We start from the raw sequence: 142539 nt of genomic DNA, 5'->3' as shown, positions 1-142539 counted from the left end.
AGGCTCAGTTGGGGGGCCAGTTCTCCTGACCTGACGAAACCAGCAGTTCAATTCCAAAGTCAGATTTATGCAGAAGAATCCTCCGATTCCTGTGGTCATCTGAGATGAGGTCTTTACAGGGATTTGTATCTGGGGCTCTAGTTGTCCTGGTCTTCACTGTCTTTCAGTGCAGTAGAGGTCTTTTCTAGGTCTGGATACATACTGGATCCGGCTGACTGCAGTGACCCTCTGATCTGGAAACGGACTGGATCTGGTGGTTATGGTGACTTAGAAATAAGAGAGAAACAGACTAATATTAGCGTGGATCCCATTCTTCTAATGATGTAGCAAGTACATTGGGTGTTATGGGAAGTTTTTCCGGTTTACCTAATTAATGCAGCCTATTACAGGATATTAGAAACCTATTAGTGTGTGATGTGTAAGCCATAGGGCTGTAGTACTCGAGTCCGGTCTTGGACTCGAGTCCGGACTCGAGACATTTTTCTGTCGTCTCGGACTTGTCTCGGACTCGTTGCATTTGCACTCGGACTTGTCTCGGACTTGGCCATTGGACTCGCCAAGTCTTCTAGTTGGTCTCGACCGAGTCCAGCAAAAAAAAAAAAATTCTCCTTCAAAACAAAAACACATTTGCATGATTTCGTGACTGAAAACGTGTGGAAAACGCTAGGCGCGCTGCTCTCCTTATTTCCAAAGCACTCTGTAATCTGCGCTCACGCTCCAGTGGCGTCTGCTGTTGCTGGGCAACCATGACCCGCTCTTCATGATGACGCAGAAGTTTCAGCAAAGAATAAATGGATTTCCAGCACTAAACATCCCTTGTAGTAGCTTTGCTAATAGATTCATTTACAAAATGGCTATCCTTGTACAACTATGATCGTCTGTTTCTCCATCTTGGCTTAGCTTTCAGTATTGTTCCGGGAAAAGATGTTCATGAGCAGCGGTGCACTTGCTGCGACCTGAAAAGTTTAGATGTTTCTAATTGAATTTTATACCTGTTAGATTGTGTTTTATTTACGTCTACACCCAGATAATATGGAGTGAGTTTTGGTTCTTTATTACATGCGAGAAAATAAAAGATCTGAGAGAGAAAAAAAAGTTTGAGAGAAAAAGTTATCACACTGATAGCAAAAAAACATTTCATGAGAGAAAAAAGAATATTTAAGAGAAAAAGTTTTCATGCCAATAGCAAAAAATAATTATATTTGAGACTAAAAAAAGTTTTGAGAGAAAGTATTTTCTCATAGAACATAAAAAAATATACATTTGAAATTTTTTTAATTATTTCTGAGAAAAAAAATCTCTCTCAAAATACTTTGAAAAAAACTCTCAAATATATATATTTTTGCTATCAGTGTGAAAATATTTTCTCTAAAAAAAAAGTGTTTCTCTCGAAACGCTTTTCTTTGCTCTTGATGCAATTTCTTGCTCTCGTGTCAGGATTTTGCTTTCACTGTGAGAATTGTGTCATGGGCGGGGCCACGTTCCTATTGGCCAGTCGGGTGAGCATCGTCTTGTCTTGGGAGTCGAACTGAATCATTACACCATTGTTCGGTTCACCTGCATAGATGCCGCCTCTGCCTTATGACTAGTTAAGTAAGTTGAACAGTGAGCACGGACACTCCAATGTTTGGGTAAGATGATGACACACAGCTGGCTGAGCAAGTTCAGTATCACTGAAGATTAAACATTAAAAAATAGCACTCATATTCGTGAATGAATGTGTATTATATTATTTGCTTGCTAATCGCTAGTAAAGCTAACCAGCCATCATGCTAGGTAAACTTGCAAACTCACCTGGTTTATACTATGTTTAAATCAAATGCCAAATTAATGTTTTGATTTAGATAGTTTCACGCCTTATTTAGTGAGTAGTGAGCAGTGATTGATATACCGTTTGAAAGTGTCCCACCTAGTTTTGTTTAAAATAGTCTTTGTATGGTTGTTGCACTACATGTTTAGCTACACTGCATGTATAGCTCACAAACTCAGCTACACAGGGCTTATTCTAAATATTTTTTACCATCTAGCCGAGGTCTAGAGCTGACAAGGTAAATTGCAGGTCTAGGACTAACTCTTACATTAGCAACCCACAAATATGTTTGTGCCTGTACTGTCATGGTAATTATTTTTTCTTTTAAATCTTTCAAACGGTATATCAATCATTGTCTAACGTTAGCTAGTTGTAGGGTTGCCACCTTCCATGCATACTAACGTTAGTTGAAAGTTGTACGGGAGGTTGTATGAACAAGCAGTTACTCTTCAGGTGCTTTGAGGCTAGCAAGTGCAAAGGTAGAAACTAGCTCACTACTCACTAAATAAGGCGTGAAACTATCTAAATCAAAACATTAATTTGGCATTTGATTTAAACATAGTATAAACCAGGTGAGTTTGCAAGTTTACCTAGCATGATGGCTGGTTAGCTTTACTAGCGATTAGCAAGCAAATAATATAATGCACATTCATTCATGAATATGAGTGCTATTTTTTAATGTTTAATCTTCAGTGATACTGAACTTGCTCAGCCAGCTGTGTGTCATCATCTTGCCCAAACATTGGAGTGTCCGTGCTCACTGCTCAACTTAACTAGTCATAAGGCAGAGGCGGAATCTATGCAGGTGAACCGAACAATGGTGTAATGATTCAGTTCGACTCCCAAGACAAGACGATGCTCACCCGACTGGCCAATAGGAACGTGGCCCCGCCCATGACACAATTCTCACAGTGAAAGCAAAATCCTGACACGAGAGCAAGAAATTGCATCAAGAGCAAAGAAAAGCGTTTCGAGAGAAACACTTTTTTTTTAGAGAAAATATTTTCACACTGATAGCAAAAAATATATATATTTGAGAGTTTTTTTCAAAGTATTTTGAGAGAGATTTTTTTTCTCAGAAATAATTAAAAAATTTCAAATGTATATTTTTTTATGTTCTATGAGAAAATACTTTCTCTCAAAACTTTTTTTAGTCTCAAATATTATTATTTTTTGCTATTGGCATGAAAACTTTTTCTCTCAAATATTCTTTTTTCTCTCATGAAATGTTTTTTTGCTATCAGTGTGATAACTTTTTCTCTCAAACTTTTTTTTTCTCTCAGATCTTTTATTTTCTCGCATGTAATAAAGAACCAAAACTCACTCCATACAGATAGCCTTAAACGTACCCTTTACAATAATTAAATACAAATTATTGTTGTACAGTATATGGGGTTGCAAGACTACTGATTTCTGCTAGTAGATATTTTTAAGAAAAAAATGCTTGAGTAACTCGACTACTCGTGGTTCATGCTATTGTAAATGAAAACACATTAAATAGTTTTTTTTTTTTATCAATCAACACATATTTATGTATAGTCTTATGCAACAATTACATATGTACATTTTAAAAACTTTATAATTATGAAATTACATATTTAAATTTTCATGTAACAGCCAGTATTTGTATCTGTTACAATCACAACACTTTTCGTATCTGCATTCGGATACAACATCATACAGTTACTTGATAAGACCCTTATGACTTTTTATATAGATTTTTTTCGTAGTTATCACTGAACAAGTATATCGTGTTAAACTAAAATAATTATTAATTTTTAAAATAATATTTATCATGCAAGCAGAGAGATGTAATTACAAACGTTAAGTGATTATTTGAACACGACTGGATCCATTCAATGCGCACATTTTCATTACGCAGAACACTTTAAGCGAGTCTTAATGTTAATGAACTTCACTCAACAGATGTGTGTGTTCCGCGCAAACCAGCAAAAGGTAAAGATGCAAACATGTAGGACAAGTATCCGTGTCTAAGCTGATTATTAGCCTACTCTTGAACTTATTTGGTTTTTGAGAGACTGAGATGCGCAATGCTGCTGTTTGATTGGTGAGCGCGCTGTGCTTATTCATTCGTTTCACATCGTAGCCTAAGTTTTAATTCATTGCCCTTTAAATATATACAAATACTATAACGTGTATGATGTATTATTATAGGTAAAATTACTCTTGCAACGCTCTGATTTCTGAGAGATCTGTGTTTGATTTGCGCTCTTTTCACTCATAAAGTTTACATTCATTCACTTCTGGCGCTGATGCCCTGGCTCACCTGTTATCTAGCAAACACCAGACTGTGGTAGCTTCAGTCGAGTATTCAGGCAGAATTATTCCTTGTCCGTTTTTCGTTTTTTAAGCCATTAACCTTGCCATTCCGAATAAGGTATTCGGCTTCAGGCACAACCCTAATTATTACATTACATATTTTATTTTTACATGTAACATAGGTCATATAGTAACAGCTCCACGCAATATTGTAATTCTAAAATTCACATCGTACTTGCCAACACTTTGTATGCATTATGGTTAATACATGCGGGAGTAGTCGATTGTTTCCGACAGTGCTCGACTAGTCTATGCAAGCACTAGCACAGTATGACAAAAATATCGCTGTATTTATGTGCGCATGCCCAGTAGAGCCAAACCTACTGTATGCCTTCTAGCTTTGCTGCGCGCATTTGTCACATCCCGAGCTTTGCTTGTGTCTGTGCACTGTGCCAAGGCATCAGTCATATACATTTTTGACCACAGACATGTCAGCAAAAGCAGCATTATAAAGTAAATAAAATGAAAATAAAGTACATACAAATAATTTGACCTTACAGCTCCAAACTCTGTTCTAGAGGGCCAGTGTCCTTTATAGTTTAGCTCCCAGGGTCGGACTGGGGGTAAAACCAGTTTGATTACCAGGCCCCAAAGGAAGAGAGGGCCCTTGAAAAGTATGAATCTGAAATATATTTTATTTTACCTGGATATTTTCATGAGTGGGGGGCATGGGGGCCAATCAGGACTGCCTAAGCATAGGGCCCGGGATCTTGTGAAACGCCCCTGTTAGCTTTAACTCTAATTATACACACTTGAACCAGCTAATCAAGCTCTTACTAGACACACTAATCTTCCAGGTGTGTTAAGGCCAGTTGGAGCTAAACTTTTCAGGACATTGGCCCTCCAGGATGTAGTTTGGAGACCCCTGTCCTACAGAGTTTTTACTTTGCACATGCTTTTGATCATTATAAATAATAAAGTCAAATTATTTTCTTAGAATAAGAGATATGCTGTCTCTCGCATCACATACATTATCAGTAGTTAGGTGTTAATGTGTGGTTTTGAAGAAGACCCTTTTTTCTCTCATTTGGACTCGGTCTTGACTTGGACTCGAAAATTTTGGACTTGGACTTGACTTGGACTCGAACCTCTTTGGACTCGGTCTTGACTCGGTCTCGACTAGTCCTGGACTTGGACTTGACTTGGACTCGACAAAGCTGGACTTGACTACAGCTCTAGTAAGCCAGGTTAAAGAGATGGGTCCAGGTGGATGCTGCACACTGGTGGTGGATGAGGAGATACCCCCTGTCTATGTAAAGCGCTTTGAGTGCCTAGAAAAGCGCTATATAAATGTAAGGAATTATTATTATTAAACTGCAAGAGTGTGTCTGCCTCCCGAACAATGTTAGGTAGGTTATTCCAGAGTTTAGGTGCCAAATAGGAAAAAGATCTACCGCCCGCAGTTGATTTTGATATTCTAGGTATTCTCAAATTGTCTGAGTTTTGAGAACACAGGAGACGTGGAGGATTATAATGTAACAAGAGCTCATTCAAAACTGAGGTGCTAAACCATTCAGGGCTTTATAAGTAATAAGCAATATTTTAAAATCTATACGATGTTTGATAGGGAGCCAGTGCAGTGTTGACAGGACCGGGCTAATATGGTCATACTTCCTGGTTCTAGTAAGAACTCTTGCTGTAGTGTGTTTACTAAGCGTGCAGAACAACCAACCAATAAAGCAACACAATAATCTAACCTTGAGGTCATAAATGCATGGATTAGCATTTCTGCATTTGACATTGAGAGCAGAGGCAGTAATTTAGATATATTTTTGAGATGGAAAAATGCAGTTTTACAAATGAAAAAACTGAATAGAAATGTGGCTTTCTAAGGAAAGATTGCTATCAAATAGGACACCTACTGTAGGTTCCTATCTGATGAAGAAGAACTGACAGAGCAGCCATCAAGTCTTAGACAGTGCTCTATGTTATTACATGCAGAGTTTTTAGATCCTATAATTAACACCTCTGTTTTTTTCTGAATTTAGCAGTAAGAAATTACTCGTCATCCAGTTTTTTATTTCGACTATGCATTCCATTAGTTTTTCAAATTGGTGTGTTTCACTGGGCCGCGAAGAAATATAGAGCTGAGTATTGTCAGCATAACAGTGAACGCTAACACCATGTTTCCTGATGATAACACCCAAGGGTAACAGGTAAAGCATGAAGAGTAGCGGCCCTAGTACTGAGACTTGAGGTACTCCATACTGCACTTGTGATCGATAAGATACCTCGTCACTGCTACGAATTGATGGCGGTCATCAGTGTTTGGAATAACGGCGTTTAAAAGAACGGCGTTAGGTAACGACATTATTTTTCAGTAACGCGGTAATCGAACTAATTACTTTTCCCGTCGTTACAACGCCATTAACATTACTGAACGTTAAATGCGGTGTGTTACTTTGATTTAATAAACTACGTATGCAATCCGAACGCACACCTGGCTCACACAGCGAGCGAGTGAGCAGGTGGGTTAATAACGAGATAAGCGATTATGATTGGCCAAGGCAGAGTCATGTGTTTCATGGTAGCCAATCAGAGCCAGTGTTTTTACACGCATGCCGGTAAACACGGCGGTGGCAAACACACACACACACACACACACACACACACACACACACACGCAACAGCTATTTGCAGCAGCAGGAGAAATGGCGAGTCAGGTGCAATCCGATGAAAAGTTGGCATTTTCAAGGTGGAGATATAAGCACTACTTCAAATTCATTGTGGTCATAGGCAAGAGTGTGCATATGTGTACATCTACAAAGCTAGTGGCCAAAAACACTTTTCTTACAAAGATAATACTTGAAGTGCAGGATAAAACTCTTGCTGTCTGTTGACGTGCAATAAATATCGAAAGTTATGTACGAACACCTGTCTGTGCTACTCATTTCAACTGACTTGTGAAAACTGAAAAAAAAACTGCAAAAAAAAGTACAAATTCTCTGACATATAGCAATTTTTTTTTTTTTACAGTAACGCAAATAGTTACTTTCCCTGGTAACGAGTTACTTTTATTATAGAGTAATTCAGTTACTAACTCAGTTACTTTTTGGAACAAGTAGTGAGTAACTATAAATAATTACTTTTTTAAAGTAACGTTCCCAACAGTGCTTTTTAAGCTTGTATTTTGTAATCTGTAGTTAAATACATTTTAAAAGTAACCTTCCCAGCCCTGTTTGTAAATTATAGTCCTAAACGGACAAACTGTTCTACAGAGTGTGTTTCCTCACTTTGTTGTTCTTGCGAATAAAACACTGACACAATGATGAACAAGTACATTAACGTTCAAAATAACATTAATTTATTGAATAATTAAGTAAATATTATTCCTTGATTTACCTTTGTAGAGAAATCTCATTGCTCTCTGCTGTCTTTACCGATGACATCATTACCTGTGTTGGCCACCAATGGTTCTCTAAATCATATGGTGGATCGGCACCTAGACGCCCTTGACAACCCTGAATGTCAGTGGAGACCAGGACAACTAGATGAGCCCCCAGATCCACTACAAAGACCCCTTCACCTAGACAGCCATCGGGACAAGACCACAGGATCCAGACCAGACCTCTGCTCAATCTGACCTGTGTTGCAGCCTACAGTTAAATTGATGGATTTATCTATCCAGAGAAGGACGATGGAGTTTTGGTTCCTTCGACAAATGATTTTCTGTTTAATACTGTAAAGCTGCTTTGACACAATCTGTAGTGTAAAAAACACTATGTAAATACAGTGTCTGGACATTACTTGACTCAGTTCAGTTGGACTGTAACACCTGGTTAATTTATTTTTTTCTGACTAATTGTAAAGATGTAATTGTAAACAGTAGTAATATTTGTAAATGTTTGTTTGCAACTTTATCATTCTTTTTTTAAAGTTCATTAAACAAATGTTTAAAATAATTATTTAAGTTATATTTCAAATGTAATGTATTAAGCTTAAGCCGAGTTCAGACTGCACGATTTTCAAAGTAGTCGGGTCACTGTTCTTTTCACACTGCATGACTATCTTGGCCAGCATTCAGTCGCTGCTGTGTTCACACTGCCTGATGGATCGGTGACAGAAGGTTTCACACTGCATGACATACAGTAGGAAGAATCGCAGACAACTCTGTCTGGCACGCAAACTACGTTTCACAATCAAACACACGTGAGATGTGACAAGAAAACAACATGATAACACGCGTGCAAGACCGGAATTCTCACGTGAGACTGGGATTATTATTAAAAATGGTAGCCCGCAAGAAGCTTGCAATACTAATTGCCTGTGCGCTGATTTGCAGCAAAAACAAGGAAAAGAAAAGAAGAACATGAAGGAGGAAATGTTTGGGGAGATGCGAAGATATTGTGGTTTATAACTCCTCCCCGAACTCCCCGCTTCTCTGTATCTTGCTCTCTCATTGGCTGTCGGTCATCGCCAATGCAGTTTTCAGTCAGAACACTTTTCACACAGCGTGATTTTGAATCAACGACAAGTCCAGATATTTAGCATTGCAAATATCTCACGGGCATCGGCGACTCGTCTGTGATTCTCTCAGATCACGTCTTTGCTCATTCACACTGCGTGATTGTCACTCGCGTGAACAAGCACTGATTTGCCTGTGATTTCAGGCATTTGTCGCGATTTCTGAAAACCTGTCGGCGAGCCAAAAACTGGGCTAAAATCATGCAGTCTGAACTCGGCTTTAGACACTTCAATGGTGTATTGCTGCCCTCCTCAGTTAATCTAGAGAACTCCATCTCATAGATTAAATTCTCAAATAATTGTGTATGAACATTGGGACCCAGTGCCTGTTTTAACCCTCAGCATAATGAGCCACAGGTGAAAACAACAAGCTGATTGATGAACAGATTTGATTGGTCCCTCAGTGATTAAAACGTGAGTACAAATAGCACAGCTTTCTCAGCAGACTTATTAAGCAGTAGAGTTAAGGGTTCTCCAATAACTGTGAATTTCTTGGGGTTTGCTTGAGAACTTACTATGCCTTGGGCAAAGGGGATTTTACTTTTTACAATGGCTGTGGTATCACTGTGTTCTTCTTTAAGGGCTGATCCTGAGTCCCTTTTTGAAGCTGGTGCTCCATATGGAGCAGTCCCTGAAAACCCAGTCCACTTTGGCAAACTTGTAATTGGCGGTCAAGGTTCAGTATCTTATAATGGTGTAAAAATATCCCCACTGAGGTTAGCAGAGTATGAAGGGCACCAGTCAAACGATGAAGGTGACTTTCGAGATCTCAAACTTAAAATGAGACCCTTTCTTTTTTTAAGTAGGGACTCTAACTTAACTTGCGTTCTTCTCTTTAAGCTTGGTTGCACTCAGCTAGCTCTAAGCTGCACCATCTGCATTCTTCTGTGCAATGTAGCAATGATTCAATGATTTTACGTATTCCAGGACCGAGAGTGCCACATTTTCTAATTGACCGAGGTGAGGGTTGGTTGTTTGGGGTGGGGGGGGGGGGGGGTCTTTTTTTTTTTTTTTTAATCTAAACCATAAATTTCTCAACCATCAGGAGAGGAGTCACCAGTGCCTTTGTCTGAGATGCCAGCTAGCTGTGGCTTCTCACTGAAGCGTGCACGCAGGGATGTCTCTCTTGTTGCTCCATACAGGGGCTGTCATGTCAGACAACAGGTTAGTGTGTGTGTGCTGAAGGTGACAAGTGCTGTCTCGGTTCCATCCATGAGATGCCTTTTGTGAGTTTGTTTGGAAGGCTCTTTTTAAATCTCCTAACAGGGTGCAAGATATATTCTGCCACTCATTATAATGGGAGCTCCAGTGCAAGTGTCTTGCCCTGTGAGCCGTCCCCTCCCTACTGTGTCCTGCTTCTCCTTTGGCATGATCGTCAAATCTTGTGTCAGGGCAGATGATGTTAAAGTTAAAGGCAAGTCCTCTAATTCTTTGCAGTCGTTCTAATCGTTGATCCGACCTATAGCTTGACTCTGGTTCTCTGCTTTTAGTTGATGGATCATGGCAGCCTCTGCTTCTGAAGTACGCCCAATGCTCTCTTACATTGGAGACCTCTGCTGGTTTGCTGTTTATCATTGCACCATTCACCGGAAGTTGTTGGGAAATGACTGTAAGAAGAACTGAGTGACTTGTCGTTCAAAGTGTGGCTCTATTATAATACTCTACGGTTTACTTGTCTTCCTCAGGATAATGAAAGGCGACTCCCTTTGATGTACGGTGACCAGGAAGTGATTCATTCCTGTCCTCTGACACAGCCAACCATAACCCCAACTGTAGCCCCAACCACTCCGCTACGTGACCCAACTGTCTTGCAACAAATGTTTGACCATTTCCCTTCTGGAGGACCCTGGCGGTATCCTCCATACCCTGGTGTACCTGCTACCCTGCCTCCCACTGTGCCAACTACAGCTGCTCCTCCTCAATATCCTTTCCAACAACCCATGTACCCTCCCAAGTATCCCATGCCAATATTTGATCCCTTTCACCCTAAAGGTGACCCAGTTCCTCCCCCAGCAGCACAACCACCACAATATCCCTGGTACCAAAAGCTGCCTCCTTACATGACTGGCTTCCACAGCCCAGTAGAAGTGACCACCCCTGCAACCACCACAACTGCCCCATACCAGCCTCAACACCAGTATCCAGGTTATCCAATGTACCCACCGTTCTACGGTCAACTACCCATCAAGTCTGGGTCTCCAGCTGTGAAAAACCCTCTCATGCCTCCATATCCTAAGGCTTCAGGCTTTGGTCCCCGCGGCCGTAAGGTACGGTCTTCTCCTGCATTATCCTCCGTCTATGGGTCTCCTAGGTAACCACTTGACTGAGCAGATGAGTGGATTTTGAAGTGGCATTCCTCTTGACACCAGAATGAACTGACCTCATTAGCTTGCTTGGTATAAGCCTAATAAAGCTTTGAATTAAAACATTGTGGAGTTTTTTTCTTTTTTGATTACACAGGAATGTTTCTTATCTCTCCTTCATTTATATAGTGCTTTAAACAAAATGCATTGCATCAAAGCAACCGAACAACATTCATTAGGAAAACCATGTCGAAATGACAGTTAAAGGCAGTTCATTGAATTCAGTGGTGTAATCTGTTCTGTGTAAATGGTGTCTTTGCATTAATTTGCAATCAAGTCCATGATCTTGCGGTAAATTAAGTGATCCCAACTAAGCAAGCCAGAGGAGACAGCGGCAAGGAGCCAAAACTCCATCGGTGACAGAATGGAGAGAGAAACCAGGCTCAGTTGGGGGGCCAGTTCTCCTGACCTGACGAAACCAGCAGTTCAATTCCAAAGTCAGATTTATGCAGAAGAATCCTCTGATTCCTGTGGTCCTCTGAGATGAGGTCTTTACAGGGATCTGTATCTGGGGCTCTAGTTGTCCTGGTCTTCACTGTCTTTCAGAGCACTAGAGGTCTTTTCTAGGTCCTGATCCACCATCTGGTCTGGATACATACTGGATCTGGGTGACTGCATTGACCCTCAGATCTGGAAACCGACTGGATCTGGTGGTTATGGTGACCTAGAAATAAGAGAGAAACAGACTAATATTAGCATGGATCCCATTCTTCTAATGATGTAGCAAGTACATTGGGTGTTATGGGAAGTTTTTCCGATTTACCTAATTAATGCAGCCTATTACAGGATATTAGAAGCATATTAGTGTGTGATGTGTAAGCCAGGTTAAAGAGATGGGTCTTTAATGTAGATTTAAACTGCAAGAGTGTGTCTGCCTCCCGAACAATGTTAGGTAAGTTATTCCAGAGTTTAGGCGCCAAATAGGGAAAAGATCTACCGCTCGCAGTTGATTTTGATATTCTAGGTATTTTCGAATTGCCTGAGTTTTGAGAACGCAGCAGACGTGGAGGATTATAATGTAACAAGAGCTCATTCAAATACTGAGGTGCTAAACCATTCAGGGCTTTATAAGTAATAAGAAATATTTTAAAATCTATATGATGTTTGATAGGGAGCCAGTGCAGTGTTGACAGGACCGGGCTAATATGTTCATACTTCCTGGTTCTAGTAAGAACTCTTGCTGTAGTGTGTTTACTAAGCGTGCAGAACAACCACCCAATAAAACATTACAATAATCTAACCTTGAGGTCATAAATGCATGGATTAACATTTCTGCATTTGACGTTGAGAGCAGAGGCAGTAATTTAGATATATTTTTGAGATGGAAAAATGCAGTTTTACAAACTGAATAGAAATGTGGCTTTCTAAGGAAAGATTGCTATCAAATACACCTACTGTAGGTTCCTAACTGATGACGAAGAATTGACAGAGCAGCCATCAAGTCTTAGACAGTGCTCTATCACCTCTGTTTTTTTCTGAATTTAGCAGTAAGGAATTACTCGTCATCCAGTTTTTTTATATCGACTATGCATTCCATTAGTTTTTCAAATTGGTGTGTTTCACTGGGCCGCAAAGAAATATAGAGCTGAGTATTGTCAGCATAACAGTGAACGCTAGCACCATGTTTCCTGATGATAACTCCCAAGGGTAACAGGTAAAGCATGAAGAGTAGCGGCCCTAGTACTGAGACTTGAGGTACTCCATACTGCACTTGTGATTGATAATATACCTCTTCATTCACTGCTACGAATTGATGGCGGTCATCAGTGTTTGGAATAATGGCGTTTAAAAGAACGGCGTTAGGTAACGACGTTATTTTTTCAGTAACGTGGTAATCTAACTAATTACTTTTCCCATCGTTACAACGCCGTTAACGTTACTGAACGTTAAATGCAGTGCGTTACTATGCATTGATTTAATAAACTACGTATGCAATCCGAACGCACCCCTGGCTCACACAGCGAGTGAGCAGGTGGGTTAATGACGAGATAAGCCATTATGATTGGCTAAGGCAGAGTCATGTGTTTCATGGTAGCCAATCATAGCCAGTGTTTTTACACACATGCCGGCACACGCAGCAGCGCCAAAAACACACACACACGCAACAGCTACAAAGAGATTCGCAGCAGCAGCAGAAATGGCGAGTCAGGTGCAATCCGATGAAAAGTTGGCATTTTCAAGGTGGAGATATAAGCTCTACTTCAAATTCATTGTGGTCATAGGCAAGAACGTGCATATGTGTACATCTAATGTGTGACACGCATCTACAAAGCTAATGGCCAAAAACACTTTTCTTACAAAGATAATACTTGAAGTTCAGGATAAAACTCTTGCTGTCTGTTGACGTGCAATAAATATTGAAAGTTATGTACGAACACCTGTCTGTGCTACTCATTTCAACTGACTTGTGAAAACTGCAAAAGAAAAAAAAAAGTACAAATTCTCTGACATATAGCAATTATTATTTTTTTTTTACAGTAACGCAAATAGTTACTTTCCCTGGTAACGAGTTACTTTTATTATAGAGTAATTCAGTTACTAACTGAATTACTAACTCAGTTACTTTTTGGAACAAGTAGCGAGTAACTATAACTAATTACTTTTTTAAAGTAACGTTCCCAACAGTGGCGGCCATATAAGTACAATTTAAACCATGCTAATGTAATTCCATTAATGCCAACAAAGTGTTCTAATCTATGGAAAAGAATATTGTGGTCAATAGTGTCAAATGCAGCACTAAGATCCGATAACACTAATAGAGAGATACAACCATGATCAGATGATTAGAGCAGGTAATTTGTAACTCTAAGGAAAGCAGTCTCAGTACTATGATACGGTCTAAATCCTGACTGGAAATCCTCACAGATACCATTTTTCTCTAAGAAGGAATATTATTGTGAGGATACTACTTTTTCTAGTATCTTGGACAGAAAAGGGAGATTCGAGATCGGTCTATAATTAACTAGTTCTTTGGGGTCAAGTTGTGTGTTTTTTTTTAGTGAGAGGCTTAATAACAACCAGTTTGAGTTTTGAGGACATATCCTAATGACAATGAGGAATTAAGAATAGTCAGAAGAGGATCTATGACTTCTGGAAGCAGCTCTTTTAGGAGCTTGGATGGAATAGGGTCTAACATTCATGTTGTAGGTTTAGATGATTCAACAAGTTTATACAATTCTTCCTCTCCTATAGTAGAGAAGGAGTGGAACTGTTCCTCAGGGGATCTATAGTGCACCGTCTGATGCGGTACTGTAGCTGACAGCTGAATGGTTACAATTTTAGCTCTAACAGTATACATTTTAGGAGTAAAGTAGTTCATGAAGTCATTACTGCTGTGATGTTGGGAAATGTCAACACTTCTTGAGACTTTTTTTTTTTTAATTTAGCCTCAGTATTAAATAAATACCTGGGGTTATGTTTGTTTTCTTCTAAGAAAGAAGAAAAGTAATAGGACCTAGCAGTTTTTAATGCTTTTCTGTAGGATAGGTTACTTTTCCGCCAAACAATTCAAAATACTTCTAGTTTTGTTATCCTCCAGCTGCGCTCCATTTTTCGGGCTGCTCTCTTTAGGGTGCGACTATACTCATTATACCATGGTGTCAGACAGTTTTCCTTAACCTTCCTTAAGCGTAAAGGAGCAACTGTATCTAAAATGCTAGAAAAGAGAGAGTCCATAGTTTTTGTACATCATCAAGTTGTTCTGAGGTTTTGGATATGCTATGGAATTTGGATAGATACTTGTAACAAGAAGTAGAATTTACAATTTTGGCTATATGAAGCTTGCACAAAACTAAATAATGATCTGAGATATCATCACTTGGCTGCATAATTTCAACACCATCAACATCAATTCCATTTGACAGTATTAAATCTAGAGTATGATTTCGACAAAGTCTCCCATTCCATTCTGCTGCTGAGAAATCCTTAATGATAATATCTATTTTGTTTGTGAATATAGTTCCAGTTAACGTCATAACAGAACTCACGTGTGCCCCTGAGCAATGTAAAGAAGTGTTTTGTAGTAGTGTGCTTATTACATGGCTCATCTGATGACAGACTGATGCAGAGAAATCAAAGGAAAAACTTGGTAGTTCACCAGAACAGAGTTGGGTTACTCGAACTTGGATGAATGAACTCGGACTTGTCACGCACTCGTGTGAATTGGTACTTGGACTTGACACGGACTTGAACATTTTGGACTTGGAAATTATTCTGAGTACAGTCGAGTCTGCGTCATGTGTAATAATAAAACCAGCATAAAATTGAGATGATAAATTTATGAATGTCTCCCCTTCTGTCATTTTACTGCACCACACCGGCAGGCAGCAGTAGCATATCATCTCATGCTTGCAGACAAAACACACGCATCACTCACTGGATATCAATGTGGATTAGTGATGGGAAGTTTGATTCTTTTCCGCGAACCGGTTCTTTTGGATGGTTTGATTCAATAAACCAGTTGAAAAAAAAACGGTTCACCGGTTCTTTTATGCTCGACGTAATGACTGGCATTGGCGATGACGTAATGGCGTCAAGTCTATCAAACATTCAAATATATAAAGTCACTAATCAAAAACTTCAGTCAGTTAAAAACCTCATAATCATGAAAAGTTTACACTTAAGTTTTGCAACAACACACCCAAATTCAGTAACAGCAATAATGTGCATACGAGGATTTAAGTCTTGAAGATATAAAGTAAATTAGGTGTCATCAGCGCAGAAACCATGATTCACTTACTATACATAATCCATTGCGATGTATTTGTATTTAAATGAACTTACGTTTCGTCAGATTGCCCTTCATTCAAGCCCTTGGTTTACCCGCGTTCATACTGTAACATTAGCACAGAATCAGTTCAGAATCAATCACCAAAAGAATCAGTTTGGTTCAGACGCTCTTTGTGTCGGTCTGCATTACACTGAATCATGCATGCGCAGTATCATCAGCTCCTCAGTTCTCGAATTGGACGCATCCGAAAGAAATGGTTTTCGGTTCAGTTTACTGATGATCCGAAAACCGATGCAACTGATTCTTGACTCGAAAACGAGAATCGCTCAAACCGGCACGTGCTGCAGTTCAGTATCATCAGCTGCTCTACTTGTAATCATGTTCTGTTTACTACAAACCCAATTTTGTGAATGTGTTATCATTAACTATAAATACAGTACAGATATTTCATAAATCATCCCTTATTCCTATTAAACATGTCTTTAGAGTCTTAATTATTGTCCAACTTCCCTGAAAACCCCTTTGGCCCATACATAATCTACAATATACAGATTAGAAATATGCATCTAAAATATATATATATATATATATATATATATATATATATATATATATATATATATATATATATATATATATATATATATAGTAGTGGTGGGCCGTTATCGCCGTTAACGTGCTGCATTAACGCGAGACTCTTATAGGGCGATACTTCACCTTGATATTTTATATAACTGACTCGCTGAGGACAGCCTAAAAAGATGCTCAGGACAGTTGACAGGCCACTGCTGCGCATCGTCACGAAAGCTTAACTTTTTCACGTGTTGACAACAAAAAAGGTGAAAGTCATCATAGCTTGCTTAGTATAGACCCAGCTCCCAACCCAACTGTTGTTAAGCCGTACCGCTTGTCGATTTAAACATTAAAGCATCCAAAAACTAGACGCGGAAAAGCTGAACAGAGTAGCGCGTGCCGTTAGGTGCGCACGAGAGAGAGAGCCGCGTATCACGGACAGCGACACTGAAGCGAGCTCTCTTCTGCGAAGTTCACCTCGAAGTTCCTCCTGCACCCGAACGAACAAATGCAAATCGCAGTTTGAACAAACAAAAAGATGTGAAAGAGCCCAATTCAACACCACAGTGTTCTGGTGTTCAGGGCTTGCGCAGAGAAAGGCGTCTCAAAACACTTGAACATCGAATTTGATTATTTTTGCTCTTGTGCCGACAAATACATACAAAATATGTCAAAATATCCACCTTCGAAATTATGCTCGAAAAAACTGTCAGTTATTTCTTAAATGAAAGTAAACCGTTGAGGAAAAAAATGGGATGTGTATTAAATTGGATGCGTTCATCGTCTCTTAAAGTGACCGCGCCTAATTTAGCCACTGGCTGCTGTAGCTAATGTTAATCTAAGAAAATGAAAATGAAAATCACTCACTGCTCTTGACTGAATTTCTTTGTAGTTTTAACAGTCAAACCAAAAATTATTCAGAAACCAAAAATAATTTTTGATATATATATAGCAAAACTGTAATAATGTGAGAAAGTTGAAGGTGTCTGAATAAATGTAGGTTTGATTGTATATTTAATTTTTACATTGAAGACTATCCAGTGCTATTATTTGGTTTCTGTACCTTGACACCTACAAACTTGAAAAAAAAACTTAAACATTGGTGTGAAACAGGAGTAAGGTTGTTTGCACCTTGTGCAATGTGGAATTAGTTTACAGCTTTTTCAAGCACTTTGTGATCCATTTTGGAAACAGGAGATGAGCCCCTTTTCTAATGCACCACCTAGCTTGATAAACTCCTTCTCAAAGACTTACTGTTTGTCAATTTTATTTGAGTAACACATATTCTGAATGCCTTCGGCAGAATTCGAATGAGCCATTTTAATCTAGATTAATCTAGATTAATTTCAAGATCACAGTGAGATTTAAAAAATTAATCTATGCCCACCTTAGCACACTTTCTGATGTTTAACAAAATACTTGAAAAATTACACGCATGCACAGTATCATCAGTTCATCGTTCTCAAATCGGACGCGTCCGAAAGAAACAGTTTTCGGTTCCGTGTACTTGTGATTTGAAAACCGATGCAACCGAGTACCAAAGAAAGCAGCAGCAACCAACAGATGCAGCACAGCTCAGCATTGCAGGATTTGCAAGACCAGAATTGACCAAACAAGCAGTGCAACTTTATGATGCAAGATCTCCAAGACAACAAGAAATTCATAATGCCATCATTAAGGATCTCCTCATTGCCTGCACTTTACCTCTGTCAAATGTGGGGGAGAGGTATTAAATAATTGAAATGTCAGATTTAACTTTAACTGGAGGACAATATAGTGTGATACAAAAATAAAACAGGTTCATTTGTATTTTCATGCACTTGTAATACAATAAAACATTTTTTGATAGGAAACTAGTTCTGTTGACATAAAATAAAAATGTTCAATGGCAATGACTAGATGTAACAGTGGTATTTTTTTTATTACATTTTTATATTGCCATTGGTTTAATGGGTTGAAAGGTTAAAATATTAATAGAATGTAAAAATTTACAATACCAATTTATAATCTTTTTAATTTAATTACTTTCTGGACTCGGGCGGACTTGGCTCGGACTCGACCTTTAAGAACTCGGACTTGAGTCCAACTCGGTCCCTTTTGGACTCAGACTCGGACTTGGACTTGATGTTTGTGGACTTGGTCTTGACTCGCACTCGACAAAGGTGGACTCGGACCCAACTCTACATTCTTGGTCATTAAATTACTTAAAATCCTCAACTGTGCTCAAAGGATCTGCTCCCATTTTGTTGAGGTTTGACTAAGAAACACTTTTGTAGTGACTAAGTAGCCCCACTAGTGTAATGGCTTTGGGCTTAACTAAATATTTATAGTGTTGGTCCTAGTATTTTATGGGGCACTAGCCTGGAATTTCACCTGGACTGTAAAGCACAAACATGGAAGATTGTTGAATGAGTTAGAATTACATTAACTGAAGGAAGTTGTAATTAATGGTCACATAAATCACTGCTTACACAACTCACTTATATTACACTACTCATTTGTATTACACTGCTCACTTCTATAATGCAGATAGCTTTACTTACTCAAACATTTTCTGAGGGCAGAAAGGAAAGTGATTGGTTTACAGACTCAACCAATGAATTTGAAGCAGAGGCGGAGTCAGGAAATTTGAACGTGTAGAAGGAATACTTCAGACAGATATGGTACTGACGCTTTGTGGGAGGCATTTATTGCAAGGTAAGTTCATTTACCATGAATTCTCATGAAAAAATGAAAATCTCTGACATTTTAAAAGATAATTAGTGAACAAAGATACACAGAACAAATAATCATGCATTTTCACTTGACTGCTTCATCAGTTGATTGCAGTTGGTTATTAGGTAACTGGAGTAAAACATGCTTTTCCAATGCCGTCTGTGAAACCGAAATGAGCGAAAAAGTACTCATTCATATCTCCTTGACATTACATCAGTCAGTTAGCGTCAGGAAAACTCCATATTCATATTACTATTATTTTATTAAACTATGTGCTGCTTTCAGTGCAGGGGTACTCAATATTTATATTACTATTATTTTTACTGAACTATGAGATGCTCTCAGGGCAGGAGTAATCAATATTCATATTACTATTATTTTACTAAAATATGTGCTGCTCTCAGGGCACGAGTACTCAATATTCATATTACTGTTAGTTTTAGTGTAATGTGCTGCTCTCAGGGCAGGATTACTCAGTATTCATATTACAGTTATTTTTTACTGTTCTATGAGCTGCTCTCTCAGTGTAGGAGTACTCTATATTCATACTACTGTTATTTTTTTGAGTATTATTTGCTGCTCTGGGGCAGAAGTACTCAATATTCATATTACTGTTATTTTTACTGAACTATGAGCTGCTCTCAGGGCAGGAGTATGTGATATTCATATTTTTAAGAGTAATCAGTTTTTTTATCATTACATTTATAAATCAATAGACAATTTCTGCATTATTGAATGATCTTTTATTTTGTTTTCCAGTTACCTGGAGGAGCTGGCAGAAACAGGACAAATCAAAGGAGATAACACTGAAGAGGCAGTTGATGCTGCTGAGTGCAAAATGGTGCAAAAATGGAGATGAATGAAAAATGGTGTGTGTTCGGTTCCACCTGATAAAAACAAATAGCCAAGGGTATTCGAAGGGTAATTGGTTCTCATGGGGACGTTAGCCATTATCAACATTTATAGGGGTTAGTCTGTGATTTTATTGCCATCTGAATCCAGAATTCAATATGAATTTTTTCTCCCACAATCCCCATGAAAATCTCCGGCCGAATCCCAAGGTCATGTGGTAATTTAATTGCTGTCCAAATCCACATCTCTGATATTAAATAATTTCAAAATTAACTGTTTTCACCACTGTTTATAATCCATTTACTAACTGTTGTACTTTGCATGCATATTACAAAATAAATTATATATATATATTAGGGCTGTCAAATGATTACAAATTTTAATCAAATTAATCAGAATTTTCAGTGGATTAATCAGGATTAATCACTATTTGCAATTACACCTGAATCCTAACCATTTTTTTTTTCTGAAATGCATACCAAAAAGATAAATAACAGGACACAGATACATAATTTCCATGTATTGATTCAATATGTGGTTCTTTTTTTCTGAATTTCAAAAGTTTAACATTTACTTAGGTCAAATTTACCTGAGCACTATATCAAACCATGCCATTTAACTACAGATCGTGTAAGAGTTTTAGGTGAACCAGTGGTTAAATATAGCAACATATCTATGAAATTATGCATAGAGAAACTCGAAAGAATGAACTCAGAAACACGAACATGCGCCACCATCACATAAGCAGCACTCTGGGCACTCTTGTTTTTGGGAGGTGTTCATTTGCTCTGCCACAATACTTTAGGATCGATATTTTCACGTTCTGGAGGCTCCAAGTGCCAGTAAAACCAAGTAAAAATGCATATGCTTTTCCAAACAGCTGTAATTTTCGCTGCATTGCATGTAGGCGTTCTGCCAGCGTACTGTCAACTACCAAAGTCGTCTCTGTTTATCGAGCTTACCATGAATGTATTTGAGAGTAACTGGGGTAAAACCTTAAGCTTCTTCTGTGTTTTCGTCGTGGCGCTAGCCGCTGTTTTTTATTATCTTGATAATTCAGAGATCGACGAGACTTTCCTGACCTGAATAATTTGTCACACTGCGCATGTGTTAAATGCGTTAAAAAATTTGACGTAATTAACAACAAACAACTGATTAATGTCGTTAACGCGCTATTTTTGACAGCCCTAATATATATATATATATATATATATATATATATATATATATATATATATATATATATATATATATATATATATATATATACACACACACACACAGTACAGACCAAAAGTTTGGACACACCTTCTCATTCAAAGAGTTTTCTTTATTTTCATGACTATGAAAATTTTAGAGTCACACTGAAGGCATCAAGGGTTATTTGACCAAGAAAGAGAGTGATGGGGTGCTGCGCCAGATGACCTGGCCTCCACAGTCACCGGACCTGAACCCAATCGAGATGGTTTAGGGGTGAGCTGGACCGCAGACTGAAGGCAAAAGGGCCAACAAGTGCTAAGCATCTCTCGGGGAACTCCTTCAAGACTGTTGGAAGAGCATTTCAGATGACAACCTCTTGAAGCTCATCACGAGAATGACAAGAGTGTGCAAAGCAGTAATCAAAGCAAGGTGGCTACTTTGAAGAACCTAGAATATGACATATTTTCATTTTTTTCACACTTTTTTATGTATATAATTCAATTTATAATTCCACATGTGTTAATTCATAGTTTTGATGCCTTCAGAGTGAATCTACAATTTACATAGTCATATGAATAACAATTGCCATCTGAATTGTGAGAGAAGTCCTGAGTTGACTTAGTGATACATAAATGTGATTTCAAAAGTTAAGGGTGTCAATATATGTGCAACCACTTAATGTTTTTATAGGCTGTTGCATAGAAATGAAGCCCTGTAATTCTAAAAATTACCAAAATGTTTTTATATATATATATATATATATATATATATATATATATATATATATATATATATATATATAGTGCTGTAAATGTTGTTTCATTCAATATCTGTTGTACAGATTATTTGTGTAAGAACAAAATGAAATGTTGATTGAAAATAATCAGTTTACAGGTCCAATACCAAAAAGCAGGTGCATCATTAAACTGCTGTAGTTTGAACGTGCTCCCTTTAAACCAGGCCCTAGGTTGCCTTGCAAGATATCAGCCAGTTTCTGCTTCAATTAGCCAGTTTCTCAAAGTCTCCAGAAGTGTTTGCAACGTCTTCCTTCATTTGAAATGCATAAAGAGTTTGGTTTCAATTTACACTGATGATTATGAAAAAATAAGTAAAAATATAAAAGTAAAAACAAAAACATAATTTTACCTGAAGTCTTTAGTTTTGGACATTGAATCATGAACAATGGCCTTAGCTACAACTACAGGGATTGAGGGCAGATTAGGGTAGTAGACATTTGAAGGACAGACGATGACGTCCATAGGCTGGCATTATGCAAACAAACCTAACAGGTAACTGGTAACATGAAGTGAGATTGGAGTTTCTGATACTCATTTCAGCAAAGTAGTTCAGAATCAGTTTTCTTTCTTTTATGAGACAAAACATTATTTGTGTACAATTTAATCTATTTGCATTTACAAACAGCTATATTGCAATTCATGAAAAATAATATTTGAGGGGAAGATAATATGGGCACTTACATCAGCAACAATATGGGCACAAATATCAGCAAGATTCGCAAATAAAACTAGAGGAACTTACAAAGAAAGTCCAGAATTTCCTTTCTCCAAGAAGGGACCACTGATGGCTTATGCCTTTTCCAAGAATTTTATTCTGCAAAGAGAAGAAAAACTACATGAAACAGTCACAGCTGTAATAAAAACAAATGTATGGGCCCTGAGAGCTGCACATAGTTTAGTAAAATAAAAGTAATATGAATATCAAACAATCCCGCCTTGAGAGCAGCATAGAATACACTAAAAATAACAGTAATATGAATATTGAGTATTCCTGCACCGAGAGCTGCACATAGTTTAGTAAAATAATAGTAATATGAATATTGAGTACTCCTGCCCTGAGAGCAGCTCATAGAACAGTAAATATATCAGTAATATGAATACTGTGTACTCTTGCCCTCAGAGCAGCACATGTTTTATTAAAATAACAGTAATATGAATATTGAGTACTCCTACCCTGAGAGCAGCGCAAGGATTATTAAAGTAATAGCAATATGAATATTGAATACTCCTGCCCTGAGAGCAGCTCATAGAAGAGTAAAAATAACAGTAATATGAATATTGAGTACTCCTGCCCTGAGAGCAGCACATAGTTTTGTAAAATAACAGTTATGAATATGTAGTACTTCTGCCCTGAGAGCAGCACACAGTTCATTAAAAATAGCATAACTTTAAATATTGAATACTCATGCCCTGTAAGCAGCACACAATTAATTAAAAATAACAGTAATATCAATATTGAGTACTCCTGACCTGAAAGCAGTGCTAATGCTAATTCTAACGCTAACTGACTGATGTAATGTCAAGGAGAGTTCTTTTTTCGCTCATATCCATTTTTTGTGACTTTCTTTCACAGACTTTCTTTTTTTTTTAGTTCATTAAACTAATGTTTAAAACAATTATTTTAGTTATATTAAAAATGTAATGTATGACAACTGGACTCTTTAAAGGGATAGTTCACCCAATAATGAAAAGTTGCTGTTATTTTATTTACCCTCATGCCATCCCAGATGTCAGTGACTATTTTTCTTCATTAAAACAGTAAAGAAGATTTTTATCCGAAACAGTAATCCTTGGCAATTCATACACTGCACATCTGTGGCGGCCGGTTTTTGATTGTTTAGCTTCATAAGGTCTCAATAGCCACATTTCCACTGTCGGGCCAGTACGAGCCAGTGCTTTAAATGGGCCGGGTGGGGTTAATAGCCTCAGACCTGTAGCATCGAAGCCAAAATAGAGCTGCATTTCCACTGTCCTAATAGAAGCTCCACTTCGCTTCACTAAAACCCACCCTTTATACGCCTCTCAGAAACAATGTCATGTAACATAATTTCACCAACAAGGAGAAGATAATAAGAAATAAGTCACTGGAACTAGCGTGATCACAAAACAAACATGATAAAAGCAGCCGTTTGTTTGTATGCTTTGTTAAATATTTAAATCCAAAAGCATCTATGTTTTACTATAATAAATAACACATTGATCATAATTAATTAATTGATCAGGATTGAAAATGAGTCACACATAATTAAAATGTTATGAACATAGCCTGCTTATTCAGTCGAGTCTGTTTCTGTTTATTTGAAGTCCCAATAGCCTATATACATCACATTTAGAAAGAATTATAATTTCTATATTTTTATAAAAGCTTCAGAGCAAAAAAACATTAGGCCTTTTTTATTTTTATGACATTTACGCGGAGCTAAAGCCTCGAGACAAGATGTCAGTTGATGTCTGATTTCTTCAAGTAGTCGCATTTGTTTACTATGATAACGTTAATGCCAAGTCTTTTATAAGCAAATATTTATATTTGCTTATAAATATTTCTGCCTTGTATGGTGATTATAATCCACATTGGATCAAGTTATTTCAAACACTCGCTGCTGTCTGGAATTGAGTTTTGAGCTCATCTTATTTTTTTAAGTTTTTAAAGCTGGTGATATAGCTGCCCAGACAGCAAGCAGTGTCTGCCCAGATCAGAATGGATTTCACGCGGGCCAGATGTGTGCCAGATCTGGGACAACACTATATTGCTCTCTGGGTGTTAGCTTTATGAAATTATCCGTGGTGCAAATGCTCTGCATATGCAGAGAAACTCTGCCTTTGTTCATAACCACTCCTCTAGCCCCAGCTGGCCCACTTTGGCCCAAGGTTTTCGTTGAGTGAATAAACCTGGGCTGTTGGCCCCTAGGAAGCACTGACGAGGCACAATCAAGCACCGGAAGTGACAGTGGAAACGCGACTATCTGTGGTACGCACTAGCAAACTATCTTTTGGCCGACAGTGGAAACTCAGCTAATGTGTCCTCAGAAGCCTGTTGTAATTTAGCTTTCCCTGTATATATTTTTTTGACTCTCAAAAGCCGGCAGCCAGAGACATGCAATTTATGAACTGCAATTTTTCCCCTAGGGTTGCCACCTATCCCGAATGTCCCGGTTTTCAAAAGGCTACGTGAATATGTATATAATTTACTATTTTCTCACTTGAAACAGTCTATGCATTGTGCACAGAGTCGTTGGTGTCTCTCATAGGGTGTCTCTTGTGTGTAGAATGCACTATCATTGGCTCTGGGAAGGGTGTGTCGTGTGACGTGACGTAGGCTACGTCATCTAGCGTCTGTCTAGGCAGCTAGCCAGTTACCACAGGTGGCAAATTGAAGCAATGAGTAGATTGTACGTCTTCAACATCGTTTGTTGTTAGTGTTAACATGGGTGGGGAGACGGAGCATGAAGATGACAGTATGTCAACAAAGACTGACAGGCCAGTAAAAAAAAAAAAAAATGAAACGTTCGACCTACTTTAATATTGACTGGATGAAAAATGACAATTACTCCACATGGCTAAAACAAACACCAGGCGATCCACTATATGCTACTTGCTCCATATGCTCAGTTAAAATTCTTGTTAAACATGAAGGCAAAACTGCATTGGATGACCATGCTAAAACAAAGAAACATCGGAGTTGCGTTCAAGTAACCAGACAAACAAAGGCAATTTCATCATTCATAATTACAAAAAACTCAGAGGACAAAATTACTGTCGCCGAATTAGTGGAAAATATGTTGGCACCATTTAGCCAGCAAAATGGATTGTGGATTGTTAGACTTTTACGAAGACTCCCAACGAATCTAGTGAAGCCATATTCAAACAAATAGTGTCTATTACTTAGAACAATGGACTTTTAGTCAGCCAGATCAGTGCATATGGTGCAGATAACGCATCAGTTAATTATGGTCGGCACAACTCAGTTTTTCAGAAACTCAGAGAAGCTAACCCACAAATTGTGAAGGGAAATTGCAAGTGTCACATCATAAACAACACTGTCAAAGCAGCTAATTGTGTCTTTAGCGCTGGAGGGTGTGACGTGGAGGCCTTTGTCGTGAAGGTGTAAAGTGAATTCAGTTGTTCTGCGAAAAAAGTGGAATTGCTTAAGTACTTTTTTTTTATTTACTGATACAAAATACAGGGAGATTCTGAGGCATGTCCCCACACGCTGGCTGTCTTTGCTGCCTGCTATACAGAGGATTTCAGAGTGTTTGCCAGCTTTAAAGTTTTATTTTGTATCCCTGGGAAAGGAGGACTGCCCAAGTATCATCTGGACATTTGTGTTTGGTGCAAGTGATGCAGAAAATGTAGACTGTACTGTAGCTGAATGTATCCCCATGTGATGCAAGAATTTGATTAATCTTTTAGAGTGCTCGAGAGCGACAGGGCTACTGTGATTGACGTTTACTCTGTGATGAACCGATTGTGTAGTCAGCTGATCGAAAGGCACACAGACAAATTCTATGGCAGCAAAGCAAAACAAATGCTGAGTAGCCTTTTACCTCAGCGACAGGAACAGTTTAGGAGCCTGGTGGACAGATTTTTTGAGAAGGCAGTGCTGTTTCTTGAGGATAAATTTGACTTCAATGACCAGGTTCTTGCATGCATTGGCTGTCTCAGCCTTAATGAAGGACAATCACTCCAGTGGTCAAAGTTGGAAGATTTAGTGGAAAAACTGGCCCTGGATGTTGAAGAAGACAAGCTGTATGGTGATGTAGTTATTCTGAATGAGGTCTTACACACCTTCCCAACAGACCTTACCCCAGACAGAAAGTGGGCATATTTTTTTAGCAAGGCAACTGAATCCACCGAGCTGTTGAAAGTAGTTGCTTTTGTTTTTTCCATACCTGTCAGTAATGCCTATGCAGAAAGAGTGTTCAGTCATATGGAGGATGTTTGGTCCGATAAAAGAAACAGACTATCAGTTGCAATGGTGAAGTCTGAGCTTCAGGTCAGATTGAATTTCAAATTGTCATGCACTGAATTCAAGACATTCATTGAAGAACAGAAACCACTGATAGCTGCAGCAAAGGGAAATGCCAAGTATAGATGGAAGACCAGGTAAGCTAAGGCCAATTTATGTATGATTTTGTTATTCCACTGTCAGATTGAGAAATACTAAATAAAAGTGGCTATATATGTGGCTAAGGTATGGTAAATGCAAATCTAATAATGTCATCTCTCTACTTATTTCTTTAACAAAGAGGAAGCAAAAGCAAGCACAAGCACCAGTATCTAAGCCATCAGGTAAGCTATAAGTTAAGTAAGATAAGTGAGAATACTTGAAATGTTTAAAATATCCATGAGTCATGACTAAGCACAATCTTACTGCACAAAGGCCAATTTTGTGTTGTGGGTCTAATGGACATTATCACTTTTGAGCAAAGCGGTCGGTCCGGTCATCGATATGTCCAGGTTTTTTTATCAGACATAGGTGGCAACCCTATTTTCACCTAAAATTTCCTTTACAGTTCAATTGAAGAAAAAAGTTAACTCGTCTTGGATGGCTTGAGGGTGATTCAATTAACAGCAAATTTCCATTTTTGCGTGAACTATCCCTTTAAGCCTGCATGTTTAGTCTATATGACAAATATTATAAATTTTATAAATGTTATTAAATAAAGGCTATTATGTGTTGTAATGTGTGTGTTTTAGTGATTGATAGACACCAGATAATAATTTTCTTAAACCCAATATAAAATATAATAAGATCCACAGGAATTTCTTATGATGCCCAAATAATAAATCTTAGTTGAGGTAACATATGAAACACATGGATGGTTACATTTTAATTGACAAAATTTGCTGTAGTTTTCTAAAAGTTTGACCAATTAAATAATTTTAGTTGAAAGTACTATGAAACTATTTCATTAAAGGTTAAGCCAACTAAAAGACTGAAATTGACTGAATATAAAATATCTATGGAACTTGTTACAAAATAATAATTAGTTGAATCAGCTTTAAATTTTTTACAGTGTATGAACATTTCTTCTTCTTCTTCTTCTTGTGTGATTTACAGCAGCTTAGACACTTCAAAAGGTGTATTGCTGCCCTCCTCAATTCATCTAGAGAACTCCAGATTAAAGTCATAGATTAAATTCTCAAATAATTGTGTGTGAAAATTGGGACCCAGTGCCTGTTTTAACCCTCCGCATAATGTGCCACAGGTGAAAACAACAAGCTGATTGATGAACAGATTTGATTGGTCGCTCAGTGATTCAAACGTGAGTACAAATAGCACAGCATTCTCAGCAAACTTAATAAGCTGTAGAGTAAAGGATTTTCCAATAACTGTGAATTTCTTGGGGTTTGCTTGAAAATTTACCATGCCTTGGGCAAAGGGGATTTTACATTTCATAATGGCTGTGGTGTCACTGTGTTCTTCTTTAAGGGCTGATCCTGAGTCCCTTTTTGAAGCTGGTGCTGCATATGGAGCAGTCCCTGAAAACCCGGTCCACTTTGGCAAACTTGTAATTGGCGGTCAAGGTTCAGTATCTTATAATGATGTAAAAATATCCCCAATGCGGTTAGCAGAGTATGAAGGTCACCAGTCAAACGATGAAGGTAACCTTGAGATCTTAAACTTAAAATGAGACCCTTTTTTTTTTTTTTTTTAAGTGGGGTCTCTAACTTAACTTGCGTTCTCCTTTCTTTAAGCTTGGTTGCACTCAGCTAGCACTAAGCTGCACCATCTGCGTTCTTCTGTGCAATGTAGCAATGATTCAATGATTTTGCGTATTCCAGGACCCAGAATGCCACATTTTCTAATTGACCGAGGTGAGGTGTTCGTGTGTGTGAGGGGTGGTTGTTTGGCTTTTTTTTTTTTTTTTTTTTTTTTTTTTTATATAAATTATAAATTTCTCAACCATCAGGAGTGGAGTCACCGGTGCCTTTGTCTGAGATGCCAGCTAGCTGTGGCTTCTCACTGAAGCGGGCACGCAGGGATGTCTCTCTTGTTGCTCCATACAGGGGCTGTCATGTCAGACAACAGGTTAGTGTGTGCTGAAGGTGAGAAGTGCTTTGTCTTGGTTCCATCCATGTGATGCCTTTTGTGCATTTGTCTGGAAGGCTCTTTCTCCATCTCCTAACAGGGTGCAAGATATATTCTGCCACTCATTATAATGGGAGCTCCAGTGCAAGTGTCTTGCCCTGTGAGCCGTCCCCTCCCTACTGTGTCCTGCTTCTCCTTTGGCATGATCGTCAAATCTTGTGTCAGGGCAGATGATGTTAAAGTTAAAGGCAAGTCCTCTAACTCTTTGCAGTCAGTTTAATCTCTGTTCTATAGCTTGACTCTGGTTCTCTGCTTTTAGTTGATGGATCATGGCAGCCTCTGCTTCTGAAGTACGCCCAATGCTCGCTTACATTGGAGACCTCTGCTGGTTTGCTGTTTATCACTGCACCATTCACCGGAAGCTGTTGGGAAATGACTGTAAGAAGAACTGAGTGACTTGTCGTTCGATGTGTGGCTCTATTATAATACTCTACGGTTTACTTGTCTTCCTCAGGATAATGAAAGGCGACTCCCTCTGATGTACGGTGACCAGGAAGTGATTCATTCCTGTCCTCTGACACAGCCAACCATAACCCCCACTTCAGCCCCAACCACACCTGTACATGACCCAACTGTCTTGCAACAGATGTTTGACCGTTTCCCTTCTGGAGGACCCTGGTGGTATCCTCCATACCCTGGTGTACCTGCTACCCTGCCTCCCACTGTGCCACCTACAGCTGCTCCTCCTCAATATCCTTTCCAGCAACCCATGTACCCTCCCAAGTATCCCTTGCCAATATTTGATCCCTTTCACCCTAAAGGTGACCCAGTTCCTCCCCCAGCAGCACAACCACCACAATATCCCTGGTACCAAAAGCTGCCTCCTTACATGACTGGCTTCCACAGCCCAGTAGAAGTGACTACTCCTGCAATGACCACAACTGCCCCATACCAGCCTCAACACCAGTATCCAGGTTATCCAATGTACCCACCGTTCTACGGTCAACTACCCATCAAGTCTGGGTCTCCAGCTGTGAAAAACCCTCTCATGCCTCAGTATCCTAAGGCTTCAGGCTTTGGTCCCCGCGGCCGTAAGGTACGGTCTTCTCCTGCATTATCCTCCGTCTATGGGTCTCCTAGGTAATCACTTGACTGAGCAGATGAGTGGACTCTGAAGTGGCATTTTTCTTGACACCAGAATGAATTGACCTCAATATCTTCCTTGGTGTAAGCCTAATAAAGCTTTGAACTTAAATTTTTGTGGAGTTTCTTGATTGCACAGGAATGTTTCTTTGACAGTCCAACTCACCTTTTTATATAGCACTTTAAACAAAATGCATTGCATCAAAGCAACTGAACAACATTCTTTAGGGAAATGGTGTCAATGCAAAATGAGTTAAAGGCAGTTCATAATTTAACTCGGTGATGTAATATCTGTTCAGTTTAAATGGTGTTGGTGCATTTATCTGTAACAAAGTCAATGATATCGCTGTAAGTGAAGCCAAAGGCAAGGAACCAAAACTCCATCGGTGACAGAATGGAGAAAAATCTCTGATCTGGAAACAGACTGGATCTGGTGGCTACGGTGACCTCGGAATAAGAGAAACAGACTTATTGTAGATGCCATTCTTATGATGTAGCAAGTATGTTGGGTTAGGGCTGTAGTACTCAAGTCTGGACTAGAGACACTTCTGAGGTCTCAGACTTGGCCATTGGACTCGTCTAGTTGGTCTCGACCAAGACCAGCAAAAAAAAATTCTCCGAAACTACATTTGCATGATGTTGCAACTGAAAACGTTTGGAAAACGCTAGTTGCACTGCTCTCCTTATTTTCAGAGCACTCTGCTGTTGCTAGGCAACCATGACCCGCTCTCCATGAAGATGCAGAAGTTTCAGCAAAGAATAAATGGATTTCCAGCACTAAACATCCCTTGTGGCAGCTCCGCTAATAGATTCATTAAAAATGGCTATCCTTGCACAGCTATGATCATCTGTTTCTCCATACATACAGACGGTTGGTCTGGGAACGCCCAGTCACGTGATGTGAATTTAGCCCGTGGGGGAAAACATTGCCTTGGTGACAATTGAAATACATGGGACAATCATGCCGTAGAGTTGCTGTGTCGTTTTCTGTACTTCCAATAAACAAATTATGAAATCAAGTTCTACATTCTTCCAAATAAACCTACAGAACCGGAAAGGATGACATTGATGACTACATCCAACATATTGTATAATGTTTGCTTAAATGTTTGCTTGTAAAAGTTCAGTGTGGTCATATTTTGAATACATTAACATTGTGTACATTATTAACGTTATCAAAACTGTGTAAGGTTGTTTCAGAAAGTGGCATGCATATATAATTAGCCTTATCATTCTACCTTAAGCAAAACTATATGTATAAAAAAAAAGCGTCTGCTAAGAGGTGTAGTCTACGTCATACGCCGTATTCCCACTAGAAAAGGCCAAGGATTTCCGTATACCCACTTATAAAAGCGTGAGGATACGTAACAATTTAGTTTTGTGTCTGAACTTTTACACTTTCATTCATAAATTCAAACCGTCTGTGTTTGCGAAGCGACACTGATAGAATCGCGGAATCCAGTCACAAATGGAACTTGCTGTATAAAGCAGAACGTCACAGAATTTGGCTATTTTTGAATGAATACATCTACAGTTGAGTTATACAATGAATCAAATATCGATATGGACTAGTGTATGTGAAGATTAAAGTTAAAAGAGACTACAATTGTTCTACGCGTCTCTGGGAACGAGCGCTCAATATGTGCATTTTTGTCATTCAAATACACACAATGTTCGCTGTGTTTTCCCCCACAACGACTCCGCCCCCAACTATGACTATGCCGATCTGTCTGTATGCACTTGCTGCGTTCTGAAAAGTTGAGATATTTCTAATTTAATTTTCTACCTGTTAGATTGTGTTTTATTTACGTCATCTTGGCAGCGTGTCACCGCACGACTTTCCAAATCGGAAATGGGCAAAACGGCGGGAGCTGGTTGCTGAAGCCACGCCCACCTAGCGCGACAGTGGTGACAGTAGCGCTAATACACCTGTCAATCAAGTGGCCACGACCTTAATTATACATAACTTTAAGGCTTAATATAATTTAAACTGATGAGTTATAAAAAAATTCACCCCCTCACAGTTGTCAAGAAGGGCAAAACTAGCTATTTAGACCAAAATCTATTTTTTGCACCAGGCTGTAAACATGTTTTTTTCTGCTGTAAAGTTTTAACATGGGGAGTCTATGGGACTGACTCCCTTTTCCAGCCAGCCTCAAGCGGCCAGTCGATGAATTACAGTTTTAGTCACTTCCTTATTGGCTTCATGGGAGAGAGCGGGAGTTTCACGCTCGGGCATGACAGAAGGAATGTTCCATTTATCTACATAAATAGGCCAATATAACATATTGAAAATGATTGTACATCATATTATCAAAAATAACCCTACTTGCTTTTTTTAGTGCACAGTACTAGTCTTGTAGCAAATAGTTGAACCATGCAAGTCAATACACTGGGGAAAAAATTGTCTGCCGTCGCTTCTGGCTATGGAATGGCGTTCTTGCTCTGATGAAGTCTGTTTGATGGCTTGGGAGAATCTTCTTGCTAGTAGTAGTAGAAGTAGTAGTCACTAAACACAAGTACCTGTGAAATTAGCCATCAACCTGTCCATACATACAATATGACAAGGGGGTAGACAGGACAGGTAGACAGGGAATTAAGGAAGAAATACAGCATTACATTAGGAAAGTGAGGAGAAAAAAAACTACACCCAGACTATGCTCTATTGGGAGTACAGTGTGAGAACAGGAAAAACACCTCAGCAACAAAGCACATAATCAATTACAAACACACGACTTTGCAACTGATGATGGAAATTGGGGGGTCGAGGTAATAGAGTGCAGGCAAGTAGCCGTCCGGTCCATCAGCCCTATGGCGCTAGTCACAGACCCGCTTTTCAGACTGGCGGTACAAAGCGGCGAAGGTGAGGGATGGGGGGTGGGGGGTTGGGGTGAATGCATATTTGTATATATGTACGTATGTGTGTGTGTATGTATGTATGTAAGAGTTTGTGTATTTGTAGGCCTGGAGAGTTGCGATTCAATCTAGATATCTCAGTCCGCATATTGTGATAGCGTCACAGCAAATTGCCATGGAGACAACCTTGGACATGTCCTAGACAGAGTCAACAATCTGGTCTCCAAATCATGACGGGCAGCCTTGTGAAGCTTTGGACAGCTGTTCCTGTTTTCAGAATTTTTTGACAACCCAGGAGAAATCCTACTCCAATCACAATAAGACCTGTTACCATGGTTCTGAATAGGTAGATGTCTTCAATGTCCACCACGGAAAGAGCCACCAGACACACGACCTGCCATGTCTCCCACGCGACCATTGCGAGAGCCAAAGAAGAATAAGTCATGATGTTAGGACTGCTGTTTCCGGGTCGAAGCCTTTACTCATTTCACTTGAGAATACTATATCAGACACAATTAATTGTCACTATTTCATTAATATTACATATTTAAGCTAAGTGTAATTTGCTGTGCACACTACAATCTCTGTCCTCACAGTGTCTCATGCACTTATATTTTAGCTGAATCAGTTTGTTGTTTTTTGGGGGGCGTCTGGCAGAGCATTAGGTCCCAGAAGTGGTGAAGGATGATGTCAGACATAACAAGCAGATATTCTTAATGGGGTTCCATTATGCTTTTTTTAGTCAGTGTGTAGTGTGTATGTTTGGGCATAACAAAGATCTGCAAAGTTACAAATCCAAGTCTACTCCATAGGAAGATATTTCATTTTTTTAAAATCCCTTTTCAAAAACTACAATAAACAACTTGTTTGGACTGCAGCGTTGTTTTCCAAAACAATTTCAAATTGATATGGCATTATTCATGCCATCCTTATCAGAGGGAACTTGCTGCTTTGGCAAGGGGCGGGCAGTACTGAAAAACGCTCTGAGTTGTTCGCCAATAACAACACACTGTGACAGCTAACCAATCACAACACATTTTGTTTTCCGGAAGGTAGGTCTTCATCAAACCCAGAACTAATTGAAACATTTGTGCCAAGCTGGGGAGAAAGGTATTGTAATAATGTAAATTATGTGAAAAATGTTTTTTCGAACGACCAAGCATGAGAACATGTTCTAGTACACCCCCAAAGTTACAAATCCAAGACATTGTAAAAGAGCATGATAGGCCCCCTTTAACCACTTCTATCCAACCAAGGTAATGAATTTAGATATCCCTGTATCATGACCAGTAATTAACATACTTTGTCAATTAGATAAAAGTGGGTTTTGTTCAAAGTTGCTATATCCATTCACATAGATCTCTGATATGAATATTTTAGCCACTAAATATCGCGAGCTAAAAAGTAACTAGTAACTTGTACTCTGAGTATTTTTTTGAGAGGAGTACTTTGTACTTTTACTTAAGTACTGTGTACTTACATCATGAATGAATCTTCAATTTAGAATTTGGTCTTTGGATTTAACTGTTAATACATTAAACCATTTTTGATTAAAGGTTTTCTTGGAGACAAAACTATTAAACTCATAAAAATTATTTCTTTCCATTTGGATTATACTGCCATTATCAGCGATATGGTGCTTACAAGAAAGCTGTGAATTGGTTGTTCCTGGTTGTTGTTTTACAAGTTATAAGCAATTCTTCTAGATAACATTGTAAGTTCATTGATTAGCTAATATTGCATTGTAATTTTAATTTTACTCATCATATTTTCATCAACTTTGCTAAAATGGTGCTGTAAGAATTACAGAAACCTCAGACACTTTGATCTTCTGAGATATACTAAGGACACACAGTGCATTAACATACAGACATCTGTTCCCACATCTCACTGAGAGAAAATGCAGGAAACGCCTCTCTCACATATGCAACAGTTCCTACTCATTCCATTCCTCCCCTTCACATAGCTCACTCAGAATGGTCAATAGTAGAATATAATGGTTTATATTAATGCAAGTGATATTTACAGTCATGTTTGGTGTCATTTGAATTGTCTCAGTGCAACTGGTACAATGGTGTATGTCTTACAAAAGTAGATTAAAAGATAATTCATTTCCTAAGAATTAACAGATATTTTGCCTACTGTAATGGGAGGGAGTGCCCCTTCCCAGGGTCCTCCATGTAAATTACCTTCTGTTCCCATTGAGGTGTAAACTACCCTGGTCTGGGACCTGACTTAATGCAAATTCCAATTGTTAGTTTCTGTCTTCATCTCGGGGGATGTTTGTGTTGCTCTGAGGTATTTAAACGATTGCAGCAAAAGGATCAGGGCCTTGAGTCAAGACTAGTTAGCACATTATTAATAATTAAAATGGTTTAATAACAATATTTTGTTATGGTTACACTTGAATTGGTTACAAGATAGATGATGGATGGTAAAACATATAGTTAATTGTACCCAACATGTATGTAAAATATTACCTGAGAAGAAAAGAGGGGGGGAGATAGAGAGAGGGAGAAATAGAGGGAGAGAGCTCCAGTAAAGGAAAGATTCAGCAAAGAAAAGCCAGAAAAGAGAAAAAGCCTAGAGCAACATTCACAGTCTTCTTTTATCCCTTCCTTGACCATGTGACTGAAACCCAAATGTGAGACATTCAACCTGACCAATCAGCAGACTACAGCTTCACCCATTGTGCAAAAGGTGTGACAATTAGCAGGCCCCCGATGTAAACACATGCTGGCCTACAGGCCTTGATTGATATCATCACTTTAATGCCATCAGGAATGCCAAATGGGCCTTTTGTTACTCAAGTTAGTTTGGGACAGGAAAAACAGAAGTCTTTGATCATTTTGACCTTACAGTGCTAAAATGCTATAACATACCATTTTTTCTTTAAAAAGCTAACAACAGCAGCACTGACATACACATGCACTTCACTCAGCTGTAAAAAAAAAAAAAAAAAATGTTTTTTATATTTTTTTTATTTGAGTGGCTTAGCAGAAATCGAAATACAAACAAAAAGTAGTAAAGAAAAAATGAAAAACGGTTGGATTTTATAATTATTAGCCTATTGTTGTTGATGTTGTTGTGATTTCATTTTGTTTGAGAAACATGAAAAAAAAATGTGTGGGTAAAAAATAAGTAAGCTTAGACTATGCTTTTTATATTTCTTGCACATGCGTGGGTGGCATTAGGCCCATGATTAGTCTGATTATGATATATTATTGACTATACACAAAGTCCTTTCTCTGCTGTACATTACTATTTTCTTTACCTGAATTGAGCCGCGCGGTACATCTGAGCGGCAACCTCCCGTGCTGAGTCCCAATTCGCATACTATCCGTCCTAAATAGTATGCGAAACTAGAATTAGTACGTCCCAAATCGTAGTATGTTGAAAAGAGTATTCCAAAGATGCCCGGATGGTCTACTATTTCCGGTTAGAATTCGAAGTGCAGATCAATGCACACTCTAAGTGCTAATATTGCCCACAACCCATTGCGGCGGGAGGGAGGAAATTTGCGATGGCTTTGCGGTGATGTAAACATGGCAGCCGGATGCAGCAGCGAAAAAAAAAAAACTGAGAAAAAAAGATGGGAATAGTAAATAAAATTTTATTGGACATAAAGAATGAATGAAACGTTAACAGTTGTGGTGTGCGTAACTAGGCAACCACGTTGTCGTTCACGTTGCATGACGTCATCGAAGTATGTCCCAGAATGTGCATACTCTTTTGCTAAACACTCAAAAGTATGTACTTTTTCTTCACAAAAAAAAGTACATACTTTTAGGTCGTAGTATAAGTAGGCGAATTGGGACTCAGCGCCGCTCTCTCTCTCGTGAAGCCAATAAGGAAGTAACTAAAACTGTAGTTCATCGACTGGCCGCTTGAGGCTGACTGCAAAAGGGAGTCAATCCCATAGACTCCCTATGTTAAAATGCCCAACTTTACAGCAGAAAGAATTCAAAATGTTTAGAGCCTGGTGCAAAAAAATATTTTGGTATATATAGCTAATTTTACCCTTCATGACAACTGTGAGGGGGTGAATTTTTTTTATAACTCATCCGTTTAAATTATATTAAGCCTTAAGGTTCTGCATAATTAAGGGTGTGACTACTTAGAGTGACAGGTGGATTGCCGCTGCTATCAACGCTGTTGCGCTAAGTGGGCATGGTTTCAGCAACCAGCTCCCGCCTTTTGCCTATTTTTGATTAAACCAGAGTGACGAGTGGTGACGCGCTGCCAAGATGGCAATGGCCCGCTCCGTCCACTTTTGTTTTTTAAACCTCTCTTCGGAAGCCTATGGGTGACGTCATTGACACTACGTCCATGTTTTTATACAGTCGGTCACATCAAATCTTCTTTTGGGCCTGGGTTAAATTCCAACTTTATAAGGAATAGGCTGCGCTGAGCATGGGTGTGTGGCGAGGACAATGCAGATAAGAAGCTCATACACCACCGACCCGAGAAGTGCATTGTTGCTCTTTATATGAGATGTATATTTACAAAAAATATAGCCACAACAGCCAAACAATATGAAGAAACATTGTAACTAATTTGCAAAGCAGTACATCAGATGAACTCTTATTATGCATGATGTAACACACAGTAAAGACAGGATGAGTTGAAAAGTGGCGTTTCAGGGTTGCTCAAGCACAAATGCATAAGCTCATTTTTTATCCACAAACAAAAAATACAGAAAATATAGCTTAATTTTATTTTTTCCGTTCTTCAGACAGAACAAAATAATAATAATAGTGATGATAATAATAATAATAATAAAAAATCAAACTCATCCAGAGTGTTGGGTCTTGCGTCTCTCAACTTTCTCTTCACAATATCCCACAGATTCTCTATGGGGTTCAGGTCAGGAGAGTTGGCAGGCCAATTGAGCACAGTAATACCATGGTCGTAAACCATTTAACAGTGGTTTTGGCACTGTGAGCAGGTGCCAGGTCATGCTGAAAAATGAAATCTTCATCTCCATAAAGCTTTTCAGCAGATGGAAGCATGAAGTGCTCCAAAATATCCTGATAACTAGCTGCATTGACCCTGCCCTTGATAAAACACAGTGGACCAACACCCGCAGCTGACATGGCACCCCAGACCATCAATGACTGTGGGTACTTGACACTGGACTTCAGGCATTTTGGCATTTCCTTCTCCCCAGTCCTCCTCCAGATTCTGGCACCTTGATTTCCAAATGACATGCAAAATTTGCTTTGATCCGAAAAAAGTACTTTGGACCACTGAGCAACAGTCCAGTGTTGCTTCTCTGTAGCCCATTTGCTGCACACGCCTGTGCATGGTGGCTCTGGATGTTTCTACTCCAGACTCAGTCCACTGCTTCCGCAGGTCCCCCAATTTCTGGAATCGGTCCTTCTCCACAATCTTCTTCAGGGTCCGGTCACCTCTTCTCGTTGTGCAGCGTTTTTTGCCACACTTTTTCCTTCCCACAGACTTCCCACTGAGGTGCCTTGATACAGCACTCTGGAAACAGCCTATTCGTTCAGAAATTTCTTTCTGTGTCTTACCCTCTCGCTTGAGGGTGTCAAAGATAGCCTTCAGGACGCCAGTCTTACCCATGATTGCGGTTCTGAGTAATGAACCAGGCTGGGAGTTTTTAAAAGCCTCAGGAATCTTTTGCAGGTGTTTAGAGTTAATTAGCTGATTCAGATGATTAGGTTAAAAGCTCGTTTAGAGAACCTTTTCATGATATGCTAATTTTTTGAGATAGGAATTTTGGGTTTTCATGAGCTGTATGCCAAAATCATCAGTATTAAAACAATAAAAGACCTGAAATATTTCAGTTGGTGTGCAATGAATCTAAAATATATTAAAGTTTAATTTTTATCATTACATTATGGAAAATAATGAACTTTTTATCACAATATGCAAATTTTTTGAGAAGGACCTGTATACTGTAAACACAGTTTCAATGGAGGGACTGAGAGCTCTTGGACTAAATCTTAAATATCTTAAACTGTGTTCCCAAGATAAACTGAGGTCTCAAGGGTTTGGAACGACATGAGGGTGAGTTATTGATGACATAATTTAGATTTTTGGGTGAACTATCACTTTAAGCAGGAATTTTGAAAAAAGGCTAATCATGGAGATTTTTCATAGTGCAATTGTTATTATTTTACAGATTTTCTGTTATCAGCTAAAAATGCAATATGAAGACACTTATGATCATCAGATGAGACAATACAATGTTGTAAAAAGGATTTTGCGAAGACGAAGAAGTGCTGCAAGACGGTTCCTGCGGAGAGAGCAAGTTCTTATGTGCGCCTTCCATGGCATACTGACAATGGTACTGCACAGAAGATGAATTAGGTATTAAAAAAAGCAAAATTGAAAAAGAAAAAAAGAAACAGAGCGCATAAGAAATCGATTGCAGGCTTTAGCAAGTGTCAGCGAACAGCGTGATCACCCGTAAACACCACCACTCCCGCCCCCACCTCCCACTTTGTGAGAGACCAATCCTTTCCCTCTCCTTCACCCTTTTGCTGAACTCACTGAACACATCTGCATTTTTTATGCATCTTCTCCAGACTGTTAACTCAAAAGGAGCAGTGCAAAAGGAGTCGGATCGAGGTCCGATCATATTCACACTTTAAACTAACCGTACCAGAGTTCGTTTGGATCCAAACCGAGACCACCTCTTCAACATCTGCAGTCTCGGTTCGGTTGTTTGGTATGCGATTGCTGATTATGTCCCATCATGTTCCAAACCATTTTAAACTCCCCCAAAATTTCCCAGAAAACAAAGATTTTTATTATAATCACAAAGAATTTAATTGAACAATTGTAATGAACATATGTAGTGGCTTCAGGTAAATCATTAACAATAGCCTTCAGACACGTTAATTGCTGGTTAAGCTTTTACCATACAAAGACCTTCTTTTAAAGACATTTTTTTTCCTTTAAACAAAATTTTAAACCTATATGGCTTAAGACTTCTCTATTTAGAAAAAAGTAATTAAAAACACACCTGTATATACATGAATACATATTTACATGTCCTGTTTTACACTAAACTGTGAAGTTGTCCATATTTTGCTTACAGGCCTACAGGGAGAGTGTATGTTGTTCTGACAAAATGATCACATACGAGGTACACCTGAAGATGTTGTCAACATCAAGGCGTTGTAAGTAAAAAGCATAAAATATTGAGCAAGAAAAGAGTACAAAAGAGACCTTCAAGAGCAACATTCAAACCCATGCAAATTTAGAAAGAAAAAAAAATTGTCAGTCCACAGTTAAGATGAATGACAATCATGACGGGTTTTCAGATTCTGTAGACTTTGCCCTTGAGTGGTCAGATCTTTCTTTTTTGGCATCTTTCTTTTCTTTGCTCCTGCTACTGTCCCGTCTGTCTCTGTCCTTACCTCTGTCTTTGTCCCGTTCTCTGTCCCGATCCCTTCTTTCCCGATCTTTTCCACGTTCTCGTTCACGACTCCTTGAGCGTTCTCTTCTCCTGTCCCTATCTCTGTTACGGTCTCTTTCTCTGTCTCTGTTCTTTGCTCTGTCTCGGTCATGGTCTTTACGGTCATGGTCTTTACGGTCATGGTCTTTACGGTCTTGCTCCCTCTCAGAGCCACGGTCTCTGTCTCGATCTCGGTCTCTCCTCTTGTCTCCATCTCCATATCGGTCAGAATCTCTGCCTCTACTGCGATCCCGATCTCTACTGTGTTCTCTCTCTCTTTCCCTGCTTCGTCCCCGCTCCCTTTCTCTTTCCCTGCTCCGGTCTCTTTCACGATCCTTTTCTCTACCCCGGTCATACTCATGTTCCCTGTTCCAGCCCCATGATCGTGCACCATGTCCACCTTCTCGGTCTTCGTCTCTCCTCCTATGTTCAGACAAATCGTGCTGTCTGTCTTCAGATAACCTTGAGGAGGCATCTCTGTCACGTGAAGCAACATCAAATCTACTCGGACGATTATGTGGTTCTGAAGTATCTCTGGTGGAACAGCTTCGTCTCCTCATTTCAGGGGACTGCCGTCTCCAGTGGTCATCACGGTGGCTATCTGGGCTGTGTTCAACTATACGGCCTTGTATTGGTATGGGACCTTCAGGAGGTGTCGGAAGCAGAGGTCCACGAACAGGTCTAACATCTCGAACATCACTTGTGGTATCATCATTGTAGTTAAATCGTGCTGGCAGACTAACAGGTTCCTTTTCATAATGTCCAGGTGGTGGATCTCTCAGGCCACCAAACTGCTGCACTGATGGTCCCCGGTGCTTGTCAAAGTCTTGAGATAAAGTTCCCAGTGGTTCGTCAAATGATCCCCTGTGCTGAGGTGAACCACGAAATTGGTTTGGAGGTGGAAATCGCTGTCCCGACATTTCACCTGAAGGTCCAGGGGGTCCCCTTCGTCCATCAAAGTGGTTTGGTGGTAGTCCCCTAAAAGGAGGCCCTTGTGAAGGTATCTGGGGCTTCTCTATTCCCTGATGATATGAGTTTCCACCATCTTCAAATTGATCCCCAGGCCCTCTTGACATATTAGATGGAGGGCCACGATCCCCAATGTTATGAAGAGGAGATGGGCCTCTTGGCCCAGGGAAGTGGGATGGTGGTTGTGGTCTATTATCAAAGAGATTTGGAGGGGGACCAGAAAATGGTGGAGGTGGTACCCTGGTTGCAGAGAAGTTAAAAGGGGGTGGAGGCCCATTAAACCTTTGTCCATCAAAGGTTGGAGGTGGCCTGGGTGGTGGGGGCCCTGGAGGTGGGCCTCTTGGTCTAATATGCTGAGGGGGCAATGAATTAATGGAATTATCAAATATCTGATGAGGAGGACCTCTTTGATCCATTGGTTGGAATGGTCCTCTTGGTGTAAAATTTGGAGGAAGTGGACCTCTTGGAGCAGCTTCTAACTGAGAACTGCTACCCCACTGACTCTGGAAAGGTGGATACGATCCATGTGGTGGATACTGAGAATGATCATTATCCACAAGAGGAGGTGGTGGACCTTGTATTGGGGGAATCTGCATTAAAGGTGGTCCTGACATTGAAGGAGGGAGATGCATGGGTGGTGGAACAGCGATTGGTGGTGGGCCTTGCATGGGAGGTGGACCAAAAATAGGTGGAGGACCAATTGGAGGAGGAAAAGACATTGGAGGTGGAATGTTAGTAGGGTTTGTTGTTGGTATGTGCTGCATATGGGAACTGTGAGAATCCATGTAAGATGAGTTGTCCTGGATGACATCTTGTGGCACTCCTGAATGTAAAGATGTAGATGAAGTACTGATTGTTGAAATGTTATAATATATTGTTGTAGTGGTCTCAATAGGCTGGCCAATGGATGGAACTTGATCAGCTTTTAAAATACTGGCAGAATTAGGCCAAACCTCCTCAAAACTTTTGATCTCAGATTCAATGGGGTCATCCTTCATTTTGGGCTCCTCTTCAGGTTCTTTTTCCATGTAGCTTTCAACTAACTCTGGGTAAATTTTTTCCCCTAGTAATGGAATAGAAACTTCTGTGCTCTTTGTATCAAGAAAAGGCCTCTCCTCACTCTGGTCCCCTTCCTCAGATTTGGATACTTTTGAGTCCAGGATGGCAGACTGCACTGAATCTAAAGTGGAAATGACTTGTGACAGGGGCATATCTGTGGTTGCAGAGGGTTCCTCTACTAATTTATCCTTGGTAGAGTCCAGCTGTGCAGTCTGTGTGTCTGCAACTGAGCATGCTTGTGTCGGTGATGTTTCTATCACTGTACCTTTTTGTGGAGAGGTTTTGTCTGTGGTAAAAGAAGATTCATCTTCTGTTACTGTGGAATCTGATGTCTTTCTTCTACTTGTAACCACCTGTCTAGAGTCTCTACTCTGCCTTGGGTCTCTTCTCTGATTAATAACTGGAGTGGCTGAAGTCTTTGCCACCAACTCTTCAACCTTTTTACCAAGCTGCAGCAGTTGACTGTCAGCCAACAGGGATGTAACAGGCTGAGAAATCAAAGTGTCTGGTATTTGTTGATGAACTGGTTCCTCCTGCTTCCGTTCCTCAATATGTTTTTCTTCAAACACCTTTTGATGTTCAGTTAATTTCTTAGTACTTGGATCAACCCCAACATCATCAAAAAGAGAGTCATCCTCAGGGTCATAAGCTACATCATCCATTAGAGAGGTGACCTCTGCTTGCTTAAGTTCAGCAGATACTTTGGTTGTATCATGGGCATTTTCTGTACTATAGCCAACATCTGGGTCATATTCCTCCTCAGGATCATACGGTCTATCATCCTGAACTTCTACCTCTTTACCCTTGGTTATTGCAAACTGCTGTACAATTGGATCTAACAGGGACACACAAGGCACAGAGACATCTACAGCACTTTGATCTGAAGGTGATGATGAGACATCAGAATCCTGCTTCTTCTTACCAAAAAGTGATTTCAGGATAGTCTGAAGTGGTGTGGAAGAAGCTGCTGAGACGTTAGAGGATAGAGAATTGTTGCCTGTGCTATTGCTGACACCAGGCGCTTTCACAGAGGACAGTAACGAAAACACAGATGAGACAGAACTTGAGGACTCTGGAGCACTGAGGGGTGGAGGGGTGCCTGGGGGAGTTGTGCTTATGGCATCCAGGCTAGTTCGAAGAACTTTGTCCGGTTTTATTTCAGATTTACCAGTAGTGGATGGTTTTGGGAGGCCCGTTTCATCGTCTCTTAGAGTTTTAGAACGTTTTTCTTCATTCTCTAGAGGGGCTCCAGGACGCTTCCTGTCCTTCTGGCATATTAACAACCCAAGGAGGAGATTGGGACGAGCTGGTTCCAGCCCTGCAAAATAAATAAATACGAAACATTATTTCACAAATAGATAATCTATTTCTAATACATACTATAACGCCTACATAATAGGTTAGAAATATACATACATAGAGCATGTTCTACATTATACAACAAACTGGTAACTAAAAATGTACCAACACACAATTGTTTTTTTTGTTTTTTTTTTATGTGACAACCAAATTATCCTCATAATTTACACATTTAATGAGCATAGAATTATTTAATATTAATGAACTAGATTACCACAAAATACTTTATTATCAGCACTTAATGACAACACTACTCATGTTTGTTACTCTAGCAAATTTATGGCTATGATTCATATCATGTAAATTTTATGCAACAATTTGTCTCAGGATAAGAAACATGCTGGCGAACATCAGTTTGGATGATTCCTTTTACTTACAATAAAAGATGTTGTCCAGCATATAATTTACCATGGTTGCCATGACATTTCAGCTAGTTCGACAGCAGACAACATAAATGATATTCATAATATTCAGCAAAGTTATATTACATTTTTAAAATATAAAAAAATATATATATCTAGGACATCAAACTTGGATTCATGCTATATTTTATTAGACAGTCTTCAAATACATGACAACTTGTAGAAAAAAATAAGACAAATTACAAGTATACAAACAACTTTGTCTTAAACAGGCTCTTATTGTAGCACATTTGACATGGCCATGGTTTGTCTTCCTTTTTTAAATTGTGGAACAAGCTTTCCATTCACAGAATAGAGAGATAAATACAAACAGACTTAAATAATCATCCTTACCTGATGTTAACATAAAAAATGGCTCTTTTTTGGGGGGGGAAACACTAAGAAGATTCTTTAAAGAGACTTCATTTTATATGCTTCTTTGTATATGAGACTTCTTTGTATATGCTTACCTGGTCCATCAAATGGCAGAAGCTTCGCAGGAAGTGGGTCTTTTGAGCTCAGAGGGATGAGGTAAAGGTCTTTAATGCGCTTGTTGCCGTTTGCCACTACTCCAAACCGCTTACGGCTACTAAAATAAGAAAACAGAGACACATACGCCACCTCCTCCTCTTCAGTTGCTGGATGGAAACGAATAAGACTGAGTTCCTGAAAAAAAGAACACTCAGTATTAGAAAACAGCAATTAGATCAATGAATTACAGTTTGTAGTGGGTTGATTTTATAAGTACTGAATTTGATTCTAGTGCATATGAAATGTGTGTTTTTCTTTTCATACTTTTGACAGTGAAGTCTTCAACTTCCCCACATAATCCCATACAGTGTGTGGTGATATTCTACCACCAATATGAATGGTGTCAGGCAAGTCCTGCAAATAAAATTAATAGAGTTGTTGTTAAAATGTAATGTGAACCCAATATTCTAATATTAAGACCTTTTAAGAAAATCCTTGCAAAACAAACCTCCTTAATATGCTCAAATGATCCTGACACCAAGTAGGCTTTTGTGACAAACTTGGCAACAGAGTGCATGTTTATGAATCCTTTCCACATCATCTCTTGTCCAGACAAGAACAAAGCGGTTTCACCTTCAGGAGGGGGCTCTGACATACTAAAAAAAAATTATATATATATATATATATATATATATATATATATATATATAATAACATATTTCTACATATTAAGGCAGGAAGACATTTTACATTAAATAAAATTATATATATATGCAATTAAATCCTGTACCTGGTAGAACTAGACCCATAAGAGGCTGTTTTGGGGATCACAGGTCTGGGTATAGATGCTGGGGCAGGAGGGGGCATTGGCAAAGGACCCTTTGCTTCTACAACCACGGGTTCAACAGAGATAGGAATATTTGATGGCATAGCAGGAACAACAACATCAGGAACTATCTGAGGCACAGACGAGCGGTGACCAGCAGTACGAGGATCCCTTCGAGTTATTGTAACAGAAGAGACTGCAGGTACAGCAGCAGTAACTGGGGCCTGAACCACAGGAAATACACTGCTTAGATTCTCCATTACAGCTGCAGAATCAGGTATGGGCGTCTCAGGACCAGAAAGAGAGGACACTTGAGGGAGATCAGCAGGAGATTTGGATGGTCTTGACTCAGATTTAGACGTAAAAGAGTTCTCTGGCTTTTTAGGTGCAGACATTTTGTTTTTTTTAGATGGTGGTTCATCATCTACCAACTTCTGGCCTGAAAAATTAGCAAAATGTAATTTAATTACTCAGCTATTAGAAAATCATAGGTGAATGTACAACAAGTAAGGGACACTTTCCAATAGGTCTTAAGGATATATGGCTTTTTATTGTGGTAATACAGTACCCACCTGTACAGATCTTGCAGTTCAGGTCAAAGAGATGAGCCCTGTGCTCTGCTGTAGTGTCTTTTAGCATACTACTAAAGATATCTGGTACTGAACTGCCTTTCCCAGTAGACACTGGGGCTTGTGACACAGAGGTAGGCCGTGTGTCCTCCTGGGAGTCCTGCTCAAAAACAATATTGCACAAAGATAGAAGGAAAAGATCAATAAACAAACTTTAGTATCCTATTCTCATCCATTTATGCATAAATGTTTATATGCACCCATGTGAAAGAAAAAAAAATTAAGATGAGGCAGCGATGAGAACAAATTAAGCAAGTCACTTTGGGAAACTGATATGACAGTGATACAAAGATCCAGAAAGCAAGAAAGCCAGAACTTACAGCAGCAGAAGCCAAGTGGGGAGACTGGGAAGTGGCAGGCATACATACATCTCCATCAGACATAGGAGGAGGAGCCTCCTCCATGTCCACAACTGGGGGAGCGCCCTCCTGTCTAGATCCACTTTTGGGCTGTCCTGACTGGGATCTCACACTCATATCCAGACTCTTTAGGAATAAGAACATAATTTTAAATAAACAGTATGGGCATACTATCACAGCTCCAGTTATCCAAGTTTAAACAAACAATTTCCAACTTGTTTTACCTCCGAGATCTCAGGTTTTCTCCAGTCTGACATCTCCCTCGAAAGAAGTTCTTCTGGACTCAGTCTCACCAGCCTGAATGGACTGATCTCACCACCAACCACGCGATAGAACAGGCCCTGCCACACAAATAAGTAAAATAATACATCTCTCTGCATTGTTAGATCTCAAATAGCTACTAAAATGCACATTTCAAAACAATATAATGGTCTCTGACATAAGCTTACAGGGACTAACCTTGTTTTTGGGGTCCTTTAGATTGAACATAAGGGACCTGTACTTGTTCTTGTACTTGTTATCAGTGTTCATATAAAGGTTAAACATCTCTTTCTCGATGCTGACAGCCAACTTTCCCACTCCGCTTTCAGACATTGAGAGATCATCACTGTCACTGGCCCTATGGCACAATGATTGATTTAAAATTAATATTTCAGTTCAAATAAAAATCATTTTAGATTTCAATTGCACGATTTAGAAGATCGTAATAAAATGCAAACACGAAACAATTTTATTTTTATTTTCAATAAACCTTTCAATTTTCGCTTTATTAATGCCATATTGCTTTATGAAAAAAAAAAGTAAATGTAATACCTCTTAAGCTGTCTCACCTTTTATATAAGATATCAGTCAGTGATCGTCTGATGTTGGATCTCATCTGGTTGTTGGGTGGTGGCTGTTGAGGAGCAGCAGGTGCAATGGGTTGGGTTGGTTTAGGTGCCGAGTGCTGGGTGGATGACCCTGGTGAAGTTGGGGTTCTAGAGGTGGGAGAGGGACCCTGCTCTACAGAGTCCTTCTGCACTGCCTGTGGCTGCTTTTTTGGGATAGTAAAGGTGCTCTTGCCCACACGGAGAGCTCCAGTGACATGGTGGCGAGATCCAGGGGGCTCTGAAGGTGATAAAACCGGAATTGGTGGTGGGGTAGGTCCGGGCTTTTTTGATTTGCCCTGTATGGGTAAGGATTGTTTCCTTAAATCTCTTCCACTGTTCAAAGGCGCTGCAGTTGTTTTGCCTTTGGGAAGAGGTGAGGTGGCAGCATCTGCCTTTGTCCCTTTGGAGCCAGGAGACTTCTTCCCTCCTTTGGGAGCAACAATTGATGCAGGAGGTTTCTTATCAGTGGAAGCCGTTTCCTTCTCTGGCTTGACTTCCTCATCGTCCTCCTTTTCTTTGTCTTTTTGGGCAGCTGCTGGAAATCAGAAGGAATAAACTGATTTATCAACAAAGAAATTAAAGAGCAAATTTAACCAGGTGCAAATGTTACAATTCACAATATGAATTTGAAGTATTGTGAAATGCTCAATTGTAGTGCCTTGCCTTGACACTGTAGTAACTTTTCTAAAGTTACTGAATATGTAAACCATCATTAGCAGCTAAAGAATAGGCTCAAAGAAACAAACAAGAAAATGTTTAACATTTAAACTTTTAGAAAATATTCTGTCTTAAAATCATATTCAAGCCAGTATCTAAGGCTACTTGACTCACAGATCAGTCAGCTGTATTTGTATATATATATATTACTAAATATTCTTCATTAATTTATTAATCTTAACAATCACTGTATGACCAGTGAATCAGTTTAAATATTTTACCAACTGGAGCAGCTATTAGTAAAATATTCAAGTAATTTAAAATGATGATAAAAATATGATGAGAATGTAAAGGGTTCATAGCACAAACATTTCAGTTTTTAAGTGATGGCTCAATCTTGGAGACAAAATTTGATTGGCTACTGCCTTGTTATTACTTTGTCAGGATATAAATCTCTAACTCAATTAAATCCCTTGGGAAAAAGTCTGAAAAAAATATATTAAAATGCTGATAGAACTGTCAGCAAGCAACAATATAGCACATTAGTTAGATAAAGCATAGGCATTGAGGTGTAATAACTCATGGTAAAAATATACAAGAATTTTATAAAAGATTATCTTTCCAGCTATAGGTAGGGGGAAAAAATAATTTGAATATTCAATATGACATTTACAGAGCTATTCAAGTGTACAATCACTGTACAATAACTAAACACTCAATAACTGGATCTCAGCCTACTTGTATTTCAGAAATGCATCTTTAAAAAGCAATTCCAAGAGCAGGTACACAATGTACATCAGAGCATCAATGTAATCCCACTCATGTGTTATCCACAGAGAAATTACTGCTTATCTTGATCAACACAACACAAACAACCCTAGGCAACCTTATATACACTAATGCCACATTTAAAATGCTAAAAAACATATGAACAATGCTACTGGGACCAACACCAAAATTGGCATTCTTTTTGATTTTCTATTTCATAATTTTCTGGAATCAAACAAATGCCCCACATTATGCTTAAGGTATGTTTTTTTTTTATGTTTTTGCATATGATGAAACGAAAACTTTGCAATAGTCAACCATTCCAACTAAAGGAGAAAACTCATGCTCTAAAAGCAATCTCTGCATTAAATCAACTGTACTGAGCCTTCAAACAGGTACACTATGCTTTCAATATGTAATCTATTTAAATATTAAATAAGACCAGAATATCAGCATTGCTCTACATTCTGTGTATATGCATAAATACTGCTTGACATTTCCCTGTGTGCTGCAATTATGAGGCGTGTGAATTCTGCTGTCGTCTGCTGTGGGGTGATCTGATGTCATCATCTGTTCTTCTTTACGGTTGCTCATTACTTCAGTTCACTCTCTGGGCTCTTGGACTTTTCTGAAAGGTCACAGTACTTCTCTCAGGCCGGCTCCAACGACTGTAGGCTTCTTTTTGTAGATATTTAGCGGATTGGCTCACAAAAACCAGAAACAGGCAGAAGTCATGCCATCCCATGTTGTCATCCAATAAACAGACTTCTCTCACAATTGAATCACAGGGCCAGAAGAGTATTATCCGCAATTTCACTTTATTTTGAATGCCACTTTGTCCAATGATGATTTATAAATGCAATTGCATGCAAGTCAAAATGAATATCAAAATAAAAACTGTTAGTTAAAACGTCACATGACTCCATTAATATATAACAGCACCGTAGTCAAATGTCCATGTGCTCAAAGATGTTCTATTCTTAGTCAGGGAGGGCAGGAGAAAAAGACACCAAACCTACCTGATCAGCTGTCAGGTGAAGTCAGTACATCTTTTTGGATGAAGTATTTGCCCCGATGATGGCAGGAATTGGAGATAAATTACAATGGTTTTCCATTCATTGAGAGACTCAAAGTAACATGCATATATACTTTGTAGATGTTTGTCAGAAAGCTTTACAAAATTGTATCATGGCAAGGCACTACAGTCTGGCCTCAGATCCATAGGATCTATATTTTAAATCACTTATTTGGTGCAAAAACTTTTTTTACCTACATTAAGTAGATTAGATACTTAATTACAGACTGTAAAGTACAGTCTTTATGCATTTTAGATCTTAAATACTTACCATTTTGATATTATTTAAACTTACCTGTTCTGGAGCTCTGAATGACCTGATACAGATTCTTTCCAAATATTAGCATCTTGCAGTGTTGCATAAAAACACTGATAAAATATTTTAAGATGTAGCACAGGGTGTCCAACTTAGAAAATTCATAACTATAGCCGTGCTAAGATACTCCAGCACTAATATCCCTTTAAAGGCACGTAATTTTAATCCAATTCTCACCAGAATTTTAATTTGTGAATCTGCTGTTCTTCACAGTTCAAAACGCCCCTCATAGGTAGAGACAGGTCAATAAAAGGTGGAAAACCCTCAAAGAGATACATACACGTTTTGTTTAACACAGATGCTGATATGGGTGTAGTCTTTTCTGGCGTTACTGCAATGTAATTATGGTCACTGGACCAGGATGACATGGCTGGTGGCGGCGGATGCTCCTCGGCATGCTTTTCTTCTTCATCGTCATCATATTCCTCAGTCCCAGATTCTGACTCCTCCTCCTCACCTGCTTGGTTAGAGGACCTCCTTTCTGGGCCAGATCTCCTCTATAGTCAAGAACAGAAAGCACTGTTAGCATATACATATTTAAATGTCCTTGCATTATAGAGCTGATGCAATACCCATCTTCCCAATTTATTCTGCACCTGAATTAACAACTACTAAACATCTTTTGCCATTACACCTAAACACCAATTTAATCATATCCTCACAGAACAATAATTTAGCCTCAATCAATTGTAGGTATATATATATATATATATATATATATATATATATATATATGAACATACAGAAAGCGATTTAGTGCTATTTAAGCCTTAATAAAATGAATATATGATTAATATAAGGTGCCTATGAATAATACCTTATTTGGTGATTTATTTGAAGTCTTTTTCTGTGCTCTGGGCCTGCCCCTCTCTTTCTGTTTAGAGTCTTTTCCATCCGTGGTGATGGTCTTCATGGCAGCAGCGGCGTGTCTGAGTATGCAGTCGTTCCCACAGTAGACAGAGTCAGGAAGTGCATCTCTCTCACAGCCAGGGCCAATGCACTTTGGGAGGCAAGATCCTTCAACTGCAGTCACCTGCTGAAAACTCAGGGATGTCAAACCGCTGTGGCCACTACATTACAGCAATGGCTGATCTACACCGTATGTACTGAATATTGCTTCCTTTTTTGTTTTTAAATAGCAAGCAGAACAGTAGGCATCTTTGCACTATCAATTTTAAAAACCGTAATATGCTACAGTCACGTTAATTTATCAAATGTCATCCAGGAGAAAATGCTTATTTAAATGAAAATGTCTTAATTTTGTGGTCTAGTCTAATAAATTGACAAATAAGATTTTGGCTAATAGTACTTTTAAATGTTATTCATGGCACTGGGTAATCCAGTATTTTAATTCAGAAATATGTGTTTTATACTGCATATTGTAGTAACATTAGTAGCACATCTAGAGATTCTGCAAAGAGAAAATGTACAAGTCCACAGTAAGCATATTATATACACTGCAGCATTAGCAAGACTAGCGTGCTAGTATGCTAATCCACATAGTCAGACTCTGACTTTACAAGGTTCTCATCTGCTGAAAATCTATCTACTTTTAGCATGGGATTATTTTAGGAACTCTGCTTCACCAAGGAGAAATACAGTACAATTTAACAACTTAAATAAAAGAAAGGAACTGAGTGACTTGTAAACATATGTGAAAACATAGCTAATAGTATGACATCAAATAACTTTTCATAGGACTAGTCTTTTTTTTCAAATTGTAAGATTGTATTTTAAAGTGCCCCTATTACTGCTGACCACAGAAACGTGCTTCCCTGAAAAACACGCATGACAATCTTCTGCCTAATCGAGATTTATCACCTTTGTGATTTAATTTCGATTAATTGTGCAGGCCCTTAAAAGCATGGTTCTCAGATATTATTGCTACCAAGAATTATGACAACCCACCTGATGTTTGCCTAAAATTAGTCAAATGATTAGTGGTCAAAACAGATAATCATAATTATACTGTACAATTAAACATTGTAAAAACAAAATATGACAGCCTTAAAATTATCTGCCAATTAATGCCCATCAAATTTGAAATTGAAAAGAAAACGTATATGAATCATTAATAATCTAAATCAGATATTGATGTTGTAATTTAAGTTACATTAATATAAAATGAAGCATCCAAGCGATGTGTCGCTGACATTATAAAATAATCCTAAATAAGGTAATCCTGTAAGAAAAGAAAAGAACCCAACAGGATGATTTCCTAAATCCCACGAAATTACATGTAAACAAGATTTCAGTATTCAAACTTTTTCATTCAGAGACATACCGGCTGGAAAATCTTTATTTTCTTTTTTCCACTAGGATTGGTAGCCTTCTCGATCCTGCCCTTGATGCCCAGGTCATCAGAAGCTTTCTCCTCCATGGCAGCTGCAACAGTGCTAGACGGTGTAGCAAGGGCGCTCTCACTTTTACGAAGGCCAGCTGCTGGCCGTTTGCCATTCTCTGCAGCTGCTGTGGAGGAACCAGCCTTGGAAAACTGTCCCTTCTGTGTGTAGCAGTTTGGACAGACATAGTCCTCTCCATTTCTCTCCATCAGTCGGCCACGTGCCTCAGAGATGCCAACGCAGTCGCCATGAAACCACTCCTCACAGCGATCACAGCAGATCATAAACCTATGCACAAGGATTTAAACAATAACCAAACACCCTCAATAATCATTGAACCCTCAAAAGATATAAAACTTCTGCTGACAACAACAGACAATTTCTGCTTTGAACAAAAAAAAACTTTTTGGATAGTGCCTGATGATGAAACTATAACACCACACATTGAACTAACAATCATAACAAAGATTACAAATATACCCATTTGGAACTGTGTATCAACACCAATAAATCGAATCAAAATACTCAATTTCACATTTTGACTCTTTCATTGTAGGCTTAAAACCCTTTCTAGCTAATTAATGAAAACATGAGCTTAGAGTTTGAATTCTCACTGCTGATATATTATGAAACAAAGTCATAATTGACATAAAAACAATGCAATTCAAAAAGCACAAGTCATTGGACAGTTCTATGCTACAATGTGGCAGAGATTGGACTCACAAAAATCTACCACATAAAAACTCTCAAATGCACAAGTAAATAAAAAACAGATGTCATTGTTGACATATACACACTTATGTTTCATGATTTATAGAAAATGGCATTTACTTACAGAAGATTCCGATTAAATTGAGCCCAAACATAATGTAACCTGGCGCAGATCTTAAAATAATCCTCTCAGAGCAACATCATACAGCTACTAATACTTTCCCGGGTTACACTTACACTGTCTTGTGCATACTATGTTCTGTGCATCTAAAGCATGATTTTTATGCATCAAGCTCATACCATATAAGGTTTTATAATTTAACACTGCAAAGTAGAGATTAGATTTAAGATGTGTATGACAATAACTTTCACAAGACCTAATAGTTATGGCATGCAAACTAATTTCTAGCACACAATATATAGATTCTTCCTGGGCAAACTCGTGATTTAGTTTAAAATACTCCGGCAGATACATGTGCACATACTTACAGTGTATAATAACACTTCAGTTCAGTTGCATAGTGTCTTTGCTCTTCTGCTCATGCAAGAACTCTTTACTTTTAGAACATACTTTACTGAAATTAAACACCTATAAAATCGCTTAACATTTTAATTGTTTGTATAAACATTTTTATGTAAGTGATGCATTATTATACATGTATAAATATTTAAACCAATATTATTAAAATGTTGTTTCATAGTAATTTATAATGTATAATTCTTGTAAATGTACATTTCAAAAACTACATTTAACTATACAAATAACACATTTTGCAAATTATATTTATAAAATGTTTAGTTCAAAGTTCAAATTTCATTAAAAAAAAAAAAAAATTGTATCAGACCAACTTTTTATGCTGAATCTCCATGCATCAATAATTTAATTATCCCAGTATCCATCAAATAACATATACTAGCTACCAACATCTTTTCCACCTCTAAAGACACATACCTTTTGTTGTGTTTCTGCCTGCAGATGCAGTAAAGTGCATTAGGGTCATAACCATCACTGTCAGACTCACTGGACGATGACTCTTCATCATCATTATCATCTTTCTTCTCGTTGCGGAGCTTCACTCCTACTTTGGGTTTAGTGTCTCTTTTGGAGTCTTTATAGACTACTCTAGTAGGACGTCTATTTATGGACTCGTTAGGGGTCTTCTCTTTGTTCTTATTACACTCCTCCTCACCTTCCTCTTCTTTCATCTCCACATCCTTCGCTTGTTCCTCTTCCACATCCTTTCCATCTTCAGCACTGGCCGCAGTCTCAACATTTTCTTGAGTCTCTTTTATTACCTCACCGGGAGCCTTTTCTTCGTTTTCAGAGCTGCCATCATCACTCACTGAGCCATTGCCAGGTTTAGGCTTCACTGCTCTCCTCATCCGTCCTCGACCCCTTTTCTTCTTCTCTGGTGAGGCCACTCTCTGTTCCTCTACCTTAACATCTACATTTCCATCAAAGCTTGCTTCGGAGGCCGTTTCGGCATCGGTTGGGGTCTGGGATGGAGGATCTCCTCCCTCAAGTCGTGAGGGACAACTTCTCCTGCCCGTTCCTCTTCCTCGCTTCACAGTCACCAGAAACTCTTCCAGCTTGTCTGTGCGCTTTGCCTGCCTGCCGCTGCGACGCACTGGGGCGCCCCTGCCCTCGGGGGTCTCTGCTGCCATTTCTCCAGGGATTTCCCTCTTAGCAATGGTGGTCCGACGAAAACCCCAAGTCTTCTTAAATTCACATGGGGGCTTCGTGGATTTGTCAGGGTCCTCTACTTTGTCTTCACTAACATCACCTTGGTCTTTTTTATCTTTGACTTCTTCGGATACTGATGGTGGTTCTGTGTGCGAGACGTAGCAAAACTTCAGTTCAATTCAAAAATAAAAGTTTAATTATCAGCATACTGTAACTATGGGATTTGGATCACAATTAAAACTCTGATTTGTGCTTTCAAGCTGATTAGTCAATGAAAACGAGGATGAATTCCCCCCCCCAAAAAAAGAAGAAAAAAAAAGCATTTTAATTGATACGGTGACACCACATTCGGAAAAAAAATATTGTAAAAAAGGTTTCAGCCATTTAATATTTTCCAGTGCATGCCCCGAACCGATAAAGAGTCTCTGAAATCTCAGTTATTATATCCTGTTTCAGCAATTTCCCAATTTGAAACCCTGATTGGAGTGAATCCCACGGCTCTCTTGTATGTAGTGTAGTGGGCCGTGGGTACCTTGTGAGCTGGTATCCACAGGCTCTGAGGCTTGAGCTAGCTCAGGGCTCACACTCTCCTCCATAGCAGAGACACACTATTTTCAAAAACAGAATATCTATAATTAAGAAAGAAGAGAGATTTAATGGACAGCACACCTCCCAAATATTATTACAAATTTCTAAGTGTGTGTATATATATATATATATATATATATAAAAACATGGTTGAAAGTGCTCCACCCCTGATTTATTGCATTCAGAGTTCGGGGTGTCAAATCACAACACACTGTACAATTTAAGGATGTCTGAAAGATTGTCTAAACTGTTTAGAGCTTAACTGCTACAGAACTATTACATGGATAACACTGATGGAAACCTTTCTTCCTCGTTCATAAACTCTGCTTGATTTCAAGATGCACACTGGGCTCCTCAAAACTAAATACTTAAAAACAAATATTTCTGGGCTCACTACTTCATTTGGTAGTAGTAGTTATTTTTATTCACATGTAAGCACCTAAGACTATCCACATGGGAAAAACTGAGTTGCACTATACAAGAGTAACATAAACACAATAAAAACCAAACAAACACAAAAATACAGCACCTAATTAACATTATGATTAAAACATTATAATAATAAAATCTTTCCTGATAAATCTTAATAAACAAGTCCCTAAATGTGTTCTACTTGGTTTAAAAAGTTTTCTACTTGGATTAAAACCAGGACATTGCAATAAAATATGTTTAATGGAAAGGGGGGTCATGCAGCTGGGTTTCTGTCTTTAAGCAAAAAGACATGGGTCTCCTCCATCTACTAAAAGTAATAACTATCTATAAACCAGGTTGCAGAGTTTAAGCTGCAGAAATCTACAAAAATGGAGAGAATGATGCCCCTTATTTTTATTATACACTCACCTAAAGGATTATTAGGAACACAATTTATATACTGTGTTTGACCCCCTTTCGCCTTCAGAACTGCATTATTTCTACGTGGCATTGATTCAACAAGGTGCTGAAAGAATTCTTTAGAAATGTTGGCCCATATTGATAGGATAGCATCTTGCAGTTGATGGACATTTGTGGGATGCACATCCAGGGCACGAAGCTCCCGTTCCACCACATCCCAAAGATGCTCTACTGGGTTGAGATCTGGTGACTATGGAGGCCATTTTAGTACAGTGAACTCATTGTCATGTTCAAGAAATCAATTTGAAATGATTCGAGCTTTGTGACATGGTGCATTATCCTGCTGGAAGTAGCCATCAGAGGAGTACATGGTGGTCATAAAGGGATGGACATGGTCAGAAACATTTAAACGATGCCCAATTGGCACTAAGGGGCCTAAAGTGTGCCAAGAAAACATCCCCCACACCATTACACCACCACCAGCAGCCTGCACAGTGGTAACAAGGCATGATGGATCCATGTTCTCATTCTGTTTACGCCAAATTGTGACTCTACCATCTGAATGTCTCAACAGAAATGGAGACTCATCAGACTAGGAAACATTTTTCCAGTCTTCAACGGTCCAATTTTGGTGAGCTCGTGCAAATTGTAGCCTCTTTTTCCTATTTGTAGTGGAGATGAGTGGTACCGGTGAGGTCTTCTGCTGTTGAATCCCATCCGCCTCAAGGTTGTGCGTGTTGTGGCTTCACAAATGCTTTGCTGCATACCTCGGTTGTAACGAGTGGTTATTTCAGTCAAAGTTGCTCTTCTATCAGCTTGAATCAGTCGGCCCATTCTCCTCTGACCTCTAGCATCAACAAGGCATTTTCGCCCACAGGACTGTCACATACTGGATGTTTTTTCCTTTTCACACAATTCTTTGTAAACCCTAGAAATGGTTGTGCGTGATAATCCCAGTAATTTAGTAGATTGTGAAATACTCAGACTGGCCCGTCTGGCACCAACAACCATGCCATGCTCAAAATTGCTTAAATCACCTTTCTTTCCCATTCTGACATTGTTTGGAGTTCAGGAGAATGTCTTGACCAGGACCACACTTCTAAATGCATTGAAGCAACTGCCATGTGATTGGTTGATTAGATAATTGCATTAATGAAAAATTTAACAGGTGTTCCTAATAATCCTTTAGATGAATGTACATAACACTGGTGAAATAAAGGGAATATCTTAGCACACAACTGTACATATGAATAAATAAAAATAATATACATAAGTTCCACTTGTAAATTCAAAATTCCACACACAATGGACAATAAAGAAAAAACTGTTTGTGAATTGTGCACGTTGTGTAAAGTACAATAAAAAAAAATTATTTACACACACTAACTACCGTTCTTTTTTTTTTTTTTATTAAACAAACTGTATTCAGCAAGGGCACATTTCAATACATTTTAAAAATCAGCTTTGCCATCAGAGCAATTGATTGTGAATTTAAAATGATATTAAAATAGAAAACGGTTAATAATAGTAAAAAAAACAACAACAACAAAAAACAGTAGCAATATTCAGTAGTAATATTCAATAAAATTCCTTAAAAAATAAGCAGGATAATACAAAGTCTGTGTGATTGACAATTTTAAATTTGAATACATTTTTTTCAGAAAATATCTTCTGACAAGGACTAAAGACTACTTTCAATTATGTCTTCATGATGTCTTGTACTTAAATAGGCATGCATAAAGTGATTGAAATAACGTGTGGCCTGCTGGACCTAAGGCTTCCTGCTGGACCTAAGCTCCAACCCACAACCTTTGGCTTACAAGTACAACTCTCTATCCATTAGGCCACAACTGCCCCTAAGTCAAGCTTGTTAAAATACAAAAGTGTGAAACAGAGTATAATCATTGTATACTAATAATAATGAAGTTCTGAATTCCATAATTGATGCATTTTTAGCTATTTTCATCATTAATTCAATGCATTTTACATTTGTAGACACTAGGAATTAATTTCATATTGCAATGCAAACATTCATTTTCATTATTTTGAGTTGCATACAACAGCATGTCTACTTCGGTGGACTTTTATAATCAAATACATCTGGTTCAAAGCTAACAGAACTCATTATACTGTATATTACAATGAAAGCCATTTAAATTAAAAGGGCTGCAATGCATTATTTTAAAAACGTTATATTAGTATTGAACAATGTGATCTAGAGAAAAGCAGACCTGCTGTAAGACAGCACCTGCAGGCTCCAACATGCATTTTGGCAAAGGAGAAAAAAAAGAGTAATAAGTTAAATTTATAAGGTTCAAGTTGCCAATACACAATTATTGCCAACCATTATTACTATCAAAAACAGTGAAAGTGTGACTTAAGTTGTCAAAAACCATGAAGTCCAATAATAACAGTAGTGAAATGCTGTACCTGTTTGCTATGAAGACGATGACTGGAACTCCTCTATTTAAGATACTGATCTAAAAAAGAAAAAGAAAAAAAAAAAGCAGCACTGAAAATCAGCAACAACAAAACTTAAGAGTTTACATCAGCATATCAGGACATATAACTTTCCACTTTTTTTTTTTACTTCATATATAACTCTATATACAAATGTCCCTCCTTTAAAAAATAAATAAATAAAAAATACACACTCCAAACATGTAGCAAAACTGTTACTTATTCAAATGTAGGAGACCTTGTATTTTACATAACCTTGCATATTGTTGGTAAAACACAGAATAGATGGCTAAGTGTGGCATAAAATGACAAATTAGCAAGTCTATAACGTTACACAGGTCCACACAGGATTGTGTCATGTATTTGTTTTGGCTCATTCTTGTTAGCTTAAACAACCACTAAAAATATTGTTCGACCCCTGCACTCAAGTTAAAAGCTAAATACAAACAAGTAACGTCATATGACAGCTCGCTATTACGTTATTTATGACTGCAATAATCCCGCTTACACACATTTTTTAAGCAAGTAATGTAAGATCACTGCACATCTCACATGTACAACACTGTATAATATAATTGCTAATCCAATAATATTAACATAACAAAATGTAACGATTAGAGCCAAGGAACAAAAAGCACAGCTATTCGGACACTCATAAAAGTTAAATTATAAGAAGCGTGTTGAAGGCCCAGTCGTGTCATAGTAACACAAATACGCTACAAATACAACTCACACGATGAACTCAGTACAATTATAACCCATAACTGTGGTTAGAAAAATACACATTCGCGTAATGCAGACAAAACAACAGCTTGTAGTACTGAGTATTTCGGTTTGTTACTTGCCCGTTAGCTTTAGCTAACTCGCTAGCGCGCGACCCCCATTCCATTCGTGCCAAGTCTCGCTTACACAAGACAAGAGATCCTTTCATTCCATTATTTTGTTCCTCGGTTACGCTCATAAGATTGTATGTTCTATATGGCACATAATATATCTGAAAACGGTTCTCAATAGGCTCTAAAGTAGGTACTATGACTATTAAATTAACACATTTTTACGAATTTGTTTCTTTGTCGTCATCGCGTAATGACGCAATCACCCGGTCCTTACGTTCTGGCGTTCCCTATAAAATCCAACGTACGTTTTACACTGCTGTTCATTACGCTATTGATAAGCGTGTTTATTTTATGTCTACATGATTTTCACGCCCAACGTATCACAGACTAGTTTCTTAGCTGCCACGTGAGAAGAACTTATCGTCTAACTAACACGTAATGTGTATTATTTAATAGCAAAATAATTTAGAGACGTTTCATATTCATGCAAAATATGCTGGAGACTATATACACTTAAAAAGAGCAGTTTTATTGACACAGACATACACACTTATCTGCACGGTCTACACCGTCCAGTAGTGCAGAAAAATATTCAACAAGCATTCATGAAAATAATAATAAATACTTCACATTATAATAAATTAGATGCAAAATAATGCACGTTTAGTGCAACACCAAAGGGTCTCACACACCCACTTCGTCGCCACGGTACAAATCAAAACTTAATTGCATCTACACTTCTTAGTAATCACATTTAAACAGAACGGAATAATCCAATCGTGTACGTTACATAAATCTGTTAACGGTTAAGCGAATAACAGTCAAACTTTAATAAAAAAAAAATAAAAAAAAAAAAACGTGATTGTCAAACACACATAGATTCAGCCTTATTTGATCTGGAGACAAAACTTTGTTATACTCCACCTGGAATAATATTTTCTTGTCGTATCAAATAAATATGGAGACTCGAGGCGCCATTACTAGAGCGCGATGTTCTGCTGTAAAGCTGACACTGAATCTGCATCTCTGAATTCAGCTCAGACGACCGGCAGAATAACATACACTAGTGTTCAGATCTGAACATGCATATACTCACTTTTTTTGCATTAAAAGCTTTCGGCCTACGCTTATTGCAAAGGTATGACCTCCATTTTCTTTTCTCGTTGATGGTGGCGAATGCAGTATTTGCGTTTGCTAGTAGAGCATAGCATGCCATGAAGCTGAAGTTGCAATGTAGAACAGCGACGCAGTGTCTTGGGGGTGAAAATGCACCATCCACGAATATCCACCATGCAGAAGTGGGCCCTCTAGTCTGCAGTCAAACATCTGACCGCCGTTCAAAGCCTACGTGAAAAACCTTAAACTGGTGCAATTAGATTATATTATTCTTAAATTGGTTAATAATTAGGGTTTTGGATTTTACAGATTAATTATTATTATTATTCAAACAAGTTATTATTTTGATCAAAAATAGATTTTACTTTATTTTGGACAAGAAATCTACTTGTATTAGACTGGGTATTATTATAGTAGACTGATAATTATAATGCATACAATGCATCTTATATTTTTACGCACTATGATTTCATTTTAGACAGAAATTATTTTTTAGGATATAAAAGGCAGCAGATAAGGAAATATAATTAGAGAGGATGATACACAAACATTGGATTCTGACTTGCCTTGTTGCCTTTCTTCCGATCCAGACATCAATATAAGATCTGGCAGCTATAATAACAGAGGCGTCCACAAAAATATTAAGCAACAAGTCACCACGGTCATACAAACCGTGGCAAAAACAAATCACTTCTTTTAGAGATTGCACTTACACACAACCCAGAAATGTACATACCATACAGCTTCTCACATGATTTTTGAGAATACTGTCAGATTAAAACACATTTGAAGGTTCAAATAAAGTAGGGTTTTCTTTCTTGCATGTTTTAATGTCAATCACTCATCAATTAATGACTCCAATGTGAAACATTTTCATCAGGTGTTCTCTTTAATTCACTTGCACCATACAAAAAAACTATTAAATTACAATTTAGACCACCAGATCTTTATTTATATACAATATTGTAAACATCGATCTGTTCTTCTTTAGACTGACAGCCACTCCTGACCGATTTCCTTTGCCCTCTGTATATGGTTTGGAATAACACATGTATGCACTATTAACAGCATAACATACAGATTTTTTTCTGTTTCTGGTTCACAGATGCAGTAACTTATGGGTTAATAAAAATATGTTCTTCAAACATTTAGAATACAGCATCAAAAAATATAACTAACAAAAACAACAATAAACAAGTACTGCCTTTTAATCACCTATATTGGTTTGAAATTACAGTCCTGTTAACTAGGAAATTAAAAGGTAATTTAAAAATAATACATTTCACCAATGTTCATATAAAATGAATCGGGTACTTTTAAAAATAAAAAAAAAAGAAACATAAATTACTCGTCTTAAAGTAATTGTCATCTTAAAGGCAAACGATTCTTTGACACCAACAATATAGACATGACAAAATGTTCTGTCATTCATCAATGATCTAACACTGGCTTTCGAATGCAAGGTAAACCTAAAAAGAGAACAATGAGATTCTATTGATGACACAAACTGCAACATCAACAGGATCTCAGAGGTAAACAGCAGGAAAAACTGAAGAAAAAAAACTGAAGGCATTTATGATATATTACAGGTAAACAAATAAACAGAGTCTCAGATTTATAATTCTCACTCTTATCTAGTGACAATACAGTTTTACAACATGTTTAACCATATCCTTTCCATGAAGACACACAATCGTACAAGATAGTGATAGAGTAGTCATATTTTTTTCAAAACAGTGTTCTTAGCGCTGTATGGAGAAGATGTCTCTTACGTTTAATATAACCAAATGTTTTGATAAAATGGCATAAATAAGATAATCCAAGAAATACAGCACAATACTCTTCTTAAATTACCAAAAATCAAAATAAACACATGTTGTACTAGGTTTTTGGAACTGGAAATAAAAACCACCATTTCGCTGTAACCATAAAATGAGGGACGGGACTCATCTTTGAAAGATTACCAGCATGTCAGGCATTCTGAATATTATAAATATATTTTGGCAACACTAAAAAGAGTTATCAGACCCCATGTACCCACACGATTAAAAAAAAAACAATAAATAAACTGGTCTTTTTTTCTTTTTTTTTAAGGATCAAACCCAACAGTGGCGGACAACCCTCTCAATCCTACAGCAGGAAATGGTCTGTGTGTCTTAGATTTAGAACATTCAGACACAGTCATAACACAAAAGCACAGTCAGGCAAGACAAACATTAGTGGAAAAAATGTAGTGAAGGATTTGACAACATCTATGTACAGCTGTACAGACATAAGTGCTGATGTAGTGTGTTTTGTACATATGAGCTAGGACATTGTGACAGTGACACTGTCCTTGGCTTTATCCCCTTCACTGTCTTTGTCTGCAGGTGCAGCAGATACAGTCTCTCTAGGCGAGTTGTTCGGCTGTCCAGAGACTTTGGGAGTAACATCTGTGGTGCCTTCCGACTCTTGTTCTTGTTGTGATGATGTTGCTGGAACGCACAAAATCATTTCATACACTTATTAATAAGATGACAAGTCATTGAGTCATTTTAAACACTATTTATATACCACGATTCAAATACTTTTGTTCAGAAAGGATGCATGAAATTTATGTTACAAAAGACCTCTAGTGGTTTCCACAAAAATATGAAGCAGCACTGCTGTTTTCAACATTGATAATAAGAAGAAATGTTTCTTGAGCAACAAATCAGCATATTAGGATGGTTTCTGAAGGACCATTTGACACTGGAGACTGGAGTAATAGAAAACAGCTACTTTAAACTGTAATTAGTTTTAACTGTATTTAAATAGTTTTTACTGTAACAAATCAATGCAGCCTTGGTGAGTATAAGAAGCTTCTTCCAATAACAACAACAACAACAAAAATCATATCATCCCCAACTTTTGAATAGTAGTGGATATTTAATAGTCATTCTGAGTCTGCTGCTGTCTTACCAGACTGTGTGCATGACTTCATGTGCTCAGGCCAGTGTGCTTGTTGGCAGGGATAGTCGCAGTAGCTGGTGTTCCAACAGCAGTAGAAAATGGCCTCCTTTCTGCAATTTGCACACCATTGCTTCTTTTTAGTTTCATCTACGGCCTGCTGTTTCTCCACCTCCATCTGCTTCTTGACCTCCGTCACGATTCGCTCTCGCTCCTGTTCGAGACTCTGCCTCATCTCTGCCATGGTTAGCTCTGAGTACATTTAAAAAATGTGGATGAACGCATATGCAGTCAGTATGGAATACTGATGCACAATATATTGGACCCCCATTCTGGATTCCATTTGGTCCATAATGGTTCAGTTAAACTTGAGTAAACATGTTCTTGACACGTCATGTGTGCTTGACTGTGTGTATTGAAGGAAACTGCACCGATAAAACTGCATGTCATTCACACATAAACATGCACTTTGTATTTTAATAGCATTTATTTAGCACTTTAATGTTCACTGACACGTTTTATTTAAGTGTATTTTGATTTTTTAATCCAAAAGTCGCCAAATTCAGCATTATACTGTAAATTTTCCACCTTGGAGAAATCACAGGGACTTATATCATTTAACGGTCAATATTACAGTTTTTTAATTGATTGCTTTAAATGTCTTGTACATGCTCATCCTCTTCATGCTCACTTTATTATTGGTGCATCCCTACGTTAATGAAACTACTATCAGAAAATCACATACCTAAATTGTGCTTCATCTCTGATAATTCTTGTTGATGTAGCCACTGAAGTTTTTCAATTTCAATTCGCAACCGTCTAATCTGTAAAAGGGCAGAAATTTATGTTTTACGCATATTTTTACATAACTCACCAACAGTGCTTTGCTCTTCTCCAGATTTACTTCACAAATACGAACCTCTGCTATTGTGTTTCCCGATGTGCTTTTGGAAAGGTCATTATATATCTCAGTCATTGTCCCTTTAACTGCATCCATGATCTGTAAATAATTGAAAAACAGTTGGTGAAACACATCAATAATTATGTTAACAGATCAATTAAAAAGGTTTTCCTTTAAAGGTGTAATTCGCAGCCCCCGTTTTCTTTTAGCAATCTCACTTTATTAGTGTACTTGGCTATATCAGCTGCTACATCAGCAGACGTAGTGGGGATCTGGAAGTCTCCAGTTGTGGATGTTGATGATGAAGAGGAAGAGCTGACGGAGGGACCTGCCATCACGGTGGCCGATACCGGTGTGCTGGTCACCAGGGTGACGGTGGAGGTGGATGTGGTGTGTGTCGAGTCCTTCTGTTGCACTGCTGCAAGAACAAACCCAACAATAAATATAGCTGCAAGCAGCGATGGCGGGCTCAAGCCACCAATGCCATCGCCACCCCGGTGGCATCAGGTAAACTGTGCCCAGCGGGCACATGCATTCACAATATCCCTCTGGCAGTGAGGTTTTAAAGGATATGGCAGTTAAAGGGTTAATCCGAATCATCTAGACTTTAAAATCACATTCACAGAACAATATATATATATATATATAACTTTAGTAACACCTTACAATAAGATTCCATTTATAAACATTATGTTAACATGAACAATATTTATATAGCATTCATTCATGTCAGTTAATATTCCAAACTTAAACATTAAAACATTGTTTTATTGTGATTTATTCCAAGCACATTTTACCAATTCCAAACCATATCAATCTTAATAACTACCATTATTTTTTATTTAACCATTTATGAGTGCTATACAATAGTCCAGGAAAGCTGGAAGAGAAAAACAGGTCAAGAAGAACTGACAAAAAGAATTGCAAAATAATTAGGAATTAATGTGAAGATTAATTTTTAGTCAATTCTGCAAGACAGACTTTCAGGAAAGGAGGTGGAATAAAAATGAGCTCCTAAATCTTAATCCTGGATTCTGGAAGATATATTCCTCAAACTATCGGACAAGAGGAGGTGGTGCTGGTCCTTCACGAGTCACTCTAATCTGTTCATAAAGCCTATATATAAAGCCTTAATATATAGTATTTCACAATACTTCATGGTATTCGAATTAAATCATTTTTTGGAATCTTAAGTCTCTGAGAGCCTGACACCGAGTAATTCTGGAGACTCCAGGAAAGTGGCAGTTCTGTAAAATGTTGGCGCTGGAGACTAAATGCTCCCTGATAGTTTCACACCTAATTCACTTAACACACACACATACACACACACACACACATTACCCACAGTGACAGTGGGACTGAGTGACATCAGATGTATGATAGTTTTTTAATTTTCTATCATCCATATAGTGTTGTATAGTCATGAAACTATTGTCATGAGACCTGTCATTCTGAGGAAATATGCCTCAGAATGACTGGTCTTCTATGTGTAATTTTTTTTTTTTTGAAGTGTTTAGAAGCACACAAAAATAAAAAGACATTTACTGGTTCCTTTTTTACTATTATTTCAAAAAATCACCACGACAAAACCATTCAAGCTATCCAAAATTCATTCGCACCTGTTCTGTAACATAAATTATTTAAACAGTGGTAAAAGAGGATGTGGTGCTGAACCTTCAAGAGTCACTCAAAACGTATCTGTCCATAAAGCCTATAAAGAATTATTCTTAATATACAGTTCACAATACTTCAGCTTGTTATTCTAATTAAGTGAAGGTCATTTTTATCAGTAAAATTCCTAAAATACATATTATTTTATTTGAAAGATTTCTATAAATGATTTAAATCATACTCGTTTCTACAATAATTATTTAAAAGTAATCCTATATCTCCATCTGGTGGCCATTATTGGTACTAAGAATTGCAAGCTTGATTTATAAGTTATGATAGTTTTAATTTTATGCTGGCTCTTGAAAATGATAAAGCTATGAAACTTACTGTGCTTCCTTCAAATGAGGACTTCTACTTATATGAAAAATTATGAAGAGTTAGAATGAAAAAATTTAAAGATATAGTAAAATAACTATTGTATTTTTTTATGTTACTTTAATAAATCTCTATGGCAACACCATTTAAGCTATCCTAAACCCATTCACAATTTAACATCTCAGTATATTGGCATCATGTTGAAAAGGGAGTATGGAGTAGTATGAGGAGGAGTATGAATTAATTTACAAGCTGATTTTATCATAAATCCACAATAACATTTCTGAGTTCTGTATAAATCTGTGTTGTTGTTTGTTTAGTTTTTTCTTTTATTTTTCATAGGAAGATAACTGACCCTTTACTCTCTTTTTTAATAAATGTGCTTATAAACCAAGGGCAAGCTATTTATAGCTGTATTTATAAACTGCTCCTGACTATTAATATTGGGACAAGGCTTTATAAAGCATGAACTGACTATTTACTAATGAGTGCAGTTATTATAAAGTGTTATCAATGCATTTGCTAATGTTAACAAATTAGACATTATTTTACAGTGTTATCAAATCCTTAAATGACTCATAAGCATTTGTGAAAGTTCTGCTTGCATTACAGCTTAGTATTGATCTGTGAGCTGAACAGATTTACTGTTACATCCATGAGATTATGTAAGTTAAAATAAATATAATGTCACAGGATGTCATAGGTCAGTATCAAATGAGTTTGAAATTATTATTTGCAGCACAAATAAGGTTTTTTTTTAGGATTTTTAAAAATCCCTAAAACTGTCAGAAAAAGGATAAGGCCCAAGCTATTTCTATGTGAGTGGCTAAATTTATTTTTGTTTTTATAACTATAATGCATATTTCTATGAAATTATACAAAATGTATAAAAAAGTACAACAGTTATTGTTTTCAAATGTTTTTTATTAATTTTTTTTTAAATTAAATTAGCCTACTGCAATCATTCTAAACAGCTTGAATAAAACCTGTTAATATTTATTATAGACCACTGTAACTGTGTATAATCTAACAAACAAGTTTATTATGAAAATAAAAGTGTGTACACCAGATAAATTGGACGATAAAGAAATTGCTAACAATAGTATAATAGAGCATGTTTTATGTTTTTAGGCGTTTAGATGCAGAAATGGACAAATCAAATGTAAAATAAAATGTATTGATTTAATTAAATATAGATTAATTCTTGTTAGAGCAAAATAATAAATAAATACGTACACACATTAAAAAAGCAGCCAAGATGAATGAATTTCATTTTTTATATAGATTAAAATTGAAGACAGAAGCAGCTGGTATATGCGGTCACTTAATATTAAAATCCAGTAGATCCACTTCAGATTTATTTCTCAACAGTTTATGTTCACGTGGCTGTTTTCGTTTATAGTCGCCAAGCTATTATGTGTTTTGAAATAATCTTGTCCGTGATGTGTTCGTTCGTACGACGAAAGGCAGAATCCTGCAGCTCGAGAGAGATATGTTATTCTGCCAGTCGAGCTTTCAAATAGTCTTGCACACTTAAACGGGTCACAAACACCTGCATTTAGCTCTTGTAGTGTTACAATGGGTTTATTGTGTGCATTAACCCATGGTAATATTTTATTTAAAAAAGCTCTTAAACAAGAATAAATTCGTTTGTTTTGAGTTCGACACTGTACGCGCTGATCGGAGGCGTGATTTCAGCTAGGCAGCGCAAATATTTCATTTTCACACAAACAGTTAAAAAACATCTGAATTTAGCTCTTGGTGTGTTCTAATTGGTTGATTGTGTGATATCGCTGTAATAATTTATTTTTAAAAGCTTTAAAACAGGAATAAATTCGTTTTTTCTGAGCTCTTTACTCCAGACTCTCGTGATCACAGCGGTGATTCATCTCTCCTATTTCTCACGTATCTCTGGCCAGAAATTATTTATCCATGAGCCCTGAACCGGTAATAATCAGATATGTTGTTGTAGCTTGTCAGTGTGAATTAAATCTAAGTATTTATTTGTATTTTTAACCGATTTAAAAGTGAAAGTAAAAGTGTAATTGCACCTGTAGGGGCGCAATTTCTCTCAGACAATGGAAGTCTGAAGCACATATACTCAAACAGAGGGACAGAGTGAGATGAGATGTCTGACAGTTTTTTAATTTTCTGTTATCCATACAGTGTTGTAAAGTCGTGAAACTATCCATATTTACTCAGAATTACTTTTTTTCTGTATGAAAAAAGGTTTTGAAGTGTTTGGAATTTAAAAATGCAGAACAATTAATAATTCCCTTTTTACTGTCATTTAAAAAAATCACAGAGACAAAACCATTCAAGCTATCCAAAATCTATTGGCAAATTAAGTTGTTTAAAATGTTTTGGCATCATGTAGACAAAGTTTGGTGTGTATAGTGTTACTCTCCTCTGAGCAGTATGCATTAATTCACAGCTAAATGTAAAAAAAAAATCCACATTCAAATCAAAATAGCTGACTTCCTGTTGATCGTAGCTGATGACTGTGAATTAGAAAGTTGTCTGTCTTGATGAGAACAATTTTTGTACCGAGTTTGGTGTCTGTAGCTAAAACTAACCCCCCCACTTTTGACAAAAGGTGGCGCTATAGAGTGCCTCTTCCACGCCCTCTTATGAACTTTTGCCAGTGTCTAGTTATCACAAATACTGATATGTGTTCTGAGTTTGATGAAATTCTAAGCATGTTATATGCCTCAAAATCACCTGAGAAGTATTCCAGTTTAACATGTTGCCACGGCAACAATATTTTTAGATATCAATATCCCTCCAGCAGATTTATATCGGCTGTGTTTTAACATTATTCTGATGAAGTTTGAAGCAAATTGAGTAATAATAAGATGCTGAATTCAAAGCATTTTGAAAATGACACACTTCCTGCTGCCAGTTGGTGGCGCTATAACTTTGACTCCTAATAGTCACATATATGCGATTGACATCATACAAAGAATAATTTGATGAAGTTTGATTAAAATCAGGAAATGTATGTGGATGGTATTAGACACTTCCTGTTTCTCATTTCTCGCCATAATTTCAACACCTCGCCACGAGCAAACCGTTCGAAATATCAAAAATCCCCTGGCAATTTTTCATCCCCAATGTCTTGAGATCATGTTGACCGAATTTGGTGGCATTCGGCAAAAAAACCTATGACAAGTATTTCAAATTCCAGAGCATGCGCTTTTTACATAACTCTAAATAGCTGACTTCCTGTTGGGCGGAGCCTATGACATGCAATACAAAAGTTGTTCGGCACGATGAGATCTGTATGTGTACTGAGTTTCATATGCATATGTGTGAGTATGTGTGAGCTATACATCAACATTTCTGACTGTGATCCAGGTGGCGCCGTAGAGCCCCTGTGCCACGCCCGGGTCCCAGCCTCTGCAGGCTCCTAAAGGCCACAGATTCCAAACTGTGCGCAAATTTTCAAGAGTTTTTGAGTATGTTAAGGACCCCAAAAGCCCCCACAACTTTGACGAAAAATAGGAATACTAAACCCTAAATAACCAACTTCCTGTTGGGCGGAGCCTATGACATGCAGTACGAAAGTTGTTTGGTTTGATGAGATCTACATGTGTACCGAGTTTCGTGTGTCTACGTGCAAGTATGTATGATATATGGCCCTCAGTATTCCAGGGGGCGCTGTAGAGCCCCTGTGCCACGCCCATGTATCGGTCTCTGCCCAGCCCTAATGGCCGCAGGTTCCAAGGTGTGTGCCAATTTTCAAGAGTTTTTGAGCATGTTAAGGACCCCAAAAGCCCCCGTAACGTTGGAAAAAAATAATAATAAATATAGCTGCAAGCAGCGATGGCGGGCTCAAGCCACCAATGCCATCGCCACCCCGGTGGCATCAGGTAAACTGTGCCCAGCGGGCACATGCATTCACAATATCCCTCTGGCAGTGAGGTTTTAAAGGATATGGCAGTTGAAGGGTTAATCCGAATCATCAAGACTTTAAAATCACATTCACAGAACAATATATATAACTTTAGTGACACTTTACAATAATATTTCATTTCTAAACATTATGTTAACATGAACAATATTTATATAGCATTCATTCATGTCAGTTAATATTCTAAACTTAAACATTAAAACATTGTTTTATTGTGATTTTTTTCCAAGCACATTTTACCAATTCCAAACCATATCAATCTTAATAACTACCATTATTTTTTATTTAATCATTTATGAGTGCTATACAATAGTCCAGGAAAGCTGGAAGAGAAAAACTCCTTATTTTCATGTGTGCAGAATTATTGGGCATGTTTTCTTTTACAGATGAAATGCGCTAAAAAAAGAGTTTTAACTCTGTAAAGCCTGTGAGAAATATCAAACACAAATGCAATACAGAAATTGATAAGTTAAGACTTGGCCATTGTACAAAAAATGCTGACTGGGTCATGAGGTCAGAAAAGAAGAAGAAAAAAACAGGTCAAGAAGAACTGACAAAAAGAATTGCAAAATAATTAGGAATTAATGTGAAGATTAATTTTTAGTCAATTCTGCAAGACAGGAGGTGGAATAAAAAAGAGCTCCTAAATCTTAATCCCGGATTCTGGAAGATATATTCCTCAAACCATCGGACAAGAGGAGGTGGTGCTGGTCCTTCACGAGTCACTCTAATCTGTTCATAAAGCCTATATATAAAGTCTTAATATATAGTATTTCACAATACTTCATGGTATTCTAATTAAATCATTTTTTTGAATCTTAGATCTCTCAGAACCTGACACAGAGTAATTCTGGAGAAAAAAATAAAAGACATTTACTGGTTACTTTTTTACTAATATTTTAAAAAATCACCACGACAAAACCATTCAAGCCATTCAAAATTCATCCGCACCTGTACTGTAAGATACATTCTTTAAACAGTGGTAAAAGAGGATGTGGTGCTGATCCTTCAAGTCACTCAAATCGTATCTGTCCATAAAGCCTATAAAGAATTATTCTTAATATACAGTTCACAATACTTCAGCTTGTTATTCTAATTAAGTGAATGTCATTTTATCAGTAAAATACATAAAATTCATATTATTTTTCTTTGAAAGATTTCTATAAATGATTTAAATCATACTTGTTTCTACAATAATTATTTAAAAGTAATCCTATAGCTCCATCTGGTGGCCATTATTGGTACTAAGAATTGCAAGCTTGATTTATATGTTATGATAGTTTTAAATTTATGTTGGCTCTTGAAAATGATAAAGCTATGAAACTTACTGTGCTTCCTTCAAATGATGACTTCTACGTATATAAAAAATTATGAAGAGTTGGAATTAAAAATTTTAAAGATATAGTAAAATTACTATTGTATTTTTTTATGTTACTTTAATAAATCGCTATGGCCACACCATTTAAGGTATCCTAAACCCATTCGCAATTTAACATCTTCAGTATATGGCTTCATGTTAAAACAGTTTGGTGTGAACTACTTGTGTCTTCTTGGAGGAGAATGAATTCATTTACAGGCTGAGTTTATCATAAATCCACAATAACATTTATGGGTTCTGTATCAATCAGTGTTGTTGTTTGTTTATTTTTTATTTATTTTTTTCATAGGAAGATAACTGACCCTCTACTCTCCTTTTTAATAAATGTGCTTATAAACCAAGAACAAGCTATTTATAGCTGTATTTATAAACTGCTTACTATTGACTATTAATATTGGGACAAGGCTTTATGAAGCATGAACTGACTATTTACTAATGAGTGCAGTTATTATAAAGTGTTATCAATGCATTTGCTAATCTTAACAAATTAGACATTATTTTACAGTGTTATCAAATCCCTTAAATGATTTGTAAGTGTTTTGTAATGATTTTATTGACCTAAAAGCATTTGTGAAAGTTCTGCTTGCATTACAGCTTAGTCTTGATCTGTGAGCTGAACAGATTTACTGTTACATCCATGAGATTATGTAAATTCAAATAAATATCATGTCACAGGATATCAGAGGTCAGTATCAAATTAGTTTGAAATTATTATTTGCAGCACAAATAAGGTTTTTTAGGATTTTTAAAAATCCCTAAAACTGTCAGAAAAGGATAAGGCCTAAGATTTCTATGTGAGTGGCTAAATTTGTTTGTTTTTATAACTATAATGCATAAACTATGAAACTATACAAAATGTATAAAAAAGTACAAGTTATTCTTTTCCAATGTTTTTAATTTATTTAATTTTTTTTTTTTTTTTTTTTTTTGGATTGACATTTTAAAAAATTAGCCTACGGCGATCATTCTAAACATCTTGAATAAAACCTGTCAATATTTATTATAGACCACTATAACTGTGTATAATCTAACAAACGAGTTTATTATGAAAATAAAAGCGTGTACACCAGATAACTTGGACGATAAAGAAATTGCTAACAATAGTATAATAGAGCATGTTTTAGGTTTTTAGGCGTTTAGATGCAGAAATGGACAAATCAAATGTAAAATAAAATGTAATTGATTTAATTAAATATAGATTAAGTCTTGTTAGAGCAAAATAATAAATAAATACGTACACACATTAAAAAAGCAGCCAAGATGAATGAGTTTAATTTTTTATATAGATTAAAATTGAAGACAGAAGCAGCTGGTATATGCGGTCACTTAATATTAAAATCCAGTTGATCCACTTCAGATTTAATTCTCAACAGTTTATGTTCACGTGGCTGTTTTCGTTTATATTAGCCAAGCTATTATGTATTTTGAAATAATCTTGTCCGTGATGTGTTCGTTCTTACGACGAAAGGCAGAATCCTGCAGCTCGAGAGATATATGTTATTCTGCCAGTCGCGCTTTCAAATAGTCTTGCACACTTAAACGGGTCACAAACACCTGCATTTAGCTCGTGTTGTGTTATAATGGATGTATTGTGTGCATTTATGGCAATAATTTATTTTAAAAAGCTCTTAAACAAGAATAAATTCGTTTGTTTTGAGCTCTGAGACACTGTGCGCGCTGATCGGAGGCAGTGATTTCAGTTAGGCAGCCGCAAATATTTCATTTTCACACAAACAGTTCAAAAACATTTTAATTTAGCTATTGGTGTGCTCTAATTGGTGAATTGTGTGATATCGCTGCAATACTTTATTTTTAATAGCTATAAAACAAGAATAAACTCGTTTTTTCTGAGCTCATCATTCCACACGCTCCTGCTCAGAGCGTGATTCATCTCTCGTGTTTCTCACGTATCACTGACCACACATCAATTATTAATGAGCCCTGACCTGATAATAATCATATATGTTGGTTTAGCTTGTCACTGTGAATTAAATCCAAGTATTTATTTGTATTTTAACCGATTTAAAATCGAAACCAAAAGACAGTCTCCTCCCTTTTTTAGTCCGGTAACTGAACCTGTAGGGGCGCTATTTCTGTCAGACAATGGAAGTCTAAGCACACACACTCAAACAGATGGACAGAGTGAGATGAGATGTCTGACAGTTTTTTAATTTTCTGTTATCCATACAGTGTTGTAAAGTCATGAAACTATGCATATTTACTCAGAATAACTTTTTTTTCTGTATGAAAAAAGGTTTTGAAGTGTTTGGAATTTAAAAATGCAGGAAAATTAATAATTCCATCTTTATTGTCATTTAAAAAAATCACCACGACAAAACCATCCAAGTTATCCAAAACCCATTCACAATTTAAGTTCCTCAATGTTTTTTCAACATGTAGACCAAGTTTGGTGTGTATAGTGTTACTCTCCTCTGAGCAGTATGCATTAATTCACGGCTAAATGTAAAAAATAATCCACATTCAAATCAAAATAGCCGACTTCCTGTTGGTCGTAGCTGATGACTGTGAATTAGAAAGTTGTCCGTCTTGATAAGAACAATTTTTGTACTGAGTTTGGTGTCTGTAGCTAAAACTAACCCCCCCACTTTTGACAAAAGGTGGCGCTATAGAGTGCCTATTCCACGCCCTCTTATGAACTTTTGCCAGTGTCTAGCTGTCACTAATACTGATATGTGTTCTGAGTTTGATGAAATTCTAAGCATGTTATATGCCTCAAAATCACCTGAGAATTATTCCAGTTTGACATGTTGCCACGGCAACAATTTTTTAGATATCAATATCCCCCTTGCAGATTTATATCAGCTGTGTTTTAACATTATTCTGATGAAGTTTGAAGCAAATCGAGTAATAATAAGATGCTGAATTCAAATCATTTTGAAAATGACACACTTCCTTCTGCCAGTTGGTGGCGCTATAACTTTGACTCCTAATAGTCACATATATGCGATCGACATCATACAACGAATAATCTGATGAAGTTTGATTAAAATCAGGAAATGTATGTGGATGGTATTAGACACTTCCTGTTTCTAATTTCTCGCCATAATTTCAACGCCTCGCCACGAGCAAACCGTTCGAGATATCAAAAATCCCCTGGCAATTTTTCATCCCCAGTGTCTTGACATCATGTTGACCAAGTTTGGCGGCAATCGAGAAAAAAACCTATGACAAGTATTTCAAATTCCAGAGCATGCGCTTTTTACATAACTCTAAATAGCTGACTTCCTGTTGGGTGGAGCCTATGACATGCAATACGAAAGTTGTTCGGCACGATGAGATCTATATGTGTACTGAGTTTCATATGAATATGTGCAAGTATGTGTGAGCTATACATCAACATTTCTGACTGTGTTCCAGGGGGCGCCGTAGAGCCCCTGTGCCACGCCCGGGTCCCAGCCTCTGCAGGCTCCTAAAGGCCACAGATTCCAAAGTGTGCGCAAATTTTCAAGAGTTTTTGAGTATGTTAAGGACCCCAAAAGCCCCCACAACTTTGACGAAAAATTTGAATACTAAACCCTAAATAGCCAACTTCCTGTTGGGCGGAGCCTATGATATGCAATACAAAAGTTGTTTGGATTGATGAGATTTATATGTGTACCGAGTTTCATTCGTCTACGAGCAAGAATGTATGATATATGGCCCTCCATATTCCAGGGGGCGCTGTAGAGCCCCTGTGCCACGCCCGTGTATCAGTCTCTGCCCGGCCCTAATGGCCGCAGGTTCCAATCTGTGTGCCAATTTTCAAGACTTTTTAAGCACGTTAAGGGCCCCAAAAGCCCCCGAGACGTTGGAAAAAAAAAATAATAATAATAATAATAATAAATATAGCTGCAAGCAGCGATGGCGGGCTCAAGCCACCAATGCCATCACCACCCCGGTGGCATCAGGTAAACTGTGCCCAGCGGGCACATGCATTCACAATATCCCTCTGGCAGTGAGGTTTTAAAGGATATGGCAGTTAAAGGGTTAATCCGAATCATCTAGACTTTAAAATCACATTCACAGAACAATATATATATATGTATATAACTTTAGTAACACTTTACAATAAGATTCCATTTATAAACATTATGTTAACATGAACAATATTTATATAGCATTCATTCATGTCATTTAATATTCCAAACTTAAACATTAAAACATTGTTTTATTGTGATTTTTTTTCCAAGCACATTTTACCAATTCCAAGCCATATCAATCTTAAAAACTACCATTATTTTTTATTTAATCATTTATGAGTGCTATACAATAGTCCAGGAAAGCTGGAAGAGAAAAACTCCTTATATTCATGTGCAGAATCATTAGGCATGTTTTCTTTTACAGATGAAATGCGCTAAAAAAGAGTTTTAACTCAAACGTTTTTAACTCAAAGTCGAAAATTATGAAATACCCATGAGAAATATCAAACACAAATGCAATACAGAAATGGATAAGTTAAGATTTGACCATTGTACAAAAATGCTGACTGGGTCATGAGGTCAGAAAAGAAGAAGAAGAAAAAAAAACAGGTCAAGAAGAACTGACAAAAATAATTGCAAAATAATTAGGAATTAATGTGAAGATTAATTTTTAGTAAATTCTGCAAGACAGACTTTCAGGAAAGGAGGTGGAATAAAAATGAGCTCCTAAATCTTAACCCCGGATTCAGGAAAATATATTCCTCAAACCATCGGACAAGAGAAGGTGGTGCTGGTCCTTCACGAGTCACTCTAATCTGTTCATAAAGCCTATATATAAAGTCTTAATATGTAGTATTTCACAATACTTCATGGTATTCTAATTAAATCATTTTTTGGAATCTTTGATTTCTCAGAACCTGACACATTGTAATTCTGAGACTCCAGGAAAGTGGCAGTTCTGTAAAATGTTGGCACTGGAGACTAAATGCTCCCTGATAGTTTCACAACTAATTCACTTAACACACACACACACACACACACATTACCCACAGTGACAGAGGGACAGAGTGACATCAGATGTATGATAGTTTTTTAATTTTCTATCATCCATATAGTGTTGTATAGTCATGAAACTATGCATATTTCCTCAGAATGACTTGTCTTCTATGTGTAAATTTTTTTTAAGTGTTTAGAAGCTGCACTTAAAAAAATAAAAGACATTTACTGGTTACTTTTTTACTAATATTTTAAAAAATCACCACGACAAAACCATTCAAGCCATTCAAAATTCATCCGCACCTGTACTGTAAGATACATTCTTTAAACAGTGGTAAAAGAGGATGTGGTGCTGATCCTTCAAGTCACTCAAAACGTATCTGTCCATAAAGCCTATAAAGAATTATTCTTAATATACAGTTCACAATACTTCAGCTTGTTATTCTAATTAAGTGAATGTCATTTTATCAGTAAAATACATAAAATTCATATTATTTTTCTTTGAAAGATTTCTATAAATGATTTAAATCATACTTGTTTCTACAATAATTATTTAAAAGTAATACTATAGCTCCATCTGGTGGCCATTATTGGTACTAAGAATTGCAAGCTTGATTTATATGTTATGATAGTTTTAAATTTATGTTGGCTCTTGAAAATGATAAAGCTATGAAACTTACTGTGCTTCCTTCAAATGATGAGTTCTACGTATATAAAAAATTATGAAGAGTTGGAATAAAAAATTTTAAAGATATAGTAAAATTACTATTGTATTTTTTTATGTTACTTTAATAAATCGCTATGGCCACACCATTTAAGGTATCCTAAACCCATTCGCAATTTAACATCTTCAGTATATGGCTTCATGTTAAAACAGTTTGGTGTGAACTACTTGTGTCTTCTTGGAGGAGAATGAATTCATTTACAGGCTGAGTTTATCATAAATCCACAATAACATTTATGAGTTCTGTATCAATCAGTGTTGTTGTTTGTTTATTTTTTATTTATTTTTTTCATAGGAAGATAACTGACCCTCTACTCTCCTTTTTAATAAATGTGCTTATAAACCAAGAACAAGCTATTTATAGCTGTATTTATAAACTGCTTACTATTGACTATTAATATTGGGACAAGGCTTTATGAAGCATGAACTGACTATTTACTAATGAGTGCAGTTATTATAAAGTGTTATCAATGCATTTGCTAATCTTAACAAATTAGACATTATTTTATAGTGTTATCAAATCCCTTAAATGATTTGTAAGTGTTTTGTAATGATTTTATTGACCTAAAAGCATTTGTGAAAGTTCTGCTTGCATTAGAGCTTAGTCTTGATCTGTGAGCTGAACAGATTTACTGTTACATCCATGAGATTATGTAAATTCAAATAAATATCATGTCACAGGATATCAGAGGTCAGTATCAAATTAGTTTGAAATTATTATTTGCAGCACAAATAAGGTTTTTTAGGATTTTTAAAAATCCCTAAAACTGTCAGAAAATGATAAGGCCTAAGATTTCTATGTGAGTGGCTAAATTTGTTTGTTTTTATAACTATAATGCATAAACTATGAAACTATACAAAATGTATAAAAAAGTACAAGTTATTCTTTTCCAATGTTTTTAATTTATTAAATTTTTTTTTTTTTTTTTTTTTTTTTTTTTTTTTGGATTTACATTTTAAAAAATTAGCCTACGGCGATCATTCTAAACATCTTGAATAAAACCTGTCAATATTTATTATAGACCACTATAACTGTGTATAATCTAACAAACGAGTTTATTATGAAAATAAAAGCGTGTACACCAGATAACTTGGACGATAAAGAAATTGCTAACAATAGTATAATAGAGCATGTTTTAGGTTTTTAGGCGTTTAGATGCAGAAATGGACAAATCAAATGTAAAATCAAATGTAATTGATTTAATAAATATAGATTAAGTCTTGTTAGAGCAAAATAATAAATAAATACGTACACACATTAAAAAAGCAGCCAAGATGAATGAGTTTCCTTTTTTATATATAGATTAAAATTGAAGACAGAAGCAGCTGGTATATGCGGTCACTTAATATTAAAATCCAGTTGATCCACTTCAGATTTAATTCTCAACAGTTTATGTTCACGTGGCTGTTTTCGTTTATATTAGCCAAGCTATTATGTATTTTGAAATAATCTTGTCCGTGATGTGTTCGTTCTTACGACGAAAGGCAGAATCCTGCAGCTCGAGAGAGAAATGTTATTCTGCCAGTCGCGCTTTCAAATAGTCTTGCACACTTAAACGGGTCACAAACACCTGCATTTAGCTCGTGTTGTGTTATAATGGATGTATTGTGTGCATTTATGGCAATAATTTATTTTAAAAAGCTCTTAAACAAGAATAAATTCGTTTGTTTTAAGCTCTGAGACACTGTGCGCGCTGATCGGAGGCAGTGATTTCAGTAGGCAGCCGCAAATATTTCATTTTCACACAAACAGTTCAAAAACATCTTAATTTAGCTATTGGTGTGCTCTAATTGGTGAATTGTGTGATATCGCTGCAATACTTTATTTTTAATAGCTATAAAACAAGAATAAACTCGTTTTTTCTGAGCTCATCATTCCACACGCTCCTGCTCAGAGCAGTGATTCATCTCTCGTGTTTCTCACGTATCACTGACCACACATCCATTATTAATGAGCCCTGACCTGATAATAATCATATATGTTGGTTTAGCTTGTCACTGTGAATTAAATCCAAGTATTTATTTGTATTTTAACCGATTTAAAATCGAAACCAAAAGACAGTCTCCTTCCTTTTTTAGTCCGGTAACTGAACCTGTAGGGGCGCTATTTCTCTCAGACAATGGAAGTCTAAGCACACACACTCAAACAGATGGACAGAGTGAGATGAGATGTCTGACAGTTTTTTAATTTTCTGTTATCCATACAGTGTTGTAAAGTCATGAAACTATGCATATTTACTCAGAATAACTTTTTTTTCTGTATGAAAAAAGGTTTTGAAGTGTTTGGAATTTAAAAATGCAGGAAAATTAATAATTCCATCTTTATTGTCATTTAAAAAAATCACCACGACAAAACCATCCAAGTTATCCAAAACCCATTCACAATTTAAGTTCCTCAATGTTTTTTCAACATGTAGACCAAGTTTGGTGTGTATAGTGTTACTCTCCTCTGAGCAGTATGCATTAATTCACGGCTAAATGTAAAAAATAATCCACATTCAAATCAAAATAGCCGACTTCCTGTTGGTCGTAGCTGATGACTGTGAATTAGAAAGTTGTCCGTCTTGATAAGAACAATTTTTGTACTGAGTTTGGTGTCTGTAGCTAAAACTAACCCCCCCACTTTTGACAAAAGGTGGCGCTATAGAGTGCCTATTCCACGCCCTCTTATGAACTTTTGCCAGTGTCTAGCTGTCACTAATACTGATATGTGTTCTGAGTTTGATGAAATTCTAAGCATGTTATATGCCTCAAAATCACCTGAGAAGTATTCCAGTTTGACATGTTGCCACGGCAACAATTTTTTAGATATCAATATCCCCCTTGCAGATTTATATCAGCTGTGTTTTAACATTATTCTGATGAAGTTTGAAGCAAATCGAGTAATAATAAGATGCTGAATTCAAATCATTTTGAAAATGACACACTTCCTTCTGCCAGTTGGTGGCGCTATAACTTTGACTCCTAATAGTCACATATATGCGATCGACATCATACAACGAATAATCTGATGAAGTTTGATTAAAATCAGGAAATGTATGTGGATGGTATTAGACACTTCCTGTTTCTAATTTCTCGCCATAATTTCAACGCCTCGCCACGAGCAAACCGTTCGAGATATCAAAAATCCCCTGGCAATTTTTCATCCCCAGTGTCTTGAGATTATGTTGACCGAGTTTGGCGGCAATCGAGAAAAAAACCTATGACAAGTATTTCAAATTCCAGAGCATGCGCTTTTTACATAACTCTAAATAGCTGACTTCCTGTTGGGTGGAGCCTATGACATGCAATACGAAAGTTGTTCAGCACGATGAGATCTATATGTGTACTGAGTTTCATATGAATATGTGCAAGTATGTGTGAGCTATACATCAACATTTCTGACTGTGTTCCAGGGGGCGCCGTAGAGCCCCTGTGCCACGCCCGGGTCCCAGCCTCTGCAGGCTCCTAAAGGCCACAGATTCCAAAGTGTGCGCAAATTTTCAAGAGTTTTTGAGTATGTTAAGGACCCCCAAAGCCCCCACAACTTTGACGAAAAATTTGAATACTAAACCCTAAATAGCCAACTTCCTGTTGGGCGGAGCCTATGATATGCAATACAAAAGTTGTTTGGATTGATGAGATTTATATGTGTACCGAGTTTCATACGTCTACGAGCAAGAATGTATGATATATGGCCCTCCATATTCCAGGGGGCGCTGTAGAGCCCCTGTGCCACGCCCGTGTATCAGTCTCTGCCCGGCCCTAATGGCCGCAGGTTCCAATCTGTGTGCCAATTTTCAAGACTTTTTAAGCATGTTAAGGGCCCCAAAAGCCCCCGAGACGTTGGAAAAAAATAATAATAATAATAATAATAATAATAATAATAATAATAATAATAATAAAAAATAATCCTAAGGAAAACAATAGGCCTCTCGCCCTTTGGGCTTGAGCCCTAATAAATATAGCTGCAAGCAGCGATGTCGGGCTCAAGCCACCAATGCCATCGCCACCCCGGTGGCATCAGGTAAACTGTGCCCAGCGGGCACATGCATTCACAATATCCCTCTGGCAGTGAGGTTTTAAAGGATATGGCAGTTAAAGGGTTAATCCGAATCATCTAGACTTTAAAATCACATTCACAGAACAATATATATATATATATATAACTTTAGTAACACTTTACAATAAGATTCCATTCATAAACATTATGTTAACATGAACAATGTTTATATAGCATTCATTCACGTCAGTTAATATTCCAAACTTAAACATTAAAACATTGTTTTATTGTGATTTTTTTCCAAGCATTTTTTACCAATTCCAAACCATATCAATCTTAATAACTACCATTATTTTTTATTTAATCATTTATGAGTGCTATACAATAGTCCAGGAAAGCTGGAAGAGAAAAACAGGTCAAGAAGAACTGACAAAAAGAATTGCAAAATAATTAGGAAATAATGTGAAGATTAATTTTTAGTCAATTCTGCAAGACAGACTTTCAGGAAAGGAGGTGGAATAAAAATGAGCTCTTAAATCTTAATCCTGGATTCTGGAAGATATACTCCTCAAACCATCGAACAAGAGGAGGTGGTGCTGGTCCTTCACGAGTCACTCTAATCTGTTCATAAAGCCTATATATAAAGCCTTAATATATAGTATTTCACAATACTTCATGGTATTCTAATTAAATCATTTTTTGGGATCTTAAGTCTCTCAGAGCCGGACACCGAGTAATTCTGGAGACTCCAGGAAAGTGGCAGTTCTGTAAAATGTTGGCGCTGGAGACTAAATGCTCCCTGATAGTTTCACACCTAATTCACTTAACACACACACAAACACACACACACACACACACTACCCACAGTGACAGTGGGACTGAGTGACATTAGATGTATGATAGTTTTTTTATTTTCTATCATCCATATAGTGTTGTATAGTCATGAAACTATTGTCATGAGACCAGTCATTCTGAGGAAATATGCCTCAGAATGACTTGTCTTTTATGTGTACATTTTTTTTAAGTGTTTAGAAGCTGCACTTTAAAAAAAATAAAAAGACATTTACTGGTTCCTTTTTTACTATTATTTCAAAAAATCACCACGACAAAACCATTCAAGCTATCCAAAATTCATTCACACCTGTTCTGTAAGATTAGTTCTTTAAACAGTGGTAAAAGAGGATGTGGTGCTGATCCTTCAAGAGTCACTCAAAACGTATCTGTCCATAAAGCCTATAAAGAATTATTCTTAATATACAGTTCACAATACTTCAGCTTGTTATTCTAATTAAGTGAGGGTCATTTTTATCAGTAAAATTCCTAAAATACATATTATTTTATTTGAAAGATTTCTATAAATTATTTAAATCATACTCGTTTCTACAATAATTATTTAAAAGTAATCCTATAGCTCCCTCTGGTGACCATTATTGGTACTAAGAATTGCAAGCTTGATTTATAAGTTATGATAGTTTTAATTTTAGGCTGGCTCTTGAAAATGAAAAAGCTATGAAACTTACTGTGCTTCCTTCAAATGAGGACTTCTACTTATATAAAAAATTATGAAGAGTTAGAATGAAAAATTTTAAAGATATAGTAAAATAACTATTGTATTTTTTTATGTTACATTAATAAATCTCTATGGCAACACCATTTAAGCTATCCTAAACCCATTCACAATTTAACATCTCAGTATATTGGCATCATGTTGAAAAAGGAGTATGGAGTAGTATGAGGAGGAGTATGAATTCATTTACAGGCTGATTTTATCATAAATCCACAATAAAATTTATTTTTCTGTTCTGTATCAATCTGTGTTGTTGTTTGTTTATTTTTATCTTTTATTTTTCATAGGAAGATAACTGATCCTTTACTCTCCTTTTTAATAAATGTGCTTATAAACCAAAAACAAGCTATTTATAGCTGTATTTATAAACTGCTTACTACTGACTATTAATATTGGGACAAGGCTTTATAAAGCATGAACTGACTATTTACTTTTTGAGTTTGAAATTATTATTTGCAGCACAAATTAGGGTTTTTTAGGATTTTTAAAAATCCCTAAAACTGTCAGAAAAGGATAAGGCCTAAGATTTCTATGTGAGTGGCTACATTTATTTGTTATATAACTATAATGCATAAACTATGAAATTATACAAAATGTATAAAAAAGTACAACAGTCATTGTTTTCCAATGTTTTTTTTTTTTTTTTTTTTTTTTTTTTTTTTGGATTTACATTAAAAAAAATTAGCCTACTGCAATCATTCTAAACAGCTTGAATAAAACCTGTTAATATTTATTATAGACCACTGTAACTGTGTATAATCTAACAAACAAGTTTATTATGAAAATAAAAGTGTGTACACCAGATAAATTGGACGATAAAGAAATTGCTAACAATAGTATAATAGAGCATGTTTTAGGTTTTTAGGCGTTTAGATGCAGATATGGACAAATCAAATGTAAAATAAAATGTAATTGATTTAATTAAATATAGATTAATTCTTGTTAGAGCAAAATAATAAATAAATAAATAAATACGTACACACATTAAAAAAGCAGCCAAGATGAATGAATTTCATTTTTTATATAGATTAAAATTGAAGACAGAAGCAGCTGGTATATGCGGTCACTTAATATTAAAATCCAGTAGATCCACTTCAGATATATTTCTCAACAGTTTATGTTCACGTGGCTGTTTTCGTTTATAGTCGCCAAGCTATTATGTGTTTTGAAATAATCTTGTCCGTGATGTGTTCGTTCGTACGACGAAAGCCAGAATCCTGCAGCTCGAGAGATATATGTTATTCTGCCAGTCTCGCTTTCAAATAGTCTTGCGCACTTAAACGGGTCACAAACACCTGCATTTACCTCTTGATGTGTTACAATGGGTTTATTGTGTGCATTTGTGGTAATGTTTTATTTAAAAAAGCTCTTAAACAAGAATAAATTCGTTTGTTTTGAGCTCGACACTGTAAGCGCTGATCGGAGGCGTGATTTCAGATAGGCAGCCACAAATATTTCATTTTCACACAAACAGTTCAAAAACATCTGAATTTAGCTCTTGGTGTGTTCTAATTGGTTGATTGTGTGATATCGCTGTAATAATTTATTTTTAAAAGCTATAAAACAGGAATAAATTAGTTTTTTCTGAGCTCTTTACTCCAGACTCTGGTGATCACAGCGGTGATTCATCTCTCCTATTTCTCACGTATCTCTGGCCAGAAATAATTTATCCATGAGCCCTGAACCGGTAATAATCAGATATGTTGGTTTAGCTTGTCAGTGTGAATTAAATCTAAGTATTTATTTGTATTTTTAACCGATTTAAAAGTGAAAGTAAAAGTCCGGTAATTGCACCTGTAGGGGCGCAATTTCTCTCAGACAATGGAAGTCTGAAGCACACATACTCAAACAGAGGGACAATGTGAGATGAGATGTCTGAGAGTTTTTTAATTTTCTGTTATCCATACAGTGTTGTAAAGTCTTGAAACTATGCATATTTCCTCAGAATGACTTTTTCATCTGTATGAAAAAATTCTTTGACGTGTTTGGAAGCTGCATTTTAAAAATACAATAATGATTCCCTTTGTAAGGTAATTTCAAAAAATCACCACGGCAAAACCATTCAAGCTATCCAAAATCCATTCACAATTTAAGTTCCTATCAGAAATACTGATGTGTGTTCAGAGTTTTGTGAAATTCTAAGTATGGTATTTGCCTCAAAATCACCTGAGAAGTATTCCAGTTTGACATGTTGCCACGCCAACAATTTTTTAGATATCAATATCCCCCTTGCAGATTTATATCGGCTGTGTTTTAACATTATTCTGAGGAAGTTTGAAGCAAATCGAGTAATAATAAGATGCTGAATTCAAATCATTTTGAAAATGACACACTTCCTTCTGCCAGTTGGTGGCGCTATAACTTTGACTCCTAATAGTCACATATATGCGATCGACATCATACAACGAATAATCTGATGAAGTTTGATTAAAATCAGGAACTGTATGTGGATGGTATTAGACACTTCCTGTTTCTCATTTCTCGCCATAATTTCAACGCCTCGCCACGAGCAAACCGTTAGAGATATCAAAAATCCCCTGGCAATTTTTCATCCCCAGTGTCTTGAGATCATGTTGACCGAGTTTGGCGGCAATCGAGAAAAAAACCTATGACAAGTATTTCAAATTCCAGAGCATGCGCTTTTTACATAACTCTAAATAGCTGACTTCCTGTTGGGTGGAGCCTATGACATGCAATATGAAAGTTGTTCGGCACGATGAGATCTATATGTGTACTGAGTTTCATATGAATATGTGCAAGTATGTGTGAGCTATACATCAACATTTATGACTGTGTTCCAGGGGGCGCCATAGAGCCCCTGTGCCACGCCCGGGTCCCAGCCTCTGCAGGCTCCTAAAGGCCACAGATTCCAAAGTGTGCGCAAATTTTCAAGAGTTTTTGAGTATGTTAAGGACCCCCAAAGCCCCCACAACTTTGACGAAAAATTTGAATACTAAACCCTAAATAGCCAACTTCCTGTTGGGCGGAGCCTATGATATGCAATACAAAAGTTGTTTGGATTGATGAGATTTATATGTGTACCGAGTTTCATACGTCTACGAGCAAGAATGTATGATATATGGCCCTCCATATTCCAGGGGGCGCTGTAGAGCCCCTGTGCCACGCCCGTGTATCAGTCTCTGCCCGGCCCTAATGGCCGCAGGTTCCAATCTGTGTGCCAATTTTCAAGACTTTTTAAGCACGTTAAGGGCCCCAAAAGCCCCCGAGACGTTGGAAAAAAATAATAATAATAATAATAATAATAATAATAATAAAAAATAATCCTAAGGAAAACAATAGGCCTCTCGCCCTTTGGGCTTGAGCCCTAATAATAATAATAAAAAATAATCCTAAGGAAAACAATAGGCCTCTCGCCCTTTGGGCTTGAGCCCTAATAATAAAAAATAATCCTAAGGAAAACAATAGGGCTCTCGCCCTCCAGGCTTGAGCCCTAATGATATTGAAGCTTGGAATAAGAGGTTTTTGAAAGTTATCTCTTACGCTCACCAGAGCTGCATTTACTTGATTAAAAATTAAAAAAGTAATATTATTGCAATTTAAAATAACTGTTTTATAACTTTATATTCATTTCAAATTGTCATTTATTCCTGTGCTGGAAAAGCTGAATTTTTTATCATTTATGTGCTTATTTGGTGCTCAATTATTTGTAATTATTATCGCTACACAATTCTTAATAATAGTTATCCTTATTATGCAATTTAAATTTACATTTATGCATTTAGCAGACACTTTTATCCAACCGGTTTTAACCAGTTTTGTACGTATTTGACCCTGGACCACAAAACCAGTCTTAAGTCAATGGGGTATATTTTTTGCAATAGCCAAAAAAACATTGTATGGGTCAAAATTATTGATTTTTCTTTTATGCTAAAAATCATTAGGATGTTTGCTCATGATCATGTTCCATGAAGATGTTTTGTAAATTTCCTATTGGAAACATATAAAAACCTAATTTATGATTAATAATATGCATTGTTAATGCATATTAATTATTTTGGACAAATTTAAAGGTGATTTTCTCAGTATTTTGTCTGATCCTAACAAACCATACATCCACGGAAAGCTTATTTATTCAGCTTTTATATGATGTATGAATCTTAATTTCGAGAAATTGACCCTTTTGACTGGTTTTGTGGTCCAGGGTCACATATGACATTAAACTATTAATTCACATCGACTGCATACTTTTCACAGCCTGTCGTGTTTGGTATCTGGTGCTGGATGAAGGTTGCTGTCCCGACGAGGATGAGGAGACCTGCGCCTGCTGCTGCGGCTGTTGGCTGCGCTGCACCTGCGTTAACACCTGCGCCTGCGTGGCCGGTTGCGTTTGGCCCTGCTGCTGCCTATGCACCTTTTGCATGTGCCACTTTTGAGAGGACGTCTGAAACTTGGTGGTGGGGTTCCACACGACCGCCTGCTGCACCACAGGTACGGTCTCTCTGGGCAGTAAAGGTCGCTGTTTCTTTACTGTGATGGTTGAGATGGGTGAGGAACTGTTGGCGGTGGAGGGAGTGGTGATGGGGAGGGTCGAGGAGGTCAAGGTTGTGTTGTTCGGAGCTGCTGTGATGTGTGTTATGTTAAGCGGGATGGCCATCGGGGATTGAGACGGGTCTTTAATAGCTGGGGAGGAGGAAAGGACTGTTGGGTTCTGAGGCTGGGCTGAAACTGGAGTGGCTTTACCTGGAGTCAAAGAAAATCATGAGCGCATGAGACAGGGTTATTATCGTTAACTAAAACTAAAACCATAAAAACATTTTGTCACTTAAAATAAATGTCAACTGAAATAAAATCAAATGTAAAGAAAAAAAAGGAAAACTTAATTTATGTTACAGTAGGTAGCTGCAAAGCCACATTTCTCATTTTCATTTAAACTTTAAACTCAGTGACTGTTGTAAATAACTCAAATGTATGACAAAATTAGTAAAACGGAAAATATAAAAGTAAAACCAAATTATAAATATACATATAAAAAACACAAAACACACAATAAAATTACTTTAATAATACTTCCAATTAAACTATTAATAAAAATGATAAGAGTATATCTGGCATGAGAACACATTAACCAGTTTACCTTTTGTCCTAACCAGGGAAACTATAGGCAAGCAATTGTTCATTATATATTTTTAACAAGACATTTGCTAATTAGTTTACTGGTTATGGGTTTTGTCCAGTTGAATCTTAGAATGGTACAAAATCCGAATAAACTATGGTTATATTTTAAAAATGCAAAAAAAAAAAAAAAATTGTGTATGTTGATAAATGTGGCAGTTATCTTAGATAAATAACGTTACACACATCAAGAAATATTAATTTATGCTTTAGGTATTGTATAAACTTACCTGTAATTATATCGGAAACTTCCTCTATAACGTAAAAAAGCAGCTGGCTTAGAAGCAAGACGAACAATATTACAGTAATATTACTAAAAGTGATCTGAGGTAAATTTCAAGTTCAACGCAATCGGTGACTGAGACGCAAGATGGCGCCAGTTGCGTTTGTATGAAACGAGAGCGAATCCGCTGTGCGACAAAAGCGTTGATCAAAAAGAATTCGCAGTTAAAAAATCGAATTATTCTGTAATAGAAAACGTCTTATAATAATAGGGTTACTCGTAGTATTCGTATACGGCTCATCATGTGGCGATCAGCATGAAGCAACCCGCTAACGTTAAAACCATGTAAAATAAAACCGATAACGTTAATGTATCTGAGGTGCATTATATTATATATTAATTTTATATTATTTATTTAAATATATTATTCTTTGTTTTATTTTGAATTACTTTATGAATAAAATCACTGAGTAGACCTTTGAACATCAACTATCTGACTGGTTGGGATAAAAATTACTTGATGCTGAACAAGCATCTAGTGCAACTGATTTTTTTTTGGTTTAACAGTATACTATTTACTGCTTTATTGGTACTGATTCATAAAGGAAATCTGACCTTCAGGTTTGGAGGTTGTGGGCTCTTTGAGTGCAGTGACAGCAGCTGAATCTTTCCTGTTCCTCTTCCTCTCCTTCCCTGCCTGCTCTTCTCCCAGGTCAATGACCAGCTCCCTCTCAGAGTCTGAGTCCATGTCTTCATCCACAGATGCCGGCTGCACGGCCTCCGCAGAGCCCTTGGGTTTCTCTCTGGGATCTGGAGATGCGGGAGCAGCTTTCAGTTTCTCAGGAGGTTCTTTCTCTGAATCCATTCCTGGTTTGTCTTTAGCTATAGGCTCAGAGGTGCTTGATTTTTGGCTGGTTTCTCCTTTGGTTGTTTTACTGGCTGTAGCAGCAGACTCTGTACTGCTGTCTTTGTCCTCACCTGCAGCCGCCGATGGTTTTGACTTTTTCTTGGGTGGCTCTTTCTCATTTTTATCATCAGCTACGGTTTTGTCATCTTGGCCGCACTTCGATTTCTGCTCATCGTCGCTACCGTATTCACTCTCGCTGGAGACAGACTTGTCGGATTCCTCCGAATCACTGTGCTCTACGCCTTTATACACATCCTCAGATATTTCATCTATACCTGTGAGACACAGAAATGTTTCAACTTCAGGAAAGTAATACATTGGCTGCAAATTCTCTATCAACAAGTCTTCATAAATGAAAAGGATTATTAATAGAGTGTAACTAACTCACTAATGAGGAAAACAGGACTATTTAAAAAGCTAGAGCAAGTTATGTAATAAATGCAAGTAATGCCATCAGAGAGATTTGGAATGGTTTGTGAATGGCAGCCAAACACTGAAAGCTGTTGCAATTGTAGTCAGTTCAAAGTGTGAAAATGGCTGTTGTGTTTCTGACGACAGATTTCTATCTGGACTCACCCAGCTGTGCTTTGCAGCTCTCTATGGTCTTATCCAGGTTAAGTTGGAAACGGCTTCTGATCTGTCTCTTAGGGGAGGTGAGGGAGGGCTGAGCCCCCTGCTGCTGTTGCTGCTGGACACTTTCACTCAGCTCCTTCAGGTCCATCTCTGCCTTACTACGATCTGAAAGAGATCACAAGGATTTCACTAGCCCTCTATGAGCATATCTAAAAGCATACTCATTTGATCCTCATTAAATCATTATTTGAGCTGCAGGACATCAAGTATACCTAAGAGCTAGGAAGAATTAGATTTAGGCTTTTTGTGGAATAGCATCACCAATTAATTATCCACTATGAGACCTTAATGTCTTATTATTGTGAAGAAATTAAATATAGTAAATTTAGATTTCATGTTTACTTTCACACAGTACAACATAGTGAACAGAATTGTACTGTTGTAATGTTACATATATTATGTAACATTTATATTGTAATCATTTTTATGCACACAGTGTATATACTGACATCTACATAATTCATATCCTTCAATTTGGAAGAGGACATTGGGCAAGATGTGATTGAACATCTTTTACCAATCAAAAGTTTGGAGTCAAGTTTTTTTGTTCAAGAAATGAATGCTTTTATTGTGCAAGTAAAGTAACAAAAAGAAAATATTTCAAATAAATGCTGTTCTTTTGAACTTTGTTGTCAAAGAATCCTGTAAAAAAAAAAAAGATTTCCAACACTGATAATAATGAGAAGCGAAGATCATGTGACCCTGAAGACTGGAATAAATTAAATTTGAAATTATTTGAAATAGAAAACGGTTCACAATATTTCTGTAAAGCTGTGCTTTTTATCACATAAATGCAGTCTTGCTGAATATAAGAGGTTTTGAAAAACATTTAAAAGTCTTTTTGACCCAATGCTTTTGAATGCTAGCGTATATATAGAAATTTAAAACATGACTATTATCAGATAAAACAATCAATTAAACGAGCAGCAGATGAATCAACTGAAGGGGGTTTACCGAGGTTGAGGTTGAGGATGCTGCCGGTAGTGGGGGTCTTCTCCTGTTTAACAGGGGTGCTGGGAGCCGGTGAATGGAAAGGTTTAGGGCTCTCTAAGGTGTTTCCTGTGAGACCTGCTCTAGGAGGCCCAGGCGATGCTGTAAGTGTAGAAATGAGCTTCAGTCATACAACAAATCATTCTGTTTAAATATTAACAGGAGAAAAATAATGTTATATATACCAGTGCAGTCCGCTGACTCCTCTCCAGTGCTGTAATGTGGCAGGGCCGCTCTAGCATGACCTTTCTCTGTAGTCTCCTGTTCTCCATCAGATCCGGTATGGGCAGAGGAGTTAGTGCTCATTGGTGAACGAGGCATGTCCGTCATTGAGATTCGCCTTCCTGTCCCGCCCCCTACGTTTCCACTGGACACCATGCTCTTACCCACAAGCAACTTTGGAGATGCTGTTACATCAAAGCTGATCTTGATCTTCTCATGTTTTTCAGGTTTGACGGAGCCCGCGCCAGGGTTTGCCGGGTCCAGGAGCATCTGGAACTGGTTGTCTGGTGTGTAAGGTGTGCGGAATGGAGCGTAATTGAAGACGCCAAATTTTTTCCGGATGTTCTCTACGTACACTTCCATCTCCTGCATGGCACTGTTGAAGATGCTCTTGGTCTTCTTCACAGAGAAGGGGATCTCTTTGGACATGAGGTAGCAGTTGTTAATAGGAACCCAGGCCCTGTATATAAAAATTAATAGGTTAGAATTAAAAAAAAACATTGAAGTGACAAGTGTTTTCTATAAAGAAGTGTTAAAGTAATTTTTCTGTCTTCACCTAGAGTGAAACGCATCAGAATATCAATCATGTCCAATCAAAACATATTGGTTTTGTATAAAGATAAGAGAAACATGATTTTGGAGAAATGTATGGCTGCAATAATTAATACAACTGAAAAAAAAAAAATCCATAATGAAAATAATCAATAACAAATTTTATAAGTTGGTTCTGTGCACACAGAAGCATAAAATTATGCAATTTTGTAATAGTTTAATGTAAATATTTGAAATCTTAAATTCACAGCAAAGTTAATATATTTATATAATTTGAAGGGATGTTTTGTTGACCTAAAAACAATAAAAAAGTTGATCAATATATATATATATATATATATATATATATATATATATATATATATATATATATATATATATATATATATATATATACTGTATATGATTAAATTAAGATTAACATGGAGAAAATTGATTTATTGTTTGATGTTGTGTGTTTGGTTGCGAGGGACCCAGTTTAATAGTTCCTCACCTGTCATGCTGCCCAAAGAACCTTGCATCTACTTGTCCATCTTTGTCTCTAAGAGCTTTGGCAGGCCAAAATGGGAATCCCTTCAGCTTGGCCCAAACCAGAGGGTGGGGGTTGCTCTGATGCACACAAATATTTCATCAACAGATGGTTAACTCACACTGGTTACTATGTGAAGAAGGAATTTCATTTTGTTTAGTGTAATACACTCACACATGGTTCACAAAACCAGTTGTCCCTTTTCTGGCATGCAGAGAGATAGCACTCCGGACAGACCTCGATCTCATTCATCTGAAAAGTAATTGGTATTTAAAAAACTGGCTCTGAATAAGAGTGTACTTATTTTGGCTTACAATTTACAATACATACTTCATGTTCACAGATCTTTACAATAACTTTAGCCGTTGCTGTAAGTTTATGGTTGCCTAAGAGAAAAACAGTCGCATAGAGATTATGTATTAACAAAACAAACGTTCAGCAGAAACTAATTTGACAGTACAGTGGAACTGTTAGCAACCCACCTCCGTTATAAATGATACAGTTGTGCAAAATCCACTTCACATCAGCCAGGAAAGCCTCAGTGGAGCCGTACATTTTCTTTTTCGTATTCTGAACAGGAACACAAACACACTAATAAAAAATTTTCATAAGGTGCCAGATTTGATACATTCCAAAATATTAAGAATATCGATCAGATTCAAATGCTTTGCTTCCACCTTTTCTAAAGTACAGAGATCCATGGGATGAAATATATATTCTGCATAATCAGGATGCTGATCCAACGACACCGGCTTCTGAAATGGCTCCGTCTGAAGAAAAGAACGATATATTTTAGTATTCGAGGTAAAAAAATAAAATAAAAAAAATTCCAGTAATACCTAAACCATTGTAACCATATTTTTTATCCATTCATTTCTGGCAACCAATGCTTCCAGGTTTTTTTTTTTTTTTTTTTTACTGTAAATTGAATAGGATTTTTACAGTGTATTGTTCACACAGAATGACACTTGTGTTGGCATACCGTTTAATAAAAACACTTTAACCCAACCTAACAAACCAAATTGTGATGTGAAAGCTCTACTGTGGAAGTAACCCCAAACAATACCATTGAGACATTCATGAAGCTTTTCAGGTGGTCAGAATGTGTCTGTGCCTGTTCTATGAGGAAAGGGGTTTAAATGTAAGACTCTCATTTCATATTCAAGTGTACAATGTAAAAAAAAAAAAGTGGGAAAACATTACAGTTTCTCACAATTGCTTTTTGTGTTAGTTCTAGGCACAGCTCTCAAATGCAGACTAAATCATGGATCTCCAAAAGGAGAGCCATGGAAAGTCAAGAAACCTACACCAGGCTGCTTTATCTTCTGGAGAGCAAACTTCAGCAGGAAAGACAGCTGATCCAATGTGAGCATCGTCATAGCTTTACTCTGAGTCTCTATGCACTCTGCAACTGTTATTTTCTGTAAACAAAAAAGAGAAATGCTTAAAGCTTTATTTCTTTATTTCTGTCGAAATAGTTTTCAAAATGCATGCAAAAATGAATTCAGATATTACTCGCATGGTATGCTGCCAGTTACAACTTATGTTTATTATTCAGTAACTTAGTAGGAGCATTACTAATTTCACAACAGGAAAAGTATTTGCATCTATTTGATTTCTAGAATCAGCATAAATGTTCTTTGTGAATACAGTTACATTTAATCAGTTAAGAATTTTGAACATTAAATATTTGAGCAGTTAAAACGTATGAATTAGTTTACATTTAATAAATTGGATTTATATGATAAATATATAAACCTGTATGTTTTGTACTTAAAACACATTTGGTGATTTTTAGTACTATTACATAAATCTCATCCTTACTTGTTTTAAATTATATGTGACAAACAAATATGCATCACATTATGTTAATTTATGTTAAAACTATTTATTCCAAATGGATGTAACTTTTATATGTATTAAATACATAAATCTTAAATATAGTCCTAAATATTTTTTGATAACATTTTGATGATGATAATGATTAAAATGAAATACATTTTTATTTAAAAATATATATATATATGCAATCAGAAAACTGAATTATTAATTGACAAGGCTCTTGGCAGATTTTTGGACATTTGTCAAAAGTGCACACAAATATCTAATTACTAATTCCACATGCAAAAAAGTTAGCCAATCATAAAAGCACTAATCTACATGCAATATAGACATTTTAAAGTTTAATTCCAAAAGTCAGAGAGAGTGTAATATTGTCAGGTAAAACAAAAGTATGACTTTTTAGTTAAAGAAACCTTGACTTATACTATAAATGGATTTTGGAGAGAAAAACAAACAATTAAAAGTTAATTTAACTAATAGATATTGCCATACTTGCCCAGTTGATTAATTACATTAAGAATTGCAAAAAAAACTTTTGGTGTATTACAAGTTTTCTGAAATATTATGTTTAAATATGCAAATAATCTAGTATCTAATCAATTATGCAATAATTATCACACATTTCAAGAACAGAAGTCTGAACAATGGATAAAGCCAGGTTCAAAATTCTTGTTTCAATTTGTTGACACATCAGTGTCAGATGTGTCAGATTTCAGATATATCTTTTTATCGCTCAAAAAAAATAAAATCACCATCTTTTTAGGACCAAAATGGTGTATAAAATAAAGCAAATCAATATAAACAAACCTCTCTGTAAAAAACTTCAGAATATAGATGGAACAAAAAAGATTATATGTATTGTAATTGAAATCTAGTTTAATAAAATTAAGAGTTTTTATCTTTAGTAGTAGTATCTTGCCCTAACTATAAAAAAAATCCAAATAGCTAACAATCTGAACTGTGAAGATAATTTCTTTTTTTTTAATTAGATCTGCATGAGCCAGTACCTCACATTCAGGGCAGAACCAGTCTCCCTCGGGCTCTGCAGCCAGTTTGAGGCACTTAGCGTGGTAGACGCGAGGGCAGAGCTCACAGCAGAGCACCTGGCCCTCGCGGTGGCACACCCAGCAGTAGAAGTCATTCCGCCCGTCCTGCGGCACAACATCAACAGGGTCTGTGGTGAGTGCGGGCTGCTTCACATAGTAAAAGGGACCATGTCTTAGTTCTGACTGGAATGCGGGCGAGAGAAACAGAGGGTTGGGGTTTCAAAACATGGCTATTAAAGGTTACAAGACAAAACAAGCAGGTACAATGGTTAACGATCAGGGAGTACCATGAAAGTACAGAAGAGGGCAAATGTACACTAATGAGCATTAAATTAATGGAATTTCAATCTGTAACGTGAAAGTAAATGCATCGTTGTTAGAGGTGGAAACAAGCTCAGGTCTAATAATTCATTGCAGCTGCATCAATATAAATCATAGGCTGTCCCTGGATACACATTTCAGATTAGCTCGCATGACAGCCACCTGCCTTGCATTTGTTTGGCTGAGCTCATTATCTGAAGCCATGGACATTAGGCTGTTTGTAAAAATTAATGTCACTGGCGAAAGATGACACTTAAAGGTAAAATGTTTTGTTTGGATTCACTGCAAAAAAAATGAAAAATGTAATGGTCAGCTTGAGGGTTTATCAATCGCTGATGCCAGGGTTTGATGATAAGTGTGGTCTGTTTGCATATGGTTGCTCATGGTGTGAGATGCTGAAAAAACAGTGGATGTGATGCAATGGCCACATCAGTCAAACATGTACAGTCAAACCAAAATTTATTCAAACACCTTCAACATTTCACACATTATCAGTTTATTCGATTTAGTTTAGAAAATGGTAATAAAATATGACAAGAAATTAAGAAAAACATGGTCATTAATATATTAATATTGAACTCTTGCTACTATAATAGCCTGATAATAGAGACCTTTCGATTTAATATTCATTGATTTACTTATTTCATTTTGAGGACATCAGTCTAAATAAAGCTATTATTAAAATTCTAAATCCATAATAATAAAAAAAAAAGTTTAAACTTGATGTTTTCAAGTGTTAAAGATAATGTACTTCACATCTGACTCTTAATTTAAAAACTACTTATTGCTAAAAGCAGAAAAATGTTAGATTTTCTTCAAATATCAGCAAAATATTTTCAAGCAAGTATACTTGAAAAACAATAGAAAAAGTACTTAAGTATTTGCATCTATTTGATTTCTAGAATCAGCATAAATGTTCTTTGTGAATACAATTACATTTAATCAGTTAAGAATTTTAAAATTAAATATTTGAGCAGTTAAAATGTATGAATTAGTTTACATTTAATAAATTGGATTTAAATGACATATGTAAACCTGTATGTTTTGTATTTAAAACACATTTTGTTTTTTTTAGTACTATTACATAAATCTCATCCTTACTTGTTTTAAATTATATTTGACAAATATGCATCACATTATGTTAATTTGTTTATGTTAAAACTATCTAATCCAAATGAATGTAACTTTTGTATGTATTAAATACATAAAGCTTATATATTGTGTGGGATAAGATTTTGATAATGACTAAAATGAAATACATTTTTATTTAACAATCAGAAATTGCAATCAGAAACTGCACTGGTATTTGCAATCAGAAAATTGCATTATTAATTGACAAGGCTCTTGGCAGATTTTGGAACATAAATAAGTTTTAGCAAATCAGTTATAAATACTTTTTTTTTTTTTTTGGTAATACAGCAAAACAGTGAACTAAATCATAAAATGGATTATGGTAATGATGAATACCATCAAATCTTGTAGTGAAATCACTATGAAAGTCGTCACCCAAAAGACAAAATATATATATATTTGTTTTTTATTATAACTGTAAATTTGGTGAATGACTGACATGCAGGACTGAACAAGGGCTCTTATAGGAAGCAAAAGTTGCACCTGGTCTTTACTGTTATTGACGGCTCCTGGTTTCTTCTTCTTTTTGACAGGACTGGAGGAGGGTTCTGAGGGCGAGTGTCCGTTTGAGGAGTGAGGGGGGCTGGAAACCTTGCGCTTTGGGGCGCTCCTCTCTGCTGACCCTTGATCAGAGACTGCACAGCAATGGCACAGATTACTGACATAATCTTAGAGTTACAACTGTAGATATAAGCTAAACTATACTGAAAAAAATTCAATCCGACCACAAAGCATCAACAAAAATGGAAGCTTAACAAACATGACGTGTTTGCACTGTTTTGACACTTGAATGTGGAAATAAATGTGACACTCTCATCTCATCAAGGACAATTCTCACCCTTGGATCGTGTTGCGATTTCCATCCTTTCAGTTGCATCTGACTCCTTCCCTCCTTCAGCCAAACTGCCACAATGAAAAGAAATCAATGGTATTTAAATGTCCATGTTGTACAGCTATACCTGCTGTTTTGTTGTTATGGCACCTGCACTTCTGATTCTTTTCAATCAAAGAAACTGCTAAACAAAAATGATGCTTGAATTCATTTTGTACCTTCGGAGGGAATGTGTTTAGCGACAGTGAAGCTACTAGCGAAAATAAATCAGCTGTGGCCTTTCCTGATGGTTTCGTCAACGAGTGACATGGCATAAAAATATCAAATTTTATGTAAATGTATACAAAAAAGGCAAAGCAGTTTCATTTCTGTAAACGATAATGCACTTTTCTCCAATCCAAAAACACAACAGAAAACACAGTTAACTTATGCAGTGCAAAAAATAAACACTTCACATTTATTGAGTGTGTGTGTGTGAGATATATATATATTTCTTTTAAATATTTGTATTGATAAACAATATATATATATATATTGTTTACCAATACAAATATCTAAAAGAAAGAAATATCGGTCTATGGGGTAAAAACAATAAATTTAATTCAAAGGAAAAACATTATTATTTTTCTTACCCCACTTTCGTAATAAATAACCAAAAATCTGTCATTTTGCTTCAAAAGTAAATATCTCCATTTAAGAATTATTTTAGATTTATACTGGAAAACAATATAAAAATACTCAGCAACAAAATTATTTTTTGCAGTGCATCACTGGCGGAAGTAGCACCAAGATGGTTTCCTCTTACTGCCAAGAGTGAATTTTCTATTAGAAATCCCAATAAACAAACAAACGTCATCTGAGTACAGTCTCCACATCAGAGCGATGGCCCATAACTCATCAGATGTAGCATCAGTTGATGCCAATGCTAAACCTCTGTGGAAATTTCAATTTCGATGTAGCACTAAGACATGAGACCTTCAAAGCCACATAACGTTTCCCATTTGCAGCCTATGTGGGTTTAAAAAGCCTCATTTACTCTCCTGATGCCTGGGTAATTTTCACACCCACCCACCACGAGCAGAGGAACAGATAGCAACCTCCACGAAACAAACCTCAAGATGATCAAAGAGTCACACTGTTATTGACATTTACGAGGTCTATTCTAATGCATCTGCACTGATGTGGCAGCGATAGCTTGCTCCGTCCTGCACCCCCAACCTTCAGAGATGCAGATTGGGGAGGGGGTGTGTTGACAGCATGCACAAGGCAAACATCTGTAGAGCTTGAGCACTTGCCATCTTGGCCTTCTCACATCCAGCCTGCATGCACCATCCACTCCCCACCCATAGAAGAATACAGTTCCTCTTACGCAAGCAATAATCCGAAAACATGAGGTAAAATGACAAAATACAGTACAATCGCAGATACACCTATAACCTTAACACACAAGCTTCCTCCCAAAAAACAGACAGTCACACTAGCATTGTATGGTTGTCCATCTAAAAACTGACATATAATAACGGCATACCTTTTTCTTTACAGGCACAGTACACAGATTCTTCAGGCTGAGCCTTTTAAATGTTTTTTTTTTTTCAGATATAAAGGCAGTGAGGGATGAGACAAAGATGGGTGCAGAATTTTCCAGAAGGGCCCTGCTCTCCCTGCTGCTCTCATAGCGATTGTCAATCTTTAACCTCAGCTGTGTGCTGCCGATTGGTTTGAGAGCCACACGGAGGCGCGTGATTGGGCGGCTGGTGCTGTGTGTGCCACACAGGCTCTCCCTGCTCTGATACACTGCTGCAATGCAGGGAGGGCTGCTGCTGCTTCTGCCATTCACCAGGAAAATACTCATATTCTACCCTGAAAACCACCGGTGTGAATAAACATGGGACGCAGATGTTCGGACAAACATGTCAGATGATTTTATTCTCCTCCCCTTCATGCAGTCACGGGTTAAGGGCGACCATTTTGATCACATTCTCTGTCCTTGTCGTGTTAAGTAAGAGCCAAACGGAGATTTGACAAATGAGCGGCTCTCAGGAATGTAGCAAGGGCCCTGTAAACACCAAGAGACAAAGAAAAGGCTGGAAAATGGAATCGGAGTCGTGGCAAATTGCAGGTCTTGGGAAATACTCCCTATGGGGGGGGGGGGGTGGGGGGGGGGGGTTCAAAAATGTCAGGAAGCATATTTGTTTGTCTTGATATTATAAACAAGCTCAATAAAACAGTAAATGATGTCACAGAAGCGATCACTGTGGTCCTAAATCACCAACATCATTCCTTAATATCAGATAATTCAACCCTCTTATGAAACAAGGTTAATTCATGTTGTAAAATATCATGTGGATTTATAATTTTATGCATGTGGATTTCATGGCATTTGTATTTCATTATTTAATATATATATATATATATATATATATATATATATATATATAAAAAAAAAAATATATATATATATATATATATATATATATATATATATAATACTGTAATAAATAAAGTAGTAATAAAGTAATAAATAGTCATATTCTGAACAACAGAAATATCATGGAAACTCTTCTGTCTGGTTACTAATAAAAATGATTTGATGATGATAATTCAAATGATGTTTCTTAAATCTCCCTGTGTTGTAATTAATCCTCTGCTCTTTTCTTCCACCCCTCACAAATCTCAGCAGTTAAACGTTAAATCACATTTCTAGAAGTTTAATCTCAAACAGATATTAGGAAATCACATGTGCACATGCACTGTCAATCAGACAGGTGAAGCCGATAAACAGTCGCATTTAATCACTTGCTTTAACAGCCATACTGTCCAAAGTGCAGGTTATTTTGCAGACCATAACTGCTATGGCAGGTTAAGAACTAAAACACACACACCTCAGTTTGACATTACTGTTGTGAAAAAAACACTATACCACCGCTTTGACCTCTGATCAGACCCCTGCTGTATTAAATACAGTATCCAATGACTTGCCACCCAAAAGAAATATTTGAAATACTGGATACAAACGTAATATTAATAATGCCACATTAAGGCAAAATGCTTGCATTCACATACACAAAAACAGTCGTTGTGGTTGCACAGCCGAAAGAGGAAGTCTGTCTGAAATGGCTGCCAGCTCATACCACAACTAAGTTTTGATAAAATGCCTGGCCTGCACAAAGTCTTTACAACCTGAGTCCACAGACAGAAGCCTCTATTTAACCTAGAAAGACAAACACAAGCTTATTACACCATCTACATGCATCTATTGATTGAAAAGAAAGTCTCTTCTATTTCACATTCAATAACTCTGTCAGCAAAAGCTGCGAATGCGAATTAGGCCTATACCCTGAGCAAGATGGACATTCAGCGATATGTCGGCCATTGAAAAGTGTTCCCTTAAATTGCAACCTGAGCCAAAACGGCTGCTCGATCTTTTCTGCCGGTCTACATGTGCACTTCCTCTTACAGTCTGTACTTTCTGCTCCTCAGGGCCTTCCATTTTGAGAGGTCTGGCCTGTGACACAACTGTGCTCCTCTCCAGCTCTAGAGAAACTTTACTAGGAGAGAGACCAGAAGAGGCCAGGTTGGTCACAGTGTTAGCACAGGTCAGCCATGCGAGCCTGGTGACTAAAACACAGTGTGAGTGTGATTTCTGAGTTGCCTCTGCCTGCCAGGATCCAGCTCTTTGGTGTTGGGACAGCTTTTTTGTCCCCTGTCTCTCAGAAAATCCTGTATTTCTGCATGACATAATTCAACCATTAGCATTAAGAGGTAGTGTAGAAAGCATATAAGCAATGAAAAATCTCTTACCTCTGTGGATGCATGGCTTAAAACAGTGTGTAATGTCAATGCTTATTAAAACATGGAGGACAGCCCTCCCTCTCTCTCTCTCTCTACACAGCAGTCTCTGCTCTCCAAGCCAGCCAAGCCAACATTCTGATAACAGCAATGAAAGCAGTTTTGTGATTGGCCGGATTTTACAGGCAGGATGAGAGGCAGCAGCTGATTGGCTGACAGGTTTCCTGAGTAAATTTCTTTTGTTCAGTCCAGACAGGCTGTGGCAGGATTGTGAACTGAAAAAGGAGCTAGGCCTTGATGTGTTGCAGCTAAAACGGAGCTCAATTATTTACAGGCAAGCTCTTTTTAAAGGTGTTTTGCATTAAATTAAGTACTAATTACTAAGTAAAAAGGCCTTGATAAGGCCTTGAGTGTTGAAATTAAACCCTCCTCTGCTGAAAGGAAAATCATAATTAAATTATAAAGATTTGTTTTTTTAGGCTTAATACATATATTAAGTTTACATTTTAATTTTATAATCGTTCACTACGTCATTACCTCTGAATCATTCACTAATTTGAACCACATCATTGATTCAACAAATTCATATCATCAAAACACCTTGGGTTGGTTATCGAGTAGTTTGAGCGATTTCTACTAGAACAGTAAAGAGAGAGTCTTAAAGGGACAGTCCACTCAAAAATGAAAATTCTGTCATCATTTACTCACTCTCAAGTTGTTCCAAACCTGTATGAGTTTTTTGTTTTGTGGACAATACTCCAAATCATATCATGCTGGTTTGAGCTGGTCCTTTGCTGGTTTATGCTGGACCAGTACATGACCAGCTAAGGACCAGCTTAAACCAGCTCAAACCAGCATCCCAGCTTCAAAACATACTTAACCAGCATATCCTGGGTTTTCCAACAGGGATGTTTTCAACCTGAGAGGGTGGGGTCTGGGCACAGCTTATCTGAAACCCACTCTAGTTCGACAGGTTCTGAAGCAACTTGCAGTTGATTCAGCTCCCAAAACACCCCCCACGCTTGATGTATCCTTGCAAAACCAGACTTTGTGTTTTTGTATCTAAAAAGAACCAGCAACACGTGGATATTTAATCATAGGATACTGAAACTGACTAATCAATTATTCGATTTTTAAACATTTTGATTTATACATTTGCTTGCCCATGCAAATCTCACTTCCACAATATTAGGGTGTTTTGGATGGTTGCCAGGATGTTGCTATGTGGTTGCTAAGGTGTTTTGAGTGAGTTTAGTGCATTACCACGTATCCTGTTGTCAGGGTTATGTGGGTTGTTGCTATGGTGTTCTGGGTGGTTCCTTACTAGTCCAAATCCTTAAACTCAAACTTAATGGCTAATTCTTAAAGGGATAGTATGCCAAAAAATAAATAAAATCTTTCATTGTTTACTCACACTTTGTCATTCGAACCTCTATGATTTAGTTTCCTTAGTGGAACACAAAAGAAGATATTTTAATGAATGATGGTAAACAATTCAAAGGCCCTTGCAATTGCATTATTTAAAACTAACAAACAGAATGGTTAACAGCCCTTCATCATCTAAAAAAACATACATTGAGGTCAATACCGTTCAGAGACCTAGTGGGTCATGTCACAGACTGTACACTAGAGGAGGCTATTCAGCTTTCTGTTCCTCATGTTGTCATCTATGCTGAGGACAGCTGTCTGAGACACCCTGCTGCATTAATAAATCAAAACACATCCTGACATAGACACACACTCACACAGAAATACTGATGATATGGAGAGTTTCTTTATGTGCACACACAGTATCTTAAGATATTCACATGAGTCACAGGATTTGCTGGTTTAAAATGCAGTTTAGTTATAAAAACCTGTACATTTAAATATACTGTATATATTTTCTAAAAAAAAAAAAAACTGACAGCTCAGAAGATCTCTAGAGATATCTTGAAATAATATAATTTAATCTATCTCTTTTATTAAACACTCAAGTTTCCGTAAAGGGATAATTCACCCAAAAATGAAAAATCTGTCATCATTTCCTCACCATCATGTCATTCCAAATCTGCATGACTTTCTTTCTTCAGCGGACACATAAGAAGATATTCTGAAGAATTTTGGCATCCAAAACATTTCCCACTGACTTCTGTTGTGTGTGCAAAAGCAACACTGAGCCATTTTTCAAAATGTCTTTTTCTGGGTTCCACAGAAAAAAAGGAAGTAATACAAGGGTTGGAGTGATGTGCCAGTGAGTAAATGGTGACAGGATGATTATTTTTGGGTGAACAATCCCTTTAAAGAGCTTCAAGCACATTGATATGATTTCCTAACCTTGAATTAAACAGATGTAATTATGCACTTTTTTTTTTTTACTCATTCCTCATTTGTACATTTCTGAAAAGGTGATTTAACCTTGTAAATCTTTAAAGCACTTCATCTGAAGAGGAGATGGGCAAAAGAGAGGTTCATGACTGTATGTTTCCAGGTAGAGAATTTATAGATGCAGATGATTAGGGGCTATCTCCTGTCATTTCAAAGGGGACAGACAGACTGAGGCGGTTAGGGGTAAACCATCTCACACTCTTTGAAGGGGGATGTAAGATTGTGCTGTGAATTGGGGGAGGGAACAACAACAGGTCCATGGGCCTCTTTCTGGGTTGGTTTGTGGAGAATGTTATTGGGGCACTCTCAGTTTTGTGGTCAAATATGCTTTAAAACCGAAAATCATTTCCTCCAGCATGTTATTATTCTTCATTATTTAAAAATTAGACATATAAAGCACCATGCCACTTAAAATTTGCACATTTCATTGGTGCACAAGTCCAAAAAGAAATTTGAAAATATATTCTTTATGAGTTTTTCCTCAGTGATTATCAAATTGCTTGATGCTTAAATTTCACGTCTAATTTTTTTGGCCAGTTGAAACCAGAGGTTGTACAGCAGGGAAAAGTCATGACAGGAAACAGCAAGCAATGAGCTAATTACTACTCTCTCTCTTTCTCTCTCTCTCTCTCTCTCAGTCTGCCTCTCTCTCTCCGTTCTCCCTCCCTCCCTCCCCTCTCTTTTTCCTTCCCTCCCTCCCTCTTTAGCGCTGTCTCCTCCAACAGTTGAAATTCTACACTGTTATGCCTCAGCGATCACCATGGAGATGAGTTCATTGCTATCTTCCATGTCTGGTCTTCAGAGGGCAGAGCACTTACAGCCTCTGCAGACCACAAGAATACAAGTGTGTCCTAAAATTATTATTATTATTTTTTTTGAGCATTTATTTCTCTTTACATGACGATCAAAATATATAAATATACATCACAAAATGTGAGCTTATTATGTATATCAGGCAAAGAAACACATGCATTTAATACTTTATAGTAAGGCTATTATAGTTTGCTGTGTCATATATATATCATACATATCAACTTTTATTTTGTAGTCTTCCTCCTGCACATGCAACAGTTTTTTTTTAATATTTATAACTATTTACTATTTGTACAAGTAATATATATATATATATATATATATATATATATATATATATATATATATATATATATATATATATATATATATATATATATATATAATTTATTTATTTTACCTGGGGGGGGGGGGGGATCTAACCTTTACAAGAACATTTCATTATTTTTTAACCATACAAAAAAATAAACGTGTGCTTAGTAAATATAATTTATTTTGCAAGTATCCTCAATGTGAACAATAGCTTATTTTAATACATGATCAAATTAATGCATAACCTAATATATAATGTCAAGAAAAAAAACTGCATTTGTGTATTTTACACGTAAATCTTGGTATTGTGTATTATGTGTAAATTGTGCAGCGTGTTTATTGTGCTCCTGTACATTGCCTTATACTGTCAATGCTGGTAGACCACATGAGACCTACGTACACGTTGTAGTTTTGATAAAGAGATTTGATTTGACAGACTATGAATTAAAAGGTGTGCTACGAACAAATTATTCGATCTCTTGCAAAGACAGCGAATTCATCACACACGACTTATGTAAATGAAGGCGTAACGTCAGCCTACTCGTTAGGGATACGTGACGGTTATCTCTATGTGGTCCTCGGATGAGCTAAAAATAAATGCACAATATTTTTTTTAACGATATTGCTACTACTGCTCATCTCCTACTGGATGTCTATTTTTCGATCTGCGGGGGTTCATGTACTTGTAGTTTCTTTCCTTTCCAGCTCTGTGTAGATTACGCGTGTCGCCCGGATGGCAGGACTACATTACCCAGCAGCCCCTCGCGCGCATGGTTCGGGCAGGCTTCTTTAAGCTTTGGGAGTGTTTCCCATTTAAACAAACATAGCTAATGCTGAAGATGGCGGATGCGTAGAAGTGGCTTAAAGAAACTGGAGTGTTTCACTGGATACATTTACACCGGTAAGTGAACAGAATCACTTCTTCGCGATCCTACATGGATGTATTTAAGCCATTGTTTTGTCCGTGAAACAACGTTACGTGATGCCGGTTATTCAGAAGTACATTCTTGTCCACGGTGGGGATCTTGCCACCTAGTTATTCTGCCTTTGAGACAATAATCGTAGTAACACAGTGTTGCCAGAGACAACATTCTCCAGCATGTTTGTTTACTTTTCATAACAAGATCCGTTTGTGGATTTTTAAAGAAAATGCTTATGCGGTCGTGTTTATAGTTTGCCGTTAAGTAGTAGTAACACTGTTTTCTTAAGTTATTCAACATTTTGTAGCGTTTTGAATCCAGTCTGAATGTTTTGCGATATACAACAACCCGAAACCATTAAGTTATTTTTGTAATTGCAGTACTATTCCCGTTGTTGGTTTATGTAATATTAATAAGGTATGGACTTTTTGCTTTGTTTTAAATCTTTGACCAGCAGCAAGTTTGTTGACCAGTTTTTGGATCACTTGTTTACATGAGCTGAAGTTAGTTTAATATAATCTTAACCCTTTATCTTTCTCTATCACACAAACTTATTTTTATATTCTGACCTTTAATGAAAAACTTATTGACCTCAGACGATCTATTCAAATGTCTTGTGTGATTTATTACGAGGATGTTGTGTAGCTTTTAATGAAACAAACAACAAGATGGTTTCCTGGTTAATGACACAGAGGGTGGAGATTAAATGATCATAAAGAAATGAAAAACATAAAAACTGGGCATTATTTGCGGTGTTTTTATGCTTTTGCTTTGCTACCAACCCTCAACTGTGGTGTATTAATTAACTGAGACAACAGTTAAATGGTTAAAACAGTTAAAGTCAATGTAGACCACTTTAGCAATGCACAAGCCAGCAGGATAAGTTCCTGTGATAACTCTTATCTTCTAGATTTTTTTTAGCCATATTGCATATTTGTGCAGCTAAAATGTGATGCAGGTCGTACTGACTGTATTAGATGCTGTAATTATGTCTGTGTCTCAAACCCCCTGTGAACTCTCTACCCAGACAGTATTGTTGGACATGACAGGAGTGTTTTAAACGTGCATATTGCGAACACAGGAAGGTGAATGATTGTTATCGGAGTCAACAGACACTATTTTTAACACCCCCATTCTTTGCTCTTGCGATGTTAATTGCAACAATTTAGCCCGAGGTAGTCCGTGCACTGCAGCGCTGCTGGAAAGTTTGAGGAAGTTTGTCTGTATTCACAGCGATTCGTGTTATGTAGTGATCCAAATGCAGCAGTTTCTGAGCGAGGAGAGTTTGACCACATCCCACCGTTTCGAAAATATTCCCTGCCCATTTATAGAAACATCACAGAACCACATTTGTAGGACCAACATTTCCCTGAAATCCAGATATGCACTCATGCTGACATGTATAGACGCTGTGAAATATATATTGCTTGTTATTCGGCGATTGAAGGTAGACATGTAGATAACATGCTTGTGCTCTGACTGTTTAATAACATATTTTTAGAACTGTGACTGATTTGCTTTTATTGCCTCCACAGTGCAGTGAGAACTTCCTAATAATTATGTTATTAAATTTCAAAGCTGCAGCCTCTTTAGCCTGTAGTGCACTTATTCTGTGTATAAAAATAGTTTAATGTCAGTGTGTGTTTTTAAAGCAGTTCTGTAGTTGAATGGAGGAGAACAGAACAAGTGTTCTTCACAGCGGTGTATGTTGGTGCTCACACGCTATGGGACCCACGGATGCCCTGACTGCGTGTGGGAAAAGACCCTCTGAACTCTTCTTCACACTGGTCGCAGGCTGACCCCTCCTTCCCCCTTTATCTGTTTCTTTCTCCCCAGCTCCCTCTCTCTCACACGCCGAGCGTCAGGCTGCATTAACTATGAATCAATCTTGTGTTGAACGCTTTGACTGCAGATGGGGTTAAGAATTAAAGCATGCATAGATTCTCTGTCCTCGTCCATTTGTTGGCTCGGGTTTTATAACTCATTAACTTGGACACTCTCAAGGGGAAGAAAAAAAATGCTTGTGTGAAAGATTTCCTATGATTTTTGAAGAACCATCAGAGTTTTGATTCGAACATTTAAACATCTTGCATTTAGTCGTATTTGAATGTCCATTGTTGTGGTTAAAGGAATCATTAGTATTTTATTGTCTTTAACATTTTTAGGAATATCCTGACCACTCTTTTTAATAGAATGAGACTGAATCAGGACAACCGGTGGCAAAAGCACCACGAAGTATCATAAAAGTCGTCCATATGACATATTTTATGTGTTCTGAAGCATTGTGTGATGAACGGTCCAAAATGTAAGTTATTATTCACCGATAATCTTGCCATCTAGTGGCCGTTAAGTTTTATAAGTGTTTCTATATCTAGTTTTATTTTTGATTTACAATTACTAAAACTGAAATAATACTTCAGCTTAAACATGTATTTCTGTTAGCTGCCAAAGCAACATTTTTAATTAGAAGTTGTTTAATTTAGATCGTATTTTAGTTAAGTTAATCGTGTTAACAGTACATGTCTCATGACAGACACGGTTTGTTTCTGGATCACTCAGAGCAGTTTTGTGAACTGGATCAACCGTTTTGGTGGAATGATCCGACTCAAAAGAACAATTCATGCACAGTCACACATTTCAGAGATGCCTTCAGTTTTGGTCTGTTTATCATGCTTAACTATCATGTGACTTCAGAAGAAAGTCTTATGACCCACTTTTATGATACTTTTTAAACTTTTTTTTTTTTTTTTTTTTTCCTTTACAGCCCCAGTTTCCATTTACGTACACCCTTTGTGTTCCATGGTAGACGGAAAGTAATTAATTATTTTCGTTTATATATGAAATATTCCTAAATGTCTTGTCCATTATACATAAATGTTCTTTTTTGCCCAGATATTTTGTGGCTTCCTCATGGATGGCAGGATGTTGTGACAAGCAAAATGGCAGAATGACTAATGTGATTGTCGTCACCCTTCTGACACTTGTCTGATCGTCCCCGCGCGTTCTGCATTTATCTGTCCACAGTACTTGAAGTTGAAATGCTGCTGTGAGAGCGAAGAAAGGAAAACAGTGTGGTTGTGGGTGACGGTTATTTTCAGAGCAGGGAAAATGGTCCAGTTATATCATGTATCTGTGTGTTTGTTTTAAATGTAAGATTAATGGGGGGGGGGGGGGTATAATGTTGCTCCAAGGTGCTTGTGTTGGTGGCAGTGGGTTGAAACAAAAGCTTGATTGTTGGACTAATTGAAATGTGATAGCTTCGACTAATGGCTTTCTGCTCCGAGTAGTTAGCAGTAGGGATGTTTTAGATCTGTAAACTTTTAATAAATGTGGCGAGGCTGACCAAAATGAATGACTACATGTGGCGAGGTTGTGCAAAATAAATTGAAAAACGAACCACTTGGAACTTAGTGGATATTAATGATTTATTGCACCAGTCAGATCCTGAATGAAAACATTTTCAAGCCTAAATATTTTGGATTTGGATATTGTGCCATAATTTACGACACTAATTTGTAGTCCGTTGTAACTTTCCATTGTGTTAACTAGAGAAACAAGCAGAAAAGTGTTCCTGTGGCTCAGTGGTAGAGCATTGTGTTAGCAGTGCAAAAGGTTGTTGGTTCGATTCCCAAGGAACACAGGTACTGTTAAAAAGAAACGGATAGTCTGAATGCACTGTAAGTCGCTTTGGATAAAAGCGTCTGCTAAATGCATAAATGTAAAAGTAAAGTTAGTCCTTCTCAATCAAGTCCAGAGAGAGAAATACATTTAATTCCTTTCACTCTTCCTGTACACCTTTAGCGCGGTGAATGGATGCCAGATTGTGTGTCATGGAATAAATTTCCAGGGTTTCTTTCCGTTTACTCCACTCGTAAACCACATATTTTTAAGACACACAGACAAGAGCTCAACTGTGAAGGTTTGTCTTTCGCAAGTCAAAAATTCTGGCGAATCATTTGCAAACTTATGAGTCGTAATTAAGAGTCTCTGCATGGCATCTACATTTTACAGCTCTCTTCAGTGTCCTGTAGCACAAGTCAAATTTAAGAGGAATGTGTAAGTTGCATCCAGCTGTGGCTGCTTGTGTAAAGCTGTGTTGCCATGACGACACTCCTGCACGACTGGCTCAAGGTCGTTCAGGCGGTGACGATGAGCTGGATGTGCCTGGCGACGGCGTGTGCACGGTATGCACACATACACGGAAGGAAGCTCTGCGCAGTGCTGTGGGTGTCTGAAAGTGAAACTAGAAAATGCATGCAAAGGCCGTCTGTGCATAAAGACTTTCTCTTAAGATGGTGATAGGGCTTGAGAAGGAAAATATGGTGTTCGCTTTTTCATGTTCCCATTGCTGTTGTGCTTAATTTGTTGCATTTTCCAGCCCAGTTCAGATTTGTTGTAGTTTTCCTGTTGTTGCCGAGAAAAGTGGAGAGAAAGAGTGGGGAAAATGGCTAACGAGGTTAAAAGAGTGAAAAGTGTGCACTCCTCCTCTTTTTTTTTTTTTTCTCTCTAATTTTTTGGCTTTCTCGCCCTCTGCTGAAGAATGCTCGTAAAACGGGTTCACCTGAATAAGCTCATGGGAGGGTAAGGCCCTGGTCTGGTCTTGTTACCATTGTAAAAAGTTAGCAAGACTTGGTGTGTGTTTGTGTTGTATTTAGGGCCCTGTTGTATAATAGTAGAGAAAAGTTTTAAGTCATGAAGTAAATGTTACCAGATGTGTTCCCCAGCAGTTGAGCATAGAGAGGGGGGGGGGGGGGGGGGAGAGAGAGAGAAGTAGATGGAAAGAGAGAAAGTCAACTTTGGATGAACTTCTCATCTGCTTAGTGGCCACCTTGTTTTCATTTTGCCAGCATCCCCACCCCCCAATTTGACGAAAGTTTTGTGGAGTTACTCAGAATTCCAGACTTGCAAAACCCCACTGTAGTGTTGGAAAACGTTTACAATTGAACCGCATTCCTGTAGAATATTTACTCTATAATTAAAAGGATTAGCCTAGTTCACTGAAAAATTAATATGCTGTGATTTGTTTATTCACCTTTGTTCAAACCTGCAAGACTATTTTATCTGTGCAACACAAAAGAAGATATTTTGAAGAATGTCTAAGCGGTTCTTTACTATTTCCAAACCCGTAAATCACGTTTTCAGGTCTGACGTCAGCGAAACTAAGTGTCATTCGTTCTTGTTTGTCTCATGAAGGAGCACAACATGTCAGCTCTGAAATTCTTCAAAATTAGTAGTCGACAATGACTGTCTTTCTTCTGTGGAACACAAATAAGATATTTAAAAAAAGAAAAAGCATTTTTTGAGTAAACCATCCCTTTAAAAATCTGTCTGTCTGATACCTGCTCCAAAAAAGAAAGTAAATCAGGAACTTTAATTTCTGTACAAACAATGCCTTTAACTGTACATTACTCCAGGTGAGTGATTTATTTTAGTGCAGTTGTGAGTCATGGGACAATTTTGGGTCATTTTGTTCCTGTTGTGCTACATGACTAAAAGCAGTATATACACTACTGTTTAAAAGCATTAGATTGATCAAATGTGACCTTAAGGTTACGTTTTCATGACAACGGTGTAGTCAAATATAGAAATGTTTTTCCCTTGCATTTTTTAAAGGTTTCACGTATACACGACAACGTTTCCAAACATGTTCACGTTTACACACATCCGCGAAAATGGGCAAAAACGCTGTATTACTTATGCCAGGCCAGTAGTTGGCGCTTTCACCTTGTTAGTAAACAGTACCTGTAGGGAAGTGATGATTATGTGTTCTATATGATGCATCTCCGCTGTTGGTTGTAATATTGGTGAAGTAAATCCATACTTTGCTGAAGAAGCATTAGCCAACTCTTGAGCAGCAACAATTGTTGTGTATGTTTGTTCACGCTTGCCTTTAAAATTGACACATACTGTGCGTGTATACATACATAACACGTACTGCGTACGTGCATGACATCACAAATTTAAAAGATTCCTGTTTTGGGTGTTTACACAGAAACGATAACGGTGGCATTTTCAAAAATGTGAACTTTGAAACCCGATTTCAAAAATATGCGTTTTCAGTCCCAAAAACGCTGTTTTCGTGTAAACAAACAGCCAAAACGCATAAAAAGTTTTCCTGTTTTTGGCTGAAAACATTGTGTAAATGGCCCCGAAGACATTTATATATGTACAAAAGATTTCAATTTCCAAACAAATGCTGTTGTTTCTATTTATCAAGAAAAAAAAATCCTAAAAAAGACATCAAGCAACACAAATGTTTTCAACATCAATAATAATAGGAAATGTTTTTAGAGCAGCAAAATCAGCATATTACAATGCTTTCTGAATGATCATGTAAAGACTGTAGTAATGGCTGCTGAAAATTTAGCTGTCATCAAAAGATTAAATTACATTTTAAAATACAATAAAACGGAAAACAGTTAGCATATTTTATTTGTATTAATATAACACTATAACAGTTTTTACTGTATTTTTGATCAAGTAAATGCAGCTTTGGAGAGCATTACGCATTAAAACATTCTTACCGACCCTACAATTTTAAACACTGGTGCATCACAATTTAGTTATTTTTGCTGAAAATTGAACTTTAAAATTGTTATATATTACATAATCATGTTGCAATTATTTTTTTCTGATAATTTAGTCAAACAAAAGGCAAGATCTATAAAATAGTAGTAGTAGATTATATTAATTATAATTATTATAATAAATGCATAATACACTAAATATGACTGGATGAGCAATGTTATGGAACCACCCCTATGCAACACTGTAGTTTTTACATGGTCTCTGTTGTTCTTTCCTTATTATCTTCATACCCTAAAGCCTATTTGCATCCAATGCACCCCTCTTTCGCTATGTGTACTTCCATAGGCTTCAGCTTTCTTTTGTTCCAGAGGAGCATCACATCGTCCATAATCTCTCTGTGTCAGACTGATAATCTGATGATGTTGAAGGGACAACCCTGAATAGGATTTTAGCATTGCAGTGATTAAATCAAATGTAGAATACAAATGTGGCATCATCGCAGCTTTGCAGCAGAGCAGATGCACCTCACGCATCGGCCTCGACAAAAAATATTGCACCAGGTGGGGAAAGCAACGGTCTTTCCTTTTAATCACATCATTAATGTTTTAATTAGCCAGTGTCGCAGACATCGTTTGCTGTCAGGACCGGTCGCACACCTGAGACACGTCACACACTAAAAGGCGTGACAGACTGAATGGACACCACATTCTGCATTCTATGGTTGACCTGGCTGAAATGCGTATTTGCATAGAATATATTGAAGATTTCAATGTCAGTTCATATTAAGATGCTGGATTTAGATGTTTGAGCCACAGGATGTGGGAGGGTCTTATGGCTTTTGGTTTGAAATGCATGTCATTCTATTGGTTAGAGTCCAAGACTGTGTGGTAAAACGGATTACATACTGGTCTGTCTGCCTATTGCCATGGCTTCACTCTTGTTTGTGGCCTGTTGTCAAGGTGATTAGGCCAGTCGTAAGCGGGGAAAAGATGATGGGCGTGCTCTTCCCATTAGGAGGTCCATTTATCCAATGAACTATTAATAGAGAAGCTAGCAACTGCATTGGCCTTTTGTCATTCCTAATTTTTAATTAAATTTGTATAATGTATACACACTGCCAAAGTCATATATATATACCAGATCATATTGGCCTTCTTTACCTTTCATCCTTTGTGGTGTGCAAATGATGAATCAAAACCCTAATGCCAAGAATGCAGGTTGACGCTGTTTGGATGATCGATTGCATTAATTTCGCATCTTGACGGTTGTCATTTTCTTCGCAGGCATTTCAGTGGGTGGACTAATCCAATCTTTTGTCTTTAGTGTGGAGTACAAACTCTAAAGGTGGTGACAAATGGCAAACGTTTTACAGGAAGTGTCCCAACAGAGCTTGTACAACATTTGATATGAAGGGAAGTGCCACCATTGACTTTTATGTGATAATGTTTTTTTATCAGAGCTGTAACAATTCAGCCATTGTGGGGTTTCAAAAAGTGCTTAAAGCAACTAGTTTTGTGTATTCTTCTGACTTTGAAGTCCCCTACAGTCACTTGAGTTAACACAATCCACACATTTAACAGACTTTTATACCTACTCACGAAACTTACATACATCCAGAACCAACATTTATGGAAATAAATGGAAGCCATTTGTACCATCAGAATAAACTAATATTTAAAAGTAAAAAAAAAACTTGCATACGGTTCCTAAATTGAAGATGAATTGCTAACTTTAATCAACACAATCAGCTTTGAGACAGTGTTTTTTTTTTTTTAACTAAACCTGTTAAAAATTGCTTTTCTAATTAAAGTACAACTGAAATAATGTAGCCCTGAAACTTAAACATGAATTAGAAAATGAATAAGTTGAAATACAAACACTAAAAATAAACAAAAGCTAACTAAATAAATAAACTGAAAATATAAAAATGAATTTGGAATATTAATAAATGCTTTAATAATGTATAAATAGTACTAAAATAACAATGCTTACGATAAACAAAAAACACTGCACTTGATTCAAAACAAAAAACATCTCTCAACAACGTTTGATTCATCATAAATGCATTGGAATTTGGTGTTTCTGGTCTTAGTGCCACCCTATTAATATGGCTATTGGATAATTAACCTCAAAGTAAACTTAATTTGTTCTGCAGAACACAAAGAAATGTTCGGATCCAAATAACATTGGGCCCAGTTGACTTTCTTTTTTTTTCATTTTCATCTGTTTCACATAAGAAAGTCCATCATACAGGTTTGTAACAACATAAGGGTGAATAAAGGATGAACGGATTTTCTTTCTTGAGTGATCTATCCCGTTAACAAGATTTGTGATGTAAAAATCAATCCAGTTGATTGAAATGTACCAATATCTGCCATATATAGAGTGAATCGATCCACAATGATTTAGTCGTTCTGTCAGATGCTTGGAAATAAGAGCATGCGTCTTTTTTTGCCTAAGGAAAGTGCCTCAATTCTCTCTGACAGTTTGACTCATCACCTGAGCTTGTCTCCAATCAGCATCTGACCAAACAGTGTTCAGGATCAGTGCGTAGTGACCGATCTCTCACTCAGCACCCAGTGAGACACCATCAGCGCACTGCTGACCCCAGAGCAGGTCAGAGGTTATCTTTAAGAAAAGAGTTAGCCAACAAAAGCAACTGGCCTTTAACCCCACTCATTGTGCTCTTTAGAGCGCCGAAAACTAGCTGCCGCTTTGCTTAAGCAGGTCTAGATGTAGAATGCGCTGTTACAGGAAGTTTTCAGGTTTATTTATAGGTTTAGGTTTGTTTTGGTGTAACTTGAGTGAGGAAGGTCACAGCATAACTGTGGTATTTTTGCACTCATATGTAGGAGAATTTCACCTATTTCGACATTTTATGGCTGTATAAAAAAACTAAACAAGCTAGTACCATTTTTAAATGCATTTTGCGGCAAATTTTCTATCACACACCACTCTTTTTGAGAGTGACACACTTACTTTCTGATTTCCTTCTCTTTCGTCATTGAAGATTTAAGATGCTGATGTCTCCGATCAAATGTTTGATGTAGCTGTTACCGTTTGACTGGTTCCAGACCTTCCATTGTTTGAAGCTCAATTCATTTCAATGAAATAACTGTGGCTTGCCAATCAGCCAGCGGTTTTCTGCCAAGGTGACTAAGAGTGTAACCTTGACATATTCGGAAAAGCCTTTTGAACCTGACAGGGCTTCATCGAACGTATTGGCAGTTCAAACTCGATTAGATGGTTTTTATCTGCAATATTGGAGGCACTTTAGAGCGTTCCCCAGCCTTTGGCCTTTCTATTGTGCTCCCTGGGTGCTCTCTGTTGTCTCAGTGCTCATAAGTCATTTAAATATGCTTTTAATAGTGTTAGCCTACGTCGAGCTGGGGTTTAGCCTGTGTTGAGGCAGCATGTGGTGAGGGAGAGGAAAGAGAACCGGGAGAACAGAAGGGGTCACAGGCTGAGGTCAGCATGGGGCACTTAGCTCCCTTTACTATGAAAACTGCATAATTTGATTTGTGAATGAGGATGATGGAAGAGAAAAAAAGCATTTGGTATGTCCTCCAAGAGAACCAGCTGTTTACAAGACACAGATAAGGCCTGCTTTAGGCCAGTAAAGATTTGCCTCAGGATCTTTTTTTTTTCACTTTGGAGTACCAAACATTGTTTATTGTTCAAAATGTCCTTATATATATATATATATATATATATATATATATATATATATATATATATATATATATATATATATATATATATATATATATATATATATAAATACATATATATATATATATATAAATACATACATATAGTAAGAATTTTTGTGCTTACTATCCATGGTTATACCGTTAATTTTGTTTTATTTACTTTTAGAGCACACCGTTCATTCGAAAGTGAGACTTTTTATAATAACAAGGTGATCAATTATGATTTTGAGATAATTATTGCCAACACCTGGATAGATCTTGGTTCAGTTTAAGTAGATTCTTCTTCAGACATTTGTAATGGTCTGTATCAATACCACAAGGAAGATAGTAAGTAGTTTTCACCTTGTAGTTTTCACAACAGATTCATGTTTAAAGCATTACTTTATCATGAGCACTAAAACCCTTGCTTTAGCTCTGCTGAGTCATTCTGCTTTTAACAAGGTTTGAAATCCCACGTTCTACCAATTTCAAAACAAATCCAAGCGATGAGAAAGAAACGGACTAGTAAAAGAAAGGAGACTGGAGAGCGAAAGAGAGCAGCCATCCTCCTGCCAGTAGAATCCTTTTATAGAGGTCAGAGTTCAGCTGCTGTGCTGCTATTGGCTGAGGAAAGGTGAAATTAAAACCACTGTAAACTTTTGACCCTGCCGGAGCTGCGCAGGAACGCCCAGAACCAGTTTGGAGTGGAGCCTACGCTCTTCCTCTGTTTACTCGGAGAGAGAGAGAGAGAGAGAGGGAGAGGGAGGGCGAAAGAGCGGAGGCTGGAAAAAGAAATCCACACAGTCACCGTCTGGAATGAATAAGTTGTTCAACGGCGCAGGGCAGTCAACATGAGTTCAAGAAATAAAAAAACATTTATGAGAAAAAAAGAGAAATGATTTTAGGCTAAACAAGTTTCTCTCTCTTTTCTCCCTTCCTTCTGGGTTAAAAAAATCTTTGGTTGTTTTTCAGAGCGAAGCTGTGCTCTTTAAATGGGCTTTTTTATGAGGAAAATGAGGCCCTCCCTCTGCTTTTTCCATTTGCCCTCAGAGTGCTGTGTTTTTATGTGTTTGAAAGAGTCAGTGCTACGTTAGCTCACTGGGTAAAACAGAGGCTAGATGACCAGGCACATGTTCCCCTTCCACCCCTGTTCCCCTTTTCCGTCACTTTTGCAGTCTTTTTCTTTCCCTCCTTGCATTTTTACCCCCGTCAGGCTGCTGAAAGCCTCTCTGTCATAGATTAATGAATGAATTTGCATAGTACGGACTTTGTGTTCAAATAAAAAAAAATTTTTTTACCCCCATGCTTACTTGTTTTCCCTCGCTCTCTTTCCTGCGGAGGTGATTCTGTCAGCGTTTGTTGTATTTTTCCTGAACTCTGCAGTTTTTCCATTGTATTGTTGGTGAAGTGGGTGCGTGTGCCAGTTTCTTGAACGAAAGAGAAGGCGAACGCTCAAATGCTATCTCCGTCTCCTCCATAACCTAATACATTAAGATGTGTAATGTGTGCATGTGTTGATATTGCACAGCAGGAATGACTTACTATCTGGTGGTCTGTTACAGTAACACAGTTGGATTAACAGATTTATTGCTATGAACACAAAGTGGGCCTGTGGTGCATCCGTAAGCAAAACCGCATACACACTAGGGCTGCGCATTTAATCGGATTAAAAACGAAATCGCGATATGGCCTGGTGTGATATGGTATTATTAAACCTCAAAAAGCTGTAATTTAATTCAATAAATGTACAGTACAGAATGTGCTTCACAGTGAAGGAGAGTGCTCTGATCTGTCTCTAATCTAAACCTATTACTTGTTGTTCGTCCAAGCATATGTGGCTTGTAATATGGTGTTCATACTTTCTGCATTTCATTGGTTTCATAGAGGGTTATTATTGTATAATAATAATAATAATAATAATTAATCAACAACAATGTTATTTATATAAAGTTATATTAATATAAGATATATTCTTTGAAAAATGCAGAATTGTTTTATATTATTTAATTAAAATTTCAATAAATTAAATGTATGCATTTAGCAGACACTTTTATCCAAAATGACTTACAGTGCGTTCAAGCTATCATTGTTTACATAACATTACATAACATGTGTTCTCTGGGTATCGATGCCGCAACCTTTTGCGATGCTAACGCTGTGTTCTACCACTGAGCCACAGGATCACTAATTTATTGTTAAAATGGTATTACAATTTAAAGTTATTCTTTCATATTTTAATATATTTAAAAAACTCATTTAATCCGGTGATGGAAAATGTAATTTTCAGTAGTCGTTACTCCAGTCATGATGAATAAAAAGTTCAAAAGAACGTTTATTTGAAACTTTTGTGACATTACAAATGTCATATTTTAAAATAAAGTCCATTTAATTAACAATAATATCAACCATTTATTTTATTAATATATTATACAAGAAAAAAGGAGGACGATTACGATTTGATAGGACTGTGAAAAGTGGGCATTCGGTATTTGAACAAATTCGTTTTTGCACACCCTGTTGATCATGGTGGGAGTTGATGTGTAAGAGGCTGTTTACACGACAACGTTTTCAGCCAAAAACTGGAAACTTTTAATGCAATTTACCTGTTCGTTTACACAACAACAGTGTTTTGGGGATTGAAAACTTATATTTTAGAAATGGGTTTTGAAGTGCAAATTTTTGAAAATGCTACAGTTATAGTTTCTGTATAAACACCCAGAACGGGACTCATGAAAACGGTGACGTCATTCGCGTTCGTAGTATGTGTTATGTATTTATACATACACAGTACATGTCAGTTTTAAAGGCAAGCGCGAACAAACATAAACAACAATGTGCGAAGTACACGGTACTGTTGTTGCTGCTCAAGAGTTGGCTAATGCTTCTTCAACAAAGTGTGGATTTGCTTCACCAATATTACAACCAACAGCGGAGACGCATCATATATAAGAAATAATTATCACTTCCCTACAGGTACTGATTACTAACAAGGTGACAGTGCCAACTAATGGCCTGACATAAGTAATACAGCATTTTTGGGTGCTTTCGTGGATGTGTGTAAATGCAAATCTTTTTGAAAACTGGAAAAACTATTCCATTTTTGACTACATCGTTGTCATGTAAGCATAGTTTGTGTTATTACATGCCTTTTTACAAGCAGCCGAAATATATAATGTTGAATGTTTATTTTTGCATATTTGTTTATCAATAATTATCATATGACAGGTAAATCACAGTATTTAACATATTTAATCATATTATTGAATGAAATTCTGCACCTTAATATGCAAGTATTGCCACTGCCTCATATCTTGCTATAAAAATTAGGGGTGTCACGATTCTCCAAATCCTCGATTCGATTGCATTTTCGATTCTAAGCTCACGGTTCGATTCGATTCTCGATTTTTACATTTATTCTTTTTAAAGCACAGATTGTCATTTTTCAAACTAGACTTTTATGCAATATAATATCTGACCTTTGTTTGCAATGTACCATACTACATTGTCAAATTTAAAACTTTTATTAACAACATAATGTAACAATAACTTATATCTTTAGTCAATTGAAAACTTAAAATAAACTGCCATCCAGTTTCTCTTTTGTAAGTGCAGTCACAAAAGATGACATTCAAGTTCACAACAAAACAAACAAAAACAATAAAAAATGACTAAACTAACCTTCAAATATTATGATGTATCTATATAAAAGATTAAAGATAAAACACTTGTTAAACACTTCCCTGTCATTCATTTAGATTAGATTGAGATTGAGATTTATATATATATATATATATATATATATATATATATATATATATATATATATATATATATATATATATATTAGACAAAAATAAATTAAACAAGCAAAAGAAATGATTACTCACATGTATCTGGTCCACTGATGAAGTCATGGGTCAAGTCAAGTGAATTATTAATCATTTTCTAACAGGCGTCGAATACTGACTTTAGGAAAAGGGGAATAACCAATGACATTTGAGATAACAACTAAAACAGCAAGCCCCGCCCCACGACTGACAAAAACAAAATTGTTCGCGCGAGCAGAGGTGAGATGATCGGGCTCCCGTTTCTTCTCATCCGATTCAGTTTTCCTCTCGCGGAAGCCATATAGCGCGCGCGCCAGCATCGGTTGTATGCTCGGTTATTTTTGTCATTGATTTGCCGTCATACAACATGGGGGCGTGGCAGTCGAAGTTTGAGACTGTGACTTAATTTCGATCGATTTCGATTTAAAATCGAAATCGTGACACCCCTAATAAAAATGTAAATAGTTAGTTGGAAATAGTTAAGTCGAAAGTAACTGAAATGAAAAGTGATTAATCTGTGCTCATGCTTTGATTTGTGTTTTCAATTCATCCCCAAGACATCGGACCCCTTTTGCACTTTTTTCAGTGCTGGACAGTAAATATGTCCAGGTTTGGTGAACTGAATTGTGTGTCAGTATGCTTAAGCGAGTGTAACTGTGAAAAGCTTTTAGATGTCTGCACATGTACACACATGCTTGGCACATGTCTGCATGTCTGGGCTATTCGCTATTGTTCTCTCTCTTGCTTTTTCTCGTCCTCCTCCTCCAGTCATAACCACTCTCTGTCCCTTATTCTTGAGCTGTTTTCTTCTTCTTTCTCCCTCCCTCCTTCTCTTTTTGTTCTACCTCTGCTCATCTCTTACACTTGCTGTCTAGCTTGTCTCTGCTGCAGAATGGAGCCGTCCTGAGTGGTCATGTGGCGTCTATCGCGGAGAAAGAGAGCAACGGCCAGTAACTTGTGCCACCTCATCCTCCTCTTGTACCGTGTCTGAAAAGATTTAGCCACAGTTCATTTCCACAGTGTTTTCATCTTCGTTTTGAAAAGGCAGAGCGTGTGTGTGTGTGCCGTGTAGTCTGCAGAGGTTTTGTTGTGTATGTGTTTGTGTTTATTTAGTGAGTGTTTCACTGAGATCAGATTTCATGCTTTATTTTCAGGCTCTGCCAGAATGTGGTGGCTATTTTGGATCTGAGTCATTCTTCATATCCCTCTTCATCCATTCCTACAATTTACGTGCTCCATTCATCTGTTTTATTTATTTATTTTTTAATATGCATTGCATTCATATGGACATTTAACAGTTTCACTGATTTCACCATCTGATGTGTTTTAATATAGGGTGACTGCATGCACCCTATTCAGCAAAAGCATGGGCAGATCGTATGTATAGTATACTTGCCTGACCCTCAAGAAGCAGCTCCAGTTCAACATTCATGCAATTTGCTGACTATTATTTAATGTTAATATGATATTAAATTATGATATTAAGAAGACAAGTGAAAAATTACATAACACATGTTGTAAAATGACAACAATTTACATGTTGTTATAAAATCGCATTAATACATAAATTCAGTTCAAATGAAAATGAAGTTGATCAAATAAATGTGTAGTTTGCTGAAATACTGTAATTTTAAGTTATTAATGGTGAATAATGTTACAATTTGTTATTATTATTATTGTAATATAACATATATTACAGTAATACTTTAGACCTCCCCACAAAAAGAAAAAAAAGTGCAGCTAGAGTTGCCCTCTTTGAGGTGTGTGAATATGAAATGACATTTAAAGTAAACCTGTTTAATTCCATAATGTGGAATGTGTAATGCACAATTTGCTGTCTGGTGTCCTCTGACAGTCAGTGCGTGACTTATTTCTTGCATTTGCTTCACTGTAAGTGGTTTTAAAACATCTTCGGTTTTATAGAAAATGCCAAATGGAGTTTTTATGAGGTATTGAAAATAAGCAAATAAGTTCTTAAGCCTTAATGCCCGACTGAAGCGTGGTTTGTTAAATGGCTTGATGGCCCTTTTGTTGCACATGGAGGACTGAGAGTTGCAGGTGCCGCTGACATAATTATAAGTCTGTTTCTTTTCAATAATGTATTTCTTCTTTTAACTCGGTGCAATGGTTTTGAACGGCCCATTGAATCTGACTGCTGATATGTATGGTAAGGTGCTGAGGTGGACTGTGTGTTGTGTATGGGGCGACAGGAGGCAGTCCCATCAATAATGCAGGTTCTCTCTGTATGGGGTCAAGGCATGATGGGATATTAAGACGTTACCCTACTGGTCGTCAAGGAAACAGGCAGAGGAGACCACAACAATTGGGAGGGTGATTGTGGTTTTGTAGCATATATATATATATATATATATATATATATTTAAAATGCATGTGTAGAATTTTTTTGTCAGTAAATCTACAGTTTTTCATCTCTTTAATTTTCATTAAAGATTTTATAGTGTTATTAAGTGTTTAAAAAATAAGGTAGAATAAGAAATCATTATGAAATGTTAAGGAAATGGAGTCCTTCTTAAGACAGTGATAGAGATGATTGGTGGCGGTGAAATATAAAGTCCTCATGGAAAAACACAGACAGATTAGCTTCGAAGAGACCGAACAGAAGAACCGGTTCAACCTATGAGGTTGAATATGTAAATATGATTGCAAAGAGCCAGCAGGCATTTTCCAGGAAGAGGAAGTCGTGACGCAAAACTCGGTGTGTGTGGGAAGGCGCAAACAGGATGCCTGTTTTTGCTGCTTCCTGATTCGGATATTCTCGATAACTTTCCCATTAAAATAGCCATTATTCTCAGAAAGACTGGAAGTGGATCTTCGCTTTGAGATGCTCATCTGGTGCATTCTGTAAGAAGTCTTTGCAAGAGCTCCGCTATAATGAGCAGTGCTCTTGTATGTTTTTATCAGATATTCGGTTCACCTTTCGAACTTCTGAAAGATGTGGAATTGCATCACTGTAGAATGGAGCCATAATGTCCTTAGAACCGCCTTTGCATCTTGACTGTTAGATTGGAAACATCAGCGCAACATACAGACAGAAGTTTCACTTGATTCTGCCGTGGGCTTCTACATTCCACATCTCCTGCTTAATTAAAGGCGTATGTGAAGTACTCGTCCTTGGACTGAAGTTTTCTCACTCTTGCTCTTTTTGTCTCTTAGCATTTTGCTTTCAGCCATTGCGTTCATCTCCTCACATTCGCATTCACACTCATCCTCGGTCTTTCGTGCTCTCTTGAGGAGAATGTTGATGTGCCGGCTGGTTTTGTTGTAGTTGCACTCAGAGTATTGATGAAAATGGAACTGTACACTTTGAATGGAGTATTAAAATAACAGTTTAAATGATCATTTCTGTCATTTACGCTTTCATTCCTGCTGAACAAACCCTGCTAAACTAGTCTAAGCTTGTTCACTGGTCCTTCTTAAACCAGCCAACTGTCCAATTTAGGCTAGAAAACTAGGTTAGGACCGTTTTTTTATTTTTTTTCCAAACCCGTATGACCTGTAAATGACCGTTACGTTGAATATAATATGAACAAATAGGTACTGAGGCTGTTGAGCTTTGAAATGACATAAAAACTCCATAAAAAGGATCATAAAAATGGCCCATGAGTCTCATTCACTATGTTCAAGCAATAGTTTCATTTGAGGGACAGCCCAAATTTAAGTTATGCACTGACAGTTTGGGCCTCTGCATGTCCAACTCTCATTTCCTCACATGTATATTCTTTTATAAAACAAATATTTCAGTCCTAGATGTGGATTGGTCAGTTCAGTGTATAGTGTAAAGGTCATGGCTAAGAAATGCAGTGGAGAACTACAACCTCTTATCGTTACTTAAAACGTTGATCACTGTAAAAATAATATATTTTTATACACATTTAAGTATCTTTGCTTATGATCAGTGAAGGGAAAACAACATTTGGAATGATATGAAGGTAAGATAAATTTCAGTTTTGGGTGAACTATCTCTCTAATGACTTGACTTAAGATCTGAATGGTGCCTTGACCTTAACAGTCATGAATGGTTATATGTCTGTCATTTATCATTTGTTTAACTCCACTGCAGATTTCAAGGAGAAAGAAAGGGTGAAAGAGATCTAAAAGTAGAGAATCATTCTGCAGCATTTTTCCACTTTGTTGTAGGTTTGTGACAGACAGCCATACGTGTCAGCACAGGCAGTGCAGTATGGGCACAGTTGTGTAATGTCTCAAAGTCAGACTCAGGAATGATGAACTCATACTGAGAGTTTGTAGGTGACTGAGGGCAAACTAGGGATAGTTCACCCTGAAATTAAAATTGACATCATTGACCCTCATGTCGTTCCAACCCTGTATGTCTTTCATTTGTCCGTCCACTGACCCATTTTCGTGCTTAAGACAACGTAAAAGTAATCCAGTAGACTTGGAAATGGTAAACAAACAGAAGCTCAAATGTGCATGCTCGCTTGACGCATGAGAATAAACCTCATTGGTTCTTGTGGTGTCATGCAAGCTTGTTTGCACTTCTCTTTACTTTATTTGATGCACCATGTGCATTGATCAATGTTTATGTGAATAAAATCCCAAGTTAAAATACGTTTTTGTTAGGGCTGCGCGAGATTGAGAAAGAAATTACATTTCGATATTTTATTTTTCTGCGATATATATTGCAATATGAAATCGAATAAAAACATTTCTTACAAACAAAAATGGGGTGAGCACACTTACATTCTCATTTTAAATGATTTAAACATCGACAACATTGTGTAAATTGATTAATATGCGCGAGGGAGAGAGAGAAAGATGGCGCTGGTGTTGTTTGAAGACGGTGAGCGTGTGGCCGGGGCTCGCTCTCTCTCTCTCTCTCTCTCTCTCTCTCTCACTCGCGCTCTCTCTCTCTCTCTCTGCCCTGTTAAACTCACAGGACTTAAAATTTTAAAACCGCTGTGAAATTAATCCGCGAATCACATTCGTCAAGGGACTATCGTGGATTCGTACATCGCAATATCGATGCTTAAACGACACATCGTGCAGCCCTAGTTTTTGTAAACTAAGCAATTGTATCAATTTTGAAAACCTGGATTAAACGGCCCAATGCATATAGATTCCTTTTTACAATGTCTTTATGGACTTTGAAACAGAAAATTTTGTTTACACAGACTTCAAATGGTTGGACACAAATGATAAGAGAATATCATAGTAAATATTTGTTCAAAATGGTAAAAAAAAAAATATTGACGATTAAGAATAGTCTTATGGTTTGAGTATGTTTTTGAGTAAATGACAGAATTGTATTTTTTGGTACACTATCCCTTTAAATGAGAGGAAAAGGCTTTTTGCATGCATGTGTTCAGCAAGGGAAGGGGAAAAGACTGCAAGCCGATGGTCTGTGCTCTGAGATTTCCGCTGAACTCTGGGAGGGGTCAGGCGTGGGGCAAGGTCAGGGCTCTAAACAAACATACTCGCACACATGCACGCATACAGCAGAGGGTCTATGACCAGAGTGACAGAGACTGATAACAGCAGCAGAAGCTAGAGAGAATGAAAAGAGTGGAGACGGAAAGACAGCCATGTGTGCATTTACACACCGTGACTCTTTAAAAAAAACTGGACACTGAAGCCACACTTAAAAATGTATTACGTTCAGTGCCTTCCTTTAGATGATGAAATGTTAAATCAAATGCATACTGAACTAATTTGACATTTCTGAATCATTTTTGTGATTACTTAATCATTGTGACCTTAAGGTGATTTCTAGGTGAATGTATGAAGTAATTTTGCCTCAGGTTGACCCTGATGCGCTAGCAGAATAATCACAGGTGTAGTTTAATCCATTAACTATAGATATATTTCAGATAAAGCAAGCACTGTAGGCTTTGAGTATGCAGATTTCTTCAGATGTAGCAATAACATATTGTCACACTATATGGTTTCTGTTAAATGAATACATCAATTAAAAATACATTATAAAAATGCTAAAATCTGCACTCCAGTTCATCAGCTTGTCCAATGACTTTTTGAATTAATTTTTTTGAAATATTCAGTCAGAGATCCTTGTTTTTTCCGAGTAGGCAAAGGAGGCAGTGACTCCTCAGAATTGTTCCCCCAAAAAATTCATAATACAAAAATAAAATGCTGCCAATATTACAAAATATAATACTTAAAAGAGTATAAATCACTCGTTTTTCTAAAGAAGCACTGTCCAACAACAACACCAGCAGGTAAAGTTACATCGGGAGTCTCCGTCTCTCTCGTCTCCCCTGAGCCCATTGAGTTTTAACAAACCCCCTAAAGCGTAAGGTGGGCTTGGTTGGGGGGTAATTGAGAATGAATGGGGGAAAATCTCTTGAGAGGAGGCAATGCCATAAGTTCACAAATAAAATATCTTGTTAAAATTGTTACTGCCCCAAGTTATTATTTTGGAATAAATATAAAATGCTTAAAAACACTGACTTGATGAGATTCGTACTTGGCTTTAATAAACCGTATATTGATTACATTGTTAATGTATAAATATAAAATAGATTTTTTCCCTCCCTGGTAGTGTAATGTTTAAGTAATGTTTTTTTTTAACCAAGAATGTGTAACTGGGACATGAATTAACATTTGATAAAAAAAAAAAAAACAATTTCAGAACATCACCGCACACCACTGATCCACTGATATGTATATCATTTTTTTTTTTTTTTTTGATTGACTGAAAAGTTCCCACTTATAAGAGCCATTCATTTCAAGAATCAGACTACACTGGTTGGGCAGTTTGTTTTTTGATTTCCTAAAAAGAACTGGCTCATAAGAGTCCTGCATTCTGGGAATTGAACTACACCACTCATGGGTAATATTTTTTTTATTTACTTTTCAGAATTCACTAAAAAGTACCGGCTTATTAGAGTCATTCATTTCAGGAATTGGACTGTAGGATCTTGCAGTCAATATTAGGAAAGTTCAAAAGAAGCAATTTTAAAATCAATATTTTACCCAGCCCTGCCAGTGGCACAGAAATTATATTTCACCTTTCAAATAAATGCCACTTGGTTTGATATTTTGTATCTAATACAATGACATTCATACAAGTGTGGCTTATGTGTGATTAATATTTTGGGCCATCCATGTCTTTGCATACATAATCTTAAAAGGAAGCAGACATATTGAAAAGGACACTTCTAATAATAACAAACAAAACAAAAAAAGAACATGATCGCTGAGAACTGAGAAGTATCACTAAAGAGGAGGAAGTGTTGTCGTTGGTGAAGTGGGTGGAGCAATAATGGTAGAAGTAGGAAGAAACGTGTCATAATGAGACATGTGAAGGAAGAACATATCACTAACAGTAATTCAGATTCATTAGTCTGCTTTTTAATTAGATCATTTATACATTTCATTTACATGTTGTGCAGCGTACGGCTTCATGGATTGAGATAATTGATCCAGTCCCTGTTACAAAAATGCGCGCGCACACACGAAAACGCACTGAGGGTTGATCCACTTCCCCTGGGGCCCCGTTTCACTCCATCATAATCAGTGTCTCTTCTCAGACACACTGTCACAAACACACAAACACACACACGCAGCACCGCTGCTGAGGCCTGGAACATTCCGCGCATTCAGCTGTATGTGGGAACACTTAAAAATAAGCCATAAACACGAACACACTCTTGCATTTTTTAATAAATCATTTTTGAAAAAGAGATGAAGCCTTCCAGTGCATTGTGTAAACGTGCCAAAGTGAGTTCATTATTTGTTTGTGACAATGCACTTGTGGCAGGATAGAAGTGCTTGTTTTGTTGTCTGTTCGTAATATGATCATAATATGCCTTCAGTTGGGTTTTCTGCCTCTGATCTAAACTTTGTGTGTTCCTTAGGTGCTGATATGTTTTAAACATGAGTGGAGTGGGTGAGAACTCACTTGAGCCACTGTGCTCAGACCGAAAGCGCAAACTCTCCACATGTGACACGCCAGGACAAGGGTGAGACGTTTAATGGTGCATAAAACAAGCAGTATTTAAAATCTTTGTATGTTTTTCCTCCCTAAAATTCTCTGTGTGTGTGTTAAATCTACAGATGTGACAAGCGCAGGAGGGAACAGGAGAGCAAGTATATCGAGGAGCTGGCTGAACTGATTTCGGCCAACCTTAGTGACATCGACAGCTTCAATGTCAAACCAGACAAATGTGCCATCCTTAAAGAGACCGTGCGCCAGATACGACAGATCAAAGAGCAAGGTACACGTCTGCTCACATGGCTCTTTTACATATTAGTCTGTGAAAATATTTACTAAACCCACAGTGTGTTGAGTTTCCTTTGTTTTATAAAAACGCTGCCACCTGGTGGCAGGTGGATTGACATGTTACTGTAGTCTGGCCTCCTAATACATTTGAATGAATATTTGGTAATTCTGTAAATTCAGTATATACGTGATTATTTGTAATTGGGCAACACCATAGCTAGATTTAGATGATAAAATATTGTTTTTGAAATTACAAAAAAGTGCAAACATGACTATCTCTGGATATATATGAATCTGGACGAGTGGATTATCTAGTAAAACTAATTAGTAATTTTAGTCAAATATAATTTGTAAATCAATCAAGTAATTACATTTTCATGAACTTAGTATCATATTTGTAAGATTCGAGGTGTAATTCCTGGAGTGATAGCACTGTGTTCATCGTTCTCATAATTATATAATAGATTCAGAACTGTAGTCTGCACAAGTTTGTTGTGTGAGACAGGCCTATACATGCCTCTTTTCATTTGGACTATATAACCTAGAGTTCACACAGGCGTTGGTGTTCATTCTTCCTTTCTTGACATTCCATCGGTTAGTAGTGATTTACAGGAATGAAACCTACAAAATCTACATATCAAAATAAACAGACCTATTTTTCAGCTGTTGCCTAGCTATAATATTCTATAAGATAGTTTTTGTGCCGAAACAAACATTAATTAGCGCTACCTTTCTAAACTTTGGGGTTGGTAATATTTATCATTTTTGTGTGTGTTTGTGTTTGAAAAAGGATTTTATGGTCACCATGACTGCCTTTATTTACCGTATTTTCCAGATTATAAATCACACTTTTTTTCATAGTTTGGCTGGTCCTGCGACTTATAGTCAGGTGCGACTTATTTATCCAAATTAATTTGACGTGAACCAATAGAAAACATTACCGTCTCCAGCCGTCGGAGGGCGCTCTATGCTGCTCAGTGCTCCTGTAGTCTACCACTGAACACATAGAGCGCCCTCTCGCGGCTGTAGACGGTAATGTTTTCTCTTGGTGCTTGGTTCTAAATAAATGCGACTTATAGTCCAGTGCGACTTATATATGTTTTTTTCCTCGTCATGACGTATTTTTGTACTGATGCGACTTATACTCAGGTGCGACTTATAGTCCGAAAAATACGGTAATACAGTGAAGGCAATTATATTATGAAATATTATTGCGATTTTAAAATGATAATTTACTAATTTTAATAAACTATTTTCTGTGGTCCTGATGGTCCTTGTTAAATTTTTAACCAATATTTTCTTGAAAAACGTGAAGCATTGTTTTTCAGCATTCTTTGATTGATAGAAAGTTTATTTGAATCTATCAGTATTTATTGAAATAGCAATCTTTTGTAACTTAAATGTTGTTAACGTCACTTTTGATTGATTCAATCCATGTTAACGCCTTCCAAAAAAAACAACTTTTTTGTAAAGATACACACTACTGATCAAAATTGTATACAAATTTTTCAACATTAGTGTATATCTTTACAACTGTGTATATGTTTCTATAGGGTTTCTAATATGTGGTGTGTGTTTGCATGACTCACAGGTAAAAGCTCATGTGGCGATGATGATGTCCAGAAGGCGGATGTGTCCTCTACTGGTCAAGGGGTCATCGACAAGGACCATCTGGGCCCTCTCTTGCTCCAGGTTAGATTAAAAACTTAAAGGTCAACGGTCACCAGAAGCTCATTTGCTCATTTATCATACTGGCATCTTTATACTAGCATGCAATTGTGAGTTAAAGCGTTTTATAATAATAATAATTCTGAATCTCTCTCTCTCTCTCTCTCGTCAGGCTTTGGATGGGTTTTTGTTTGTGGTGAGTCGTGAAGGCAGCATTGTGTTTGTGTCAGATAATGTGACTCAGTACCTGCAGTATAAACAGGAGGAGCTGATCAACACCAGCATCTATAACATACTGCACGAGGAAGACAGAGAAGAACTGCATAAAAACCTGCCCAAAAACAATGGTATATTTATATATAAATGTCGATGTATATCTATCTTTTAAGTGAATTTTGCTGTCAACTGTTCACAAAAAAATAAGCATATATGTATAAATCATGAAATCATGGCAGTAAGTTCAAGATGTGACTTGAGCATAATTTTTGTGTGTATGTTAAGGTCCCAACAGTGTGTCATGGGGCGGTGATGCCTCCCGTCAGAAGAGTCACACATTTAACTGTCGCATGCTGGTGAAGTTTGGCCACGGAGGTGAAGAAGGCGCTGGTGGGCCTCGCTACGAGACCATGCAATGTTTCGCTCTCACGCAGCCTAAAGCAATGATGGAGGAAGGGGAAGGTCAGTAGTAAATTCATGGTTTATTATTTCTACAGATTGAATTCTATATACTTTGTCTTCTTGAGCTGCTTGTGAATTAGAAAAGTGTTTTTTTTTTCTCTTTCTGTCTATCAGATCTGCAGTTGTGTATGATTTGTGTAGCACGGAGAGTGACTGCAGTGGAGAGGACAGAACGATTCAGTACTAGACATGAACTAACAGGTAAAATTGATTTACGGTGTCATTTTAACTCCAAGTTCATCTCGTCGATGAAACGATTGAGATTTAAAAAAAAAAACTGTCCTGGAGCAGCCCAGCACTGTTTCCATCATCTAACACACCTGATTCAACTCATCAGCTCATTAGTAGAGACTTTAAGACCAAAAATCGGTCAGAAAAGGTAAAGAGAAAATGCGATGCCTGTCAGATCCACGTCATTTTTAGCATCTGCAGCTCTTAAAAGCAGCCAAAATAACCTAATAACCCCACTGCTGTGATTTGTCTGTTCATCAAAGAACAAAAGAACAAAGAGGAAATCAAGAACTTGTTAAGCTTTCATTCAATTTCTGTATATTTCCTACTTACTGAAGGGCACAGGTAGCTAAATATGACATTTATTATAATTATAGTTACTGTAATGTTGAATCTCATGCAATGCAATATAAAAGTATATTAAAAAAAAACTTGAATGTTTGATGGGATTAATCGTGATTCATTTCACATACGTGTGATTAATAAGTTAATTTTATTTTTATTCGATTGAAAGCACTTATATATATATGACATTGACATTTAATTTAATTTGACATTTTAAAATGTGGAAATTGACCAGATACAACACACAGTAATATTTTATTCGCAGTAAATATTGAAAAAGTTTAAAGGACACCTTCAACAGAAGAAAAAACAATGAAACTGATTACGGTGAAATTGCACAAAAAAAAAAAAATTCACATAGAATTCTATTTGAGACAGATGTGGTACCACATCTGAGTGTGTTCATTTGACCTCAGGGAAACTGATCGAGATCGAGCAGCAGAGCCTGTTGCACACCACCATGCGTCCTGGCTGGGAGGATTTAGTGCGCAGGTGTATGCAGATGTTCCTGCATCGTAGTGAGGGTCAGCCCTGGTCCTACAAGAGACACTTTCATGAAGGTATGTGGTAATACACTTGCATGGATCTTTTCTCAACTCAGCTCAGCTTGAATCTTTCCATTTAAGTGCATAAATGAAGTAAAATGCTACATAGAAATTATGCTGAAAGACAAAATGGAAGTGTGAATTCTGTAACTTGTTAAAATGGGCCCAGAAATAAGTTCTGCTTTTGCATGCAGTGTGAACTGGGTTTGACAGATTGGAAACATGTTTTATTAATGTTGTTTGTATTCTTCTTCTTTTCAGCATATGTTCATGGTAGAGCAGAGACTCCACCCTATAGGTTCTCTTTGTCAGATGGCACTCCTGTAACGGCACAAACACGCAGCGAGCTCTGCCGAAACCCTGTCACCAATGACCCGCTCACCTTCCTCTCTACTCATCTTCTGCAGAGGTTTGTTCCCCTCTACCCAAAGTCAACAGTTATATAACTGCTCTGATTTTACATGAAAATACCTCTGTGTTCTCCTCGCCTTCACTCCTCTTTTTCACATAGGGAGCAAAATGGATACAGGCCCAATCAGGGTGGTGTAATGCGGTCAGTTATGGGCAATGCCAATCCGAATGCCCAAATGGGCATGGGCAATACCAGAGGCTATGGCGTGAACGAGCAAGGTCACATGGGTCCTAGAGGAGAAAGAGCTATGTACGGCCCAGGCAACAGGATGAATCAAATGAACCCGATGCATCAGATGAATCAAATGAACCAGATGAATTCAATGAATCAAATGAATATGAATCAGATGAATTGCATGAATCAAATGAGCACTATGAATCAGATGAATCCAATGAATCAGATGAACTCTTTGAATCAGATGGGCCATCCTGGCATGAATCAGCACCAGCAGGGTCAATTTCACGGTGGTGGCTATGGTATGGGCATGACAAGCCCCTCTCAAGGAAGCCCTGGCATGAACCCTGCTCAACAGAATCTCATGGGGTCGCCACGGATACGAGGGAGTCCTAAAATGGGTGCAAGTCCCTTTTCTCCTGGAGGTAAGTGTTCTGCTTTTGCAGTTTCGATTAGATAGATGGAACCAAACTGAATTCGATTGAAAGTTCCTATTCAACAGATTTCAAACTTGTTATTCCCAAAGTTAGACACATCCCAAGTTTGTTTATTAGACATTTTAGCTAATGGGAGAATCCTCTAACCTGCCAATAAATAAGGGTTGGACCCGATGGTTAGGAAGTTAAAGTTTTTGCCCTTTTTATCCACCTCATTTTGCAATGCTGAAGTAAGCTATTGCCTGTGAATTTCCGACTAATGATTCATTGGCTGCTTTACCTAGAAGAATGGAATAAATGGTGAACCTATTGTACAACAAACCAAAGTGTTTATAATTACAATAATGGATCAAAACAATAATGTGATAAATGCTAGTTTGCAAAATTAAGCAGCATAATAGATTTTTTGCACAGCTACAATAACGAAGTGAATCACACAGGAAGCCTTGCACTTTTAAGTTACAAATGGCTGCACACACTCTTATATTAAAAATAAGGGGGCTATTTTAACACTTTTTATTGTATTTAAGTCAAATCTGCAGAATATCCCTTTCAACACTCAAAGAAAATGTGCAAAATGTTTTCAGATTCTACTAACCTAATTGTACTGGTTGTGTTGTGTTTATTGGTGCGAAATTTGAAAACTAGCTCAAGATTTAGCCATATTTTCTCGATTTGACAGGTATGCACTCTCCCATGGGTCCTGTGGGTATGGGCGTTAGTGGCGGATCTTCTGCTCCATCAGTTGGGAACACCTTCTCTAGCAGTTCTTTGAATGCCCTCCAGGCCATCAGTGAAGGTGTTGGCTCTTCTCTACCTTCAGCTCTCAACTCTCCTGCACACAAATCCGAGAGCTCTCCCAGCATCAACTCGACCCAGTCAAGTCAGCAAGGCCAGACCGGCAACAGCAAACCCAGCGCTGGTGACTCCAAGAGCCCGTCAAGTGCTCACAGCACAGGGTTAGATCAGCAACAGGCCTCTTCGATGGAGACCACTGATAAACCGGACAGCCAGTCCAGCAAGGATGGTCCCACTGGAGCGGAAGTCAATCGGAGAGTCCCTGACGGAAAGGGCCACAAGAAGTTACTTCAGTTGCTCACATCCCCAACTGAAGAGATTGGTATTGGGACCGGTGGACCTATCTCAGGACGTGCCTCCACTCCAATGGGTCCCGACTCAAAGGAGACGGGAAGTGGCATGATGAGTCCTTCATCGACTGGAGTGTCCTCCTCATCTGGTTCGTCATCAGGAAATAGCGTAAATCAGCAAGGCTCGGGAGGAGTGTCATCCACAGCTTGTCCCAGTGGCCATCACAGCTTACAGGAGAAGCACAAGATACTCCACAAGCTCCTTCAAAATGGAAACACACCCGACGAGGTGGCTCGCATCACGGCCGAGGCCACTGGTAAGTCCTCTCTTGGTCCAGAGCTCCCGGGCACTGAAGGGAGGAATCTAGATCTCAAGCAGGAGCAGCACAGTCCGAAAGAAGGAAAAAAGCCACAAGCCCTCCTTCACTACCTCCTCAATAAGGATGACTCCAAAGAGCCCAATGCAACAGAGGTCAAGCCAAAGCTGGAGGAGCTGGAGGGGAGAGGGGCCGCTGGAGGGCAGGGGTCAGGGGTCACAACCTCTATTTCTAACAAACAGGAGGGCAAAGTCAAGATCGAACCACCTGATGAGGTATTTACAGTTGATTCATACTTCTCATATTGGGTTCATACTTCTATACTTCCCAATAACACTTAAGTCATATATATAGTGAAATTGATTTAATAATAAACATACATACTTTTAACAAAATAAATAAATCTAATATACTGTATGCTACAACTGTTTTTTTTAAAGGTAGCAGTACTTTTATTCTGCAAGGATGCATTAGATCTAACAAAAGAGATCATAAAAGTGAATTTTACTTTTCATCAAAAAATCCTCAAAGTATCATGGTAAAAGTATAATCACTGATTAAAAATCTGAGCTATTGTTTTAAAAAACAATATGAAACTATCTTTGCGCACTTTGACAACTAATACATTTTGCTTTGTTGATGTGGAAAATTCTCATGCAAATTGAGAATTATTATTCTAACATCAATCCTTTGTGTTGTTTTTCCAGCTGGATAGCTTAGAGAGTATTCTTGGAGGACTAAGGAATTCAGGTTCTGGAATGTTTGCTGATTCTGGAACCGGAGGAATGGAGGGGGGCAATAAGCAGGGCAATGGACCTAACAGCACCGCACATGGTGAGTCACAACACACAGAGTGCCTCAAAGTCAGAAGGGGGATGTTGAAAATGTATTGTTACTAGATAACGATATGTAACGTTTAATAGAAAATGTACTGGACATATATTTTAAAGGTTACTGCTGATGACCATGTGGATGGCCAAAGAAATCTGTCCATTTTTGTTCAAGCTAATTGTATGCATTATTGTGGTCCAGATCGGGAGGGTGTTGGTATGGGTTCTGGTCCGCGTGTGCCCTTCCAGAGGGCAGTGTCTGTTGATGGTAAACTCCTGAGCGGGCCAGGCATGACTGGTAGGAGGAGCGCCCCTTCCTCTCTTGTCAAACAGGAGCATATTGAAAACCAGATAGGCATGGGTGAGCCTCTCATATTTTCAAGTTTGAACATGGATCTTATGTATTTAACCATATAACTTTATATGCATTCATTCTTTAGCTGAATTTTAACGCTTCCAACATGCTTTTCCCAGGAGGTCCAAATAGGCCAATGGGAATGCTCAATCGGCCCCCAATGGCAGGTTCTGGAGATTGGAGAATGTCCAGTTCCGGCAGTCCTGTCGGACACCCTGGCATGGGTCGCACAGGCATGGACCACAATCCTAAGAGCTTAATGGGAGGACCCATGGTTAACCGATCGAACAGCGTTCCTGCAACCAGATCCATGTTGCAGCAGCAGTTGATGGACCCTATAGGTAAGTTCTGTCACCTTAAAACCAGCAGCGTGGGCATATTACAACAGGTAGCACATCAAATTAAATCTTTCAAACAACATGTTGTTGTTTTTACAGGGCCTTATGAGGTAGGAATGGGTTTGAATTCATTCAGTGGACAGGCACCTCCACAACAGTCCCCTTCGTGGCCAGACAGTGGGATGGGAATGGAGGGAGCACAGAATGCAAACAGGTAATGGAAATGAGGGTACACCAGATCTACAGCTTGAGTTCATTTGCCTGCATTCAGTTAATCCTAATGTTTAAAATGATGAAAAACAGTGTTTGCCAGCTTGCTAACTTCTGATAGACTTATACACTGAAATGGACATACCTCACATCGAGTCACACACCTTCTCTCTGAAGCCTCTTTCATGTCTGCAAAAAGAAGGCATCGTTGAAAAATATTTTTCCTAATCCATTATTTATTTTATATTTTTTGGAATCCCTATACAGACATGTATATGAAAGCAAATGTATAAATGAAAATTGATTATTTGGAATAATAAAGTATGACCGTTTTTTTAGTTTTTAATTAGATAAATCTAAATATGAAATTAAAACAATAGTAGGTGATGGCTAGTCACTGAATTAATGAATGAGTCAATGTCAAACATTCAACCAATTGGTTAAATCTCTCTCTCTCTATCTCTTTATATATATATATATATATATATATATATATATATATATATATATATATATATATATATATATATATATTTATATAACCCAAAAAACTACTTAAGGGTATATTGTTTAAAAATAAGTATGTGCATCTGAGGATTAAGTTTAAATACATTGTAAATAAATCTTGTTTTAAAGATGTTTAGATTGTTTTACCGCACAAAGTCAGTAAAGTCCTCTCTGTCTGCTTTTTATATGTCAGGCTGCCATTTAATAACTCTCTGGATGATCTTCTGGTCCCTCCGTCTACCACTGAGGGTCAGAGTGATGAGCGAGCTCTGCTGGACCAGCTGGACTCTCTACTCAACAACACTGACGTCATCGCTCTGGAGGAGATCGACCGTGCCCTTGGCATACCGGATCTCATCAACCAGGTACCCTGCCAGTCTGCTTCATGGAACAGATGTGTTCAGTTTACAAACCACTATCTTCAATGCTGTGGCGTTAGATACGTTAGAGCTGCTGGCCAACCAGGTTCCCTGAAAACCGTCATTTTGGTCTCATTCTCTCTTTAGGGTCATAGTTCAGACCAGCCCCCTCCAACAGACCCCTTCTCTGGTCCTTGTCCGGGACCTGACTCCTCTATGGGTATGGACCCCAAGGGCATGTATGGGCAGGGCTACCCGGGCCCCCCTTCCATGGGAATGCAGGGTGGATATGGCCGTGGTCCCAACCCTGGTCCTGGCCCTGGACCTGGTCCCATGCCAGGGCAGTCTGGACCGGGCTTTAACCCCATGATGAGTCAGATGAACCAACAGGGTGGCTTCCCCGGAATGGGTGGTATGGGCGCCATGCATCCTCGTGCTAATATGACAAGGCCTCGGATGGGGAATCCGACCAGATACCAGCTCCAGCAGAGACTGCAGGGACAGCAGGTGTGCAGCTGCCCTCCAATAACACTCAACTGAGGTGTAATCGATTATTGTGATGTTACAGCCAATGCACATTTTAGAAATGATAGTGTCCCACAATCTAATTGCCTATATTATTTTGTGTAATGTAAGGCTGTGACTTTTATTGAATAGTTAAAACCTATTAAAAAGTCAGTAACGACTGGTCAGGTTTTTTTGCTGTGGCACAAAATAACTGTTGCTGCATCAGAAATTGCATACTTCTCTAATTTGTATGAGAGACGAATAGTATATACAAGTTTATAGCTTTAGTAAAAGCACCTGGATGACTTGCTACATTGCCGAGATTATAAAATGTGTATTTGATGGAGACTTTACCCATGAGGATGTGAGAATTAGTGATTAGTGAAGCCAAGTAACTGTAGGTCACAGGATTTATTACATCCAATTTAAATTTCATTAATGTTAAATTATATACATTTTAGGTTCTAAATTGCTAGTAATTAAACTTGAAATCCTATATCCAACACAAGCAATGATATTTATTATTTACACTATTATTTGATTTATATTGATTAATCAGATTCAACATTTGATTTGAATGTTCCTTTGCTGCAGTTTTTGAACCAGAGCAGGCAGGGCATGGGGATGAGACCAGATAACAACCCTGCAGGAAACCCTGGCATGAGACCCAGCATGCAGCCTGGCATGGGCGGACAGGTATCTTTTGGTCTTTTGATGATTTCTGAAGCCTTTCTATCTTTAATATCGCTGTTCCTCCATCTTTCAGCCTGGTTTCCTGAATGCTCAGATGATGGCCCAGCGTAGCAGGGAAATGATGAATCTTCAAACAGAGGTATCAACAGATGACTTTCCAGAAATACGTTTCTGTGTCTGTCAGTGATGTTGTGTGGAATTGCATATATGATACTTAATAGCCATTGACAATGTATGCAGTGTAACTGAAGGATAGGATTTTATGTAAGACTGTTTTAGCAAATCATAACCAGTGTCTTATGTAAAATAGTTTTAACCCTTGTTTTCTTTGTTTCTGCAGATGAGAAGACAAAGGGTGATGATGATGATGCAGCAGCAGCAACAGCAGCAGCAGGTTGCAGCCGGAGGCTTTAGTCCCCCTCCTAATGTCACAGCTCCTACAGGAATGGACAGCCCTATGGGAGGACCACCAATGACCCAGCCCGGCCAGCAGCCCTTTAACTATGGAGGGAACTATGGTAAGCTAGTTCTATTGGGATCTTGTTGTTACGATAAAATAATTAGTATTGGGGCACGGTGAATAACATAATTGGAATAGAATATCAGTTTGCTTGGGTATATCGATTGCTAATTACATGCTATGCACTTTCTTGTTGCTTTTTTGTAAATATCTCTGTGTTGTGATTTCAGGTATGGGCCAGCAGGGGGACCCTTCATTTGTGGGAACAGGCAGCAGCCCCCCTAACAATATGATGTCTGGTCGTATGGCTGGCCCTCAGAATCCCATGATGCAGCAGCACCCTCAGAGCAATCCCATGTACCAGTCTGCAGAGATGAAAGGCTGGGGACAGGGGCCCATGCCCATTAATAAGTAAGTTATAAACCCTTATAAAAGTTATAAAATGAAAAATAAACATGAAAGCTAATTCAAAATATGAATGCCATTTTAATAGTACATAAATTTTCCTACAATAATACTGGTGTGGAACACTGCTAAATCAACGCAAAACAAGTAGTGAATTAATTCAATCAAACCTGTCAATCACTACAATCAAACATAAATACATGGTCTTTAAGCTTAATTGGGTGTATCATAATCATTCTCCTGTTTCATCTGTTTCCTAGTTCATACTCGCAGCAGCAATATCCCCAGCAGGGGGCGCCGGGACAGTACGGAGGAATGATGATAAACGGTTCTATGCAGGGGGGTGTAAATGGCAACGGGGCAGGGCAGATGCCTCCAATGCAGAGCCAGATGGGCATGAATGCCATGGGCATGGGACGCATGCCAATGGGACCCGATCAGGTACAGACTGCGTTGATTCAGTTATATTTCCCTCAAGGAGAAGTTCATCCAAAAAAATGAAAATGTACTCTCCCTCAGGCCATCCGATATGTAGACGAGTTTGTCTCTTCATCAAAACCGATTTAGAGAAATTTAGTATTGCATCATTTCCTCACTAATGGATCCTCTGCAGTGAATGGGTGCCGTCGGAATGAGGATCCAAAACCGCTGATAAAAACACCAGCAGTTTGAACGCTCATTCTTACGGCACCCATTCACAGCAGAGGATCCACTATAGTGTTACATTTCTCTAAACACATTCTGATGAAAAACAAACTCATCTACATCTTGAATGGCCTGGGGATGAGTGATTCCTTCACATGTCATGTGTTAAATCTGTTCATCTTTAATGTGTGTCTTACAGAAGTACTGCTGAGGCAATGAGCCATCTCTGTCAAATCTGGATTATAACATGGACTCACACATCAGTCCAGTGATGAAATGTCACCACGGAGCTATAAAATCCACCTCGTAGAGAAGAAATCCCTGGGAATCTCCAGTGAAAACTTGACTGTGAGAGAGGGAAAGAGAGCGAGAGACTCGGGCCTTCTCTGTGGGCTTCTCTCTGAATGTGCCCAGTAGTGAGTGCAGCAGGCTCTCTCCTGCCCCACATGGCTGTACTGCAGTACACAACATAACCACCAGGGGGCACAGAGGAGGAATGGTTGTGGTACAACTTGACAGTGTGGGGGAGCACTTTATTTTAAGGCTAATATGGAAAGGATAGTTGCAATATATTTCTTGCTTTTCTAGCCTTATAGAACGATTATGTGCATATGTCTATTTTAAATTAGTTTCAGACAAGGCTTGTTTTAATAAAAACCGTGGGAATTGTAAACACCAGAACTTCATCACTTCGCATATCAAAGCAATAATCCTCCTCTCCATGCCACCGGCTCAAAGTGGCATGTCAACAAATAGCAAATGATACCGCAGTATTTTTTTGTTTTTGTTTTGTTTGTGTGTGTGAATAAGATTGGAATTGTAAATACTGTATGCTACATATGTATCATACATGCTTTTACTACATACTTTTTTTGCACAGAATTTGGGCCATGATAGGTCCATCTTATCTATATTTTAGGTCAATACTGCTCTGGGTTTTACATCTATTTTAACTTTTTTCAAAGGGAGAAAATATTTAATCTTTTCCAGCTCAGCCTCTTTTTCTTTCTTTCTTTCTTTTTTTTTTTTTTTCTCAACAATGACCGCCATTATGTTTCAATGGCACTTTTTCTAAATGTTTGACATCAGAAATGTGTTGCAGCGACGGTTTTATGATTTTATTATCATTTCTATTTGTTCTTCTGACCGGAAAGAAATGGTGCAAGTTTTCAGATTATACGCAAAGAATGTTTTTGCTCTTTAAGCTAGATCTTACTAAGGAAATGAACTCACTTTCTCGCTGTATTGTACTGTCGGTTCTTCAGAAATCTACCTTTAAGAAACATGCACAATCCAAAGATATTTTTTCAGTCTTTTTTTTTTTTTCTGTCTTCTCAAGTTTGACTACAGAAATGTATCCATTTATATATGTTTTTGTGCAAATGCTCAGAGTAAAAGGTACATATCATATGAACATATTACTACATATTATGATTTTGTACTATATACTGTATACAAACAAAACCAAGTATACCTGTTTATTTTTGAGGCCAGTTAATATTTTAGCAGTATTGTCTGTGCTTTGGGGGGTTTCTCTATCATGCGGTTTCTTCGCTCTTCACTTTGTTTTGTAAGATTTTGATGATTATGAATATCTACAGAACTGCCAAGACAACTTGTAACTACACACCTCGTTTTACAACTTTTCTTAAACCACTTTTCAGAGCCTCTCGTAATAAGGAATCCATTCTGACAAAGACTCTCATCGGTGCATCTCTGTAGTGCAGTGATCCCGGCCGCTTCATTAGTCCAGTCTTTACCATCAAGTGACTTCAAATAAGGCTGATTCCCAGATGTGGGAATGACATACAGTGGGAAACTAATAAGAAGTCGGTCTCTTCTGGCTCTTCAGGAAAGCAACACTATCAGTAGTGTTCATTTCACTAGGTTACTGTTGATTGTGACAAAGTATATTTTGAAATGATAATTCTGGGAAATTGAGGTTATTCTGGTGTGTTTTCAGAACTGGTTGACTGGGGGGTGTGAACATGGATGTAAATTACAATACACTTAATTATTTTGCTTGATGTTGATATCGTTGTAAATAAAAGTTCTATTTAAACATGACCTGTATTTCCTGCAGTCTTTCTGTGTGGGTGTGTGTTTGATTGATTTTTCGAAGTTGTAACTGAAACAAAAACATAAAAAGATTGAAGTAGTGTTTGTAAGAAAATGCTTTTTGAGTTTTTCTAAAAAAAAAAATTATTTGTGGAAATGACAACCTCTTATTGAAATTTCTTTTTGAGAAATGTTTTCACACCAATTTATTATTATTATTTTTTCTGGGTAGTTAGGTAGAAGGTGGAGTTTAGTAAATGCAGTCTACAAACTTTTCAAGTGGCTTAAAATGACTAAATAAGAATTTAATGTTATTCAACTATATACTTGATAGGTTTCTGGGAAGGTTAGGGTACAGAAAATATTGTAAGTTAAAAAAAGTTGTTAGTCAATGCAAAGTCTTTCATAACGTGTGTGTGTGTGTTTGGGATGACGTGTAAATAAAGTTCGCCGTGTTACCACGGAGGGGCGCAAGAGGATAAAATGTCTACACACCGAACCTTATCATTTATCCAGTAGTGTTGCCAACTGATTGTCTTCATCTACGTCAAAATTAAAAATAAATAGCATCTAATGACAACGATGAGAATACAGATTTACTCAATGGATGTGGCCTACAGATTATTCATCTCTTTTGATGTCTGAGATTAGTTTCAGTATACAAACATATAGCTAAACACCTCTTAATGTAGCATTGTCTTAATTTAGAGAGCAAACTCCTTATGGCCACAATTAATTTCAAGTAATTCCCACTGGCCCCCCAAAACAAGTTTTTTTTTGTTTGTTTTTTTGTCTACTGTTTTCAAAACGCATGTTGCTGAGCTTTAGTTGATGTTCTGGTGGAAAAGTTGGCTGTAGTGTGTGGCGCAATGGTTAAAGGCGCAAAGTTCTTTTTAAAAGAGGCTTTCGTTGTAGTATGTGGGAAACTATACAGAGGGAGCGAGAGTTCCTTGGCCGTGTTCCCAGCCCATCTGCAGCCCGGGCTTGCGGATTACTGTTTGTTAATGTTTCAATCAGCTGTGTGCCGAGGAATGTGGAGCGATTTAACCTGAACTTCCCCAGGTGTGCGGCGGCGCCGCTCAGTCTGCGCCCTCCCCTGCCCTTGGCACAAAGCGCTCACACAAACACAATCACACACACTGGCCGAGCCGCGCATCGCGAGGCCTGCAGCTGCGCGCATCACACCGCAGGGAAATGAGAAAAACATTGCACCAGGGAGACGGAATAAATCTTATAACGAACTGCCTTTTTCTCGGAAAACACTTAACCCTTCCGCTCCCCACCCTTTTAAATAATGGGACGCGGAATTATAGAGTTTGGAAAGTGTTTACAAAAATCACTAGCTAAAAATGAATAGAAAATGAAACATCATTTTAAAACGAATTACTTGTGCATATCAATTTAATTCATTTTGCCCAATTTTGTATGACATTAGTTAACCTCTCTTCCATCCTATAGATATTTAATTCACTTTTACCAGACATTTATATTTATTTGTTTACAGACTTTTCGTTATGGTGGA

At 37.4% G+C, this 142539-nt stretch overlaps 5 protein-coding genes across 19 annotated transcripts; 3 read left to right on the top strand and 2 right to left on the bottom strand.

The window, feature by feature from the left end:
- Window positions 1–9051: 9051 nt before the first annotated feature.
- LOC128022419 (proline-rich protein 36-like) lies at window positions 9052–11040 on the top strand. Its single transcript, XM_052609994.1, has 6 exons — window positions 9052–9368; window positions 9455–9574; window positions 9660–9778; window positions 9881–10028; window positions 10105–10223; window positions 10300–11040. Exons 1-6 carry the CDS (start codon window positions 9131–9133, stop codon window positions 10927–10929), a joined length of 1374 nt encoding a protein of 457 aa, XP_052465954.1. The 5' UTR covers window positions 9052–9130; the 3' UTR covers window positions 10930–11040.
- Window positions 11041–28147: 17107 nt separating this feature from the next.
- On the top strand, window positions 28148–30131 carry LOC128022417 (uncharacterized). The gene is made up of 6 exons (XM_052609989.1): window positions 28148–28449; window positions 28543–28662; window positions 28758–28876; window positions 28977–29124; window positions 29196–29314; window positions 29391–30131. Exons 1-6 carry the CDS (start codon window positions 28212–28214, stop codon window positions 30018–30020), a joined length of 1374 nt encoding a protein of 457 aa, XP_052465949.1. The 5' UTR covers window positions 28148–28211; the 3' UTR covers window positions 30021–30131.
- Window positions 30132–39630: 9499 nt separating this feature from the next.
- Window positions 39631–60816, bottom strand: LOC128022408 (death-inducer obliterator 1). 12 transcript variants are annotated; one of them, XM_052609958.1, is made up of 17 exons: window positions 60611–60816; window positions 58649–58698; window positions 55332–55407; window positions 54068–54944; window positions 52347–52692; window positions 50880–51095; window positions 50343–50559; window positions 47208–47778; window positions 46837–46996; window positions 46602–46718; window positions 46387–46503; window positions 45962–46118; window positions 45354–45828; window positions 45072–45219; window positions 44888–44977; window positions 44563–44758; window positions 39631–43650 (listed from the first exon to the last, which is right to left on the bottom strand). In XM_052609958.1, exons 3-17 carry the CDS (start codon window positions 55393–55395, stop codon window positions 40154–40156), a joined length of 7248 nt encoding a protein of 2415 aa, XP_052465918.1. In that variant the 5' UTR covers window positions 55396–55407; window positions 58649–58698; window positions 60611–60816; the 3' UTR covers window positions 39631–40153. The 12 variants fall into 12 exon arrangements, with proteins under 12 accessions (XP_052465918.1, XP_052465908.1, XP_052465917.1 ...); XM_052609948.1 differs by having other exon boundaries at window positions 46339–46503; window positions 47208–47781; window positions 50880–51098; window positions 55332–55428; window positions 60611–60815; XM_052609957.1 differs by having other exon boundaries at window positions 47208–47781; window positions 50880–51098; window positions 55332–55428; window positions 60611–60815.
- Window positions 60817–61496: 680 nt separating this feature from the next.
- On the bottom strand, window positions 61497–101201 carry LOC128022407 (protein kinase C-binding protein 1). Of its 4 annotated transcripts, XM_052609944.1 has the most exons (21): window positions 101088–101201; window positions 100744–101014; window positions 97293–97357; window positions 96938–97089; window positions 94964–95185; window positions 93422–93535; window positions 92792–92884; window positions 92597–92684; window positions 92445–92500; window positions 92289–92366; window positions 92079–92194; window positions 90997–91493; window positions 90776–90913; window positions 89765–89926; window positions 88897–89463; window positions 87132–87626; window positions 64678–64877; window positions 64478–64558; window positions 64304–64382; window positions 63571–63810; window positions 61497–63104 (listed from the first exon to the last, which is right to left on the bottom strand). In XM_052609944.1, exons 3-21 carry the CDS (start codon window positions 97315–97317, stop codon window positions 62938–62940), a joined length of 3570 nt encoding a protein of 1189 aa, XP_052465904.1. In that variant the 5' UTR covers window positions 97318–97357; window positions 100744–101014; window positions 101088–101201; the 3' UTR covers window positions 61497–62937. The 4 variants fall into 4 exon arrangements, with proteins under 4 accessions (XP_052465904.1, XP_052465903.1, XP_052465907.1 ...); XM_052609943.1 differs by lacking the exon at window positions 100744–101014 and having other exon boundaries at window positions 101088–101189; XM_052609947.1 differs by lacking the exon at window positions 100744–101014 and having other exon boundaries at window positions 94964–95107; window positions 101088–101189.
- A 4104-nt stretch (window positions 101202–105305) lies between these two features.
- LOC128022405 (nuclear receptor coactivator 3) lies at window positions 105306–141026 on the top strand. The gene is made up of 23 exons (XM_052609941.1): window positions 105306–105468; window positions 127391–127495; window positions 127590–127750; window positions 129347–129447; window positions 129596–129770; window positions 129925–130101; window positions 130216–130302; window positions 131094–131237; window positions 131484–131631; window positions 131734–132233; window positions 132928–133925; window positions 134358–134484; window positions 134683–134841; window positions 134955–135176; window positions 135273–135387; window positions 136084–136255; window positions 136397–136756; window positions 137351–137452; window positions 137523–137588; window positions 137790–137967; window positions 138140–138320; window positions 138575–138755; window positions 139159–141026. The coding sequence occupies exons 2-23, from the start codon at window positions 127410–127412 to the stop codon at window positions 139168–139170; spliced, it is 4452 nt and encodes a 1483-aa protein (XP_052465901.1). The 5' UTR covers window positions 105306–105468; window positions 127391–127409; the 3' UTR covers window positions 139171–141026.
- The last annotated feature ends 1513 nt before the right edge of the window (window positions 141027–142539 follow it).

The sequence above is a fragment of the Carassius gibelio genome, chromosome A11 (genome assembly GCF_023724105.1).
Source record: "Carassius gibelio isolate Cgi1373 ecotype wild population from Czech Republic chromosome A11, carGib1.2-hapl.c, whole genome shotgun sequence".
NCBI lineage: Eukaryota > Metazoa > Chordata > Actinopteri > Cypriniformes > Cyprinidae > Carassius > Carassius gibelio.
This window is presented reverse-complemented; position numbering and strand designations above follow the sequence as displayed.

What these genes read in the sequence shown, in the direction of transcription:
- LOC128022408 (XM_052609948.1), bottom strand. Translation starts at nt 55,395, where the DNA reads ATGGAGGAGAGTGTGAGCCCTGAGCTAGCTCAAGCCTCAGAGCCTGTG. An exon ending in AGGCAGAAACACAACAAAAG is followed by an intron (nt 52,693 to 54,067) that starts GTATGTGTCTTT and finishes CCTTGTGCATAG; the next exon opens with GTTTATGATCTGCTGTGATC. An exon ending in TATGGGTCTAGTTCTACCAG is followed by an intron (nt 45,220 to 45,353) that starts GTACAGGATTTA and finishes ATTTTTTTTTAG; the next exon opens with TATGTCAGAGCCCCCTCCTG.
- LOC128022407 (XM_052609943.1), bottom strand. An exon ending in TCAATAACAGTAAAGACCAG is followed by an intron (nt 95,186 to 96,937) that starts GTGCAACTTTTG and finishes CCCGCATTCCAG; the next exon opens with TCAGAACTAAGACATGGTCC. An exon ending in CTGTATCATTTATAACGGAG is followed by an intron (nt 92,501 to 92,596) that starts GTGGGTTGCTAA and finishes TTTTTCTCTTAG; the next exon opens with GCAACCATAAACTTACAGCA.
- LOC128022419 (XM_052609994.1), top strand. Translation starts at nt 9,131, where the DNA reads ATGCCTTGGGCAAAGGGGATTTTACTTTTTACAATGGCTGTGGTATCA. An exon ending in ACATTTTCTAATTGACCGAG is followed by an intron (nt 9,575 to 9,659) that starts GTGAGGGTTGGT and finishes CTCAACCATCAG; the next exon opens with GAGAGGAGTCACCAGTGCCT. An exon ending in GAAGTTGTTGGGAAATGACT is followed by an intron (nt 10,224 to 10,299) that starts GTAAGAAGAACT and finishes TGTCTTCCTCAG; the next exon opens with GATAATGAAAGGCGACTCCC.
- LOC128022405 (XM_052609941.1), top strand. Translation starts at nt 127,410, where the DNA reads ATGAGTGGAGTGGGTGAGAACTCACTTGAGCCACTGTGCTCAGACCGA. An exon ending in AGATCGAACCACCTGATGAG is followed by an intron (nt 133,926 to 134,357) that starts GTATTTACAGTT and finishes TTGTTTTTCCAG; the next exon opens with CTGGATAGCTTAGAGAGTAT. An exon ending in GGGCCCATGCCCATTAATAA is followed by an intron (nt 138,321 to 138,574) that starts GTAAGTTATAAA and finishes TCTGTTTCCTAG; the next exon opens with TTCATACTCGCAGCAGCAAT.
- LOC128022417 (XM_052609989.1), top strand. Translation starts at nt 28,212, where the DNA reads ATGCCTTGGGCAAAGGGGATTTTACATTTCATAATGGCTGTGGTGTCA. An exon ending in TCACCAGTCAAACGATGAAG is followed by an intron (nt 28,450 to 28,542) that starts GTAACCTTGAGA and finishes CCTTTCTTTAAG; the next exon opens with CTTGGTTGCACTCAGCTAGC. An exon ending in ACATTTTCTAATTGACCGAG is followed by an intron (nt 28,663 to 28,757) that starts GTGAGGTGTTCG and finishes CTCAACCATCAG; the next exon opens with GAGTGGAGTCACCGGTGCCT.